Source organism: Scardinius erythrophthalmus, assembly GCF_964197995.2.
Source record: "Scardinius erythrophthalmus genome assembly, chromosome: 23".
In the NCBI taxonomy this organism is placed as follows: domain Eukaryota; kingdom Metazoa; phylum Chordata; class Actinopteri; order Cypriniformes; family Leuciscidae; genus Scardinius; species Scardinius erythrophthalmus.
This window is the reverse complement of record NC_138243.1, coordinates 14302013-14446191: the sequence shown is the minus strand read 5'-3', so window position 1 is coordinate 14446191 and position 144179 is coordinate 14302013. Positions and strand designations below refer to the sequence as shown.

The window sequence follows — 144179 nt, the reverse complement described above, 5'->3', positions numbered from 1 at the left end:
TCCACTGCAGACAGTAAGCCAAATCATTTTACTTTATAGCTTTTTGGGCAAACGAACTCACGAATGTCTTTTGAAGTAGTTCTACTGTGTGTAGCCAATATACTACTACTAATAAAAAAAAATAAGGAAAATCTTTCATGTATCTATTAATATACTGTATATGAATATGAAATTGAATATGATTCATATAATTTAATATATGAAATTGATTTGGTCATTTATTGATGTGATGTTTTCATAGGAGGCTTATTTTAATGATGATTTTATGTAAATCCCTGATGTAATTTGAAACAAAGAAATTTAATAAATTTTGTAAATGTCTGTATTGTCATATCTTTAATGTCAGTTACTCTGTTTCTAATCTGCATAATATCATGACAATTGTGTGTGATCATCTCAAATAGTGTGCCGCATATATGGAATCTTTATGGGAAAAAATATACTGCTGTATATTTAAGACAGTCATTGGTTAAAAAAAAAACTGGAAGTCAATGGGACCCAGAAACTGCCTGGTTACTGATATTCTTCTAAATATCTTCCTTTCTGTTCAGCAGAAGAAAGAAATTCATACAGGTTTGAAACAACATGAGGGTGAGTATATGATGACAGAATTTTCATTTTAAAGTGAACCATTTCTTTAAGCTAGCCTGGCTAACGTCAGACCTCTTTATCATTGAGACGTGGTCTGGAAACCACATGTTCATTTTTCTTGTATTTGAGGCGTGGTTTACGAATGCCCAGAGCCGTTTATTGGGCGCTACGAATGTCTATCAAATGCGCCTGTACGTAGCTCATAGCCAATCGTTTCAATTATACCAGATGACGTATGTAGAGCGACAGAAATTCGACGAGGAAGAAGACGAAATAAACTTGCGTTCTAAACTACTTGGAACTCTATCTAAAGGCCCGTTCACACCAAGGACGATAACTATAAAGATAACGATATAATTCTAAAAATCGTTCTCGATATTAAAGAATAACAGTTCACACCACAACTATAACGATAAAGATATGAGGAACGATATCGTTGGGATCACTTTCAGAACGATTTTTTTCCAGCTGTCGAACGATAAAACCCTGACAGCCAATCAGAATCCATTCTAATTTAAAGGTCTCACGCATTTAAAATGGATCTGGATCATCTGGGCGCGCGTGCTTAGAATAAAAAGACCGTTATCGGTCGTTGGTGTGGACGCATAGTTATAGTTATCGTGCTTGGTGTGAACGGGCCTTAAGGCTGCATCGAAATCTAACTTCTTTTTTTTATTTTTTTTTTATTCTGAACAGAGAACATAAAGAAAAACAACTTGGATTCAGTTATGGCATGATAAGTGTATGAAAAAACAAACGTGTATCGCTTCCCATTAAGTTTGCTTCATTTGCCTTTTTTTTTTTTTTTTTTTTTTTTGTTATACAATAAATTGATTTTCTGGGACTTTCAATTTCATGTCTCTGGAGAGGTTTGTTTGTGTGTTAGGGACTTGCTCTGAAATGTAGTCGTAGTTGCATATCAATCTCTATAGGACTTTAGTGCATCATCCTATAGGTATGTGGAATTTCTTCCCTCCAAACCAAGATGGCCGACATCCAGTAAGAATGCCAAGTTGCTCTGGAAGATCAAACCATTCCTTTTATCCTAAGAGACCTTTTGTAGGTAAAATAAATTTGTTCCATCAAGTAACATCTAAGGAGTCATCGATCGAACGTCTGTCTGTCTGGGTGTGTGTCTGTTATTCGCATATATCTCAAACCGATGGATTTCAAACTTGATAGATGTCTTGCTACGGGCACGAGCAGTGGTGGATAGAGTACTAACAAATTGTACTCAAGTAAATGTATTGCTACTTAAGTAATAATTTACTTGAGTACAAGTAGAAGTACTGAAAAATAATATGACTCAAGTAGTAAATAAGTAGTTTGTTTAAAAACTACTCAAGTAACTTCGTTACAAAGTACTTTAGTATTATTTTTCTATTTTTACCCAAAATGGGGAGATGATAGCGATATAGAGCACTAAACACTCATGTCATCGGTTTCATTCATACTGGAAGCCCAGTACTTATTCATCCCTCACGCAGAAAGTCCACAAGTGAGATTCATAGAAGCATTAAACTTATGACATTTCAGGAAATGCCTTATATGGATATAATAACATGCAAATAGAGACGTTTTGACTGATGAAACATGAAGACAAACAGATGATAGTGATAATATATCTGTGTTCATCAAGCTATTTCAGGTATTTTCATTAGAATGATGTATGTCTTTAAAGAGAGTTCACCCAAAAAGGAAGATTAGCCCATGATTTACTCACCTTGAAGCCATCCTAGGTGTATATGACATTCTTCTTTCATACGAATACAATCAGAGTTACATTAAAAATGTTCTGGCTCTTCCAAGCTTTATAATGGCAGTGAATGGCTGGAGAAAATTTGAAGCCCAAAAAAAGTGCATCCATCCATGATAAAATTGCTCAACTATTACTCCAGGGGGTTAATAAAGGTCTTCTGAAGTGAAACCATGCATTTGTGTAAAGAAAATATCCATATTTAAAACTTTATAAACTACTAGCTTCCGCCAGACGGCCGTCCACATCGATTTACGGTGGAAGACTAACCCCTGACCTGACGATCAATAATGATGATTTTATGTAAATCCCTGATGTAATTTGATGAAACAAAGAAATCTATCTATTAATTACAGGAACGTCTCTCTGTCTTCCTGTGTGTGTCTGTTATTCGCATATCTCTCAAACCGTTGGTCCGATGGATTTCAAACTTGACAGGTGTCTTGCTACGGGCACGACTCAAGTGCAGTGCCAAGTTTAACGTTGTTTGGATTAGAAATGCAAAAGATTTCGGTAAAAAAAGCACACATTGAAGATGTTTAGAAGGTTGTGGTTTAAAAATAAACATTCTGACATAAACACTCTGTCAGCTACACTGTTTACTTCTGAATATTCTATTTTATTCACGGCCATCATTTGTATAGCCTATTCACAAACTGTTTGCTCAAGCTTAGCCTTTTTTCGGAGTTCACGGTGTAGCCTGCTCCCTGAATCGTCGCGCTTATTCATTTGTGGATGTTAACTGAATCTGTAAGTCGGATGTTAACTGAATCTGTAAGTCAGATGTTCACCATCTCTTTCACAACCATAATTTTTGTGGATGTTAAATGAATCTGTAAGTCAGCTATGCTGTTTACCTCTGAATATTATATTTCATTCTGGTGCACTTAACGTTACCGCTACTGTTTAATAGTAGTCTATGCCAGGGGTTCCCAAACTTTTCCATGACAAGGCCCCCCAAATACCACTAGGTTCTGGCCAAGGCCCCCCTTTTGCGGGATGTGTTATTGAACCCATCAACAATACTACGACAAATGTAGAAATAAATAAATAAAAAATCTAGGTGAACATCCATTGGCTTTTTTTTTGCTGTTGTAATAATAACATTTGTATGTCAGATCTTCAAATCTGGTACAGTAATTTCAACATTCAACATTGTATCTGTGTGTGAGAGAGAGAGAGAGAGAGAGAGAGAGAGAGAGAGAGAGAGAGAGAGAGAGAGAGAGAGAGAGAGAGAGCATATCAATGGGAAGGCTGGGCCTGGTGGCAACATTCAACAACAGTGTGAGTGTGTGAGAGAGAGAGAGAGCATATTAATGGGATGGGTGGGCCTGGTGGCTTCTACACAGTTTGTCAAGTCTGGGCTTTATGTCTGTCAGTGCAACACGCATGTCACTCTCCACATTTAGACGTGTTTTGTTTTAAGTACTTTTAAAGTTGAAAAGGAAAAGGAAGAAGGCATTTCAGAGAACTCTCAGCTAGGATGGGAAAGTCATTTCTTACATACATCCAGTAGTTAGAGAGTGAAAGAGCCTCAAATTTCATTTTTAAATCCCATGAAGTAGTAATCTCAATCAGCTCCTCTTGTGATTTTAAGTCCAGACAAGAGCTTACATCAGGGGCAAATGGGTTCCTTACCCAGTTTAGATGGGTGCTGTCAAGGTCATGGAAATAGTCTCTGAAATATCCCTGGAGGTGCTCCAGGTGGGATTGTATCAGTGGAGAAATAGTGTCCAACTCACCACCAGATGACAGCAGCTCTTGGTGTAGTAGTGGGAACATTTCTGTAATTCCCTCCTTGAGCTTATTTGACCACAGTGTAATCTTCAGGGAAAAAGCACGCACTTTGTCTTGCATATTAACTATGTATGTGTCACGCCCTTGCATGCTTTGGTCAAGCACATTCAGATGACAAAAAATGTCAGCCATATATGCAAGTTTGAGAATCCAGGCTGCATTTATAAAACGGTCAGCCAGCTGATGTTTCTCAGACAAGAGAAACTCTGCAACCTCCCTCCGTAACTCATACACACGGTTCAAAACTTCCTCCTGTGAAAGCCAGCGTACGTTTGAGTGAAGCAGCAATCCATCAAAACGGGCTCCCATTTCTTTACACATGAGAGCAAACAGTCTCGGTTTCAAGGGGCGGGCTTTAATTAAGTTTACTACGTGTATTATGTCCTGTAGTACCTGATTAAGCTCATCATCCAACCGTTTAGCCACCAGTGCTTCTCGATGGAGCATACAGTGCGTGAACGCCGCATTCGGGGCCTTCTGTTTGATGAGAGCCGTCACCCCACTGTTCTTCCCAGTCATAGCTTCAGCCCCGTCAGAACACACACCCGAGACCAGTCAAGTCCATTTGAATCAATATATTCGTCCAACACTTGAAAAATCTCTCTCCCGGTGGTTCAACTTTCAAGTGCTTTACAAAATAGTATTTCCTCAACGAACATTTCTTTGGAAATGAATTTGATGTACACAAGCAACTCGGCAGCGTTAGCCACATCCGTACTCTCATCTAGCTGCAGTGCGAAATATTCGCTAGCTCTCACCTGGTCCAACAGTCGAGCAGACACATCCTCAGCCATGTCACCAATACGTCTGCTCACAGAGTTATCAGAGAGTGGTACAGCGTCAATTTTCTTCGCAGCATCCTCACTCAGTAGCTCTTTAACAAGGTCTTTGGTAGCTGGCAGTATCAAATCCTCCCCAATTATGTGCGCCTTCTTAGCTCACGCAATGTGAAAGGAAGCCAAAAACGATGCCCTCACAGCTCTCTCAGGGACAGTAGCTTCCCGCACAAATGTTGCTGACTGCCTGGTCAACTGTTCTTCCTTTCTTTTAAAAAAGTCGATTGATTTTTCGGCCTCTGCTGGATGCTTCTGGTTCAGGTGATGTTGAAGTTTCGATGGTTTTAAACATTCGTTGGAGAGGATCTCGAAGCAGAGAACGCATTTCGGGCACTCATGTCCATTCTTAAGCGTGACGCAGGTAAATCCATACTTTATGTATGCTGCCTCATACCTACGAGTTTTACTGGGCCAAGAGTTCGTTTTCTGATTTTATTTTTTTATCTGAGGTTTCGATAGCTGGCTTGTCAGGTTTATTCCTTTTTAAAAATCTATCCATTTGACAGAGATAGCCAGCTAACTAAATAAATAGCTGAATAGCTGAGCACTGGCGGTTGTTACCAAGGCTACACTGACAGATTACGTGATAGTGTCAGCCAATCAGAAAGATTAGCATTGAAAGTATAATGTTCAGATTTGCGACACATTATTATAAAGCTATTTCATAACAATACTCATAATAATATAAATATTTTATATATTTATAAAATTTATAAAATATATATTTTTTGCTTTCATTTTTTTCTTCCAACTTGCTGCGGCCCCCACTTTGAAAACCACTGGTCTATGCTATTCACCATCACGGCCATCATTTGTAGTAGCCTATTCACAAACTGTTTGCTCAAGCATAGCCTGGTCTCAATGCTAAGTTATTACTGTGTCATGCGCGCTGAAGTTAGCCTGTAACTATGTGATGTTGAATTTGCTCAAGCGTAGCATTTTCTCAGAGTTCACTGTGTAGTCTGCTCCCTGAATCATCGCGCTTATTCATTTGTGGATGTTAACTGAATCTGTAATTCAGCTACACTGTTTACTTCTGAATATTATATTTTATTCTGGTGCGCTTAACGTTAACGCCATTGTGTAATAATAGCCTATGCTATTCACCATCTAAACATATCCTATTCAATGCGTTCACAGTCTCTTTCACAGCCATCATTTGTAGTAGCCTATTCACAAACTGTTTTCTCAAGCATAGCCTGCTCAGTGCTAAGTTATTACTGTGTCATGCACACTGTAGTTAGCCTGTAACTATGTTATGTTAATTATGCCCTGCCTATTCAACAGGATAGCTCATGTAGGCAATGCAGGCTTAAATGAGGTTAACTCTACTCTTACCGATCGTGACGGCAAATCCCCATGTCCTTATTGTACGCCAGGGGTCACCAAACTAAGGCCCGCGGGCCGACTCAGGCCCGCCACCCCCCTTTGACTGGCCCCCCAGCCCCTCTGCCCCCCACTACTTGAATCGGCCCTATGAGGCAATCCCCAAAAGTCGTCATGGACGGTACGTCATGGTACGGGCGTCACAGTTTGGTGCATACATTTACACGGAGAATACACGGTATAAAAATAAATAAAACTTGCGTGCAATTTAATTAATGTAATGCGGAACTACTGTTAGATACGCGGGTTCTTAGGGACACCTAAACTGTAGCTCCGCCTTAGCTCTGAAGCTCTGAAGCAGGCTGCGGTGTAAAGATTGCAATGCTGGAATATGTTGAGAGAGAGGTGTGGGCGCGATCGAAAAGTCGCAAAGTGTTTACTAATATTTGTGTGTGTGTGTGTGTGTGTGTGTGTGTGTGTGTGTGTGTGTGTGTGTGTGTGTGTGTGTGTGTGTGTGTGTATGTGGCGCGGCCGCGATCGAACAGTGGAAACATAAAAACATACTCCGTCATTTAGTTTATGCAGGACATCATTCAAACTGCAAAGTGTTTAAGTTACTGTTAATTACATTTTTAAGGAAAACAAATATATTAATCTGAAATGTAGCAAATTAATTTTCAATTAATTCAGGTACAATTACCAAACATATCAAGGTATTTTTATTAATTGAATTAATGAACTAATTATATAAAACTATTGTCAGTGCACTACAAATAAACTGGTTCTATGCCTTTACTTTATTAATAAAACTTATTAAAAAAAAAAAATACAAGGCTTAAGACATTTATTTTTCTTTTGGTGGTCCAGCCTGAGACATGCACAAGCCTTCTGCATTTTTGTTTTGCTTTTCCCTTCATTGTACCCAACCGTGATGTCTGAACCGAGGTATGAACCGAACCGTGACTTCTGTGTACCGTTCCACCCCTAAAAGAGAGTGCAGAGTTTTCAAAGAACAGTGGACCAACGATTATTTGTGAAGAATAACTTTAAATAAAACAAAGTGTGAAGACTCGATTACAACTTTTGCGACAAATATGTGCCAGGAATCAAGTGTTGATATAGTAGTGTGGATATAGTAGTGGGGATGGCTGTGCCATGCTAGTAATCTCTACTACACAATGAGGCCTGCTGGTGGTCATTTTGGTCTGGGTCATACAATTCTATGTTATATAGCTGACCCGGCCCCGGCCCCCCATCACAGTCAGGAACGATAATGTGGCCCCCAGAGAAAAAAGTTTGGTGACCCCTGCTGTACGCCATACCACTTTTTATCTGGGCTCCCCTCTAGCCTGCCGCAGCTTACAGCTTGGTTAATATAGTTTGGTCTGTTTTTGTTTATTTACTACAGGTGCCTTCATTCTCTCAAATACCCTTTTAAAGCCCTTTACTGGCCAATAAATATTATGTTGTGAATGTATATAATCAGCTTTGTTCTTTTGTTTCCCCTGAACAATCAGTAGGCCTACATTTCTAAAATAATCTGAACATTTCAGAGGCAACACTGAATTACAGCAAGTTACCTGCTCTGCATGCAAGTACTTTATCACTATGAACTTTTCTGTGTGAAATTGTATTGCTTGACTGTGTTCTTGTGTTTTTTAATCAGTTATTCTCTGAAAATCTTCCCTCATACTCTCAAATCTCATTCATGTTATTTTTACATGTAAAATAATATCACAGGTTTGGTGCCAATAATGCATTTTTTCTTATACCTTAATCATTTGCATTTGAATAAGACATTTGAACTCTGAATTATAACTTCAAGTTTAGTCTTTTTAGACAACAACAACAAAAAAGCTATTATATGGCTTCAGAAGACTTACAACACAACCCATAACACATGATTTGTGAACTCATTTGATTATTTTTAGGATCTTTTCTGGGACATTTTTGGAGCTTAACAGAATATTTATCAATTTTTACATAAATTTACATTGAATTGAAATAGACAAGTGTACATAAGAATGGTTTCATGAATGATTTACACTTTTTTTTCTGCTTGTGTTTCATGCAGTGAAAGCGAATGGTGACTGGGGTTGCATTATGCCTGAGATCTGCTTTTGAGTTCTACAGACAGAAAGACAAACAGGTTTGGAATGTCACGAGGCTGAGGAAATTATTTTAATTTCACAACTATCACTTTAATAACATTGCTAACAGTAAATTTTGTACTTTGCAGGGATCTCAGTAAGCTGAAATACAAGTCTGAACAAGAATAAAAATCCTCCTGTAGACCTGAAAATCACTGAAGTGCCTGGACCATCCACCAGAAAAGAGGAAAAACATAATTGGGGAGGAAAAAGCATCTTTTCACTTTTCTAACTTGTTAAGAACCTCACATGTCCCTTGTGAAGATTTTATTATTGATTGCATTTTATGTTGCAGCGAGTAAAGGTGCGGTGAATTTTGTGAAATTACACAGGCAAAAAGGTCTATTGACCATTGTCAGCAGTATAGCGATGTAATGTATGAAGCACAGCTCACACAGGAGTCACTTTCAAGCGGCTTTCTGTTGGTCAAATCCAGCGAATTCCAGTGACCAACTTGGTCCCGTAGTGAAATTTTTGACCACACACGAAATTGCAGATCATGTGGTTTCTTAGGAAATAACTGCAATTCACCAGTGAAAATTTTATAGTTTTCACATGATTTTATATAATTTTATTCATTGGTTTGTTAAATACAAGTATTGCTGTGTTATTACTATTATAGTCTCTTAAGTTAAAAACAAAAACCGCATACTGTCAAGTTGTAAAAAAAAAGTTCAAATCTTGTTTTTCATGCCCTAAGAACAATAAAAACATAGAAAAAAAATCTAATGACTGAGATTGTCATAATTTTTTAAATGAGGGAAGAGCAAAACACTAAAATTGGTTAATGTATTTATCTGACAAAAATATTAGACAAAAAGGAGTATACACACTGATCTATATAATTTTTATTTAGCTACCGGTTTTATTTTACTCTACAAAAAAAAAAAAAAAAAAATGTATAGAAAAACAAAAAGCTCTCCGGAAAAAGCATACATTGTCACACAATTTGGAATGTTTTATTGCGGAGTTATCACACAAAAAACAATTGACTCCATGCTTAACCATGCAATATGCTTACAAAATCTTTCACAAATTTTTCATTTGTCAATTTCACTAGGCCAGACATCTCTTTTTGTCACTGCTGTATATCCCTTAATAACACATTGACCGATGCATCGTCATCCTGCACAGGCTGAACATTTATCTAAGCATGTTACAATTACAACAAGTAATAAAAACTCGGTGAGTGTTTCAGCACAATTTTCTCACCTCATGGGATCACAACACTAAGAGATAGTAAATCTTTTCCTGGATTTTTTTTGTGCGTTCCCGAGATTAGACCTTCCTTAACATAATGCCGAAAACCCGAAGTCTCTAGGAGGTGGTCTGGTTGAGGAGTAGATAGAAGTGCAAGATTGGTGCGCACAGACGCACAGAACAGAAATCATGAGTTAACAAGCGCAATTTGTCCGGTGGAAAGTTGCGCTAAAAAGTAAATGCACATTGTTCTTAAAGGTGCAGTAAGCGGTTTCAAGAAATGCTGCTGAAAGTGGATTGGATGGAGTGCCACAACACACTGGTGGCCAATCAGCATTAGGGGGCGTGTCCATTCATGATGGTGGAGAGAGTAAGATTTGAAGAATGTTTGGAGCTGGTGTGCTGCTGGCGACTAACAACAAACTCTTGCTTGTATAAACTATTGTGCACTGTATGTTCATTTTTTGTTCTTGTTGTTCATTCGTATTTTTGATTCCCATAGATCAGGGGCCTGTACCATGAAGGTAGCTGAACAAACTCGGGGTTACAGGATTAGTTTTGAGTTGACAAAACCAAACCGATGCGATCAGGCTTTATTGGTACCATGATGCAGCTCATCAACTTTCTCTGTCAACTCAGGCTTTGATCCTCAAGCTATGATTACTCCACGCGCGTGTGCACATAAAAGAGTGACGTCGACACTGAACAACCAATCGCGGGTCACGATTTTTCCGTGGAGGAGCAAGAGATAGTCATTCATAATTACGATGAATTTAGATATGTATTTCAAGCTCGAAACAATACGGTCTCTGCTGCAAAAGCAAGAGAAGACTGTTGGAAAAAGATTGCTGATTGTTAATGTGTAAGTTAAACAAATACGTTCTATATTTATGTAAAAGTATGTATGTATAGCCTATATGTATGTGTAGCCTATGTGTAATATAGCCTATAGCCTATTTTTGTAATATATAAAAAAGGAGCATGTATGTACTAAGAAAGATTAATATTCATTGATTTTTAGATGCAACCCAAACTCTAAATGTTCTTGGCAGCAGCAGATAAAGACAAAATATAAAAATATAATTCAAAGTGGTGAGTATTTACCATTTTATCACAAACACTTGTTTGCAGCAAACAGAAATAAAGAGTTAAATTCAGAAAACCAGAATACACTGTGGCGGAGGAGTGGGCTCTGAGTAGGCAATAAGGGATGGCCGATTATTACAGGTGCTGTACAATCTGACCCTGGTGCTGGCTCCTCTAAGCAAGTAACACTGGGTACGTGTGCAATACATTACTACTTTTTTTAAGTTTTAAATATGGCTGACTGTATGTTCTGCAGTAGAGGGAAATACAGTGTCCCTGTTGAAGCCAGCACACATACACACAGTCTCCCACACAGAGGTCAGTATGCAGCAGACAGAACACCAAACATAACCTGCTTTACAACAGTTATGCTTTACATTGGCCTATTTTTATTTATTAGGGTGAAGGAAATGAAGACACTCTGTCTGTGTGTTCTCAGACAGTTGCTGATATGAATGCACTGGGCTTGTTATTATGGAAAACATTTCAATGTGTGGCATAAAAAAGCGACTGACCCTTCACTGGTACATCTCTTTTATTGTAGGATTTTACACAACCTGCCCCAGAAACTGAGGCCTCTACCTCAATGGGATTCAGAAGAAATGTGAACAAGGTAAGGATTTAAAACCCTTGACATAAATTACAGTCAGTCCTGTGTTTGTAGGAAGTCAAGGAACTTTTTGTGATTTTGATGAGCCTCCAGAAAACTTGTAAAGATCATGTTTGTGGTGGAATTATGTTTCAGGTGGAAACAGACTCAGTCAGGGCCCTTTACAAAAGGAGACTCGAACTAGACTGCACACTAAAGGAGTCTCGAACTAGACTGCACACTAAAGGAGCTGACTGTGAGCTGAGGAGGCTCCAAACAAAATCAAACAGCTGGATAAAACTGATCTCAGTATGTATATAGTTATATAGTCTAACTATCTATCTATCTATCTGTCTATCTGTCTATCTGTCTATCTATCTATCTATCTATCTATCTATCTATCTATCTATCTATCTATCTATCTATCTATCTATCTATCTATCTATCTATCTATCAAGTAACACTTTAGTATGAATATTTATTAATGCAACTTTCTCTTGCTCTCTTTCTCCCTCTCATCCCACAAAACCAATAAAACAGTTTGAGACCTATCTGCAGTTTCAATGTGCTTTTATTAAGTGTAATATTGTATGGTGATTGCATTTTGTGGTGTTTCTTGCTCCTTACTGGTGGCTATATTGTGCAGAATGGCACATGCAGCCACTATCTGTGATGCCCGCTCTGGTGACTCTTAAGGGCCGAACACACACTTAATGTGCCTTTAGGAGGCCAAAGGTCATCTCTATCTTCACTCTTGTTTGAGGGCCACATTGAAGCGGTGTTGTGGCCCTATCTGAGGGTCATGATAGGGGGTTATTGTGTAGGTTATCTCAGTTCAAATTAACAGTGTTTTGTATTGTACCAAATTTAACTTGCTTTACTCAAAGTGCTGACACAACACAGACTAACGGAAAATTTGAGTCAAGCACTGGAGCCAGGCCATTTGGCATCCAAACCTGATCAAATGTTCATGACCACAAGTCGTCTGCAGATGAAATGTTTAGTAGATCATTATTATATCTGTTAATGTTACTATTAATTTAAAGATTTATCTCACAGAAAATAATCATCTAACATATTCCCATCATCTCTACCTGAACATTATGGCTGTGATAGGACTTCCTATTAACATAATCTGCCTCATGTTCCCCTAGAGCAGTGGAGAATGGAGCAATAGACTGCATACATGTTGCAATGACTTGGGAATCCCATCATAAGGTTAACAGAAGAATAATAAAAAAGGATTCAAAATAATTCTTAACATGTATTATATTGTATAGCCTAGTACATTTGTGAAATTTGCTTTTTGGAAAAGAAAAAAAAAAGTGTTCATGTGATGTCACCCTAACATTATATCTTACTGGCAATTTTATAAAAGCCCTCTTTTATGGACATGGTCGATAAATGTCCGGGAAACACTATTAATGAAACTTTTCATGTACTCCTGCAGGGCGAGGACCACCTTGCGAATGGTTTGACAAACATATGTTTTCCCCTATAGCTTCTGTGCGTCACTCACCGTGCAAGACTATACCACTTGCAAAAAAAAAAAAAAAAAAAAAAAAAACGCAACGCAATACAATTTGCGGTACAGTAAGTGCATGAATTCGACGTGTTAAATTCTTTATGTGCGGCTCAAGAAGTTCGCAAAGATAAGACATTCCTTCCGCGGAAAATCTGTATCTTTCATACAAGTAACTATCAGTTAAGGCAAGGGGATTTTGTCTGGCTAAAAACTCTTTCTCTATGAAGTGCTCGTCAAACAATTTGCGCTAAGATGTCCACCGGATTTGGAAGAAAAGCTGAAGTCATTGCAACAGACACTTGGAATAAGTTATGTCACCTATATGTTTCTTTGCTCTCAGCTGATTGGTCAAACTTCAGTCTGAGATCTTGAATCCAGAACATAACCTGCCCGGAGCAGGTTAGCCGTGCAGCGCAAGATACCATGGCAACGAACACCGATTAAAGCCGAGCTACTTTCATAGTCCTAAAACCCAGGGTTGGCGGAAACTAAACTGAAACATAGCTGGCTAGCCACCTAAACCGGCTTCATGGTACAGGCCCCAGGTGACAAACTGCCTCTAGTTTACATACAATGTTCATTAAATTTGAATTGATCTTGTATTGTTCTTATACTGTATGCTTTGGGTGCAATCATTTAAAATCATTTGTCATTGAGGTAAATAAGGGGGAGAGCAGAACAGTGTGGTGAACTCTAAAGTTTATGTATCTCTTGTAAGAATTCAAAGTGCAAGACGTGGAGAGATTCTATCAAATTCATTTGTGTTGAATCAGAACCCTTTTTCCTTTTCCACCACCAGGCTCATCAGGCTAAGCTGCATATTTCTTTGGTTAAGTAAACATAGTTGTTGTTTGGTTTTGTTTTCTCACATGAAATCTTGCACTTATAAATGCGCCCACTTTTACTTTGTTTAGACAGAAAAGGGAGAGGTTGCACTAGAAAGAGTAAGTAAGCCATTTCTTATCTTTTCAGCAGTTAAATCAAATGTTTACACTCTGTTACAGTTACACTCTGACGGTGGCTGTCTTTTTAAAAAAAAAAAGAGATTTTTTTTTTTTACATGAAGACATCCGAAGCAAAAGCTTCAAACTGACTAAATCCCAGCCTCAGCCCATCCAGAAATGTCGGTACTTGGGTAGAAACCTATACATAGGAGCCTGATAAAAATGTTAATATTAAACAAAAACTTTAGACGGATTTAGAGGCTTTTGCATCAGAAGTGTTCATATATTTGTTTATTTGTTTTTAGAATTTGAAATGTTAAATGTCTCTTCTACTTGTATGCTAAATGTTATATTTATTTCATTTGTGTGTCTTGATCATTGCAAATTCCAAATACAAAAAAAAAAAAAGTTTTCTTTTTGTAAATTACTTATAATTACAAGCCTATAGATATAATACCTGCATGTCGCACTAACTTGATAAGGTTGCACAATGATTATGGGTGAAGTTTATAAGTTAAATCATCTGTACGTGTTTGCATTTTACAATAAGGTCTCATTAGTTAACGTTAGTTAATGTATTACCTAACAATGTGTAATTTGTTACAGTATTTATTCATCTTTGTTAATGTTAATGTTTAGTCAATACAAATACAACTGTTTATCGTTAGATCTTGTGAGCTCAGGTCAATTAAAGAATATTAACAAATACATTTGGTTTAGCTACGTATTAGTAAATGTTGAAATTAACTGAGATTAATACATTTTGAAGTGTTTTTCATTGTAAGTTCATGTTAACTAGTGTCATCCTTATTGTAAAATGTTACCTGAATATGAAAGAAATTGTCTTATTTTGCTTTCAATATGTACTCAGAGCTACAGGCTGCACAAAATAGAAAATAGTTATGAATGAATCTTTACATTTTTTGTAAGATTAAAAAAGGAAACTATAATCTTTAAATCAATAATCTTTGAATTTAGCGATTAAGCATTTCCGCAGTCATTTCTTAGAATACTTGAGAAGTTATTAATAAAACACATTTAAGAATAAAGTGAAGATGAAGATGTAACATCTTGCCACATAGCAGTTTTTGTAATGTTAGTTATGTTTTGTTCTACATTCATTAACATTCATTGTTCTGACAAGCAGCAAACAGAACAAAAACCAGTGGAACCGGTTCATAGACCTTATCGGCAACTTACTGGCAAGTGATAATTTTTGATCATGAAACAAAACTTTATAGTTTCGTGATACTTGCCAGACAGGACTGAACAGGGCTGTTTCATTCTGAACAGTGCTGTAAAAGGTGACCTGAAAGTTTACCAATGCATACAAAACAATTTTCAATAATACCCAGCATGCATTGCTGTAAGAATACAAATGAATAGAATAAAATTGCATTAAAAGATTAATAACCAATTAGAATTTCTTGCATTACTAAATCTATGTTCAATACACTGCCTGTTACTCGTTACATTACAAACTTTGGTTACACTTTAGTTATAGCATTTAAGGACTGATTAAAATCAATTAACAACATGTACTTACTATAGGGTTTGGTTTAGGGTTAGTTTCATGCAATTATGCATCATTTACTGTTATTACCATAGTACGTACATGTAACGTGCAACAAAGGCACTGTAAAGTAAAGTGTTACCCAAAATTCTTTAAATCCAGCTTTCTTGGGTAAACTCATCAATTTGAGTTGGGTCTACTCCAAAAAATAAATAAAACAAGTTCTCTTTTTTAAGTGAGGACAGTGTAGATTTTCAGTAAAATTCAGTTTACAGTATACTAATACCATAATACCAAATACCAAAAATAACATACATAACTAGAATCAGTGAGAACCTTTATATTTTTGTAATTCCTCTATATCAGTAAGGTCAAATCGGCGGCTGTAATTATGCAGCAAACTTACATCAAGACTTACAGTAATAGGGGCTGGAGTTCAGGACTATGTAGCTGTTGCGAGGACTGTTGTTCTTGTAAGTATGCTACAATTCCATTTAAAGGCCTTATAATAAATACTACAGCTCCATTTTTACTGCTCATTAAAAATTATACAAATGATTTCCCGATTTGTGCATTTGTCCTCAGGCTGCTATGCGTTCTGGTGCTTTCCTTGTTTTATGTGCTCCACCACTAGTGAGTTTGGAGAGGGTTGCTGTCTGCCTCTCGTGGACATATTCGGCCCAGGTTTCCTGTCTTTTTTCGGGATTGCAACATGTGTGCCGCCTGTGACTCTGGGAATGAGGGTGGCAGTTCGCTACAAATATGATATTGCGGTGAGTTTTCCTTCGCCTCAACCAATAAACGAAAGAAGGCCACAAAAAAATAATTTGTTTGTTTGTGTTGCAACAGGGCAATATCTGCGATGACATCATGGTGTCTGTCTGTTGCATGTGGTGTTTGTGGTGTCAGATCAGTAGAGAAATTAAAGCACGCAAAAGAGACGTCACCATAATACAAAACGTACTACCTACTGTGATTCAACCACTTCCTGTGTCAACCACCACTCAAGTTATCTCACAGCAGTCAGTTAGTGTGGCACCAGCAGCATTTCCTCCTGCAATACAGATGAAAGAAATTTAGACTGGTCCACCTATGGTCACAACATTTGTTAAATAGAATTTAGACGTTTGTGACACACACACATGCTGGGTTTCCAAGTTTTATGGGGACTTTCCATAGACATAGTGATTTTTTGACTCTTATTTTCTATCCCCTAATGTTGTGCTTAAACACAACCCTCACAAAAAACTTTCTGCATTTTTACATTTTCATAAAACATTCTGTATGATTTATGAACTCACAGGAACCAAAATATGTCCCCACAAGGACAAGGATTTTGGATATTACCATGTGGTGACATTTTGTCCCCATACCGTAGGGGTTTACCAGAGCAACACACACACACACACACACACACACACACACACACACACACACACACACACACACACACACACACACACACACACACACACACACTCACTCACACACACACACACACACACACACACACACAAAGATCTAATCAGCTTAATCAATATAAATTATTTTGTGTGAATAGCATTTGGAAAATGCCTGTGTCTTTATTTGTTTATTCCTTTAATATATAGTACCTACTGTATGTAATCAGACTTATTCAAATCATACAATTATTCAAATAATAATAAAAAACATCTGATTAAATTGTTATAGAAGTCTTTTCTTAATTTAAAGATTTTGATTATTTTAAAGGGATCTTGTCTGTGAATAACTTTGAGTCTTAAATAGCAGAAGTGAGCTATTTTATATCAATTTTTTATAAACAGATTGTTATATGCTGTTTGCACATTTACAGTATGCAGTATGGAAACTGAGATTTGTCAAAAACTAAAGAATTTAATTGTAAGTGAATTTGAAGTGTGTAGTATATAAACAATTTCATAATGTAAATATATTTTATGTGTGCAGTTCAACATAACATCATAACACATTTTTTGCACATCATGCTGGTCAGAAAGAACTTGGACTAAGAAACATTTCACAACAAAATTCTTTTGCCAAATGAAGGAATTATGTTCAATAAGGAAGATAATCTCTCTGTCTTCAGAGACTTTGTGAAGGCATTTTCTGTTACGTGCAACATTTTTGTGCGACTGAAACTGTATAAGGCTCAACTGAGGTATGTAACCTAAACATAGCAGAACTTGACAGTCTACATTTTAATCATTTTGTGTATACATTTCTTGTATTAGAGAAATTGAAAGTGATGCTCATGCTGATTGTTCTTATTTTGGGAGAAGAAAAAGAGAAGAATGTGTGGATACATATTCTTCATTTTCCTTTGGACATCCATCCTTCTCTCTTTACCCTGTGGTTATAATGGCGACAAGATCCTGGTTTTCCCCATTGATGGCAGTCACTGGGTGAACATGGAGGTACTGATTTGAATACACAGGAAGTGTAGATTTAAATGAGTGTAGAATTCCAGCAAAGTTCATTGTTCTTTATATGACTTTGTGTAAGTTGCTGTTTTCCTGTGTTTCCCTCAAAGTAAAACAAATCAGGTAATTTAAAATAAACCAAGAAGTGAATTAAAGAAGTGTAGTTGCATTATGATATATAAAATCACAATTATGAAAAATCAATTGCAAAATTTTGTCATAATTGTGAGATGTAATGTCACAATTATTACTTATTTATTTTGTCAATAATTTTTTTATTCCTCTGAAGATAAACCATTTAATTTATTTTTAAAAAGACAAAAAGTGAAATATATAACCAAGGTAATCTTTAATCCTTTTGGCTAGCGTTACATTATATGATCACGCTCTTATTCGTGCAAATGCTTTTCAACCATTCAAGCGCGACGAGACAAAACAAAACGGGCTGTTTGTGAATCTCCTGTCTATGTGACACACACGACACAAAGAAAGACGCGCAAGCATAGACAGGGCACCAGAATTGAGTTCTCTTTAAACACAATCCAATATGAAGTTAATTAATACATCGTTTGACCGGTGTTGTGCCGAATTTTGACTCCCTGCCAAATTATTAACCTAATCCTAATCCTTCCCCCAATTCTAACCCCTCCCCCACAACTAATCCTATACCTACCAATACTAGGGGGGTAGTAATTTGGCGGGGGTCAGAATTCGGCACAACGCTGGACCTAACTGTTTCAGATATATAAATATCATAGACAGTAAAAGAAATGGACACAGCGACCCCAACGGAGAAAAGTGAAGTCAGTTAGAAGCACTCACTTCCTGATGGCTGAGCGTACTGCGCAGACTCAAAATGAGCTTGACGACGTAGATGTGACGAGAGCAACCCGTCTGTCTTCTAGTAGCTGTGCCAAGAGAAATCTGAATCATTCCCTTCCGAAACTTGCAGAGACGGAGAGCGTGAGTAGGAGGTGTCCATGAGCTAGGAGCAGGGGCAACTTTTGCTAAGTATTCTGATTAATACTTTTGTCATTTTGCCTCCACGTCCCCCCGATTGCCCGCGAGCTTCTCCTCCTGTCCATACGGTAATTCTCTACTGTGCGACAGAGAGTCGCGTGGTTATGACGCAATCGTTAGCCTATTTTTACAAAAACGGCTTCTACGGGGCCATAACGTAAGATACAAGGTAATGGAGCCTTTTATACATTTTCGTATTTCTTTAGAAATAAATAATGGACAAATGGAGTCTTTAAACAGCACAGATGTAAAGTTATTCGCTGTCAAAGTGACGCCAAAATGAATGGGAGTCAATGGAATGCTAACAGCAGGTGATGGTCTGCTAATCAATGGCGGCCCCCGGGGAAGCTTCAGTTTCCGGCTGATGGATTACCCCCTTGATAAAAATAGGTTACATTTGTTTGTGCACGTGATATCAGGAAGCAACGTAATACACACATGACGACAGGAAGTTAACGGCGGTGTGTAAATCGAGTTACTCCTCCCACTTCTGCTAGTTTTACTGAGATATCTTATCCTGTGCGAATTGGCAATTAATATTACAGACGTCCTGTGGTAAAATTACATTACTCCATCTACCCTTGTAAAGTCAATCCCGTCCGAATAGGGCTTTAGCTAACCTTCTATGTCATTTTTACTCTTCAAAGTGTACACTTGCAGGTGTTGATTATAATTCATTTAGGCTACTGTTAGGCCCATAAATAATAATAAGGATAAACGTATACAGTTATCTAACATCTGACTAATTAAAAATTAACTACAAAACATAACATGCTAAATGGGGGATATCTAGCCTGACGTCGTCATACTCAGATTCTAGTCAGAATATGAGTCTGATACTGCTCCAATGGGCTGTGATTAAGGGGCGTGTTTCAACCGAACCAGGAAAGAAAATGCCTCTGCACTCAATTGGATAGACCTACAACCAATCAGAGCAACGGAGTAAGTGACGTATGTTCTTCAAGGCATTTGTCGATCAGAAAAATGAATGATCACGGTTCTCTGTTCCTCTTTTAAAATTAATGCGCTGTTGATATCTTCAATAACAGACGCGATGGCGGAATCTACACATCTCAATTCTCCAGCGGCAGCCATCTTTGTTGAAAACGAATTCAACACAAGCGCTCTTTGGTGACATGCATGATTACGTTACTGTTGATGATCATCTGTCCATCATCGTATAAAGCCCGCCCTGACAATTTGATTGGTCCAAACAGCTCTGGTCGAGCATTGTTGCTCCACAACGGATCAAGTCCAGACCGAACTTCCCGACCTCAAATGTTGTGGGCGGGGCTAAGTTCGGTTGGCATCCAGGCTTATATAGGCCTATAGATATATTCCCCATTTAGCATTTTGTGTTTTGAGGTACTATGCTATGATTTTTAATTAGTCAGATAATTATATACTTTAAAATATTGTTTATCCTTATTATTATTTAATGGGGCTATCAGTAAATTAGCCTAATTATAATTAACACCTGCAAGTGTACACTTTGAAGAGTAAAAATGACAGAAGGTTACGTTAATTCAATTTTATTAAAACTGCATATATGGTAATCAAATTGCACTTCCAAAAGTCATACATTTGTGAAAAAAGAAGAAAAACTAAATAAACGAATTTACTAATTTCTTTTAAGTATAATGAATAAAACATAAAAAGCAAAACAAAAATAAAATAAAAAAAAGTCAACATTGTGACAATGCTGTAACAACCTTCACCACACAACCTAGTTATAGCAATCTTTTGGCCATGTTATTAAAACGTTGTTTAGAAGGTTGGGTACGTTGTGCCAACGTTCTGTGTTTGCTGGGTATATGCCTTTCTCCACTGACGTTCTAGTTCTGGTTGTTCAAAGCGTTTATAACGATTCTTAGAAGGCAGCTGTCTAACTCAGAGCTGGCGAATGGGAACAGGGTTTTGTGTAACATTAGCAAAACATTATTAGCTGTTTGATAACGTTGTTAAGCAAAACGCTAATCATATTAATTACCGTTATGTGTCCGACGTTGTTGAGAGCGATACACAAAACACATTACCATTCTGATACATCGACTTGTAGATGACGGTGTATGACCAAGTGAATCTCTGAGCTGGTGCGAGTGAGTGGAGGCAGGGCTTAATGCATATTCATGGTTCCGTGTATCCTAAATGAAGCAAGGGTGTAGTAACATTAAAGCTATTTTAAGGCATGAATAATAAAAAAACACAGGATAAAACGTTTAAATATGTCATTTTGGTGATCAAAGATGAGTTTTAAGGGATAAAATGATTGACTACAGGGGGACTTTAATCAAAGAACAAACAGAGAAAATTACTCACTGCTCTTGATTAAATAACTTTTGTAGTTTTAATAAGGATTAACTTATATTTAATTTATAATTTATGCAGTTCAGACTGATAACTTTATTCAATTTCTGTATTTTTTTCTACCTGTTAGACAGGTAGGAAGGGCACAGGTAAATGTGACATTTAGTGAAATTCACAACGTAATTTCGGGAGGAGTGAACCCATCTAATCTTTCAATTAACTGCCCAAGCATATAAGCACCCGCTCGCCTTGCTCTGGCATCAGCTGTTTTGGCATTCCTCCACCTCCCCAACTCCATCAATATAATTTAGACATCTTGCTACCATACTCATCATCCAAGCATTAGTAGCCCCACTGGGGGGCATATCTAAGCTCGAGCTGAAGCTGCTTCCTCGAGCCCCTCCACTTGCGGACAGCAAGCCAAATATGCTTAACCTTATAAGCTTAAAGATTATATGGACAAAGGAACTCGTGAATTATGGGTTTATGTGAGGATTGTTTTATGTTCAATTAAATTAAAAGTTGTTATATTTTTTGAAGCCTAATAAATGTTAAAAAAATGATAGCTTTCAATTATGTAATGTTGAATGGCTATAATTATTGTTTAAAATTGGGGAAAAAATCATTTTCATTGAGACATCAGTAGCTGCATTAGAATCAGTGATACTGGCCTTAATTCATAAAAATATGCCGTTAAACAAGTATTTAAAATATACTGTCTTTATGTAGCCTGGCAAGCCAGACCTACATCAAGATGTTAGGTCTGGCAACTCACCATTGTCAGGGCTCAATGCGAGGGGCGGGATAAACGGCTGTCTTTCAAATTCACTTTGCACGCAATAGGACATCGCTTCAACCAACCAGAGCGTTTTCCCAACAGCGGAGCTAACGTTAGTTAGGTGATAGATTCAACTTTTGAATCTGGCCGGCAAAACTACGAACACATCTTCCTTTTTTAAGACTGACTTAAGAGCCGTTCTTTGCTCTTTTCTCAAAGAAAAACTTAACTACAAGTCCTCCAGAGTCGCGGACAAAGCCGATTCGAAAGATGTTCGCCAGAAGCAGCTTCTTTGTTTTCAAGTAGTAGGGAACCGTTGCAACTCTGTCTTCATTATGTTAAGCCCGCCCCGCCTACTCTATACACGATGTGATTGGCCTGACCCAATTTAGGTTTTTACAGCTCCAAAAGTCAACAGAGAGTTGCTAGACTACCCTGGCTGCAAAATACATTTTGCTGCCACTAGGGTGCGTCTAGATTTCTAGGCTAGTCTTTATGTTGTTTCTACATTAATTTGAAGATTAACTGTGAAATTATTATAAAAAGTTATAAAATATATGAAAAATATTGCAATTAATCACAGAAAAAAATGTGTATTAATCTAGTTAATTTTTCTCATTAAAACATGAGTGCACTCCTTTACTGCCCCCTAGGTGATGGTGAAGAAGCTGCAGTCTCGTGGACATGAGCTGAGTGTGATTCGCATGGAGGACAGCTGGTTCATCCAAGAGAATTCACCTTCCTACACCTCCATTACAGTGAAGCTTAGAAAGAAACATATAGGCCTGGACCTGTTTGAGACCGCAGTACAAAGGATTCTTGAGGCCCGCAGGAAGGGCACGATGATGGGAGCACTAGTCCAGATGTCTGAACTTATTGGAATCTTGAATGTGGCTCACACCGCAACCTGTGCCATGCTGACCACCATGCTGGAGAACAAAGCTCTGATGAGACAAATAAAGATGGCGAACTATGACTTGATGCTCACTGACCCTGCCACGCCAGGAGGGATCATCCTGGCACATTACCTCCACCTTCCAATGGTCTATAACGTCCGCTGGATGAGTTTCGGAGAGGGACACTTCTCCATCGCACCTTCTCCAATCTCCTATGTGCCTGTGCCCGGTTCAGGTCTAACGGACCAAATGGGACTGTTAGAAAGATCCCGTAACCTTCTACATTATGGTTTGAACCTCATTCAAGAGCGCTGGCTGGTGATTCCCATGTATACCAGCTTGTTGCTCAACTACTTCCCTCCGGACGCTGACCTCCTCGCCATGCAACTTTCAGCGGAGATGTGGCTAGTGCGTGTTGACTTTGTGTTCGAGTTCCCACGACCCTCCATGCCAAACCTCGTCTACATTGGTGGCTTCCAGTGTCGTCCAGCCAAGCCTCTTCCTGCCGAGCTGGAGGAGTTCATGCAGAGCTCAGGAGACCATGGGGTGGTCGTGATGTCTCTGGGAACGCTGATCGCAGGATTGCCCAGAGAGGTCATGGAAGCCATTGCCTCAGCTTTCGCCCGCATGCCACAGAAGGTGGTCTGGAGGTTTATTGGCGAGAGACCTTCATCACTTGGCAATAACACCCTACTACTTCAATGGATTCCTCAGAACGACTTGCTGGGTCATCCGAAAACCCGTGCTTTCGTGGCTCATGGTGGCACCAATGGTCTATATGAAGCCATCTATCATGGAGTGCCAGTTCTGGGACTCCCTTTGCTATTTGACCAGCTAGATAACATAGTACGTCTTCAGGCAAGAGGTGCGGCACGGATGCTGGACGCAGCTACTTGTACATCCGAAGAATTCCTTGAGGCTTTGAGCGATATCTTAGAGAACCCAACATATCGTCAGAACATGCAGAAGCTCTCCGGTTTACACCGAGACCGACCTCTGCATCCTCTCGACAAAGCAGTGTACTGGATCGAGTTTGTCCTGCGCAATAAAGGTGCGCGCCATCTGCACGCTGAGGCATACAACATGTCCATGTACTCCTACTACTGCCTAGATGTGGCTGCAGTGGTTCTCCTCATGCTTCTGGTAACTCTGGGATGTGTCTATACAATATGGATTCGAAGATGGAAAAGAGAGACAAAAAAGGCTGTTAGAGATGGCAACAAAAAAGCTGTAAAGGATAGCAGTAAGAGGCTGAAAGAGAGCATTAAAGCTCTGAAAAACAGCAATAATATTTCTATTCCAAAACTAAGACCAAGCAAAACAAGATTTTAGTATAAACCCAGAGAGCTACATACTTCATTTGTTCTTTATATTTTTCTCACTTTCATTGTATCCAGTGTTCTTTCTTTCTTTCTTTCTTTCTTTCTTTCTTTCTTTCTTTCTTTCTTTCTTTCTTTCTTTCTTTCTTTCTTTCTTTCTTTCTTTCTTTCTTTCTTTCTTTCTTTCTTTTTTCGCCATTAACCCCCACCCACCCCCATTTCTTTTCCTTGAGCTCTTGCAATTCTCTGCCAAGACTAAACTGTGTGCTTGTGATTAGGTGCAGATCTCTTCCTGGAATCCTTCACATTTGTTGTAATCCCCCTATTTGCACACAAAGCATTTAAGGCCATTCAGCAAAAAGAAAAAAAGGTGAGTCACCTCACCAGTGACAAACAGCTGCTGGTCAATAGGCTATTCTGTGATCAAATGATAAAGCCATGCTGTATAAGCTACTCAGCCTGTTCAGGATATGACATACAGTTCCAAAGTGTAAAAAACATGAAATTAGGGGTGTGCGATATGACGATTTTTGATCGTGGACGATTAAAATGTCTCCACGATCTGCTTTTGAAGAAATATCGTAGAATCGTGCATGATATATCTGTTCTGGCGCCTCTGTCCCAACATACTGAACAACGCGACGTATATTCACATAAAATGTTAACGCAGCGGAACAGGAGACTGCAGTTCACAAAAGTTCATAATTTGCATGTGCGTTAATGCCTTGTCAATTAAACATTTAATTCGCGTGCTGATGCGCTGTTCTAACGTATGCGTTTCTCAGCGCGTAGCCTAAGTTACATGTGAAGCTCACATGCATAGCCATCATGATGTCTATGCTCACATGCACTAAAAGCCTGTCTACCAGTGCCTGGATACTGGACTAAGTTAAGTTATCTTTCGAGTCTTATTGTGCTTACTGTTAAATACACACAAGGTTTACATAAACAAAGTCGGTTATGTCTAAAGTGAAAGCAAACTTGAGAAAATTGAGAGAAAATCTGCTTGTCAAATGCGTGTATGTATATTAGACGCGTCGCACACAGCTCTTAAAGAGACAGTAGCAATAGTAAACACGCTGCCGCTTGTCCTTAAAGGGATAGTTCACCCAAAAATAAAAAAATATCTCATCATTTACGCACTCTAATGTTGTTTCAAACCTGTATTAATTTCCTTCTAATATTTTCTAATATTTTTCTAATATTAATATTTTGAAGAATGTGGCTATCCAAACTGTAGCTGGTCCCCATAGACTTCCATAGGAGAAAAATATACTATGGTAGTCACCGAGGTACATCAACTGTTGGTCATTCTTCCAAATAACTTTTATTTTCAACAAAAGAAAGAAACTTATTCAAGTTTAAAACAACTTGAGAGAGTAAATTATGATAATTTGAATTTTTAGGAGAACTATCCCTTATATGTTATTAAAACAATAAAATGAAAAAAGAAAATCACTCAAATCACTTGACTGATAACTTTAATAGTAGCTTTAATAAGTATCAATATATAATTTATACAGTGAAGTCTGTTTTGTTTTATTTTCATATTTGTTCATTTAATTACTTCAATGCTACTGTTAAATGCACCTATACTGTAGCTGAAAACATAAAGCACTGTTTAGCCTATTTAATTTGTATATTAAGTTGTGTATATGTAATGTGTATCTTTAATCTTGTTATTTAATAACAAAGAAAATAATGACAAATATTTTTTATCTTTGCCCCTGTCTGCCATTTTTTTATTTTGTTACCTAAAGCTTTGTTTTTAAAATATGGACATTAGTTTGGCTGTAATTCTCAGTCACAAAATAGTAAAACCAACATAAAAAGAATCGTGATAAAATCGTTAATCGTGATTTTCCTGAAAAAAATCGTGATATGATATTTTTGCCATATCGCCCACCCCTACATGAAATCATTTGTGTCATTTAATTTCACTTTTTCATTGTGTAAAACACGTCTAATTACTATGCATAGTAATGCATAACAAACGGTCAAAATAAACGCTCTTACCCGAGTCCAAAACAGCAGGTTTCATTTTAACAAGCATTTATATTTTGCAGCCAATCACCAGCAGGTGGCGCTATGGATGTATTCAAAGTACTGCTCAGAATAATTTCTGCAATCCAAAATCAGATTACATACTATTTTACATCAGCGTAATGCTTTTTATACACCATACATCAAAATCCCATGTTTTCATTAAAGCAAAAATTATTTAAATTTAGATGATCACAAACCTGACCAAAATGGTGCGTGTCACCACACTTTCTCTTTACCACAGGAGGAGGCCATTCTTTTCTCCAGATATGAGACAGGAGATGGCTGGAAGCGCATGCAGGGACAGAATGATAAAAAGAAGACAGGCAAGGAAGAGAGAGCTCTAACTGATTGAGGGGACATTAGCCTGGGCTGTACTCGCTAATGTATGCTTCTAATGACTCGTTATCTCATTATCAATCTTATTCTCGCTCATCTTTTCTTTTCCTCACTCTCTCCCCTTTCTCTATCTCTCTATCTCCTCCCAATCGACCAGCAATGATGGGAATAGCAATTAGGACGCTAGTCTGCCAAATGGCTATTTTAATTAGCCTTTCTTAGCGAGAGAGAGAGAGAGAGAGAGAGAGAGAGAGAGAGGTGGGACGAGAGAACGAGTGAAAGAGTGAGAGAGAGAAAGAAAGAGACTAATGTTCTTCATAAGTGCTACAGATTAGAAGGTCATTAGGCTTTTGCTTGAATTAATGATTAGGAATTCCTGCAGGTCATAGAAACTTATTACACAAGCCTACTTAACATTAATAGAACCATCCTATTTGTGTTAAACACAAAGAAATTAAAACTAAAAACCAATTACAGAGTGATGGCATTGTCTTTCGCCCTCCCCCTGGTCACCCATAACGGAGACCCAGTGTAAAACTCTCTGGACAGTAGAGACTCTATAGTCGCACAAGGATAAATGATCGGTTTCGCTCGCGCTCTCCTGTTTCATTCTTTCCCAGTTTTACTCCCTGGTCATTCTACGTTTTTTCTATCTGCTTTCAATATCTTCTGCTTTTCCACTGTATGTTCCGTCATTGTCAGTAAACCGCAGTGTTTCTCCGTTGTGGTACGTAATTTTCTTCAAGAGCACAATGCAACATTCTTGTGTGTTATTTGTTCATTTGTGGCTTGTTTGGGACACGGGCTGGTCTGACGAAAATCTCTTCAGAGGCACTTTCCATCCCAAAAGAGATAGACTACTTATTTCAGCCCTTTCTTAGATCCATCCCCCTGACGCATAAAAAACAAGGCAAAACACACACATAAGGCCTACTTTGTGCACATAGTGTTCATACCGAAAAAAAATGCGCATAGATCATATAGAAAAGTAATGTAGAGTATAGCCTTCAAAGCAAAATCATGACTAAAAATGTCCTCTGCAGCCATACGAGTGATTTGTGTGAGGAACAAACTGAAATTCACTATTTGCTGATAATCTTCCCCTCCAGTGAGCTGTTAACTGCTGCATTGAATCAGTGAGTTGAACTTAAGAACCGAATCAATTTGATTCATTAACAGACCATTCCGTCTGTGTTTGAAAGGAATCTGAATTGATTCAATGAAAAGATCTGGCTCAAAGGAACAATATTATGAAGAATGGTTCTAAACAGTACCAGATTAGGTACAACATTAAAAAATCATGTCATGACTGGGGGTATATGTTTATACATAAACCAAACAGTAATTGAAAACTCGAACAATAAAGATCTGTCACTTACATGCTTAGTGGAGAAGAGAAGAATCCTCAACTGAACAGAGCTGGCCATTCTTATTTTTTTTCTGTAAAAAAATAAAATAAAAAAATAATAAAAGGACAGTATGATTGGTACAATTTTAAAGTTAAAATGTATATACATTCTAAGAAGGACATCACGTACCTGTTGAGAGTGTGTTGGCAGTCTTTAGTTGGATGTTGATGATTGAGCTTGAGAAGATCAATAAGGATGTGGCTTTAATAGAGTTTTTGACAGTTCCAGATTTAAAAAACAAAAGGGCGGGAATAAAAAAAACAACCTAAATTAAAACACACACACACACACACACACACACACACACACACACACACACACACACACACACACACACACACACACACACAAACCCATTTCAGCATCCTTCAGGATGATATTGTTCCAACTATATAGTATTTGTAAAGAACTTTTTTTTTTTACAGAGAATGATTCATTTATGAATTTCTCTCATGAACTCTAAGGTGGATGTGAAGATTTCTAGTGAATAATGACTTAAGCTTTGATCTGTTTTTCACACAAGGTGTCGTATGATTTTAAAAGATTTATTGCACATGAGTAACATGTTCTACTTTTATGATGTTTTTATGGTCCTTTTTGCATCCTTTTTTAAAAGCTTGACTGCTCCTGCATTGTATTTGAATGAAAAAACAATCAAACAAATCACTTCATTACGGCATCACAGTTTCATATGTAATGTATGCAACCTTAACTATAATCATAAAATTACAACCCTCATATTTCAACAATTAAACATCACAGCAATTCCTATAGCTGTACATTGTGGTTGTATTTGTATAGTGTCCCTCAATTTTCTTTCTTTCTCTCTTTCTCTCTGTCTCTTTCCTTCTCTTCTTTATCATGACGTGCCCTGAGGTTATGATTGTTATGATTTATATCGGACTGTTTTGAGATCTCTCTCTTTCTCTGCCCTCTGTCTTCATCTCTCTTTAGCTTTCTCATTCCTCCTCTCTCCTTTCTAATCAGTTCTCCTTGCATCCCCCCAGGTCGATTTGGGGAGTAATAATGAAAGAGATTTAACCCTTTCATGTTCAACCGCTTTGACCCCCGAACACCTTCCCTCCATAGGGTTTCACACACACCTCTTATAAATAAATACACACACATTTGGGTGCGGATGGCAGCAAACGCAGACATGGATTGCAATGGAAAACACACAATGTAAAACAGATATTTAATTTTTTCTCTGTCCAAAAGAGTGAGAAATTGGAACACTGTTGACTTTATGAATTCACACATTTTCACCTGTTCATATCCTTGCTCTCTGTTTTGTACATCCATCTGCGAATCCGTCTACCTGCCCATCTGTCTGTCAGACTCTCGGCCTGTGCGTTTAAACCCCTGATGACGTCATGAATAAACAGGATATCTTCCCACCTAATTATGCGCTGTTAATTACAAATTTGGACTAATGTGCTTAATTAGACGAACATTATTTGCTCTCAGACACAGGACATCTTTTTTTTTTTTGATTTAGAAAATTATCTCTTTAACAAACAATATGACTTAATTGCAGACATTTGCATAAACAAATGAGCTAATTAATTACAACCAAGCACTTCCTGATGAGTCGGAGGACAATGAGACTCCAAATGTTTTCCTAAGGGATACGGAAGGAGGGAGGGAGGCAGCGAGAGAGAGAGAGATAGAGTTTAAATGAAAGTTTATGAGCTTGTGAGCATGCTAATATGACTCTCTGAGCATGAGGAATTATGTATGTGTGAGAATTTGCTATAAATGTCCAGATAAATAAGTTTAAGTAGCTTACTTATCGGCTGTGGTGGTTCGGCTCTGGCAATATATCTCCGGATGGTATCGGTGTAACACTTAAAATCCCTTATTCCCTCTCTACATTCATCTCTCTCGTTTTCCCCTCCATCTCTTTTTCTGGAGGGTTTGTAGATAGAAGGGCCTCTCCCCTCCTTTTCTGTGTTGGAATTTAATATGCAACTTTTTATTGGAAAACAATCGTGCGTGCCTGCGTGAATCCTGACCGCAATATATCTGTTAGTGCAACTAATCCGATCAGGCCAGAGAGGGCTATTTATCACTGCAAATCCAGGGCATTTCAGCCCACATTTTATTATTTTAATATATTTCTCAGCTATTAAATCACCAAAATGATGAATTAGAACTGTCTGCCATGCTTTCAGCTGTGTGACAGAAAATGATGCACTACCCAATTTGAGTGGTCATTTGGACTTTTTAAAGACAAAAAATGATACAGGAAAAAGTCCAATATTTTTGTGTTGTTACGTCTCTGCCACCCCGTCCCTCCGCCTCCCCCCTCTCGCTGGCTGTTTTTAATAAAACACTCTAAGTGAGCTTTATTGCTGTGTTAGAGAGGGCAGGATCACAACTATCTTTAATATACAGCCAATTACCAAACACACACAAACATACGCGCTCGCACACATACTTATGCGCACACAAAGACGGGTGCGACGATACACAACTTTGTCTCTTAATCATAGCGGGCAAACATTAACAAATAGTCAATCTGTATACACCCACATTTCAAACGATTGAAGATGAGAATTTATGTTAGGTTGCCAGTTACCTGAGAGGTGAAAATATGAATTGAAACACATATTTTCACTTTCTTTAGATATCATACAACAATATTTACACTTATTCAGCTCTTTATTTACAGTTTATATTCCTTTCTTTTCCTTCTTTTTTTGTTCTTTGCAAATTATGGGTTTATACAAGATCAACCAGCATACACCTCATATATTAGATAAAACAACTTCAGTTTATCTAAAATATTGGGTTCTGGGTTGAAAATCATAATTAGTGCTGATTATCCACTGAAAGGGTGAAAGTTTGCAATTATTATAGTGGCCCACAGGTCCAAAAGGGTCACAGGAATTTTTATTTATTTATTTATTTTTAATGTAAGGGGCCCAGAAGGATATACATTATACACACACAGAGGCACTGAATTCATAGCTACAGCTCTGAGGGGAATTTTATTTTTTATTATTATTATCTTAAAATATTTAAGCATATCTTTATTTACCTTGCAAGTGTGGTGCTTTATTAATGTAAACTGTTTTAGCATAAATCAATACTAAAATTAGATACAAACTGAGGTGTATTTAGGGTGCTTAAAATACTCAAAGTCAAAAAGTATGCATTTAAAAATATATATACATATACACACCAGTGGTGTGTGGTGGGTCCTCACATATATATATATATATATATATATATATATATATATATATATATATATATATATATAATTTTAAAGGGTTAGTTCACCCAAAAATGAAAATTCTGTCAGTAATTACTCACCCTCATGTTGTTCCAACCATGTAAGTCTTTCGTTCATCTTCGGAACCCAAATTAAGATATTTTTTGATGAAATCTGACAGAATTCTGACTCTTCCATAGGCTTCCAGAGTGACCGAAACTCGCCGACCCAGAATAGTTATTAAAAACATCGTTAAAATAGTCCAAGTGACTCCAGTGGCTCAATCTTAAGTATATCAAGCGACGAGAATACTTTTTGTGCGCAAAAACAAACAAAAATACCGACTTTATTCCACTATTCAATTCCTTCTCTCTGGGCCTCGTAGTGTTTTTGCGTAGCGCGTCTGTGTTGCACGTCACCACGTAGGCTCACAATTGGCCGAAGCAGGTCATGTGTGTGATGCGTGATGACGTATAACACAGACGCGCTACGCAAAAACACTACGAGGCCCAGAGAGAAGGAATTGAATAGTGGAATAAAGTCGGTATTTTTGTTTGTTTTTGCACACAAAAAGTATTCTCGTCGCTTGATATACTTAAGATTGAGCCACTGGAGTCACTTGGACTATTTTAACGATGTTTTTAATAACTATTCTGGGTCGGCGAGTTTCGGTCACTCTGGAAGCCTATGGAAGAGTCAGAATTCTGTCAGATTTCATCAAAAATATCTTAATTTGTGTTCCGAAGATGAACGAAAGACTTACATGGTTGGAACAACATGAGGGTGAGTAATTACTGACAGAATTTTCATTTTTGGGTGAACTAACCCTTTAACTTTATATCCCTATTACACTTAATTTTCCTGGTTAAATAAACATTATGTAAAAAAGAGAGACCAAGTACAATTCTATTTTGTATTTTTACACTAACTATGCAATGTTCTATTTATTAGTGTTTTCACGAAAATTTGCATTTCTTTATTTTTTTATGCATTTTGAAGCATAAATTTAATTGACAGAATCGACAGAAAAAACATGAAAATATCTTGTGTGTGTAAACCTCACTCCTCTGATCTCAAGAGGCGCGCTAGCAACTGATGCTGGAGGCTGCAATCTTTAGCCTCCTTGTTAGAGCGACCGCCTCCCACGCCATCGACCAAGGTTCGAGTCCCGCTCGGAGCAAGACGAGAAAGATCAGTTACACTTGTGTTCACCACAGACCTTATTTCAAGCATTTAATAATTTCTGTGCATCTGAAATTTGAAAATTTTAACTTTGCGACCGTGAGAATGTAATCCGGATGTTCATCCGCCATGTTAAGTCATTATTAGGCCTCTCCCGTGGCCTCATGTGACCTACCAGCGCCAGTTGCATCGCATCACCTCCATTCACAAATTCTCTCCCATGGCCTCATGGGATAGTAAAGTGTCCATCGCATGCACACTTCAGAATCTCGCCAGAAGTAGGTCATCCGAGTACTTTTCGGTGCTGTTTTTCAAATAATATGTATTCAGACATACTACTCTGTTGGCGTACTGTTTTTCACATGCTATATACTAGGGAAGTCTTTGATTTCGGATGCAGCATTTGACTTCAGGACGATTAAACCGGAAGTGCTAAATGCTAACTCGTTTCCGGGTTTTGTAATCATCTCTGCTGTCGCATTCGGGAGCAACAGTAGGCTGCTTGAGTGCTTTCCATTATACGGGTACTGCATTGACAAAACATTTGCATTGCAATTATTTAGCACTTTACATTTTACAAGTATATCACAGAGTTTTGTTTAAACACTATTAATCCAAAAGACACTTATTTTCTGCGGGACAGAATTATATGGACAATTCCCGTTAAATGTCGTTCCCCTTTGAAATTCAAGGAATAATTTGTTGAGTGGTGCGGCTACGGTCTGTTCAGCACAGACATTTTTTGACTTCAGGATGTGTAGATATGGTGCTTCACCGCCGAGACTCATCACATCAGCACATCGCAGCTTCAAGCACTTAATCTGCCAAGTACACAATAATTACTAATTACCTATTAACTAATTACTCTGCATCCAGCATCTGAAGGCAATCAAAATTACATTAAGAGTGTTGTATCACTTGTCCACTCCCTGCCCACCCCTCCCTTCCCTTTTACTCTGATAGTACACTGCCGCTCCAATAGGGGGCGTCAGTGCCGCAGGTGGGTGGTGGGGTACACACTGCTCTGGGACAGCTGGCTTTAGCCTCCAGACCCCATGAGTCCTCACACTAATCAGCTCAGAGCAGCCAGAATCAATTAGCACCAGGAGGGGGGGTGGGGGTCGACGGGGGGGGGAGACCCACAGAGGACGACTGGCCCCACACCTGGCCTGTCTCTCTCTCTCTCTCTCTCATCTAATGCACTGCTCTTGTCCATTCAATCATCCATTCATCCATCCATCCATGCGGACCCTCTAACAGTGTTGTTGTTTTCCGTCCATCTTCCTGGCTCGCTCTTTTGGCTCTACATTTTAAAGATGTGTGTTAATAACTTTTAAATAGTCTGGCAGCATAGGGCCGCAGGGCTGGTTACTCACCTTATTGCTCTCCTCTTCTCTCTCGTGCGTTCATAAAGTAGCTCTATCTCTCCCTCTTGTTCTCATTCACCTGTACACTCCTTCCTCCCCCTGCCCACATCCATGTCCTTTTCTCGCTCTCTCCGTACAACAATAATAGCGAAAAGCATGTTTTTAAAAGCATTATGGGATTCGAGAATCTCCCTCTCTATTTCAGCTAATCTATTCCTCAGTGCTGCTCAGAGAGCGTAAATGATATTTTAGCATGTTCATAAAATACCGTGATGTATTCACAGTGCAGCACGTATTCCACTTTATGGTTCACACTGTCATCGTCTCTAACTCAAATAGAAACATTACATTGAAACTGGAATAACACACGTTCACGGCAATGGAAATTTATTTTCCTCTCGAGCAGGCTTATACATCAAGCGAGGTACAGTATGATACAGTGTGTATTATAAAAGCACATGTATCATCTACAAGACTCCTGCACTCTTGTTTGAACACACACACACACAAGCCAAGTGCAGTCGGCCCGGGTAGTGCTTTATAAACACATATAATGATAAATCAATAACGTCTTTGCCTCAGAGTCGACAGAGACGCTGACCAGCAGGTGTCAGTCTGTGTTCCAACTACAGACCGCATGGAGCAGATGGACTGAGAGAGAGGGCAACTTCTCAACTCCCAACCTCTTCCTCGCTCAGAAACGGGAAAAGTTGAAGCAACAGAGGGATGGAGAAAGGGATGAATCGAGGAGAGGGAGTTGAAGATAGCCTTCTCCTACTCTCACACTAATTGCGTTTTCCCTGAGCAGAATTGAGTTCCAGAGAAAGAGAGAAAGGCCAGAGGCTTTTCATAATTGTATCGACAGGAAAATGAATATGATGAATGGCGTTCATTCAGCGCGGCCAGGATTTATTGTCTTATCCTCCGGGCGTTAATCGCTCTGAAAAGTGGGGTGGAGGGAGAGAGAGAGAGAGAGAGAGAGAGAGAGAGAGAGAGAGAGAGAGAGAGAGAGAGAGAGAAAAAGAGAGAATAACTGAATTCCAAACCTCTGTCCTGACAGTCCTCTTCCAAACTTAAGTCAACTTGCAGAACACCCTCATTACGAACTCTGCTGGCCACGTGGAGCTCCGCCCACAACTTTGATTGACACCTGTGGGGAAATCTTCTAAATCTAATTAGTTGTTTTTTTCTCATTTAAAATTCGCAATAATTCTGAATGAACGTTATATCTGAGATTTCAGACAAAAAAAAGCCCACAGAATGGATGAAAAGCACATATGCATTTTTTCCCCCCACACCTCACTCTGTTTCTCTGTCGCTACCCAGTTTTTTTTTCTTTCTCACATTCGGTTCACACATGCGCGTGCACACACACACACACACACACACACACACACACTAACACACACATTCATACACGTCCCAGATAAATCTGGTTGTGGATGCTGTGAATCCAGATGAATGCTCAGCTCATAAAGTGTGTGTTTGAAAGCCATCCATCATGGAGATGTCAGAAAGAAAAGAGCAGAAAGAACCCTCTCTGAGTGTATGTATGTGTGTGTGTGTGTGTGTGTGTGTGTGTGTGTGTGTGTGTGTGTGCGTGTCCATTGGTTTGGCTCACGAGTAGTGCTGCTGGTTTGCATGAGCGTTTGTAGACATTGCTAAAACTTACTATATAGCATACATTTTTAATTTGGTTGAAATATGTAGAAGCTATTAAGGTAGTAATGGGAAAATAATCACTTAATTAATTCCTGCATTATACTTTAGTTCACCGTATAATTACATGTTGACTTACTTGTTGATAATAATAATAATAATAATCTCACTGTTTTTTGTACATATTTAAGTCAGAGGGGTCTAATGTTCTTTTGGACCCCACTGGCTTTCTTTGTATGAGTAATATCAGTTCCTCAAATGATTTTGTGTGTGTGTGTGTGTGTGTGTGTGTGTGTGTGTGTGTGTGTGTGTGTGTGTGTGTGTGTGTGTGTGTGTGTGTGTGTGTATGTGGCCTGGTAAACCCTACAAAATGTCCCCACAAAGATGGAAAATTCTTGACCTTGTGGGGATATTTTTTTGGTCCCCATGAGGAAAACAGCTTATAAATCATGCAGAACGTTTTCTGTGATGAGCAGATTTAGGGTTAGGGGATAGAATATACGGTTTGTACAGTATAACAATTATTATGTCTATGGAAAATCCCCATAAAACATGAAAACACAACGTGTGTGTGTGTGTGTGCGCGTGTGTGTGTTCCACAGAAGAAAGTAAGTCATGTACAGTTTTGGAAGGACATGCTGTTGAGTAAATGCATTTTCATTTTTGGTTGAACTTAGAATACTTTTAAAGCATTTATTAATGCCAAATCGAACATTTTCTAATTCATTTTGTAGCATTTCAAATTACATAGGCTGAATTCATGTATGAACAAACATGAATAAACAATAAAAAAATAAAAGTATCTAGATTAATAAATGCTGTAAAACATGTTTTTCATGGTTATTCCATGACACTTAACGCTAATGCTAATGCTACCTAATTGAATCTCACTGTAAAATGTCCATAACAAGCATTGTTATCTCTTAAATCCCCCAGTAGCCTCATGTTGGATGTCAGCACACACACATACTCGAGACAGCAAACAACATTAATAGAAAATCCTATAAATACCCTCAAACCAGTAGAAGAGTCTATAAACCGCGCTACAAGTATGTCACCACCTAATGTAACTTAAAACTGACAGTTAACTCTGTAAACAGACGAAAACAGCTTGGAGGGAAAAACAACTATTGCTACTAAAAGAAAATAGCACTAAAACTAAACCCCCCCCCAAAAAAGCGACAAAACATAAAATGAGCGGACTGGAAGTGAGCGGAGATGGATGAGACATAGGAGGAGACAGCGAAAGCCTCGGGCAGTGCTGAGAGACGGTGTGTGTGTATGTATAAATGTGTGTAGGGCAGGTGGGACAGCAGGGAGACTGGTGGCTCAACAGCTTGCTCCACCCTGAGGGCCCAGCGTGCTGGGAGGAGCAGGGTCTCTGCCAACGAGCGGGGCAGTAAGACTGGTGGCAGCTGGTCCTCGCTCGCTCCCGTCCCGCCGGCAGGCAGCAGGCAGGGTGAGAAGGTCAAAAGCCAGTCGTTAGGAAGACAAAGAGAGGCACAGCGACACACTGCATAATCGCCTTTTATTGAGTGTCTCTGACACGATTCACGGCGAGGCTGACACCGACACCACACACGCGCAAAACACACACACGCACGAGCATGTAGGCCTACACACACATATGAAGAGGAAAACACAATGCAGCTGTAGGAAGAAGCAATATAAACACTGAAGGGGAATTCAGAGCAGGTTTAGGCGATTGTAAGGTTTAGCATCAAGTGTCCCCACAAAAGTTGTTCTTCAGGCCAAAGAAGTCAAACTCTTGCAATGGTTCCTGCAGCTGACCCCCTCAAACATGCACCCCCCCACCCCCCCGTCTGCCCCGTCTCATTTTCCATTAAAGCAAAACAGAGCCTCGCACTCAACCATCAGAGAAGCAGTTCTGCTCTCCACATGCCTCAGATCCAGCGTCCCCTCCGGCACACACAATGTTAATCTGCTTTCCATGTTCAGCGAGCACTTCTGCCCTTTCTGATGACGACTTTACCTGCAAACCTGTTAGATCAATGGGGATCTGATTTGGTAATGTTTTAGATGACATTCTGTGATCCTCAAATGACTCTCATTGATGTTTACTTCATTGGTCCAGGCGAGAGTATTTGAATGTAATATATATATATATATGGCAATTGAAACATTAAAATGATATAAAAATGTTTGATATTATAAAATATATGAATGCAAAGGAAATAATGTAAATATATGTATATTTTTTAGAAATAAAAGAAATGTAAATATTGAAATGACATTAAAATAGTACAGGAAAATGTGCTGTCAAATCGATTATTCGCGATTAATCGCAAATAATATATAAGTTTGTTTATATGTGTGTGTATATATTATTATTTAGATGTGTGTGTGTATGTGTATGTATATATACACACACAGACATATATATATATATAAATATAATAATATACACATATATATATATTATGTAAACAAACTTATGTTAGATGCGATTAATTGCAATTCATTGATTTGACAGCACTAATAATAATACATAATATTATGTTCTTATCAAATGTAATAATAAATATTAAATCAATGCTAATAATAATACAATATTTTATCTTAGAATATTAAAACAAGCAAACAAAAAATACTTCAGTTGGATTAGATTTAGTTTGTGAATTAGATGGGCAGAAGCTGTTTTATATTACTCATAAAGCTCATCAAGACAGACAGAATGTGGAAACACTAAACGGCCATAGTGAAGCATTTACAAGACCGCAATCTTTGCATCACATCAAACAAGGTCCAGTCAAACATACACATGGAGAGGAGCACTTCCGATTGCGGCTCATTTCTACACAGCGTGGTGTGTTAAACTCTCCATCTCTTCACTCAATGGAGCGTAGCTCATCTGAACACTGAGCAATAATGAGGCACAGAGATGCACTTGTGTCTGTGTGAACCAAAGCGAGTGAGCGAGAGAGCTCTGGAAGAGGAGGGGGAGAGAGAGGCTATCCATTTCCTCCCTGGGGCAACTCCTCTTTGGCTCTTTGTTGCTGAAATGCTCCCAGTGAGCAGGTTACACTAAAGCCTGCTCTATTGTCTTAAACAGCTGTGCGTTGCACACTCCCTCTCTCTCTCTCTCTCTGTCTTGCTCATTTTTTTCCACGTTCCTCAATCAGGAGCAGTTTCTGAGATCTCTAAAAGCAAAAGCCTGTGGCAGTGCCCCCCCCCCCCCAAACACACACAGAGAGATCTGCTTCTGTTTACAGTGTCCCACGGTAGGGGGTCTTTCCTGATTCAGCTGCTTTTCTATACAGATAAACAGGTTCATATTACCATACACTGCAGATTACTAATAACAGCAAGAAGTTGAGAAAGACAAGGAATGATAATTATTGTAAGCTGAATAATACAGTAGAAAAAAGATGTTCTAGATGCAGTAAATGATATATCTGGCATGTTAAAACTAATGTATTAATCTGTCTTGTATATTACAACATACAGACTGCTAAAATTATTCAGAAGAATTGATGTGCATTCCAGTACATGGTCTTTAGTCTTATATTGATCAAGCAGTGCATCTTAGTTTGGCAGAATCTGCTCATTTCTGGGGCTTATTTAATCATGTTGTGAAGCTTGGATAACTGTAAATTTGTCAGATGGATATTAATGGGGACAAACAGAGTAAAAATGTGTGACTCGATGATATGAATCAATTAGGAGAGACAGGAAAGTGTTACACTCAAACTCTGTTACTTAGGGGTTTTGTGTGCTATGTGTGTCTAATATTTTTTACATAATATTCCCATATGTATCTGATGTATATTAAAGTCGTTACAATTTTTTGTCTAAACTGTGTAAATTAATGTCAGGTACAAAAAGTGCTGTTGTTACAACCTACTACCAGTAGATTGTAATAGCCTAGAGATATAATACTATAACGATTTATGGGGGGACTTTGTGGATTAATTTATAATTTATTGTGGTGTTCAAATAATAATAATGTCATTCCCAATCCCATCACAACACAACCCACCATGCTCATTTCATTTCAAGCTGTTTAATTCAGAATAGAAACAAAATGAAACAGCAAATACAATACAATAATACATCAACATAGGTGAATAACTATATAAACAAATAGTGTTTTTGCTGGCCACTCTCACAATTGTGTCAGACAAAGATCTTAAAAGACAGAATTAGCATCATAATCAGTATGTCCTTTTGTTTAATAGCTATAACCGCCACACAAGCTCATGTTTAATTAGAAATATGAGGGTTAAAAAAATAAAACTTTCCAATGTGTTGAACTGCACAAAATGGGTCAGTGTAAGCATACATCAACATGACTGTAAAAATACAAATACAAATTTTACACAGAAACGTACACGTTTTACTGTCATTTCACTGTGGTGCATTGAAAGAAAGAAAGAAAGAAAGAAAGAAAGAAAGAAAGAAAGAAAGAAAGAAAGAAAGAAAGAAAGAAAGAAAGAAAGAAAGAAAGAAAGAAAGAAAGAAAGAAAGAAAGAAAGAAAGGCGCATGCAGATTACGCACCATGTACAACTAAATTAAAAGGAGTTCTATTACAGCCCAAGAATAATAAGCAAGAACAACAAGCAGAAAAACAAAGAAAAGCCATAAAGGACATTAGGCGCTGAGCTTTATATAACATTTGAGTGAATATTTCATGGGCAGAGAGATAGAGAGAGACTCTAAACTTTCATTAAGCAGGGTATTTCGCTGGGAGGGAATTTCGGCGCCTTTCACTTTTTCTTGGCTTTTATTGCAATAATACAGATATCTCTCTGGCTCCCAGCCCCTCCTCATTCAGCCCATTTCCTTCCCGCCGTCTCTCTCACTCTATGCTTTTTAAAATATAGTAATAAAAACATACTAGATCCTTTTTAAATGCACTATTACTTATCATGGTCTTTTCATATCGTAGCATCACAGGTGTTTTAAAGCCGCTATAAAAGTGCGTCATTTATTATTCAAAAGCAGCGTCGTCTTTTTGCATATTATCCGAGCGCTTTTATACTGCGGGCTGCCAGACTCCCATTTAAAATGTTCGGCAGAATTGATAACGGCAGACACGCGCAATAAAAACAGCGCCGGAGGCAGGGTGGCACGCGCGCCCGCTCATATGCAGATCCCGGTAATTACTCCAACAATCCGCCAACCATTCCTTTATTTGCTCTTTGAGCGAGGGATTTCACGCTTTTAATTCAGTTTTCATCAATCTATTGATTCTCGGCTGCTAAATTGTTTGCACGGGTCAAAGATAAGAAGTAGGTCCGAGCGCCCTGCCAGGTGAAACCGTTTGTGTCCCGTAGTGATGAATGGAATTTATACACACCCACAAAAAAAGAAAAAGAAAGAAAGAAATGGTTTCATTTTAAACGCTGATTTTAGACCATGCAAAACATTTAATTGAACTAGGCCTACAAAAATGCAAAAAAAAAAGAAAAAAGAAAAAAAGTGCTTCAACTTGCAAACATATATGTTTTTATTGTAGCCTACATAAAAATAATAATAATAATAATCATAATCATAATAATAACAAGAAGAAGAAGATGAAGAAGAAGAAGAATAATACATAGGAATAGAAAAATAAAATATCGTAGCCTACTATTTATGAGAGTTTTTATGAGCGTTATTTTTATGAGACTATCTACACTGTAAACTTACATTTTTACGTAGCCTACAATCAACTTGGATGTTTAAGTCATTTCAACTTAAATTGCATTAAACTGACTTAGAAAATTAGTTTTCGTATAAACTAAAAAAAGTTGAAAATTGCTTAACTTATTTTGATTAGTTCAGGCAAAGCAAAAACACGTTATCATAACTTATTGATCATATTTTTACAGTCATATTTTACATATTTTGATCATTTTTTACAGTCTATCTATCTATCTATCTATCTATCTATCTATCTATCTATCTATCTATCTATCTATCTATCTATCTATCTATCTATCTATCTATCTATCTATCTATCTATCTATCTATCTATCTATCTATCTATCTATCTATCTATCTATCTATCGAAACAGTGACCATGGGTCAACGACAAGCATCACGGGAATGACGTAAGCGTCTTTAGCCGCTGGACGAGGGCCGAGCTCCCGGGGGAACGGGGCTTTTTAGCGTCAGCACTCACTAATGGTCTATTAAAATATCAACTACTTCAAAGTAAACGGATTTGCTCCACACCAGCTCCCACCCCCTGAAGCTAATCAAACGCGGCGGCCAGGCCAAAAGAGCATAATCATTTTTACGTGGCAGATTACAAGGAACCACTTAGATCCGCTGTCAGAAGATCGGGTGTCCCAACACTCTCGATTAAATAAGCGCATGGGAGTGCAGCTCTCCGAGCGCCGACACCGCATGGCTCCTTTAGGCGCACAGCTGTCAAACGCTATCCGGATGCAACAACTAGCAAAAGAGCATCTCAAAAAGATATTAACATGTGCTAATTATAATGAACTGAATTTAGTATAGCATTTCAGAAACAAAATAATTGACGTGGCTTTAAGAACACTTTAAAAAGTAAGATTCTGTCTGCATTAACAAAAGTTCATTTGTTTTAACTTATGAGATGATGTTTAATGTTATACCATTGTTGTCAAATGATGGGCTATACTCTGTATCTCGGACATTAACCATTGCTAAATTAATTCGTCAAAGACGTTTTCTTTGGTGAATCCTTATGAGTCTCAGACTGTTTAATTTTTGTAACATTTATGAGTAATATCTAAAAGCGCTGCGTATAGGCAGGGCCGGTTCTAGACATTAGGAGGCCCTAGGCAAAATTCATGTTGGAGGCCCCCCACCCGCCACCCCCCATAAAAAAACACTTGAAAACAAATATGATTCCTAACCTTTTTATTTATACAACATTTAATTTTAAAAGCAGTATATATTTTACTTACACAGTACATAAGTTTGGACACATTACTATTTGTAATGTTTTTGAAAGAAGTCTCTTATGCTCATCAAGCCTGGATTTATTTGATCAAAAATAAAGAAAAATAATATAGTGAAATATTATTAAAATTTTAAATAATGGTTTTCTATTTTACTATACTTTATATTTATGTGATGCAAAGCTGAATTTAGTGTCACGTGATCCTTCAGAAAACTTTATAATATTCTGATTTATTATCAAATGTTAGAAATGGTGCTTAATATTTATTTTATAACCTGATACTTTTTTTCAGGATTTTTGATTATTAAAAAGTTGTTTTTAAAAAAGTACAGTATATTCCTGTTTTTTCCTGTATTTTTGATCAAATAAATGCAGGCTTGTAGAGCATAATAATAAACTTCTTTCAAAAACATTAAAAATAGTAATGGGTCCAGACTTTTACCGGTACTGTATGTACATATTAATCAAACTTTATCTAAGGTAATGTCTTTTTTGTTTAATGAAGATGTTATTGTTATTGTTGTTGTTGTTGTTGTTATTTTGCTGTTTTATTCAATTTATTCACAGTTCCAGAATCCCACTAAGTGCTTTTATATTGCATTGCTACCTTAAATATGCTTTACACAAATCAAGTGGAAGAGAAAGACACGATCGCTACTGAGCAGAAAAAAAAATATATAAACTGATATTATTGGCGTAATGTCAGGAGATGTCTAATCATCAGCAGAATTTAGAAGCCCATAGATATGAGATCCTTTAGCCTATTAGAAACATTTAAAAATGTTGTACTGTGTTGGCTTTTTAACTTAGAATACACACGTCTTGTCTTTTAATTTTGTAGCTTTTTTACTAGTCAGCTCCCGACACGATGTTATTCATTGTACGCGCAAATTCAAAGCGTCGCGTCTGGGCACGTTAATGACGCTCGCGCTCTTTTAAACTCGTAATAAAGCGGTGAATGATTTTTCCAGAAATGACGCTGATCTACAGTAGGCTACAAGTTTATATTTAGAATACATAATCACTCCAAAATAGATGACGACAACTCACACACCTGCATTATGAGCTGTGCTTCTTTGTGTGCTTATTAGGCTTTTGCCTCGCAGCACCTGATGGATGCGTTCGTTATACTTTCAGAAGCCGGCACCCGCTTTGTAACGGACACATTAATTGGTTTAACTGCAGTAATGTAACAGTCTATGGTTAAGATAAACATCGTCACTATTTTTAGTTAATTAATAAATATTGAAATAAATTGTAGATAGGACATATGTACAATTTTTTTTTTTGTCCCTCTGTCTGGGCCCCATCCCGCCAATCGGGCCCTAGGCACGTGCCTAGTTTGCCTTTGGGTTAATCCGGCTCTGCGTATAGGCTCTCCATAAACGCGCAACAAAAGCAAGATGTGCAAGACCATTCATTTAACATGATTAATAAAATAAATCCGAATTATAACAGCGACTAAATTGAACAGCAAAAATGAAAATTGTTAATATTATTTCTTATTACTACTTGTATTTGTTTATATAGGCGTAGCCTATTATTATCATTACTATATATTTTATATTTGCCTATATCTTGATATGATAGGCTAATTTTATATGAACAATACACGACCTATTCCCACATTCCAACTGCCCCATGGACATAATAAATAAAGAGGATATTTAATTTGTTTCTCTTCATCCAATAAAGCCGAGAACGAGTCTAAAGTTGATTGACATATTAGAAAAAAAGGTTGAGGGCAGCTTTAAGGTCAAAAGCACTCATCTGATTGCTGGAGGCGATATAAAAATTCGATTATTTTTTATTTAAAAGCGTAAATGATAATAAGCGTCCCTTGTTTTAGCTCGCCGTTTTAAAGTTTCTCATTAGAACAAATGGTTAAAAAACTCATCAAATTATGCTTTCCTCATCATTCTTATCTGATTAAATTGCATTATAAACAGACAGGGCCATATATGGCCAATAATGCAGTTGATGAACACTTTATTTTCCACATGAGGCCACGGTAGAATCTTTATTAAAACTCAAATATATAAAGAGCTAATGATGACATGCTGATGTCAGCATGTCCATAATAAAGAGATACTTGACCAATGCAAAAACTGAGAAGTAAATGATCTGCATTTTGAAGAATGATGTCACACTATTTTGTGACTTGTAACAAAATGAAAGCCAATAAGGAGAGGGAGATTGAGCGCTGTCCAATCAGTGAAGAGAAGAGCTCAAGAGCCTCGTGCAGGGATCCAGTGGAGAGAGAGTGCCAGAAATCTGCCAAGTCCTCGTGCCAAAAACTTTTCACCCACCACAGACGAATGCGTCCAAGCCATCTTAAGTCAAGAATTGAATCTCGAGGAGTAATACATCACAAAGTAGATATTACTAGGGATTCCCTTACTCATAGAGGCAGAGTTTTCCAATAGTGCAATTCCAGGGCAGTCAGAAATTGTCTGTGGAATAAACCCACTGGAAAAGGTTCGGGTGGTGAGGATGGACCGAGCCTCAAGCTCCAGCCCGAGTGGCACTAGTCAAACATCACAACCTACCCAACATGAACCCATCAGCTTCGGCATTGACCAGATTCTCAGCGGCACCGATCAAGAGTCACAGCAGAACTCGAGCAGGAATAGTTCCGAGAGTAGCAGCAGCGCGAGCGGAGGCGGTTACCATCTCGGCAGCCCAACTGGAGCGAGCGCAACGCCGTACACGACACTAACCGGCACGTTTCACGGTATCGCTTCACCATATGAGGAATCCGGTCCATACGGAGTGAACTTGACCCTTGCACCCGGAGGAGTGATTAGGGTCCCGGCTCACAGGCCCCTGACCGCGGCCGTGCCTCCACCCATGGCCAGCGCGGTGCCCGGACTTGGGAGTCTCAGTTTTCCCTGGATGGACAGCAGTCAGCGCTTCGCAAAAGACAGATTTGCAGGTAAATAAAATACTCCCATTCTTTCGATCGATTCCTTTCGTGTTTCTAACAAAAAGCTCCTCGTGTGTTCGAAATGTCCGAATCAGGAAATTGAAAATTGACTGAGAAAACAAAAATCACTCAAGTTCATCATTTGCGCCTATAACAATAAGACAAACATAACCGTTAAAAGCCCAAGCGCTAAACGAAATTATGTTTTAACATAGGCTATTTGTGATGTATTTTGAAATGGCTGTGGTTTGTAGGCTAGATGTTGTTTGACAGAAGAAACGTCAAGCAGACACACAACTTATGAAATGCAAAACCATAATTTCTGCTTTTAGTAGGCTAGCATAAACAAACTGCTCTCTGATTTGTGTGTGTGTGTGTGTGTGTGTGTGTGTGTTTTTTCTTGTTTTAAATGTATTTATTTTTTATTTAAATTTAATTTATACGACGGCATCATTAAAAGTGAATAACTAAAATAGAAAAGCATTTTTTTTACATGTTCATTGATGATAATAACAGCTTACATTAGTAATAACATTGAGCCTATTATATGAGGCCTATATTATGCTTCAGCTATTATTAAAGTACATTTGAACAATTAGGTAATACTTTTTAAATATATATTCATATTAACAAACTATTTCATCGAGTAGTTTATAATGTTTAAAGATTGACGTATTTGGATATGGTTATCGCAATATACATGTTCCCCAAAATAGAATAAATGCACAAAAATCTTGTTATTTTAGCTGTGGAAACTGTGCATGTTTGCTTGTGAAAGAATCATAAGGATGAATTGATGAAGGTTTCAATACAATAAATATTAGACAGTCTGTGTGGGAATGAATGGATGTTGATGAAGAGCTCGTTTTAGTTTTATTTGACCTTGAAGAGCGTAAAACACCTGAACCGTTTATGAGTGAAATTAAAAGAAAAGGGCAAAAGAAAGTCAACACGTTCAGCTTAAGTCAGTGTCTGTTTACAGCTTATTATCGGCATAAAGATTTATTAATATTTTTTAAATCTACGTTGTATTATGAGTAACAATTTAATCTTCAAGCGTCTTCAAATTTTAATATTTTATTATCTAATCGTTAAAACGATACAAAAAAATGATAAGGCGGCTATTATAGCCTGTTTCATTTGAATAAACCGTTTAATTAGGTGAAACTATGTGAATATAAAGGCTATTTTTCCAAACATGTAGGCTATTGAACATCTACCAAACGTGCAACATAAATACGGAAGTAAATGAGTTATTGTTATATTTAGTTAACCGCTGTTTTGCATATGAATGTAAACTCTTACAGTTCAGAGCTGTCACATAGATCATCAGCTTTCTTTATTCTGGGGCAAATGGTGAACGCTGTTCCATTAGAAAGACATATCAATATTTTACCAGCTTTAATATTGCCACTATAACTGCGGTAACAGGCGCTATCTGCTGCTCTGTGTTTTTTAGGTAATAAATAAATTAACAATATGGGAAATTACTGTCATTATACGAGAACAGCTGCTGTTTGTATTTGATGCAACATTAATAGGATATATTTTGTGTGATTTTATTGTATATGTAACCTGAGTAACAGGCCTCTCAACAAATCCTAAGAGCATCCGCAATCCATCTATTTATGAGGGATTTTTAGTATTTATCAATCAATAACACAATGTCTGATTTGACATCTAAAAGGTATAGTGCATGAAGGTAATTTAAAATGATGATGAACGCAGTTTCCCTTTGACTCAGCAAGAGTTAGAAACTTAGGCTGATTAATGCAGCACATCTGCTGTGTTCACTTCTTAACAGTCCTTCATAAAAATAATAATAAAAGATTAAAAGCGCATGCATTCTTCATGTAATAGATTTTAAATTTCCTGTAATGCAACCCATTTTTGCAGGGACTTGGACGGTCTGTCTTTACATTTAAATGGATTTAATATATACTCTGAATGTACAAAATAGGTATCTTAAAAATATAGCCTATAGCATTTTTAAAAGGCATCTTGAAACTTGAAAAGGCAGATTGCAATTATGCTTTTTTTTATCTACTAAGAAAAATGATTGAGTGTGATAGAAAGAGGTCAGTAAGCTGTGTGACAGATTTTCCTCATCTCTCACTCTGTGGCTTTTCTTTCCTTCTTCAAACCACAGCAGCCCTGACGCCCTTTACCGTGGCTCGGCGTATCGGCCACCCGTACCAGAACCGCACGCCACCTAAGAGGAAGAAGCCCCGCACATCTTTCTCCCGAGTGCAGATCTGCGAGCTGGAGAAGCGCTTCCACAGACAGAAATACCTGGCCAGCGCTGAACGAGCAGCCTTGGCCAAAACTCTGAAGATGACAGACGCCCAGGTCAAAACCTGGTTTCAAAACCGCAGGACCAAGTGGAGGTGAGACAGAGAACGAAAGTGAGGTATATACTAACATAAGATGAAGAAATGCTGAGTAAAATGATCACAGGAACAAAGGCACAAGAACTCCATTTCACTAGAATAATATTTCCCATTACATTTTTCTAAACATTAGTCTGGAGTCTGGACGTTGATAATGTCCAATAACACATACTGTGACATTTTTTAATAACCTGTTTTTAGCTAACAGAAATGATTGGAATGACAGTCAAATTTACTTGATGAAATTGCAAATAAAGACATCAAATTATTGAATGGACTTGAAATGTATATTTTATAAATTATTGCCCTAAAAGTAACAAACTAAAGACAGTTTTTTTTTTTTAAATTTAGGCCTTTTTGAACCATATTTACAACATAGGCTCTATCTTTCTAGAGACGAAGTAGAATACATAGGAATAGAAAAATAAAATATCATACTATTTATGAGTGTTTTTATGAGTGTTATTTTTATGTGACTGAATGGTGATGCTTATTTACGGATTCTTGAACACGTTAGATAGATGCATCTATCCATCCATCTATCTATCTATCTATCTATCTATCTATCTATCTATCTATCTATCTATCTATCTATCTATCTATCCATCCATCCATCCATCCATCCATCCATCCATCCATCCATCCATCCATCCATCCATCCATCCATCCATCCATCCATCCATCCATCCATCCATCCATCCATCCATCTATCTATCTATCTATCTATCTATCTATCTATCTATCTATCTATCTATCTATCTATCTATCTATCTATCTATCTATCTTCAAACCTTTTCTATCTATCTATCTATCTATCTATCTATCTATCTATCTATCTATCTATCTATCTATCTATCTATCTATCTATCTATCTATCTATCTATCTATCTATCTATCTATCTATCTTCAAACCTTTTCTATCTATCTATCTATCTATCCATCCATCCATCCATCCATCCATCCATCCATCCATCCATCCATCCATCCATCCATCCATCCATCCATCCATCCATCCATCCATCCATCCATCCATCCATCCATCCATCCATCCATCTATCTATCTATCTATCTATCTATCTATCTATCTATCTATCTATCTATCTATCTATCTATCTATCTATCTATCTATCTATCTATCTATCTATCTGTCTGTCTACGTACCAACCAAATTAGTGTCTGTAATGACCTGAAATAATTTTTTTTATTTATTTTTTTAAGATTTGACCTACTAACGGCCGTAATATCTGTAAGAATTAATGGGAAAATAATGGGGGTTGTCAGGAAGATATATGAATTATTAATTAAGGCAAACACACTAACGACATGCCACGCTTCGGAGAAGAGGAGGGGCCGTTCGAATATTTAATATTTAAATAAACTCTACATTCACCTTTTGGTTCGGTTGATTTATCAATTACACTTCCTCGAAACCTTCAGCTGTGTGCTTCTCAAAATTTCGACAAAATTAGATCAATTCTATCCACATGTCGGTAAAATATTCACTCAGTTGGTGGTTTGTTTCTTCAAAGATGACTTGTCTTAAATGCTTAATCTAGTTGTTTGTGATTCTTTAACCCTGTGATTCAGGAAACTAAATGAGCAAGTTTGTGGCAAATGTAAAACTTCCACTAATTTTCTCTGTCTCTTTTCCCACCTGTCAGACGGCAGACAGCGGAGGAGAGGGAGGCAGAGCGGCAGCAGGCCAACCGGCTGATGATTCAACTCCAGCACGACGCCTTCCAGAAGTCTTTGACTGATTCAGTTCCGTCAGACCCGCTCTGCATCCACAACTCCTCACTGTTCGCCCTGCAGAACCTCCAGCCTTGGGCGAGCGAGGAGAGCGGCAAGCTCGGAGGAGTCACCGCGCTCGTATGAGCGCCAGAACTCTACAAGGAAATGACATTCTCATTCTTTTTTTGATGGACTAGGATGTTGGTTGACCTTATCTCCGTCCCGAAAGACTATTTCATTCCGCAAAAAAAAAAGCGAGGAACTAATTACGGCCGTCCAACAGCGAGCAAACCCATATAAATAAAAAGGTTCTGCGTCGAACGAGCTTCTGCAGAATAAACGATGGCCGTTTTCTGTGGTGTGTCTGTGCGTACAGACTTGTATCCCCATTAGGGTCAGTTTCATTGACAAAGTGACCTTGTAGAAAGCAACAGGCCATCTCAGCTGACCCTTTTACAGATCCACTGATCTTCTCCTCCATCCTTTCATTTGCCCTTCTGCCCCCTGTGTAATTTCTCCACCACTCAGAACTGTAGAATACAGGATTAATGCAGAAGAGGGAAGTAATGATGATTTAATTATTTATAATGTGAGTTGCACGACCTAAAATGCCCCCAATCTGGCCATTTGTGGAAGTAAAAGGATACAAACACGCACAAATAGACACACTCTTCGATCATCAATCTAATTTACTTTTTTTTTTTTAGGCTGGGTAGTATATAAATATTCATCTTTTTAAGGGTTTAAAGGAACCAGCTACTTTTTTATTTATTTATTTTATTTTAATGAAACCACATCCCGACCGTATGAGGAATCGCATGAAACGTCCAGAAGAGAGGCATATGACGTCGTACGGGGGGGCGGTTGCAATATACTTTAACGGTTCGATTTATTCAGCATTAACTTCGATGGCTGTGTGTCAGAGAGAAAGAACAATTCAGATGAAACAAGGGTTTGTTGGACGCCCCTATATGATGTAGGTGTGCTGTTGCATTCCAAACTCTTTATTATACTTTGTATTTGATAAATATGTAAATAGCAAACAAAAAAGTAATAAACATTCTGTTTTGGCATTAACACAAAACGTGTGCTTTGCTTAATTTGCCATTCCCCTAATGTTTTCGGAAGAGGCGTATTCCAAATCCCTAGGCAGCACTCTTCTCTAGAGTAATGTGTTGCTTTCAGAGGTCCTAGCGTTCTACACAACTTGATCGACAAATAAACACAGAGTCCTGGTAGTTGGCTGCAGCCGATTATGCCTGCCACAGCAAAGAAGCACTTATGTCCTCAAGCAGATAAATGCGGGATCCTGTGGGACCATAAAATGCCTTTATGCCCTCTGCAACCAACTCCCTCCTCCCAAAGTGCTGACTCTCAGGAACTGACCTGTTTTAAAGGCCTGCCTGGGTGGGGGGTAAATGGAGGGGTGTCCATTATAAAGTGATTTAACAGACTCCTTGCAGTATGATGCTGTCGAAGCCTCGGCAGGGTGAACCTGTGGAGTTTCGCCCCAGCTCTTTGTGGATAGATGGTTAGCAGTGACCTGTGCCAGGGCCTATTTGACTGGTGACGTGTACGGTTGAGTCGGGGTCATCTGAGAAAGCCTTCAGTGATGTAGACTCAATGCTCAGGATAATTTACACAGGATGTATTCCTGGCTCCTTTCCACATTTACAGCAGTGACATCAGTTGCTCGACTAGCCTTGAAATCGATTTGTAAAGGGTGGTGTTTTACTGCCCTCTGCTGGCTATCACGTGCAAATGCTCTTATGTCAGTCTACAGCAGCAACCTTCCAATGAGAATTTAAGATTTAATATAGTATGTTAAACGTGTAATACAAATATCAAAGCTATATAAACAGAAATACATTAAAAATAATCGAACTCGATTAAACCTCTACAAAGGTGTAGAACAACATGTACGTATTCAAAAATTCCTTGAAACATTTGATAACCATGTCTTGTCTGCCAAAATGGCAAACCACAGTGGCACCAATGAACAACATGACATGTAATTAAACTTTTCATTAAAGAGAACGTTTGACTTTGTGCATGTTTTATTTATTTATTTAAACGCAGTAGGCTTGTAGTGACGAAAACCTCACATTTTGCGCGTGAAAACAATACCTTTGAAGCTAAGTGACGCCCTTCAGTTTTTCTCAACGGTTTTTAACTTTACAATTGTTGAAGTGATTTTAAGAACAAAATATTTAAAATTTCCAATATCACCAAAAGCAAAGAAAGTACACAAAAAAATCTTAATGGAGTCCTTTCAGGGAATTTTTAAGATGTCGATTTGGTCTTGATGTTTGCAATTGCTCCTTTTGAGTTGATCAAAAAAAAAAAAAAAAAAACTAAATTTGCCAGTGCCTTTTGGGAGGATTTGCATTACTGGTTATTCCTAAATTTGAAGATTTACCTGCATTAACAAAGAGAAATATAATATTTCATATGTTTATGAAAGATGAATCACATGAGCAATTATTATTCTTGGGAAATACTTTTTTACACGAATAGATTTCTGAAAACACTCCCAAACGCATACATATTTCATAAGGAACTGTCATTCTTAAAATTAATGGGACAATTTGCATAATTTTTTAGTAATTTGATATAGGATTTTTTTTTATTTATATATTTTTTTTATGATGCTGTCTAAGATTTGTTTCTTATTTTGTACCAGTCCTATTATAGTTTGTTTATATTGTTCAATAAAGTATATACACAAAATTAAATATATAACTTTACAATTGACAAACCAAGACTAACATACTGTTTCAATAGGGTTAACTGAAAGTAAAAAAACACCAATACAGAACTAATTTCTGGGAGATGGCACAACAAAAAATATATTATAGCTACTATTATATTCGTTCGCGCGCACAAATGGACAGGTTTGTTCATCCAATAGTTTTCGTCCAAAACACTACACAGTAACTGGGTTTAAACCTGTTAAATATAAACTTTATTTGCATTTAAACAGATTCAAGGAGTCAAAAAAGGTGAACAAGAGAACCACACCTGAACTGCAGTCATAGATTGAGTACTGATTCTGTTGAGATTTAGCTGCACAGACTGTGACATTACTTAAAATGCACATTGTTGACATTTGGATTTCTTAATTCTCAATCCCAAACATAATACATTCCACCTTCTAGCATGTTACAAGATGTTGACAATTACAAAAAAAAGAAAAAATAAAGAAACATGACCTGCAGATATACCGGAATTCATCCTTGATACCATTCTGAAACCCACTCATGGATTGCAACACCAGGTCAAGCATTTCAAGATTTCAATAAAATCAACTTTTCAGTCGCATCTCTAAACAGAATGCCATTTACATGTCATTTTAAAGAAATCATGGACGGGTACAGTCAAAAATTCTCCATATAAATTAGAGGGTTGAATTCTTCTGCTCAGAATCAAATTTGAGCAGCCAAATGAAGGCTACACTCTATGGACATGACAACACCACAGGGGTGAGGAGAGGGCAGATCGCAAAGATGAAAAAGGTCATGTTCTGAGTAAAGTCTTTTCAAGGAATGGCACGGATTTGCATAAAACTGAAGATTATGGGGGGGACAAGCAAACATAAAATTGCAGGTAACGAAGTAAAATCATAGGCAAAAAAAGAAGAAGCTTAATTTAAGCAAAATAAAAAAGATTTCAGTTCTTCTCCTTGACATTTTGTCTCCACTTCCAGAGCTCCTCAATGACCTTAGAGGAAAACAAAAACAGAAAAACAGTTAAGACCTTCATTCTTCATTGTGTCAGTGTGCAATATACTTTTGTCTACGATAATATTGTGATAGTTGTAACTACGGTTGGGAATCGATAATCGATTCCAATTCTGGAATTGGATACTTGAGGTTAGGAATCAGATAAAATTTCGATTCCTTTGTGAGGATTTCAAAATGACTAAATTCAAGAGCGAGACGACTCACACACATCCAATGCGTGCTCACAGAAAGAGTGAACAACAGGCAAATTCCAAACCGTGAATTTTGTGATCCGTTCCACCACTAGTGTTTACTTGACTTTAGTAATGCTTGATATTTATATTAGTTAGGCTAGTTGTTAGGCTATCGTTCCTTGTATAAGTGTTCTTTAGCCTGTTGATTTTTGTTCATGATATTCAGCTACAATTAAATGTTTTGCAATAAGACAAAATTTTAATGATATCTTAGGTTTTTTTTTTTGACCTTACTGGAATCAATAAGAATCAGAATCGTTAAAAATAGAAATGATACCCAACCCTAGTTGTAACTGTGCTTTCTGAAAATTTGGAATTTGTCCCTCACTATACAAAGACACACCTAGAGAGTGCACACATGCTGCCACCTACTGGTGGTTTAAAATTTCACATTTAAAGTGTTTTAAAAACATTTCTAAAATCAGTATTTGGCTTACTTTAAACTAAAACATTAAAACATTTATGCATTTGTAGCCGCATCTGGCCCGAATCCAGCTCAGACGAAGGATCCGCGCCTAAACATGACCACAACGCAGCCCTGAAGTGTAAGCAGAGACAGAGACAGTGCCCCTGCGAAGGCCTCATCGACAAGTTATTTTTTTCACAGCAAAGGTTTTTTCCTCTGTACAGATGAAAACGTTTTCATGATGATTCCCACGGATCCATGGAAACGACTAAAAACGCTGTATTCTGCATTCCAGACAAGTAATTGGCAATGTCACTTTGTACAGAAATACTACGCACACGCATTCAAACGCACTTACCTATGCGCATACGTGACCGTTTTCACAGATTAACGTTTTGAAGTTTACACAGAGAAAACTATCATTTTCAAAAACCTTGAAACCTACTTCAAAGTTTGTGCACTCAGGGCACCAAAACGATGTTGTCGTGCAAATGAACAGTCAGAATAAATTACAAGTTTTTTTGTTGAAAATGGTGTTGTGTAAGCAGCCCCTACATTAATAACTAATGATTTTTACAATGGAAATTAATCAAAAACGTACTCAAGCTAGACGATGACTTTCTTCTAGAGCTGCTGTACAGCCAAAACAATCTTTTTGCATTATTTTTCTATTATCACTGTAAAACTGCTTTGAAACAATCTGTATTATAAATGAAGGTGACTTGACGCTGCAGGTTAAATGCATTTGACACCTCTGAGCTACATTAAACAGTCTGTAAATGCATCTAAATGCCACTTCATGTTTCCTCTGCATTGCAAAGATGAATTTTGTTGATTTCATTTGATTGGTACCAGCCCTATTGTCTCTAATTATTGTAACAATGTATTGATGAAACGTAAGAATTTGACACAAAAGATGCATTAATTTAATAAGGTTTAAATTTTTTTTTTTTTAAGCCTTTATGAAGGTAAAAATGCCCATAAAATGTAAAAATCAATTTAAACTGTTGAATTTATAAGGGCTTTAATAAAGAGGTCTCAACGCTTCAGTGCTCTGTCACGTCCGTAACGTTTTAAAGATTAAGTTTATATAATATAACAATTATAAATGCAAATAACTTGAAACTTTATATGCAAAGCTAAACTATGTTTATGCTTACTAGGATCGACATTTCATTCCACTACTTTGCTCTGAACAACCATAATAATGCGTTACGGACGTGACCGTTACGGACGCTTCACATCAAAACATATGCACTTGTGATCGGTTTCAGGCTTATCATATATTCAGTACATATCCAATAATCGCAATAATATTTGTGCTTTGTTAGTTTTAATATGAAAAAATGTCTCAACTTTCAAATTCAGTCTATTTTATAACAAAATGTAAACAATAGAGGCTGCTCTTTAATACGGCGTGGTATATTTCTATATATAGCGCCTCAGTGCGCGGCGGATAAAGCGCACATGATCGGATCTTCTCTTCCTCTGCCAGTTACAGGACGAAATATGAATATCAGAAGGTAGTATATGATACAGTACAACTTAAAGAAGAGCATGTGTCTTATAGCCATAGAAATATGGGATCCTTCCTTCGGGATGTCGCGTTTATCCCTCTTGGTTAAAACATGAATATTCATCATAATCCCGCGATCAAGCTGACAAAATAACAGTGATATTGCAATCATTTTGACTCACGACTTAAAAGTAGTTTAAAAGTAGACATTTCAGACGTCCTATAGATATATTTCTCAGGTATGTGAGGCAAGTAGCCTACATTATACGCGGAGTTTCGGTTCATTTATGAGGCGCGCTCCACTTCACGCGACGGCGCCTCTGTGTCCTGATTATATTGTCTGCTATAGCCTATTTGCTTATTTAAAAAAATCCAGGCAATTTGTTGATGAAACATTGATTAAAATTAAGATACAATTTATACAAAACGAAATTCACATTAAAGAAAAGCTTTCTACAAAAAAAAAAAAAACTAAAGAATTGGTCAAAATCATGTCTGCCCGCTGATATACTGTATCCGATATATTGCGCACCTTATGATCTTACTCATGCTGTTATCCTTTTATATAATCAACATATGAAATAAAAAAATACAATTATTTTATTTAAACATTAATATGAGACTAAATGCCTACTCAAATGTAATGTTGGAGCGGGATTTGAGTGAACGCCGTCTTACCGGTGAGCATGTTGGGGGAGAGGTACGATTTTCGAACAAACATCGAATATTATTTTTGCTTATAATACCAATCCTTAATATTTGGTGTTTTAAATGCCTGTTTGAGGTCTCTGTGAACGTTTTAAAGCAGTATTTTATTGCCGCTTTCAGAGCGGTCACGTCCGTAACATTGTTTTTTCCTCATAAATGCGAAAACGAAAAATAACATAAAATGAATATTTTATGTTCTGTGGAGAGCCAACCCTTCTTCATTCGGTGGGTACTATTACTTTTGGTTTGCGCAGTGTAATTCACAGAATTACTAAAAAAATATTTTGGCAACAAAATGTTAGAGATTTTTTTTGTCACGTCCGTAACGCATGTGTATTACCCTCATATTAAATATAAAACGCATGTGTAGACTGATATTTTTCTAATGTCTGGACTCCTTTATTAAGGGAGTATGGATATATAAACAGACGTTTACAATATATTGGTATTAAATGCATTTTCTGAGAATTTATATTTCAAGTTTTGACTGCAAATGTCACGTCCATAACGCTGGAATTGCCCTATATCAAAACTAGGGCTGTTACGATTCCTTGATTAAAGTACTCGATTTTAAAAAGTCCTCAATTGTAATTTACCCATGTAAAATACCAGAACTGGCGCATTCCACGGATAAGAATCCATGAACCGCATTATTATACCCTTTTTTAAAGGAGAACTCCATTTTTTTAGGCAACACCGATTTTTGTCGTTGTTCTCTGTATTGACAGCACTCCAAATTTAAAAAAAAATGAGCTCAATGTTAAAATTGACCGGAGTTCTCCTTTAAGGCTGCAAAATGTATTAAAACCATTTAAAAACAAATATCTGAAAAACTTGGTGGTGGCCAACATATGAATTTCAATTGAATTGAACAACATTTTAAAAAATCTTAGATAATCTTATGTTTTAGACAGTCAAAGAAAAACAGCAATACACATACCTTTGCATCAGTAACTTTGAAGCAGTTCTTCACAAAGTTCTCGAACTTTGGCTGTAGTTTTGGTAGTGATACACCCTACAAAAAAAAAAAAAAAAAAAAATGTTTTTAACTTGTTGAAAGTGACATCTTCAGGTATGATTATTTTGGCAAGAATACCATGCATCAACTACACCGTATTCCATTGAGGTGTGGAATGGTATTTTCTTACCACATACACCAACTCATTGTGACTACTTATGCAGAGAGGACGTTAAAGAAAACACACCTTTTCTACACTCGCCATCATCTTGGTCTTGATCTCTGGGACAGTGAAAATCCGTGGCGTCTGTGGCGTTTTGGGCGACTGTGGCGTTTTGGGCGACTGTCCTTTCTTGTCACCCTTGTTGTTCTTTTCTGGAGTCTTGAGCTGTGAGAGCATAATATCAAATCAATGAGGAAAGAGACTTCAGCAAATGCTGCAACTCAAGACTAGACAATTTTCTTTTAAGAGAAAGAGAGAGATGCTCACCTGCTTGGCAGGTGTATTGGGCTTGGGTCCTTTTCCATTCTGTGCAGGGGTCTGTGCTTTGGATGGGGTCTTCTTTACCTGACAGAACAATGGGAAAATATGAAATGAGCATTTCTAATCACACTTTTACACATTCTACAAGATTTAAGGGGTTTGAATAACTCGTCTGACCTTTTCAGGGGACTCTTCAAAGCTTTCTTCCTCTTCGTCGTCATCCTCATCATCCCTGGAAGGGAAGGTAAAATGTTATTTTTATTTATTTAAAAAGCTGGCATTTCTAAAACACTGAAGACAACACTTACTCGTCATCATCATCGTCGTCGTCATCATCATCATCATCTTCATCATCCTCTTCCTCCAACTTAATTTTTTTCTATGAAAGTTAGTTAAAAAATTAGCCACAAAAATCAATCATCATAATGAATCCTATAAATTTATTTGAAAGCTTACTGAAAGCTTCGGAGTCAATGACGCTGGCCTCTTTTTGCCTGTTGTCAATGTCTCTTCTTCCTCCTCCTCCTCCTCTTCTTCATCAAAGGACTGGTCTCCTCCCATGACTGACAGAAGGAAGATTCCAATTTTTTATTTTTACTGAGGCTTCCCAAAGCAGTTTTCCATGCGTTTATCTGAGGTGACAGTTAATAATCATAGACCAAGTATTATCAAGTACTCACTGACGAGATGTTGTCCACTAATGTGAACTGGACCGGAACCAGAACGTAGACGGAACACAACAGGTGGAGTGATCTCAAAGCCACCTAGAGACACCTGAGATACAAACACATTTTTAGTTAAATAATCAACCACAGCAATTCCAGATCAACCAAAAGGTGTGTGAAATGACATGATTGTTTCTGCTTACACTGGGAAGGGTGGAAGGCCTGAGTGTGGCCAGAACTGCTTTGACCTTCTGACCCTCGGCATCCTGCCCTTCAATCTCCACAACGTTCAGTTCATCTTTTGTTGCGGGATCGACGCAGGCCTGCAGGAACAGGAACAAATGCTTTAAGTATGACATTTAAATGTTAATAAAAAATTGAGGACCATTTAAAACAACCCCAGAGAGGTCTGACAGCAAACGTAACATACCATTCTGACTGATAACTGATGATCAAAATCATCATCCTCTGGATTAAAACTGACATCCTTGCCAGCCTTGAGTTCACAACCTGCAAAAACGAACAAAAAGTTTATTTAAAATTAAAAAAGGCATCAATACAAATTTTGTAATGGGTAGTGTAACTAACTTAAGAGAACCAGTACTTTTGAGCAACTCAAAACCAATGCAGTGATTCATTTCCGTCGACACGTGGTCCATGACGCACGCTTCGTGGTTTAATGAGCCAGTGAATCGCTAGGTCTGATAAAACTCGATTCGAGAAAAACAATTCCGCACGTTTTGTGAACGGATTCGTTGAAATGGTCTAAATCCTAAGAATGTCACAATTATTTCTAGCCGTCATTTCACTGCATGGCACGTTGCACCGCTTTTATTTGAGAATATTTCAAACAGTGTTTTACCGCAACATAACTGACTTTAAAAGAAAGGAAGTCCGCGTGGCGAGGCTTGTGAGATGCTCTTTAATGTTGAAATTTCATTTAACTACAGACCTGACAATGCAGACAATATGCTTAAATCGGGGCTGCGTTTTAGTAACGTTAGTAGATAGAGATATCATTGGTACCAATAGTTTAGCACTGGTGTAATTCGAGCAAATATCCAGGGTATGTTTGTCAGGAAAACAAACGGGGGGGAAACAGACTACATAATGATCATCCTATTAACTTATTGCATATAACGAAGAATACAATTTTCAGTAGCAAGCTCTCTCTCGAGCGAAATTTACAAAGAATGCGTTGTCTCATCAAACACGTGTAGTAGAGTGACGCCATTTTGGAGCGCCAAGGCCAGTCCACGTGTTTAGAGAGCGCGTGCAGGGAGACATCAGCTGTGCTGCGAGGGTTCCGTTTTCGTTGCTTTAATACATTTAATTCAGAAGATTATTTCGAATTTGATCATAAATGGTGTCAAGGTTAACTGCTGACTACCCTTATGAGATCATAATCTTATGCTAATCGATTAGCTAGTGCGAATTCATGCTGCACACGTGCTTTAGTTTGTCACTCCAAATCGAGGGATTTAAGCAAGATAATACGCTGTAGTTACACCACTTAAAACATCAACATGTGTTTTTTAAGCAGTTTTGAGTCTGATAATATAACTTGGGTTAGCTGGTAAGCTACCACACTACGCCATCCTCAGTTTGCTTAACTTAAAAATGCATATTGCCACGTTTACGTACTATACGTGTGATCTAATACGACTGTATCACACAGAACGGATCAAGATAAGTATTTAATGTATTACATACCGTATAAGAAGGTTTGGGGACCCATTTGTTCGAGATCCATCTCTGTAGTTATGTGTGTGTCTGTAGGTAGGCTTAACTGTGTCGCGACTCGAACTTTCAGTGCGGGATGGACACACTAACCCACATTGAGTAAACCACGCCCATTATGGGACGGTCCTCCAGTCCAGCCAATCAATGAACTCCATAGCCGGAGACTCACAGTTAGGGTATGATTTGTACTGTTGAGCATGAGATTTATCCAAGTGAAAGATTTACATTTATAACACTCTAGAGCTCTGTGCATCGGAAAAATAATGCACGTTTATTTTACTTTTTGTTTCTATTCAAAATTGTTCTGGGGCCTGTTTCAATAAGGAGGTTCAACCATCTCTGAGTTAAAACTTGAACTCTGAGTTGATTTACCCTAAGATGGAAAATTTGGAGTTTTTGGTTTCTGAATTTAGTTAGTTCAATCAACTGTGAGTAGGTTGACTCGTGAAAAGCCATGATCAACGGAGCTCCGAAATTACGATTCACCATGGCAACAGCACCCGACAAAAAGACGTCTGACAAAAATTCTTAAATCAAGATGCATTTACTACATAAGAAAAACTCTGGGTTTACCTAGAAAACCTGCTCCCGACCAGGTTAGGTTCACAGAGTAAGTTACCATGGTAACTGACTCTGAGTATTGAGAATGAGGAGATGTCGTCACGACACAGCGCCCCGCCCCCAGAGACCGCGTCTCCTCCCCTTTCCGCCATTTTGGGAGGATACCCGCCAGCACCGTTCATTGTTTGTATTGGTAGTAGAGTTGTCGCACTATTTTAGAATGCCTGGAAAACACTGCTGTGTAAAAAAACTGCTCCGGTGTCTCACACGATTGTCGTGGAAACCGTAGGAACCATTTGTTACAGTTTTTTCGTTATAGCTGATGCCAAAAACCAAGTAATTAGCTATTTCCATATAAGTGCAAGGTGGTAAAGAGTCTAGGTCTCTGTTCCATTCAGCTGCAGGCAGCTCGTATGAGTCGACGTTTTTAATATCAGCCAGCTTCTCTAAATACCTCTGTTTGACATTGGTAGTAAGTTTCTCCCTGTAATGACCCTTTTCTTTTGCCACATTCTTATCCATTTCTTCTTAATTTTCTCGTACTTTCTATCCATATATCCGTTACAATTTGTATCCGTCTCTGTATCGCTCTTACACTGTTGCCCCTAGCAACCGATAGCGTATCCTCCCAAAATGGTGGGCGGGCTCAATTCATCACGTGACAGCAAGCTACCGTGACGCATGTCCTCATTCTCAATAAGTTACCTGTTTAAGAAACGGACTTGACTTACTCTGCTTTCTCGGGTTTGACACACCTCCCATTCTGAAACGGAAAATCCAGAATTTCCCTCATTTCAGGGTTAACATACCCAGAGTTTTCACTTATCCTGCTTTCTGAAACGGGTCCCTGGAGGGATTTGATAAAGCCTTGGATTTTTTTGTTTTTGAGGTGCAAAGATTAGAATTGGATGTGATATTACCAAGTAACAGATTAATACCAAATTATGTAGTTTGATTAGGACTCATTTATTTATTTAGTTTAATTAACGAGGCAATTTATTTTGCCATCCTTATACACTATTATTTATCCTTTGTCAGGTTATTCACTGCCGTTCGTGACACACCCATTTGTGTTGGGTCGCAAACTCGACCCACCAGTTGAGAACCGTTGATCTATTCTGTTCTCCATTTCATAAAAAATCAAATTCACAGTGAAACATTATAATAAAACAACATAGTTGATTAACATTAAACATTTAATGAATTTGAGACGTCATAATACAGTTATTTTTTAAATAATAATTATAATGATGCACTATAAATGGATGTCATTCATGCTTCCAGAACCTGAACCAAGCATTTAAATTAAAAAATGAACCCAACCTTTTTAGAGTATAAGAAAAAACACAGCTGAATATTATTCCACAAACATTTTAATCAGTTTTGACTGAGATTTGAATTGCACAGCATATGTCTGATATTTAGTTTTCACAGTTTGTATTCCCCTCACTGGACATTTCTTCATGTGGCACCATACTTGCAATTATATACATATAGCTTATATTTCTTACGACTCACCCTGACCACTCGACTTCTATATAAATACCCCCCCCCCCTTTTTTTATATATATAAGTAATCTGGGTTTTTGTTCTCTCAGAAATACTGTTTTGTCCTTCTTGAAGGTATTAGAATATCCCGGGCCTAGATTGTCAGTCTCTTAAGTACTCCTCACAGACTTGACACTTAACTTCTGTCCCACCTTATTCACTATGATCTGGTGGGCAAAAATGGCTTGACAAGTACTGAGACAGATAGACATAAGCGGACGGACTGGAAACAGCAATTATTAACAAACAACTGACAACACAAGACACAAAATCAACATCCAATTGAGTATTCCTCAAACCCAATAAAACATAAATAGATATTTTGAAGGCCAAGAGTATTTTCAAGCAACTCATAGGGAACATATCTGCTGGTTTTTATCATGCAAGCTCTTTTGGCAAGAATGCAAGCAAAAGAGGCTGTATTTGCAGTTCCAGTACACCAAGAGTCCTGAGCTCTAGGGTCAAGCAAACGGAAAAAAAAGTTTGAGACTGGCATTCGTTTTCACAGGGAAGAAGGGTGTTGATCATCGCACAATGCCTTTCAAACATATGTAGTCTTCTGTGCCTGGATCAAGGTGGATTCTGGGCTGATAGTTTCCCAAAACACCAGCAAAAGACAACATTAAATATGTTACAAGGTTTGAATAGAGAGAGAAAATCGAACCCTAAAGACTCTTAAATTCCCTCAGGCCATAATATTCCCCCAGAACTCAGTCCAGTGAAATATAACACATTTAAACATAAAATCCCTCTTGCTTTCTTTTCCCCACTCTCTGTTTTGTTCTTTTCTTCTTCTGGTTGATCTCCTCTACATCACATTTTCAAAGAGCTGCATGGATCTCATCATATTTTCATCCTGGTGAGAAAAAGAGAAACTTTTAGATGTAGTTCATGTGTTTGACCACACCGAGGCAGCATCATCTTTTCAGTTAAAGGGGTGGTTGATTATGATTTCACTTTTCTAACTTTAGTTAGTGTGTAATGTTGCTGTTTGAGCATAAACAACATCTGCAAAGTTACAATGCTCAAAGTTTAAAGCAAAGGAAGATATTTGCTTTTAAAGAAATTGCTTTTTAAGGACTATAGTTCTACAAACGGCTGGTAGGGACTACATGACATCACTCCCGGGTAAGTGACAACACCAACCCTAGAATTTACATAAACCCCGCCCCCGGAACAGACAGAATATGCTAATCAATGACTAGAAGATAACTACACATAAGCTACATAAATTCATCAACTAATCATTCAGAAATGTCCGGTTGCTTCTACATGTTGTCACTTCTTCTTGAGTCTCTCCATCATTGTCTGAATCCGGTTTGAACATAAAAGGCTAATAGTTTTTGAAACGTGTGTGTGAGGTAAAATGTCATGAGCTCTTGAAGCTCCGCCCTCTGTGCTACAGCAGCTCATTTGCATTTAAAGGAGCAAAATGGTGCGTTTTTGCTTACCCTCAAAAAGTGACAATTTTAACATGCTATATAAAATATCTGTGGGGTATTTTGAGCTAAAACTTCACATATCTGGGGACATCAAAGACTTATTTTACATCTTGTGAAAAGGGCATTATACCACCCCTTTAAACTGGATCATATTGCATGAACTTCGCAGAAGATTTATATGTGGCTTTTTCACGTGAAAAAAATATGTTTTCTCTTTTTTTTTACTATGGAAGTCAATACTGACTGGTTAACGGCATATCTTATTTTGTGTTCAGCAGAAGAAAGCAATACATACAAGTTTGAAACAACTTGAGGGTGAGTAAATGATGACATAATTTGCATTTTTAGGTGAACTATTCCTTTGAATAATTCTTATGGTTCTGAATTCACCTTAAGACTAAGGCAAATGTAAAACAGCTGAAATCACTTACAGCATGTAATGTGAACATACCTCCTGACAGGCAATGACAAACTCCTCCAATGTTACAACTCCATCTTTGTTTTTGTCCATTTTCTGTGGGAGAGAGAACATTTATTTAAGTTGCTCTATCGTTTTTGCTGTAAAAATCAAGCACAGGGATGGGAATACATGTTTAACCTCAAAATTGAAAGAAAGGAATGTATAAATGAATGAGGAAATTAATTCTACATGTATTTTGAACAACATTTTTAGTATCTAATAAGAATCATCTGAGTATGGAATTAATTTTTTTTTTATTAAATCTTAATGTTGCTAAAATATGCTTGTGTGTGTGTATAGTTGTGGCCAAAAGTGATGTCATGAGAGGATATCTGATTTTAATGTTAGATTAAACCATCAAAATGTGAAGAAAATATTTTAGATTTAAAATAGGGAAGAACAAAACGCTAAACTTAAGGTTTTTATCTGACAAAGTTATTTGGCAAAAAAAGGCAAACTACAGCTACATTTTTTTTTTATTATGCAAACCATTGCATAGAAAAACAAAAAGACCACAGAATTTTTTTTTAATGGACTACATAATCCATTATTAATTTTAGTTGGTTCTTTCTTGTTTTTGCATATGTAAAAAAATAATAATAAAAAAAAAAATAAAAACATATATATATATATATATATATATATATATATATATATATATATATATATATATATATATAATGACAGCTTGGCCAGAAATTATGTCCGCACAATTTGCATGTTTCATCACAAAGAAAACAATTGACTCCAAGCACAATTACACAATATGCTTTAACAAATTTAATAGTAAATTTGAATAAAGGGTGAAGATGTCAATTGTCCGAGGCCAGACATCAGTTTTGGCCAGATACATTTTTTTCCCACTTTGTTGCAAAATATGACCTGCATGTTTTGGAAAGATTTACCAAAATAATTACTTATTATTACTGACCTCAAAGAAGGTATCCACATGCTGCTTCGGTACATCCCCTTTTAAAGCTGGATACGTGTACTTCCCCATCATGTCATAGATGGCCCTCACTATCTCCGTCATTTCCTGTGAGGTACATGAACATTGAGTTAGTTACTGAATTATGATAATTATTATGATAATTAAAAAAAAATTATAATAATTGCCTTTTTAATTATGACATACCTCCCTATTAATAAATCCATCTCTGTTAATGTCATAGAGATGAAATGTCCATTCTAGTTTATCTCTGACGGTCCCCCGCAGCAGAGTAGAAAGTCCCATCACAAAGTCCTGAGAGAGAGCGAGAAAATAAATCCTGTGTGCAATGTCACCTAAATATTATGCTGTGCCAAGACTGCACATAGGCTCATAGTCTTCATACCTCAAACTTTATGGATCCATTATTTCTGGTGTCGAACGCATTGAAGAGATAATGTGCATACGTGCTGGCATCTGGAACAGCAGTGACAACAGATGAAAACATTAGACACTTAAATGTACCCATCGTAAGAAGCATGTAAGGATTTTACATCAAGTACCTCCATGTGGAAAAAACTGTGCATAAATGTGTTTAAATGTCTCTTCATTCACCACTCCACTTGGACACTCCTGAGGGGGGAAAAACACTTCATATTATTGGCTTGAGACTGATTCCTGCATATGCAGATTGGATATGATAACTGGAGCTCTGCAGACATTATCGTTAAATAAAAACAATATTATACAATATAATTTTAAAAATGGGTTACACTTCATTTTAAGGTCACCATGTTACAGTTTAATTATACATTAAGTTCTGAATAATAATAATGAACTGTACTTACTATAGGGTTAGGATTAGGGTTAGTTGCATTTAATCATTTATAGTAATTACTATAGTAAATACAAGTAACAAGGACACTAAAAGTGCTCAAACAAATAGGTTGATGAGATGTACAAGTAGATGCACTGCCATAGAGAACTACACAGTATGTTTGGTAAAGCTTTTTTTAATGCAACAAATATGAGCTGCTTGGTGTATTGCTGACTGTTTATGTGTGTGTATAATACTGCGTGTGAAGGTTGGTATTGCGAAATATGACTAGCTGACTGTTGCTTCAGGCTAGCACACAGTGATTAGTGACACGCTGGATAATGCAAAGAGGAACAATAAGATTTTACAGAGTTTTAAAGACAGATGAGACATGCAAACAGGGCCACAGGGACAGAATATGCAGATGAGATGCGATGATTCATAAGAGAAGATATTGAGGCATAAGGATGTATTACATAAACAATATAAGCTTGTGGAAACATGTCAAAAGAAATTTGTGAAAAGTTAATGTGGGATTGAAGGAGAAATGCTGGGCAACATACATTTTTGAAGCCTCTGTAAAGGACTTGTAGCTCTTGCTTGGTGAAGTTGGTCTGCGCCTCGAGCTGCTCGAGACCCTCCGGCCGATGGCTGACCATTGTCATCTCCAATTCATCATCCACCTTATCTAGAGAGAGAACATATTTTAATGCCTTAAAATTGCTTGAATGTATACCTTGCCTCATTTAGTATACACTGTTCTATGAATATGCAAATTAGCCCCGCCTCCACTCACTCACACCAGCTCAGAGATCCACTCGTTCACGTGATTGGTTCACATTGATCAGACTGTTTGGATCTAGAAGAATTGGATGTGAAATGATTGACCTCATATGGAAATCTCAGACTTTCAAATAATGTAAATAATTTAATAATAATAATAATTCATATTATTATATATCCCAGGAAATTTTATTATATTTTCCAGGAAGTGATGATTTTGTTCTCCTGAACACATGGAATGGAAACTGCTTTATTTGCAAAAATGTTTTGCGGTACTCAAATTTTTCACATGAGTTACAATTGTAACTTTGGATGGAAACATGGCTAATGAGAGATCTGGAGCCAGAAGATAGAAAAGCAAAAAAAAAAAAAAAAACAAGCATAAACATCAGTACAGGAACAAAAGTTGAAAAGATTTGATGATGGAGACAATCCTGAGCAGTGATGCCAAAGTTGCTTATTATTTGCAGAGACTGCTCTCTCAAACTCAAGAGACGATCGTGCTGATTGATGTCAATAGATGGCGGCATCTGAAGTAGTGAACAAATTCGTGAAATTTCGCAGGCAACAAAGTTTTGTTGTTTGCTGTCAGTAGTATAGTGATGTATCAAGCAATGCTTACACAGAAGTCACTTTAAAACCAGGGTTTCTCAAACTCGGTCCTGGAGGGCCACTGTCCTGCACAGTTTAGCTCCAACCCTGATCAAACACACCTAGCTGTGAGGTTCTAGTGATCCTGAAGACATTGATTAGCTTGCTCAGGTGTGTTTGATTAGGGTTGGAGCTAAACTGTGCAGGACAGTGGCCCTCCAGGACCGAGTTTGAGAAACCCTGCTTTAAAACCAAGCAGTTTTTTGTTGGTCAATGTAGCGAATCCTGGTGACGAAATTGAACCCGTTGCGAAATCTGCATGGGGAATCTTTCTCCCTCCCACAAATTTCCCAGTGGTAAATGTGACATAACACCATTGTGGTATCAGTACTTAAAAAAGAACACAGATGCAAACACTAACTAACTATTCAATGCCCCTTTAACAACAACATTATTTAGATTAAACTAAAAGTTAATAATCTTTAGTTTGTCTAAACGATAACTTTGTTTCTTCTCATTGCATTTGGTGAGATTAAGAAAGCATCGTTGGGATTGTCGAGGATACTCACTGAACACGCTCACTGCGTCCAAAATTGCAGACTGTATACTACATTTGGTTTGAAACTTACTTCACAGTCGTTAAAAAGGTGTGTTCTATATATAATGTACTGTATGTAGTATGAATGAAATGTTGTCATTGTGACCTACAGTGTCAGTTGTGATGCTTCACGGTCATTCACAACTCCTCTCCCATGGCCTCATGGGATAGTAAAGTGCCATCGAATGCGCACTTCAGAATCTCGCCAAATCCGAGTACTTTTCAAATATTCAGACATACTTCTACTGTTTTTCAGTAGTGATGTATTCGTTTTCGGACGCAGCGGCTGTTTCCCTTCACAAAAACCGATGTGCTCAGGGCAAACGAACCCACACACCTCCATTTTGAAGGCTTTCTTTTTGGTAAAGAAACTCAGATGACTCATGTGTTTCAAGATACTCACACACACAGACTCGGCCCCCTGCAGGCCCTGCTGCTGTGTCAGCACTGGAGAAGTGATTGTGGGTAGAGAGGCAGATGGGGTGATGGGGGAAATCAGTAGAACGAATGAAAATGGCCATGGGTAGCTTGGGGTAGACCTCCATCTTTCACAGAACACTGGAGAGCCTTTGAATCTCGTTATTAATGCCCCAGCCCTTTATAAATCCTCTCTCTGGTTTTCGTACACACACACACACACACACACGCACGCACGCACGCACACACACACACACACACACACACTTACTCTTTAACCTCCAGTATGCCCTCAAACTCAAACACATGAAGATGTGCATTTATATAACCACAAAGTGTTGGTGCTTACATCATAGGTAAAGGTTTGTAGTATTTGAGATGTTAAATTACTCTCTAAGTTTGTTAAATGGATCGTTAAATGTGCAGAGGGATCAATAAGAAATCTAATCGTAGACTGATTTCCCTGAGGTGTCTGAACATTGTGCAGTTTTCAAAAGCTCAGTTACTAGCGATCCATGTTTCACTTTTGCCTCAACCTATTGTGTGATTCTGGGGTGTGGAATACCTCCTGTAATAAGATAAGAAGGAGCTGCAAATGTAAATGGTGTGTGCTTGAATTCACACAGGATATTGTGCCAATGAGTTGGTCAAAATCTAAAGTTCTCTGTTTGATAAGGCTCCAAACTATTTTGAATTAAAGGTGCAGTATGTCATATTGAAAGCTGGATAGCGGTTGAAATGAATACTGCAGTTAAAATTCTAAATATTGGAGAGTTGTTTCCCCGTCCCCCTCCTCAGACTCTATGCTCATGCGGGTTGCCAGATTGAGGACACGCAACAGGAGCGAGCGCAGGCGAGGAGACTTACACACTGTAAGGCTGTCAATGTATCTGTTTAAAGGGGTTCTATAATGCCCTTTTCACAAGATGTAAAATAAGTCTCTGATGTCCCCAGAGTGTGTATGTGAAGTTTTAGCTCAAAATACCCCACCGATAATTTTTAGCAATTTAAAATTGTCACTTTCTGAGGGTGAGCAAAAACGTGCTGCTGTTTTTGTGTGTGTCCCTTTAAATGCAAATGAGCTGCTGCTCTCCGCACGGAGGGCGGAGCTTCAAGAGCTTGTGCGGTGGCATATTTGATTACCTCAGACACGAACTGGAAATTTCTAAAACTTATATACTTTTATGTTTAAACTGGAGTCGGACAATGATGGAGAGACTCAAGAAGAAGTGAGAACATGTAGAATGCAACAGGACATTTCTGAATGGTTAGTTGATGAATTTATGTAGCTTGTGTAGTTATCTTCTAGTAATTGATTAGCATATTCTGTCATGATAATCTATAAATCACGTTCCCAGGGCAGGGTTTATGTAAATTTTAGTGATGTTACTAACCCGTGAAGAAGCTCATGATTGAAACTGCAATCAGCTTATAACTGCCATATCTGTAACACTTTATCATCAGGTACTTTTCTTCATATGTTTTGGGAGTGTTCAATTGTTGTCAACCTATGGACTAATGTAAACTTGGTTTTGTCCTCTTTACTACAAATTAATTATCTGTCTAATCCAGGTTTATGTCTTCTCAACGATGATTCTGATCTCTTTATAAGTTCATTGCAAAAGAGAATGCTGTTTTCTGGGTTTACAGCTGCAAAGAAGACAATAATACAAAACTGGTTTACTCCGCACATGTGTGCAAAAACATATTGGATTCATAGCTTACATAAAATAGTGACTTGTGAATGTACAACAGCACGAATTAACAAGGCTAAACCTAGTACCATTGATGCATGGCAATGTTTTTCTTCCAACATATTGGACTATATAAAGGAATGACTTTATAAGGTGTTTCTTTTTGTTTTGTTTTTTTCTCTCTTTTTTTTTTTTCTTTACTCTTTCATATTGTCAAATTATGGATAATATGTCTGTTGCTCCCCTTTCCCTGTCTGTTTGTTTGAATGGATGTTACTTCTAAAGACAATAAAAAGTTGATCACAAAAAAAAAAAGAAGCTCATGATTGTAGTCCCTACCAGCCGTTTGTTATAATTAGTCCTTAAAAAGCTATTTCTGTAAAAGAAAATATTTGAACTTTGTGCGTCGTAACTTTGCAGATGTTGTTTATGCTCAAACAGCAACATTAAACACTAACTAAAGTTAAAAAAGTGAAATCATAATCAACCACCCCTTTAATATGCTCCCGTTCATAGAGATTTTAAGATGGATGCCTGGCTTTTTAGGTCGAGAATCTGCGATCTCTGACCCAGTTCGTTTGCTGGCTTTGCTGGGCTGCAATACGCGGTGTTTCCGCCAAATGGCAACCCGTGGTGTCAAAATACAATACAAATACAAAGTTTTTCTGAGAAATAAGTATTTGATATAAGCATGTTTCCTAAATATCTGCACACATTTTATGGTATTTTTATTCTTTAGTACAGTGAAAAAATGACATAAAGCTCGTTTGCTTCAGTCTTAATCTTTAACAGATCTCTGACATTTTAAAACAAATTCAGTCTATTTGGAAAGACTGAAGCTATTATAACCAGTTTGACAAGATATGTTTGTGATGGAGAATATAAGCTTGAATCTCGACTGAATGGGCCCTATCTTGCACCCAGCGCAATTGACTTTGTACACCGACGCATGTATCATTCCTATTTTGCACTCGCGCAAAGCGCGTTTTTCCCTCCACAGAAGCACGTCGCTAAACTAGGGAATGAACTTGCGCTCATTGGGCGGTTCAGCGCAAAAAAGGAGGTGTGTTCCGGGCCGGCGCAAATGTTCCTTCATGCTATTTTGCAGGTTTAGAAAACAATTGCGCCACTAACCAGGAAAAAATAGTTTAAAGTCAGTGGCGCGTTGCGCATGTTATTCATATGCTATTTTAAGGACGCATGCTTGGCCATAATCAATGTAGCGTGTGCACAACGCGCATACACTTTGATTCTCTCATCTACACAGAAGCAGCAGTTTTCATTTTTGCAAATCATACATTATTACGATAGATAGATAGATAGATAGATAGATAGATAGATAGATAGATAGATAGATAGATAGATAGATAGATAGATAGATAGATAGATAGACAATTTATTATAAAAGCATACATCTAGCTTACACATTTACCCAAATTATCATACGCCTTTTTAACCGAAGTTAATTTGGGTGGGTTTCTCCATCCCCAATCTCCCTGACGAGAGCGTTGCTCTCCTTGGCTGTGAACCGCTCCTGGCGTGCGCCTGGCAAATCCCCCGTTATTATAGGAATCCGCTTTAGAACAAACGCGCCTGCTCTTAAAGGGAATGTGAGATGACGCTCTGATTGGTTTATTTCACGTTACGCCCAAACCACACCTATGAATAATGAAGCTGCTTCAGACCAACCCATTTTAGATTTGCGCCTGGCGCAAGAGTCATTTATCCCGCCGGGAAAATAGCAACAGCGCCAAGACCCGCCCACAAAGTTACTTGCGCTTTGCGCTTTGACACTTGCGTTTCAGATCGTTAAAATAGGGCCCAATGTGTCTTGAACAACTCCCAGACATTTTCCGATCTGTCTGATAACTGTGATATGAGTGTAAGTGGATATAACTCACTGGAATGATGTGAAGCTTCTAACTCAACAGGGCAGCCCCTCATTTCATCAGTCTTAATTATCACCTCTCTTCTTTTTAACACATGCAAACTGATGTGAGAGTGAGAATGAAAATGGAAGTTGAGAGAAAACCTAAGGTGAAACAAAAGAAATATGTAGAAAGGCAGGGAGCATTACCGGCACAATTAAAGGAACACGCCACCGTTTTTTTAAAAATAGGGCTTATTCACCGTCTCCCCTACATTTAGATAGGTGGACAAACACATTTTTGTCTCAGTGCATGCATTGTCTTAGTCTGGCAGCGCCGCCGCTAGCTTAGCTTAGCATAATGAATGGAATCCTTTGTTGCCGGATAGCATGTCGTGAGTAAAAGTGAGAAAAAAAACCCTAATTACTTCTTGTGGCCTACGTATTCACAAGAAATACAAATAGCAATACAGATTAAGACTAGGCAATTTCCAAGGCAGATATTGACATGGGACTATATTGGGGTGAAGGCGAAGCACTACTTGGGTGCAGAGATATCACACAACACCTGAAATCCGCTATCTCTGCGCCCAAGATATCTGATATCTCTGCACCCAAGTAGCAGTGCTTCGCCTGTGCTTCACCCCAATATAGTCCCAAGTCAATATCTGCCTAGGAAATCGCCTAGTCTTATTCTGTATTGCTATTTGTACTCGTTGTGAATACGCTTTTACTCATGACATGCTATCCGGCAACAAAGGATTCCTTTCATTATGCTAAGCTAAGTTAACGGCGGCGCTGCCAAACTAAAACAATGCATGCACAAAAATGCGTTTGCTCACCTATCTAAATGTAAGGGAGACGGTGAATAACCCCTATTTCAAAAAACGGTGGCGTGTTCCATTAATGTGTATTAAGAACTTTATTCTTAATTTAATTTAATTTAATTTAATTTAATTTAATTTAATTTAATTTAATTTAATTTAATTTAATTTAATTTAATTTAATTTAATTTAATTTAATGTGTGTGTGTGTGTGTGTGTTTTGTTATGCAAAACATTAATGGCAATAAATTACTTGGAAATTGAAAATGGAAAAGATGGCTATTACACGAAAGACAGAATGGGTTGAAGATGTGTGTTTTTATGTGTATGGGAAAACAGAGAGATCAGTTGAAAGATGGAGAAGGAGAGAGATATTAGCACATGAAAAAAAATGTCTGGGAAAGCCAAAGTGCAACAGAACACAGCGCATGTCTGAAACTCTCTCTCTTCATCCATCTATTGCTCTCTCTTCCTCTTTAATGCTTAAAACAGCAACAAAGCCCTTGAAAACAGTGGCAGTAGGAACACACTAAAATAAACTTTAAAGACACATTCTCCATTCAAGCTGCTATTAGTGCCATTAGAGTGCTTCCTCTAGCACAGAGATAGATGAAAGTTTAAAACAACATCAGCACAAGCCTTCTTGTCTTGTTACGGTGTCTATCTTTTATTGATTTTATAACTGAGATGATCTCTTAAATGTTACATCTGAACTCATTAGGAAATAACTGCAGATTGAAATTGGTTTACTCCAAGCAAATTGTAATGGAAATCAGTTATGAGAAAAATTAAAATGAGATGTTGTTACTAGTGCAGAGATCATCGTTTGACATGGAATTAGATATAATGACACACTATAACATATGATTGCCAAATGAAAACCAGTAATTAATTATGATTGCAGAGTGTTGTATTTTATTTAATTTGCTAATTCTGTGTCAAATATGAGCATTTTAATGAGCCAGTTATAAAGACAGGTTAAATCAAGTTGGCTGACATTCTTCTCAGTACAGGCCAAGTGCAAGACAACAAATAATTCCAGTTCAGCACTCTGGGGTTATAAGACTGTAATTTAGAAGCCAGCCTTTGACGTCAAACTCAACTATATCCCTTAAGAGGTAATTAACCAGAGCAAGCCGCCCACATTCTACCGCAAGGGAGCACGCAGTGATCTATAGGGTAAGATGTCAGGGAAAAGTGACAAATAGCAAACAAATAGTTAAACAGCAGGATGAATATTCATGAGCAGCTGCTGTAAAGGCAGTGTAAATCACTTGTTACTGCAGATCTAAACTCCCCTCTTATTAGGACCGGGGTTGAGTCACACCCCTCAGATAGAGACGAGAAGCCAAGCACCCCCCCCCAAAAAAACCCCCCCACCAGTCATATACATTTAAGTCACCAGGGGTTGTGCGGAATTTCGAATTGAGAAACTGACTCCCTTTTAGTTCATGAGTGTGAATTTGAAATGAATGAATTACACCCTAAAGAAAATTGAATTGGAGTGACAGGACGTGGAATTTATTGCATTATTATTCAACACAGGGTAATGCATTTTAGAGAAATCTGTTAAAATTCTATTTTAATGATATGTATGTCATTCTCTCTCCTGTTTAATGTCTTTAAAATGTCTAGGATTTTTTAATACTTTCCCCCAAAATATATATATATATATATTAAAATATGTTTAATGTATTTAAATGTATAAACACAGAGATTAGTTTTAATAGATTCCTGTTTATTTGCTGTGCAGTTGACCTCTAATTTAGTGTATCATTTAGTGATTGAATGAATAAATGACTGATGCATAGTATTACTCGAGTTTAACCATGATTAAACTTGTGATCCATGTGAATTGATCAAGAACAGTTGCAGTGCTGTATGTATAATGCTTTCATGTCGATCATAACATCCCATCATCTGCTGTACCAAGCATTAGAAAGCTGTCTCCATGACAACTACACCAGGGCGCATGTGAACAGGAAGAGGGTTGATATGTGAGCAGAGTGTTAAAACAACCGCTCACGTACCAAGATGCCACACACACACACACACACACACACACACACTCTAGCGATGATGTTTATCAGTGAGGGATGAGGTTAAACCATCATTTGTAAACAGCAGACCGTGATATGTTGCTTGTCTACTGCATATCTTCTCTGTTTCAACCATGCATCCATTCCATCCTCTTTCAGCTCTCTTGAAAGATCACATCTTTTTATAAGTGTTATCCATCACAAATAGGGCACTTCTTTTCTTTGAGCGCTCTTTCAGTCCTTTCAGGGTCTGAGTTAGACACTGATTTAGTCCTGTTGTTGATACTTCAAAACTCCTTTGTGCTTCAGTCTTTCTGAACAATAATGCGCCATTATTTATGTGATGTACAAGTCGGATAATCTGTCATTTGTCAACATACCTCTGGCTCTGGATGGTCTTTGTCTTGTCTGCATAGTCAATGTGCCCACTACTGCTCCCATGTTGTCACCGCAGAGACACGACGTTCAAACTAATAAGCGTTGAGTCCGCCAGTCTGTCTTTCTTTGTTGAAGCCCCTGCTTTTGTTTTCCTCTCCACTCTTCTCTTACTTGTCAGTGAATGAAGACAAGCTGGAATTTTCTTGCTAAAAGCATATGGTTGCTTCCTTGATGCCCCTCCCACAAATTTCCCTCCCTCTAACTCCTTTCATTTCTCTTTCTTTGCTCTCGCTCTGGCTGTTTCTGCTGGGTCCCGTTTGTTATTCGGTGTCAGGAACTGTTGCTCTGCATGATGGGAAGCAGTAGGAAGAGTGTGAGGATGAAATGTTCCTTTCTATTGCACATGCACATACAGCAAGCAGATCTCTTCCTTATTGAATTATAATTTTTTACACTGAATGTGGCAAGATGGATGATGACTTTCGTCTACACACTGCAGCTCTTATACGCACATACATTTGTTGTTCTATCTTAGTAGGGATGCTGTTGACCTCTGTTGTTTTTATACTGAGCTAATGATGTTTATCCTCTAACCTTGCATCTAAAACTAACCGAAACCATTTTAAAAGGGATAATTCACCCCAAAATGAATTTACTTTCATAGTTATAATAAATAATAATAATACAACCCCCCCCAACAACTTAAAAAAATGATGACACAACTTTTTATTTTGAGTGAAATATCCAAAAATATTATCCCTTAAAACTTTATTATTATTATTATTTATGGTTTTTATTTATTATTATTTGATTATTATATTTGTATTATTATTTATTATTACTTATTGGTTAGTTTATCAAGCATTTTACCTTGGAACACTGTACAAAATACATAAATAAATAAATAAACAGCCGCTGTGGTTGCCTGAAATTGACCATAAAAATATTGTGACAATGTTTCACGTATTATGGGATGGCATGTTAAAAGTTATAACTAATTATAAAATTATAACCGAATACTGCATTTCATTATGTGATATAATGTTAATTTACCAAGCTACAAAAAATCTGCTTTTTACTTTAAACAAATAATAGACACTAAGTAAATAACATAATATTTTCCACAAAACACCCTAATAACACCGTGTCCTAACTACACGCGACGCGATAAAATTCCAGCGACAGGCAGTGTCTGTCCACACTAGACGCGACGCGACTGTGAGACGCCACAACGTCAATCAAAAATCACAGCCAATCAGAACGGCGTGTGGGCGGAGTCTCGCCGCAAGTGCACAGCACTAGAGACTAAGCTTGACGGCACTCGCAAGAAAATGGATAAGTAACTACATAATCTAATTCACAAATATTACACCATTTAAAAAATACATAGGCTACTGAGTTACTAAAACAATCTTTGTCAAATAATACACTTGTTTGTTAACAATTTTAACATTCTTGTTTCCATTTGTTTAATTTCAAGATCTGAGGTGAATTATCCATTGTTTCTTATACAGCTACAAAGCTGGACCACTAAATGATATTCAAAGTCACATTTCACGCTTTTAACATTAAATAACGCACATAAACAGTAAGATTATCACTGCCACAAGTGTTTGTTGTTCCAGCGCGACGTCGAAGGAAAATAGAAACCGTTTCTAAAATAGAAACGTCGCGTGTCGCCGTCTCGGCTGGTTAGGACAAAAACTCTGATTAACATGGAAAAGATACCTTTTATCGCGTGTCGCGGCATCGCGTCGTGTGTAGTTAGGACACGGTGTAATGTAAATTACTGAGAACAAAATTAAGAAACTAAATTGCTTACATATAAAATGTAGTCACGTATCACACCGTGTCCTAACTACACGCGACGCGATAAAATTCCAGCGACAGGCAGTGTGTCTGTCCACACTAGACGCGACGCGACTGTGAGACGCCACAACGTCAATCAAAAATAACAGCCAATCAGAACAGCGTGTGGGCGGAGTCTCGCGGCAAGTGCACAACACTAGAGAGTAAACTTGACGGCACTCGCAAGAAAATGGATAAGTAGCTACATAATCTAATTCACAAATGTTACACCATTTAAAAAAAGCATAGGCTACTGAGTTACTAAAACAATCTTTGTCAAATAATACACTTGTTTGTTCACAGTTTTAACGTTCATGTTTCCATTAGTTTAATTTCAAGATCTGAGGTGAAATATGTCCATTGTTGCTTTTACAGCTACAAAGCTGGAGCACTAAATGATATTCAAAGTCACATTTCACGCTTTTAACATTAAATAAAGCACAAACAGTACCTGAGATTATCATTGCCGCACTTTGTGTTTGTTGTTCCAGCGCGACGTCGCAGAAAAATAGAAACCGTTTCTAAATTAGAAACGTCGCGTGTCGCCGTCGCGCCTGGTTAGGACAAAAACTCTGATTAACATGGAAAAGATACCTTTTATCGCGTGTCGCGGCGCGTGTAGTTAGGACACGGTGTCATGCAGGGAATCTCCTTTACCATTTTCATCGTAAATTATTGTAATTCATACTTTTGACAATATTGTACAGTAAAATTACAATTATAACAAATAAAGTTAAAACATTAAAATGTACAACTATTCTAATATGGTTTTACTGTAGCATTTTTAGCCTTGTTTAGTCTACAAACATTTTTTACAGTGTATCACTGGCTGGTCATTGTAAGATATTTCAGATTTTACTGCATTTGTGGAGTCATTTGGTCCCCATAATGTTGGCAAATCCTGATCCACATTCATCAAATGAGCTGTGGTACGACTGTAAGTAGTTTGTTTTATCATCCATTGTTTATTTCCAGCCATTGTGCGTGACTCAGATAAGAATGATTCAGGGATCATTACACATGGATCATCATGGTCATGGATCAAATCACAAAGTAATTTTTAGTGTGTATGCACAAATGTGCTTTTTTGTTTGTGTACTGTACACATACCATTTTAATGCATTGTAAAATGACCTATTGTTTGTTTCATGCTTTCCCTCATTAGGGAACCGATCCAACAAACTTTTCTGATTAAAAAGACGGAAACAGAGACTACAGAGGAAAAGAAATTGCCATAAGGGATGTCTGAGTTTCAAAACAGCAGATCTGTAACCTTATTAAAAATACAAAAAAGAAGAGACTTCAGACGGACAAACTTTGGGCTGGGAGTGTGGAGAGAAGTTGAAGGTAATGAATAATTACATAACATCAACCCTCACTGCTCTGTATTACACAAATCCAGCAGGACTGACCTGAAAATCAGGCCAAGATATCCAGAGATACCCTCATTCTAGCACATAGACATCTGCACTCCATCACCACAACCCTGTCTGCACAAAACACACTCTCTTTCTCTTCATCTCTATCTCATACCACCTGCCTTACACAGGATAAAGACGTTTGTAATGGAATTCTTCTTGCTTTGGCACTCGTCCATGGAAGAGAAACAATAATTTCCAGCAAACGACTGGCATGTGTGAAATCCACGCAAGCAGGTGTAAGCCTCTTTTTCTCACTCAAAAAGTGTCTATGTTGGACTTTCTCTATTCAGACACCTTATTGAATCTGCTAATGCACTTGGGAGATGGTTACAGATGATTTGCTTACCCTTGGAAACATGCAATGGTGCGAATAACAGCCTGAACCCTTGTATAGCTTCAAAATGAATAAAATACACCCAATATAAACCATGTATTTAAACTAAATTTGTAGTCAATTCAAGCATGTAGCAATTAAAGCTTTAAGCAACTGTTACTAATTAAAAGTAACTAGTGACTTTAAGTAAATATTACTTTGGCTGGTTTGTTATATTAAGTGTCTATCACAAAATAGAAAAAAAAAACTTTATTAATTGATTGATTGATTGATCGATTGATTATTAGAAAATTTCCAAGGTGTAAAATTTGGCGCTGTGTCCAAATAATATATAGTTAGCGGAAAACAGTACTGTATGTGCGCCGAGTATGTCCGAATTCATAGTATAAACAGTATAGGCGAAAAGTACCCAAATGACCTACTACTTCCGTTGAGATTCTGAAGTGCATTCGATGGACGCCTTACAATCCCATGAGGCCACGGGAGAGGATTTGTGAATGGAAGTTAAGTGACCCCACTGTATGTAGCTACCAAATGTAGCTACTATATAATATAAGCCTACGATTTTTGATGCAGCAAGGGTGACAGCTATTTAACGGTATGATTCTGGTTTTCCCAGCATGCACCGGGGCGTAATTAATTAATAAGGCTGCATGCTTTCACTGTTTGTCAGCTTTATTTACAGTGTTGTTATTGATTTTGTTTAATAACTTGTTTTGTGATGTCTAAAATTACCTGTTAACTGCTAGTGTAATGGAGGCCAGCTAGTAGTTGCTGTGCGGGTAAACCTCACTCCTCTGATCTCAATAGGCGCTCTAGCGACAGATGCTAGAGGCTGCAGTCTTTAGCCTCCTTGTTAGAGCGCCTGACTCTCATGCCGGAGACCCGGGTTCGAGACCCGCACGGAGCGGGGTGTGAAGGACCCGGGTGAGAGGGGTTACACTAGCAGGACGTAAAATAGATATTTTAGTTATAGATATTTCTGTTTTTTGTTACAAATTATGTAGGAACAGTAATAGATGAATTTATGACAAGAGTGCACCTCAAAAAAATCGACATCATAACAGGAGTTCTGACCTTTGTCACAAAAAGTCGACGCACACACTTTTAATAATTGAAACCTTGGTTTTCATGCTAAAAGTTCATAATAAAACATATAATCTAGTATTTGTCAATAAAAAATAGAAAATAATATTATTCTCTAAAAAGTATAATATATTCTCCTCTAAAATATAATATCTTTTTTATCACCTTTTTTTATTACATCACATATTTTAGTAGTTATCATAAATTAGGTATCATTTGAAAGCTTACGAACTCAGAATTCATCCTGTGAAAACCGTTTTGAAATTGGACGTTGCGTTACCATAGAAATGGTACTCTAAATTCTTTCATCGGGCTCCTCCCCTTTTGGGCGTCATCATGTTTCATAATTTATGATCAAAACCTTTTCTAATCTTGACAAAACACATATTGTCAGAAAGGTCTGAGTCTCAAGGTTCCATATTGTGTGAGAGAAGTGATATTTGGACAGAAATTTATTAATTTGTTACGGCAGAATGCATACAATTAAATTCAATGGAATGTATGTCACCCGGTGGCTATTTTTGGTATTAAACCTAAATAAAATCTCATGGGGACTTCAATTTTTGTGATATCAACTTGGTTAGATATATTGCTTTGATTTTATAGTAATTGTATAGTAAAAAATATTTTGTAAAACATATATTTTATATAAAAGAAAACATATTTAGTACAGTATATTTGATTTACTGTAAATTTAAACTTCCATAACTTTTTCATACTTTCATTTTTTGATTTCATGCTTTCACTTCAGCAATAATCTGCTGAGTGTTTTCTTTAAAACAAGACCAAACTTAGGTCTGTATTCTTGAATTACAACCATTTAAGTTTGAATAGTGCATTTTAATGTCTATTCTCAAAAAGGGGTGTGACAGTTTAGGGGTTAAAGGAAAGTCCACCAAGTACAACTATTCCTAAGTGAGTTAAACCTACGGGTTTAACACAAACACAAATACAAAACATAGTATTTTAAAACATAGTGCAGTCGCAGTGCTTTATAGGCCATTCCTACAAACTACAAAACTAGAGAAACACTATTTAAAGTTGAAACTGAAATCTCCCAGTGATCATCCTCACAGTTTTTATCCCCAATGCATGAACCTGAAGCAGCGGCGTTCAGAAATCCAGCAGAAGATATAGTCCGTCAGGGCTGAGTGCCATAGCTGACACACAGTTTTTCTCTAGTTATAAACTCACAGACAGCTCCTGTAACTCCTGGGGATTTTACTGAAGACTTCAAACAAGTTTTCTGTCTTTCTGCCCAGAACTCGTAATCCTCTCGGCTCCTTAATCTTTCTTCAGGTCTCTGATGTGTGTATACGTGTGTGTTTGTGTATATGAAGTGTGGCTCTCTATTGCTCTTATGAGTGAGTATAAACACATGCTCACACATGTGAGTGCAGTGTTGTTGATTTGTTGATTTGCTTCGGTATTGTTTTAGCATATTCTGTAGTGCATTAAGGCTGTGGCGAATCAGAAATGGTAATTTTGCATACAGTGTAGGTTAATTAACCTTCAAGGCATAAATAATCACAAACAATCCGCCTTCTCTTTTTTCTCTTTTTATGCATTTTCTTATCACATACTTGCAGCCTGATCACTCCGGTTTTCCGCCTCCTCCATCCTCCATGGAATAAATGGCCATGTAATACTTTCATAACTCATAATGCCTTGTATGGAGCCCATGCCAGCATATGCTAACACATTCAATTCATCCTTCGCACATGCAGACTTCTCATTGACTTTATTGAAACTAAAATTTGGCTAATTAAAATTGCTATTTGCTTGCCCTTTGAGATATCAATTCTGGAATTTGTGGAAGTGAATAAAATGTAGTCCCTTATGAACCATTTCCCCCTTTTAACACGGCCCCAAGAGGAGTTTTTCTGTTTTAGCTAACTTCAAGGGCATTCTGTTGCAATTTTGTTCTCCAAAAATTATCTGGGTTAGAAACACACATGCAGACATTCAAGTCACACACTAAGTAGAACAAGATTGATAAGTGTAATAAAAAAGAAAAGAAAAGGCATACACTCAAAGAAATCTATTAAAAATCCTCAAAATGACACTGAATCTAATATCGTCTAATTCTCAAATTTTTCTCATCTATCTATCCTTCGATCTCACAACCTAATAACACATTAGTGAACGTATTTCTAACTGGTTAATGTGTAAATTGGATCCTACCTGTCCTGTAGGTGACCTGTTTGGTGTGCATAGAGAAAGTCCCCAACACCATACCCATCTTCAAAAGAGTTCTTCACTTTCCTCACTTTGATCTTGGTTTGAAAAAATCACTATTCCCTGTTTTTGTATTTTATCTCCTGATTTTTCAACCCTCTCTCGCTCTCAGTGTTGTTGGTTACTTAGCTCTCGCTGTCTCTGACTTTCCTCCGTGTTCTGTCTGTCTATCATGTGGACTCTGAAGGATGCTCATCATTTCCTGAGCTTTTATTGGGGGCTGAGAGAGAGAGAGAGAGAGGGAGAGGGTGAGAGATGGTGAGTGGTTCATATACTAGTGGTGAATGAGGGAGTGATAAAACTGAGTAGTTATTAGGTCCTTTCAGCAGTGAGTAAGAACACTCTTGGGTGCAGATATATTTTATATCAGATATCTTTGTCCAGCAGGTATGAAAAGATGATTGTCTTCAGTCAGAGATTTTGTGAAGTGTGTAATATCTGTAGCACCAGCATCATCAAACAAAATTGTAAAAATAAGTACTGTTTTCCAAACAGGTTTCCTAAACATTCCTTGTCTTCTATTGGTCGGTCAACCAGATTGCCCCGCCTCAAATTCACACCATTGGTTAAGCCAGTGCTGATGTTGTCGGGCTGGTCAGGATGCTCAAACACAGAGCTTGTTTTGATAGTGCCACAGTATTCATCTTCTAACAATATTTGTTCACAGTAGAAATTAAACATAGGTTCATCTTTGTCAAAGCTGTATTTTAACATTAATGACAGACAACATCAGGAATATTAAGCTGCTGTCAATTTAAGATCGAATGCACCGACCGAATATACTGATACACATCCAGTTTCTTTCTCAACTGTTCACTTACAACATAACCGACATTCGAGTGCTGTCTGAAACACGTCTCTCTCTCTCTCTCTCTCTCTCTCTCTCTCTCTCTCTCTCTCTCTCTCTCTCTCTCTCTCTGCGTGCGATTTCTGCCTCTTCTTCCACGTTTAAAATCATTTGAATGAGTAAATTGGCAAGACAAAACATGTCCAAATTATACACTTTCACTCTATGATGGTTAAACTTAGCATTTAATCCTCGAATCACATGCGTGCCAAACCATGGGGCCTGGTCCATACAGATCACGGATCAACTGTGATCCGTTGCACCCCTAATAATTAATGAACACACTTATAATCATTATTGCTATCTTACGAGAGATGGAGAAAAATCCTACTCCAGTACGTAAACGTGCCCTGTCCCCAAAAATGCCAGAAATGTTGGTATTCAAAAGTGCTTCCCTACACGTTTTCTGCTGTGCATTGTTTATTTTTTTTTACCACGCATGCACACCAGTTAGCTGCATATTAAATCCTATAATCTCTGATGTCCTCAGAGTGTGTATGTGAAGTTTTAGCTCAAAATACCCCACAGATATTTTTTATAGCATGTTCAAATTGTCACTTTGTTTTTGAAGGTGAGCAAAAACACGCTGTTTTTGTGTGTGTCCCTTTAAATGCAAAGGAGCTGCTGCTCCCGGCACAGAGGGCGGAGCTTCAATAGCTTGTGTGTGTGTGTGTGTGTGTGTGTGTGTGTGTGTGTGTGTGTTAGCAGCTCCGATAACCTCACACAGACACGCACTGAAAATTGAAAAAACATTTAGCCTTTTATGTTCAAACCGAGGTTGGACAAAGATGTAGAGACTCAAGAAGAAGTGACAACATGTAGAATGCAACAGGACATTTCTGAATGGTTAGTTGATGAATTTATGTTGCTGATGTGAAGTTAACTATCTTCTAGTCATATTCTGTCATGATAATCTAGAAATCGTGTTCCCGGTGGCAGGGTTTATGTAAATTTTAGGGTTAGTGATTTCACTAACCCGTGAAGAAGCTCATTGTAGTCCCTACCAGCCGTTTGTTGTAGCAAATATCTTCCTTTGTTTTGAACTTTGGGCGTTGTAACTTTGCAGATGTTGTTTATGCTCAAACAGCAACATTACACACTAACTAAAGTTAAAAAAGTGAAATCAAAATCAACCACCCCTTTAAGATATTTTACCGTTAAAATTAGAAATGTTAATACTATTCATACATGTTAAATATGTCGGTGGTGTGGGACTATACAGCTCTTGAAGACACATACTGTGAAACATTGAGAATGATTTGCTATTGAAAAGAGTCATATTAGAGAATACTTTGATCTCTAATGGAGATTTTAACACGTTTTATTACTGGATGGGGTGACTTAATGTTTTTGTTACTTGGTGTTGCTTTTTTAATTATGCATATAGTATGACTTATAGTACAGCAGTCCTATTAAAATGATGTAATGGTTGGATATACAGTACCATAAAAAGTTTATTATGCTCACCCAGGCTGCATTTAATTAGTCAAAAATACAGAAAAACAGTAATATTGTGAAATAATATAACAATTTCAAATAACATTTTGTTAATATATTAGACCTATATGATGTCAAAGCTGAATTTTCAGCCGCCATTGCTCCAGTCTTTAGTGTCACATGATTTGGTTTGAAGCACAAAAAAAAAAAAAAAAAAAAAAGTAGTATTATTATCAATGTTATGTGCTGCTTAATATATATATATATATTTTTGGAAACCATGATTCTTTCAAAAAACAAAGAACTTACTAACCCCAAATCTTTGAACACTAGATTTTTTTGGTAAATAAAATATTAAATATTGTTTATTATTGCATTGTTTGATATATCTGTCTACATATTTTGATTTTCATTAAATGCAGTCATTTTCCATTTCTATAGTGGATTTTGGAAATGTACATTTGATTTGAACCATTGGATTTCTCACTTTATCAGTGGTTAGAGTATCACAGTGTGAGGATTAAAATAATCACTTTAACCGAAGCTCTCTCACTCGCTCTCTAGAACATGCTGGACTCTTATCTATCTGGGCCACTTAAACGTTAACATCTTTCAGTTCAGCACTCCATATTGACTCTTTCACACACAGAGGGAAAAGACTAGGGATTCAATTACACCCCGCAATTAAAATACAAGCATTCTGGCTCTTAAAAAGAGAGATTTAAGAGCATCAAATCCTTGAACTGGAAAAACCACTGGATAAACACAAAGCAGGACTAAAGCATGTCCTCGGGAGGGAGAACGAATACAGAAAAAAGGCTTAGATGAGGTTAGAAAGAACAGGGTTGATGTGAGGATGACGAGGAATTGTGAGGACGAGGCTTTGCGCCCTTCATCTTTGCACAAATCTCTCTTCTTTGTGTGCGGAGGAAAATGTCTGACAGCTGGATTGAAGGGAATGAAAGTGAAGCAGTATAAAAGACAAAGCGATAGAAGGAAATGTTGATGAGAAAGAGAAACTCTTGTTCTGTCAAGAGCTAAAACATGTCTCAGCAACGTGCTTGCACATCATTCTGTGTCCTTTCATCTGCCCATCCCTTTCTTCTTCTTCTCCTTAATCTTCTTCCCCATCATCCCCGTTTCCACCTGCCCTGCGTGTCTATGCTTCTGCTGTCAGAGGAAACTGCTGGTGCAGTGGAGGATCTGAGGCAGGTGAGCTTAGGACACAGGATTGATCTGTGTGTTCTCAGTTTAAGATCAGATACTGTTTTTCTAGGAAAGAGAAATCACAAAGGAGATCTCTTTATTTTTTCCTTGGCCGTTTCTCTTAGACAGCAGTGAGATTAAACAGCAAACAAATTGAGACTTTTACTTTAAGTCAGCATGAAAAAGTGTTAACAACTCATTTTACTTCCATAAAGACAGCAGCTGAAAAGAAGATTTTTTTTTTTTTCATTAAATGCGTGCAAAGTACTTTCATGTTAAACAGGTTAGCGGTCATATAGGGATTGTCAAAGGTTTTTTTTTTTTTTTTTTTTGTCATCTACTGAATTTTTCGTCAACGATACCAGGGACACCGAAACACCGGGGAACATGAAATTTGGTGGGCATGTAGCCCCACTAGACTTTTACGGAAAAATTTCGTTTGGTCCCCGGGGGCCACTCCACTCCACATGAGGCATTTATATAGCGCTTTCATATGTACTACTGTACACCCAAAGCGCTTTACAATCATATCAGGGGTCTCTTCTCAACCACCACCAGTGTGCAGCATCCACTTGGATGATGCGACGGCAGCCACAGAACAACGGCGCCAGTACGCTCACCACACACCAGCTATAGGTGAAGAGAGGAGAGAAAGTGATAGAGCCAATTCAATGTAAGGGGATTATTAGGAGGCCATGATTGGTAAGGGGCAATGTGTGGAATGTGGCCAGGACACCGGGGTTACACCCCTACTCTTTACGAGAAATGCCATGGGATTTTTAATGACCACAGAGAGTCAGGACCTCGGTTTAACGTCTCATCCGAAGGACGGTGCTCTTTGACAGTATAGTGTCCCCGTCACTACACTGGGGCGTTAGGACCCACACAGACCACAGGGTGAGCGCCCCCTGCTGGCCTCACTAACACCTCTTCCAGCAGCAACCTGGTTTTTCTCAGGAGGTCTCCCATCCAGGTACTGACCAGGCTCAGCCCTGCTTAGCTTCAGTGGGCAACCAGTCTTGGGCTACAGGGTGATATGGCTGCTGGCGTTCAGATGTTCAGAACTGCACCATATTTCATGTGTATGATTAACTTGACATAAAAAATTATATTTTTTGGGGGTATAAAAAAAATTCATTTATGTGCACATTTAGTGACTGTACACTCATCGGCCTGTAGATGGTGCTGTTGAGCGAAGGGTTGCTGGTTTAGGATGATACTGTCACACACACACATGCAGGAATACAAACAAATACAAGCATGCACACACACTGACATCCACACGCACAGACACACACCCATACACAGACATACAAATCCACATGCACAGACACACACACACAAACACACACGCGCACACACATGTACGCATGCATACATACACGCAAAGACACAGACACACACACACATACACACACACACACAAACAGACATGCACATACTACTACTTTTTTTAGGTATCAGCCATATACCCGATTTACCAATACCCAATGTGTTATGCTTGGGCAGTATACTAATGAGGTGGGTGGGACATGTTTCATGCCATGTTAGATCACATCCTGAGAGTCTACGCTTTCAGAAAATATATAGTTTATATAGTTGAATCAGTTTTCTCTTCATGGTACAGACCAAAATGTATTATGTGTACACTTTCTTCACCTAAATCCATAAAATCCCATTAATTTCAATGGGACATTTACTTAAGTGTTCTACTAGGTACAGTGGGAATGAGTTTAATTTTGTTAACATTGTTTTTTTTAAACTCTGGGACCAGGGCTACAAGATAAAACCACTTTTTTGGGGAAAAATGTTTTTTTATTTCAGTAAAACACAACAAACACATGCCAAAGTCAGATAACTGACTTTTACCATCAACAGGCACCTCAACCGTTTGGTAGAGGTTTGTAGAAATTGTCTGTGAATTATTAAACAAACTGCTGATGTAGCATGAAAAAGACTTGCTTGAACACAATAAGTGTGTTTTTGAAACTCATTTTTGTAATACATTATGTAGGGAAAACCACTGTTATGGATGTGACGTTTTCACATTATGGATGTTAAGTGTCTAAACTAATGACTTTTGTTATAAAACTTAAAGGTGCATAACGCAAGTCTCTGAGTTTTTGCAGAACTATGCCCCCCTCTGGCGACAAATGAAACTGCAACACTGCAACTGAACGCGCATGACGTCACGCCCAGTCTCAAATTCGGCCCGAATCCCTCTTATTTATTTTACTGTACAGGATTATAGAGGCAATCGCAGTGATCAGAGAAGGGCTCATTCAGCCCATCAGGCAATTGTTTAAGCATGTATGGGTTAGAAAAACGGGTATTTTTAACATGAAAAGTTGCATAATGCACCTTTAAATAGTAATGGCAAATAATTACAAAACTCTAAATTATCCATGATCCACAGGAATACTCCAGACAGTCTTTTAAAATATACAACTTATATACACGCAATACAGCCAAATTGCTCCACGTCATTTATTTTTGTGGAAAGCCAGTGCAGGCCTGAGCGGCGGTCATATTTTGTACCGCCATGCGGTACATCTAGTTTGTCCTCTGCTTGTCACAGACATTAAAGTTAAACAGTATTTGCATGTTTTCAAACAGTCAATCAGATTTTTGTATTTGCTATGTTTATTAAACAACACCAGATAAAGGAGTACAGAGACAAGAGAGCTGGTTCTAGATTTTTCCTCTGTTATTCACTATTGCTTAGTGTAAGCCCGATTATTGGTCCAATGGCGGTTACTGTCTTTCCTTTTACGCAACACAACAAGATTAAATGAAATACATTTTCTCATATGTATTACTTCGTTATTTCATCTGACTCCGTAAATGAAAAAGGTTTTAATGATATCTGATTATCATTAAAAGTGAGCGAATGTTTGATAATTCTTTTTAACTCTTTAATTATATTTTCCCTGCTCAGATTAGGAAACTATGTCGCTTTTGAGGTCCTCACGCCTTCTGTTTTACGCAGGTCTCACGATCACAAACTCGCCAGCTTCGGTCACTAAACAGAGGTAATTGGCTATACTGTATACCTGAGATGGTTGCATTCACGCTTACACAATCAAAGATACTTTGGTATAGCCCCCATGGTTTTTGCATACACTTGAATTTAAAGTAACGTTTTCTTCAGTAGAGATATGGCCACTACTACAGATATAAGTCGACCAACTTTACTTCTCTTATAATAGTTTTGGATTGGCCAATGCCGTGATTTCTCACGTACACTTATCTAAAGTAACATTAAATTAAAACAGAGGTAAGACACACCCAAGTTTAGGTTGGTCAAATAGCATTTGCTGCCCTAAACGGAAATTCCCTTCTTGTCTTTGCAAAACCAAGTACACTTGAATTAGCGCCAAATATTAGTCGTCACTAATCTGACGCAGATTTGAGGTAACATACGAATCCGTTTAATCTATTTTTTATTTTAATCAATCCGTTTGTTTTCTTGGGAAAACAATTTCAGAGCAAGTCAGAATAAAATCAAATGTAACAATTTATCATGTCAGGTAAATGTATCATGCCAATTTCATAATCAGTTCAAAGATAATAAATACAAAACATCAAATGCTCTGGAATAAAGAGAAAAGATGCAAACCTGACATTAGAAAATACATGATGCTGAGATTCTTAGCCACTCTCTGCATCACAGGCTAAGTTGAGTTACAAATCGCCTATACGAGCCTTCTTCAGCATCTCCCTAAATACTTAGACCAAGGCAGAAACCTCTTTTCAAATGTAAAGATGAGTTCACTGTGGGAATTTGCATTAATCACCGTCCCAGACTTACTGGGCACAGAGGTTGATTTACATGGGGACACACCCACAGCAGTTAACAAGATATCTCTAAACTCTTCACACCTTATTACCTTTTTGGTTTACTTCTTTGGGAATGAAACCTTTGTACCAGTCGCACTGAGACATTTCAAATGATACCAAACATGTGTAATACTGAATGATTGTTCATATTAAACCATATAGATCTTTGGGTGAATTCAGGTAGGGATGGGTGAAGGGAATGATGTGTAAATTGGGAGGTGATCAACTCAAGTGTGATTGTGTCTCGAATGGGGATGGTAATATAGCAAGAGAGTTCAAATGTTAATTAGAGTAGCCCTCTCTTCCAGTTCTTCCAGTTTCTCCAGTCTTACATTAGTTTTAATGTAACAGCAGCAGCTCAGGGTATGTGACCAAGTTACATTTTATTGGTTGGTCAGTGGGAAAGTAAAAAATAAATAAATACATTTTTAATTTTTCAACAAAAAAATATGAAAATGTTCTCTTGTGAAAAAGTAATTTAGCTTATGCCAAGATCTCAACAATGTCACAATGTTGTGACTCACATTAATCAAAATTCAGAGATCCCAACATGAACTTGAAAACAAATGCTATTCACATTACTTTTATAGCACTACACTCCTTCTGTCTGTGAATTGTCTCATTTGTTTCTATTTGTATTCCTCCATAGGATTAGATGAAATATCTGAGCCAAAATTTAAATGAAACAAGCTTTGAAAGAGCAACCATTTAGTTTGCAGTCGAATTTTCCTCTGAGTATCTATATAAGCTATAGGCTACTCTGCACTGTAATACTAACAACAGGACAGAAAGTACAGAGAAAATGCACCATACCAGCTTAATATTGTTAAAATTAGGTTATTCAATCTCATTATATAGTATTTTCAAAGCTAATGGATCAGTTTCTCGACAGCGGCAGCTGCAGCTCACAGTATGTGAGTTCCTGCCTAGGGTGGATCATCAGCCCATGCCCCCTCATATACCCACAGTTCACAGTCAGCTTCTGCTCCAGGCCTGCTGTCCGCTGTATGTAAACAGTCCCTCGTGCCCGCGCAAGGACTGCAGTATGATTTGTGAGTGTGATATGATTAAGATTACAAATGCTGCAAATAGCCGACATGGCATGCTGTTTATGCCATGGAGAATAAACGTACAGGCTTGATTATTCAATTGTGCAGTGCCTAAACTGTGTTTTTCAGGTTTCTAACTCGTAGTCAGTTTCTTGATGAATAGCTGTTACACATGTTTTTGCCTTGTAGGTAATTTGTTGAGCCTGTTGGCTGCAGATGTATTTTCCTTTTGCCATATCTAATTTTACCAGCCACCCTCTGAATGCTTACAGAAGAGCATTAAATCATTTTAGTGCAGGGATTTTCCTCAAGTGCTTTTATGTTGGATACATACTGCCCTCTTGTGGTTACGATGGGACCAAAGAAACCAAACCAAAGCTGTCAGACATTAATGGCTAAAGCTAGGCTAACCGCCCTCTAGCGGTTGAAGCATAAAACTACAAGTTAGTTGCGGAGGTACATTGTTTTGGTTGTTTGCTGAGTTTTGCTTCTACTCTTCTATTTTGAGCTGGTGAATCTTATGGCTTTATGCATAAACACTGTTTTGTGAACTCTGTCTATGCACAGAAAATGTGATGATATGCAATTATTCCTGAAACTCCATGCCAGTGTTGATTTGTTTTTTTGTTTTGTTTTATTAGGAGCACTATTGCTTTCCTTTTTGGCTGGAAAACACGTTTTAGTTCGAGGTTCATTTGTTGTGGCTTTTCAAGCCATTAGGACCTTCCACTGCATATTAGTAGCCTTTATTTATGGATATGAGGTAGACAAGGATGAATGACGGAAGTAGCCTATGCATTTTCCCGCGAAATCCGTCCCTGGTCTTGACAGCTCTAAAACATAAATAATTATTAAAGGCTTAATTTTATGAGGGTGAGGCAAAATCACGGATTGGAAGATGGATTTATGATGTACTCATTCATTATTTACATTTTGTTCATTTAGAAGAAAAAATATTGCATAGTTTAGCTCAATAGCCTATATGTAACTCAAAAATAAGGCTTTTTACACTGCCCCAGATTATCGTTGCTCTAAAGGTCGCGTGCTTCGTTCGTCCAATCAATGACACTGACACTGAATTTTCCCTGGGTAAATTATGAGCAGTGTGAAACATGAAGGAAGATAACCCAGGATTCTGTATACCGGGGATGACCCAGGGTTAACTGTTTCAAGTGTGAAAGGCTCTAAGGAGTGTAAGTAAACAAAAGTGCATTTCACATTTAAAATAGAAAACCTGGGTTATTCTAAACAGTCATAAAAAAAGAAAGAAAGATGTGCTCTGAGATTTGTCAATATTGATTTCATGGTTAATTTAAAGGGATAGTTCACCCAAAAAATTTAAATCATTCATCATTTACTCACCCTCGTGTTGTTTCAAACCTGTATGAGTTTCTTTGTTCTGTTGAACACAAAATATAGCTTCCTAACACTCACTGCATGTTTGACTTGTGTCAGATATCTCTATTGTCCAATTTTGATCTTGTAATTTATGGAATTTTAGTGTGGACATAACTGCATAACTATACTGTTAGTGAAGATGAGTTTATAAAATATAATAAATCACATATGTAGGAAGAACATCAATATCTTTCAGGGCCTGCCTAACACACACCGCATTTATCTCCTTGGAAACCATCTGCGCAACCTTAACACAGATGATATATATGTATATCTTCTCAAATGAGCCTTGCTAAAAATAAAAATGTGCCTATAATCAAAGTGATGCACAGAATTCTTTTGATGCAGTGTCATAGATGTCATATTCATTTTAGTTCCTGTAAGCGGCAGTTTTGTTTGGTCCAGCACGTTGTCCATTTAATGAATGGACCTCCTCCAAAAACCCTTTAAAGTTCATTATACTAAGAATAATGCTTCCCTCCTATTAGAGGTCACATATCCGCCTAGAGGGGTAAAGAGTCACACTCTTCTCTCATGCGCGCTTAACTTCAGGTTCAGGAAAATCACAAAATAAAATGTAAAAAATGACCCAGTTTTTGATGTACATACATTGATATGCATATTTTTGTGTTCCCCCACACAAAAAGTCCCAGGTAAAGGACATTCACATTGACGAGGTAACAAAGCTACCAGAGTAAAGTCATTCATTTTCAATGCAACTTGGTAATAATGATAATAATAATGTCAGTCTATTGGTTTAAAGTTATTAACACTGATTGTAAGCTACTCGTTGCAGACAAACTGCAAATTGGGGACCCACTTTTACCAAAAGCACGTCATTCCTGAGGTATTGCTAGAAAGCTTACAAGCAATAGTACAGTGCCTAGCAGGGATAAAATCGCTATCAGCATGAACGGCACTTATTCTGCTGCCTTTCTGATATAATGCACTGATCTAATTACTAAATGATTCGTAATGTTTGTTTCAGTGGCTTGTAAACTCCAGCGAGCAAATCTGAGCCAACAACGATCGTCTCTGTAAGAGTTGTGCAACATCGACCCGACGCAAGGCCTCATGCCGTGGGTCAGCACGCATACGACAAGAGAGAAGGAAATGATGGATATGGAGAAACAAAGAGCAGAGAAAGAGGGAAAGAGATGAGATAATGTGGGGAAGTGTCATGAAAACGGAGGAATGATGGGTAAAGGAGGAGAGGAAGAGTGCGAGAGATGGATTGGGATGCTGGGGATAAAAATAAACTGCAGGAGGAAGTAGATTATGTAAAACGGGACGAGCGATTTAAAAATTAAAGATGGAGACGTGCCCTGTCTGCTTCGATCTGCTGTTACAGAGAGAGAAAGTGAGGGCAAGACAGAGAGATAACGTAAGATACCCTAAGTTAGAGTATCGTAGTAGACGTTTATGTTCACTCTGCAGGGGAGAGATAGAACTGCTGCCGACCAGACAGAGTCTCTGTCTTCACTCCAGTGAGTTTTACATCTGGCCTCTGCAGACATCTGGACAGGCAGCATTTTAACAGCTGTTTCTTTGTCTTTAGTCTTGGTGGATACACAGTGAGACAACTGAGTCTCATAAGAACTTATTCCTACTTTAGTAAAGGATGGATGTATGTCTGTTTGTAATTTTTAAAGGAGAACTCCGGTCAATTTTAACATTGAGCTCATTTTTTTGTACATTTGGAGTGCTGTCAATACAGAGAACAACGACAAAAATCGGTGTTGCCTACACCGAGTTATTCTATTTTTAAAGTTTGCACCCTGTTGACTTCAATGGGGCAAGTACTAAACCTGCTTTTAGCCTCTTAACATCCTTGATGTGTCATTACAAGTGCACAGAAAATGTGAGTGATTCCTTCAGAGTGAACACGAGTGAATCTGACTGCAGTAGATGTGAAAGATATGTATAAAAATGATGTTATTTAAGCCAGCGCAAATACCTGTTTACATCCTGTTTTCGGGTGAAGTCCAAAGTAGTCGATTGCCGAGTTCACGCGCATAGGTTTAGTACCTATGATCATGCGCGTGAACTCGGCAATCGACTACTTTGGACTTCAAAAAATATATAAAAAAAATAAAAAAATAAAAATAAATAAAAAAAGTTGCTTTCTGGAGGATGCTCTCAACTGCATTTTGAACATCTCCTTTGTCAGACACCCATTTCATGTCCTGGAGTTTCTTGTAATGAGTTGAATGAGTTGTTTAATTAGGGAGACATATATAATGTGTAAAATGGCACTCCAGAAATGTGTTCCATTCGACCCGAAATGACTAGCAAAGTGGACTTCACAGTGTGTTTTATAAAATAAAGGCATTAAAAGGAGTTGAAGCTCTGGCATTATTATTAAGTTTAATCAGTAACAGGAGTGGTTTGTAGGGCGTTTTTCATGGGCGTAAAGTGTGTAAGATGCAATAGTTACAATGCAAATATCATGATTACGGTTAAATAAGATGAAATACACATCTTAGAATATTAGAAAATATTAGAAATTTTTTTATCTCTCAGTTTAGTCATTTTGAATAAGACAATTATATTTTTAAATGAATAATACATTTATATTTAAATATACACATTAATGTATTATACACATATGTATTACAAAAATGTATGGTAATTTATATTTATTTACAGAAGTATATAAAACTCCTCTAATATGCACGACTCAAGTGTCGTTATATTTGATGTTGCAGGATGTTCTGAATGAAGGCTTTTTGACAAGTGAAGTGAACTTCAAATGACTAGAGAGCATTGAACACTGTGTAGGGGCCCTGTCAATAGTAATGCAGCTCAGGACCAAAGTTTGAGAAACACTGATCTAAAGCAATGGTGTCCAATCCTGCTCCTGGAGGCCCACCTTGCAGCTGACTTTATTCCAATCCTAGTTATACACACCTGAAGCAGCAAAACTTCAGGATCTTCAAATGATCTTCAAGATCACTAGTGCTGTGTCTCCAGGGTTCGAAATGAGGGGGGTCTGGGGGGGTCCCGGACCCTCCATAAGTCATTAGGGACCCCCCATAAGAATTTATTTTTGGATTTTGGGGGGTCCCCGACAAATATTTTAACATTAAAAATGATTGTAAAAAATTATAGGTCGTTAGTGACGTTTTATATTTATAACAGTAATATATTTACCGGCAGGCCTATATAAATAATATAAATATTTATCCTAGCGCGAGGCAGCAATCAGGGCAGCTATTAGCCGAGTGAGTTCCTAGCGTCAAAGATTGTTGTTGTGGTGCTCCCGCAGATAGTAAAATATCAGGAGTTTGAGTATATCAAAAGTTGCATTAACTAGATACCCTGTGTAATGATTAGAAGATTACGTTTGTCAACATTTCTTTCTGTATGTGTATGAAGCCAAATGATCTGCCAGATAACAGCAGACTATGTAAGCTTGGTTCCGCCACAGAGTGAAAAATAAAACTTTTTCTCACAATTGCGAGTTTACATCTCACAATTCTGACTCTTTATCTCAGAATTGCTTGATATAAAGTCGCAATTGTGTATTATTAAGTCAAAATTGCATGATATAAAGTCGCAATTGCGTGTTATAAAGCCAGAATTATGAGATATAAACTCGCAATTGCGAGATTCTGACATTTTTTTTCCCAGAATTGCATGTTTATATCTCGCAATTCTGACTTTATAAATACGCAACTGGGAGATATAAAGTCAGAATTGCATGATATAAAGTCGCAATTGCATGTTATAAAGTCAGAATTGTGAGATATAAACTATTCTGAGGTAAAAAAAAATAAAAAATAATAAAAGTCCGTCTTTTTTTCCGTTAGAATTGGACTTTATATATCAGTTTATATCTCACAAGTCTGAGAAAAGATGTCAGAATTGCGTGATATAGCCTAAAGTCGCAATTGCGAGAAAAAAGTCAGAATTCTGACTTTTAAGACACAATTGCGACTTTATTTAACGCAATTCTGACTTTATATCTCGCAATTCTGACTTTATATCTCGCAATTCTGAGATAAAAAGTCGCAATTATCTTTTAAAATGTTTTATTCTGTGGCGGAAACAAGCTTCCATAGCAGACCTAGCAGCTAGACTAGTTATTCAAAGCTAGCATAACAACCTACTTGTCCAGTCAGTGATTACGAAAGATAACCAGGACTTAATTCAAGTCTGTGAGTTGATTAAAGTGAATGTGATTTGAGCATGAATGAGTATATACATGAGAGCTTGGTAACTAGGAAGCTAATATTATTTTTCTTAATTTAGAATTCTGCATCATGGAGAGAAAAAGAGGAAAAAGAACTTGTAACTTTGTTGCTCCAGAGTTAGAGGTTTACCTGTTAGATTATAGCCACTTCTCCAGACACCACAACAATACTGGGCCTATAGCCCAAACCATGAAAAACATCCCAAGACTATTATCCCACCTTCAACGTTGGTCCATATAATTTTGCCTACAGTATATAGTGAAGCAAGGTAGTCTTCAGAATTTTTAATAATTTAATAATTAAATTTTAGGGGACCCCCCAAGAGTCCTAAGTCATTTCGAACCCTGTGTGTCTCCCTTCGCTTACTTGTACTACGCCCTAAAAGTATGTACTCTTTTTGTAAAGAAAAAGTAGATACTTGTGTAGCGTGTAGCAAAAGAGTACACATGCTTTGGGACATATACTGTCACGTCATACAATAGTGTCTTTAACGGTTGCTCTCTGTCGCATCCTGTCACAGTAAACTGGCCTGTCAATCATCTTGTCACAGTTAACATCCACATTTCATTTAATTTAATTGTTGGTTTGTTTGTTTGTTTGTTTATTTATTTAAAAGGGACAATGCACATTAATGAACATAAAGACAATGTCCAAATGTAAATAAGCCAGATTTAGCCGTACAGACTAATTTTCATCTGGAGTCCCTGGCAGGTTGTTATTATAAAACTGTAAAAAACATTGCATACATACACATTAAAAACATAAACAGATTACATAGACACAGTCAACCTCAAACAAGCACAAATAATGACATATAGAATATATTTCCTGCCGTATCGGAGAGAAATACAGAAGCATATTGATCTGCAGTCTATAGTCTTGGGTCTTTTATGTGGGGAACTCGCCTCATATTAATGAAGAACTCGCCTCATATTAATGGATAATGATGCATTTAAAAGTTAATGGTCAAACGGATCTTTATAAAAGTCCACATTGTTATTGCAGATGAAATGTAACACGGATAACATGAAATAAGAGAGAAAAGAGAAGAGAACAAGAGAAAGAGAACAAGAGAAGGATGTGCATCATTATATTGGATCTATAAATAGCTGCTGTTGTCTATATGTCATTAATGTTAATCAAACAACAAATCCATTGTGATCCATTGAAACACTACCATATAGTCACCTAAGGTTTTGCTTTAAATGTATCAAGGGGCCAGAAAATACTGTGACAACCTATCAATGCATGCTACTACACACATATACTCACATATGTATCAAGAAAGAATATTTCAGACCACAATACTTTTCACAATTAATTTTCATACAACAGTTATCTACAAAGTCTTGCTGCTTTTCGTAACAATTATGACAATGGTAATTTACTTGTCTTCAATAATTAACTGGCATATTTCCTGAACTATGTGAAGAGAAATATATATAGAAGGTAAAATCAGCAAACAGTTTCATATATTTACTTTAGAACATTTTTGTGAGTGAATGCAGCACAATCGCGAACATAAATGGTACAACTTTAAAGGGGTCATGACATGGTTTTTTCTTTTCTTTTATTGTGTTCCCTTAGGTGCAATTATAGTATTACTAGTTTTTTGGACAAAAAACTTTTAAAATTTAGTGATTTATGACCTTTTCCCACCCTGTTTCTCATGCTCTGATTCAAACAGTCTGTTTTGGGGGTGTTTCCCCTTTAAGAGTTCAGTGTTAACACCCACTGTTATGATTGGATAACGTCAGTGCCTATGCATAAATTGTTAACGCCCCCTTTTTAAAACGTGCAGATTTTGCGGAGCTGTGTTTACCGTTACCATAGTAACGGGTGATGCGTGCGAGGTGATGGCGATTGCAATGATGTTTGAGTCGGAATCAGAGGAAATGAACCATCAACACAACTAAGAATGCATCTGCCCGTCCACATAGAAAGTGTGAAACTATTTTGTCAGTTTAACAGCCTACATCTTTTAATAGCTTACGGGGCATGAACATGACGGTTATAAAACAATAAGTAGGCTAAAAAACACGGTGATTATTCATAATGAATTAAATTGCAATTAACGTTTTAAAAAAGTTTTAAGTTTTAAATAGCCTACATTACTTACAGTTTGCGTCGTCGTTGTGTAGCCCAGAATAGTCCACACGGCCTTATCTTGTACAAAAGTTTTCTGGCAAAGCCAGCATCAAACTGTGATTGTTCTCAACTGTCACTCATCCTTGAAATGTGGAGAACACACGCTTAAATTAACACTGCCGTGACTGGGACGTCCGCGAAAAATAAACTGCATCCATCTTCCCCTGACGTCTGGATCTTTCAGCAGCATATATTATTCAAACATGTTGTTTGTCCACAGCCAGGAACAGCACATCTGCGTGTCGTGACATCGCGATCTTCTTGTAAATAGACCCACTCGCTGCACGTCGACTGAACACATGTGAAGCGCGTGACAGATGCGATGATGAAATGAGGCGTAGTTATCTTGCGCTTGAAGCGTAGTTGTCTACGCTGGAGGCGGTCATATGCAAACGACTGCTACGTCACTTCGTACCGTGACGTCACTTTATACCATGGATCCAGAACGAGCTGTATTCAGAGCTTGATTAAATAAATGATTCGTTTATAATGGGGAGGACGTCTTAAGCTATAAAACTTGCAGGACGTTTTAATGGTAGCCTACAAAGACCTCTTATATACCAAAAGATCAAGGCAAATTTGGTTTCTCATGTCATGACCCCTTTAAAGTTGTATCTCTGTCAAATATTGTCCTATCCTAACAAACCATACATCAATGGAAAGCTTATGTTTTCATTTCAGATGCATAAATCTCAATTAAAGGTGCTCTAAGCGATGTCACGCGTTTTTTAGGCCAAAACATTTTTTGTCACATACAGCAAACATCTCCTCACCATCCGCTAGCTGCCTGTCCCCTGAACACACTGTAAAAAAATGCGGTCTCTGTAGACACCCCAGGCTCCACAAACGGCAACAAAAACAAACTGGGCTAACCTGCACCACGAAACAAAACAAACTGCTCCAGCCAATAACCAACAAGAAAAATTTGAGGTGTGGTTTGTGAGGTTAGTGCGCGGATGAGGAGGAGGGAGGGTCAAGCTAGCCTCCATTTTGTTTGACAATACTTTAAACGTCAACAAGAAGTGACGTCACCCAACATCACTTAGAGCACCTTTAAATAAAAATGACCCATGTGACTGGTCACATATTCTTTATACAAATTAGGCTGTTTAAGTATTCTCTTCGTGATATTAAAGGGATAGTTCACCCAAAAATGAATATTTTATCATTAATTCCTCACTTCCTTAATCATTTTAGCTGACACTGACACCAAAAAACATTAACCATAAATTGATCAGCTGTCTGACCTTTTGATGTACTAGCAACAACCTAAAAGCTCCAAAAACCTAAAATTTACTGGGTAGAGATAGAAATTATTTTTCCTGATATTGGAACACTTTATGAAAAAATATGACTAGCCTATATGTGTGATGAATTTGAAATTTCTACGAATTATATACATTTTCTTAATAAGATTTCTTGTAACATTACTTGTAATTTTTTCATAATGCTTTTTAAAAATTTGTGATATTGTGTTTAAGAAATGCATAAAGTATGGTGAATATAGGCTTTTTTTTAGGCCTAATACACGTGTCCCAGATTACAAAGTGACCTGTCCCAACGCCTGATTGACACGCCCCCAACTTTATGGAAGCTGCCTGAAAATTTTGCTCTGTTTCATCCAGCTAATATCTTGGTAATCCTCTTTCCAATGTCAAAAGTTTTGAGCAATTGCGAATAAGAAGTTTTCAAGGAGTGTCAACTATTAAAATTGCGACTTTTGAAGCTGTCCTAAATCTTTAAACCTTGTGGATTATTTGGACCTGAAGGCCTCAAACGAGGCACCATCAGCTGTGCACTCTTGCCACATTGTGGGTACATCTTGGTATTTTAAAGCTTGCTGCATCTGGTACATCGTGGTAAGAAAATGCCTCCCAACAGGGCCGGAGTGGGGCCACTTTTCAGCCCGGGAGTTTCAGGCCCAAGACCGGCCCACTTTTTCCATGGTGGAATTCCAAATTAGCACTTTTTCTAAATTGGATAAATGAAGCAACAGTTCAGCTCTTACTGTTGTGTAGTTTGTATTAATACCATGGGTTAACATATAATGTAAACGTTAAATAATAATTCACTTAGACTTTATGAGAAGCAATTGCGACTTTTTCACACAATTCTGACTTTATATTTCACAATTCTGACTTTATAACGCGACTTTATATCACAATTCTGACTCTATATCTTGCAGTTGTGACTTTATAAGCGACTGCAACTTTATTTCACGCAGTTCTGACTTTATATCTTGCAATTCTGACTTTATAAGAAGCAATTGCGACTTTATTTCACACAATTCTGACTATATATCTTGCAGTTCTGACTTTATAAGCAATTGCGACTTTATTTCACGCAGTTCTGACTTTATATCTTGCAATTCTGACTTTATAAGCAGCAATTGCGACTATTTCACACAATTCTGAATTTATATCTCGCAATTCTGACTTTATAACACACAATTGCGACTTTATATCACGCAATTCTGACTTTATATCTCGCAATTCTGACTTTATAACACGCAATTGCGACTTTATTTCACGCAATTTTGACTTCATATGTCGCAATTCTGAGAAATAAAGTCACAATTCCGAGGTGTAAACTCGCAATTGTGAGATAAAAAGTTGCAATTATCTTTTAAAATGTTTTATTCTGTGGCGGAAACAAAGCTTCCAAACCTCCTGGCCTCTTCCTCCCATCCATCCTCCCTGACGCGTTACTGCAGGGCCGGCCCAGCTATCGGTAGGCGCCGGCGGTGCCGCGTAGCCCACCTGAGAAAACGTTTTGGAAAAGACGGACTACGGACCCAACCAACTCTATAGGAGGGGAGGGGAGAACTCCCTCACATGGTACAACCCATGCAGAGGCTGCGCGCTGCGGTGTCAGAATGCGAAACGTGTGTAGCCTATGTAACTAACGTGACATTGAAATGTGGAAAAAAAAAAAAAAAAATTCCTCGACCGGCCCAAAAGTGAAGCGGCCCACCGGGAATTCGCCCGATTCTCCCGATTACCCACTCCGGGCCTGCCTCCCAAACATTCTAAGCTATCTCCATCAGATGATGAACCTGTAACAATGACTTTGCTCTCCCAACTACTTGAGCAGCAGGAGTTTTACAAAGAAATGTTACAACAGCAACAAGAAAACTTTAAATGCTTTGTCCAAATGATAATTGAAAGTACAAACAAGCGACTGGATGATGTTATCCGGGATCTCCAGGGGGTAAAAACAAGTCTGGAATTCACTCAAGCAAATGTGGATGTAATGAACAAGGAGCATAAGACCGTGGAAATACAGATAAAAGGACTTGAAAATGAACTTAGAAAATCAAAGGAGGAATTGAACAAAATGTCGACAGTGGATTATATGGAGAAACTGGATTACATTGATAACCAACACAGAAGAAATAACATCTTAGTGGATGGGATTCCAGATGTAAAGGGAGAAAATTGGAATGAATCTGAAAGAAAAGTCAGAACCATCTTGGAAACTAACATGGGTCTAGATGCCAAGATCATTGAATTTGAGCGTGCCCATAGAGTTGGCCACTACCAAGAAGGAGGTAGGCCTAGACAGGTAATTATTAAACTTCTGTGCTTTAAAGACAAACAGACCATTCTTTCATGTGCAATGAAATGAAAAGGCACCAACATTTTCATAAATGAAGACTTTTCAGAAGCGGTACAGATAAAGCGGAGAGAACTCCTCCCCGAGATGAAGGCTGCACGTAGCAGGGGAGAAATAGCCAGTTTAAGGTATGACAAGCTCATTATCAAAACCAGGAGTGGAAATGTGCTAACAACTTGCTGTTAATTATTTTATTTGTACTATTTTCTTTTATTTTGTTATGTTTGCTAAAAAAAATTATATGAGGAGAGAAACATAAATTTAGCATATAAAAAGTTTATGAGTATTATATCCATTAATTTCAATGAATGTTTCCTTATAAATTGTCCAAAAAACAGAACACAGCTCTAAATAGACCTTGGTTTACAGTTGAACTAAGGAAACTCTTAAAGAAAAAGAATAAATTGTACAAAAAGTATGTTTCAAATCGTACTCCACTTATTTATGCTGTTTATAAATCAGCAAGAAATAAATATACAAGCTTAATTAGGTCTGCGAAAAAAAAGTATTTTAGTAATGCATTTCTTAAGTGTTCAAATAATGTTAAATCTACATGGAAAGTAGTGAATCAATTGCTTCAAAAAGAAAAGGTTACCAATGATTTACCCTCTGTTTTTCAGAATGGTGATAAGTAATCCAAAGGAAATAGCTGAACTTTTTAATAATTTTTTTGTCAGTATAGGTCCGAAATTAGCCAAGTTAATTCCAGATAGTGATGGAAATCCTTTGGATTTTATCCATCGGTCATTTCCTGTTATGTCTTCATTCAAATCTATTGATGGCTATGAAGTAACTGACGTCATTGATCAGTTAAAACCAACCGCAGCGGGCCATAAGAATATTTCAGCATACCTTGTTAAACAGGTGAAGCAATCCATTCTACAACCACTTTCTCATATTATGTCTTTGTCTCTAGAAACAGGAGTTGTGCCAGATGATTTAAAAGTTGCCAAAGTCCTTCCCTTGTTTAAAGCTGGTGACCCTTGTTGTTTTACTAATTATAGACCCATTTCTATTTTGCCATGTTTCTCTAAAATATTAGAAAAAATCATACATAAAAGGATAATTTCTCATTTAGATTCCTATATGATTCCAGTATGGCTTTCGAAAAAATCATTCAACTTATATGGCTTTACTTCATCTTATTGATAAGGTTATTTCTGCACTTGAAAATGAGTTTACCTGCAGTATATTTTTGGATTTTTCAAAAGCATTTGATACAATAAATCACAATATCCTCCTTGCTAAATTATAGAAATATGGTTTCCAAGATAAATGGTTATCAAGTTATGTTTCAAATAGAGCACAGTTTGTTTCTTTTAAGGGTTATTTTTCCAATAAAGCTAAACTAAAATGTGGGGTCCCACAGGGGTCTATTCTTGGACCACTGTTGTTCCTCATTTATATAAATGATATGTTTAGTGTTTCGGATGTGCTTTCCCCTATCATGTTTGCGGATGATACAACCCTTGTTCTTTCACATTCACATTTTAGTACGTTAATGAGCAAGTCAAATGTTGGCTTAGTTGCTTACACTGTTTGGTTCACGTTAAATAAATTATCTTTAAATTTTCAGTGGCAAAAAAACATACAACAAAGAACTAGCGCAAATTAGAATTGGGCCTGCTGAGATGCTTCAGTTAACAACAACAACATTTTTAGGAGTTATTATTGATGAAGGTTTGAGTTGGAGAGGACACATAGACTATGTTTGTGGCAAAATTAACAAGTCAATTGGTATAATAAGGCGGATTAGCCATCTTGTTACTCCAAAATGTCTCCGTACCCTATATTACAGTTTAATTTATCCGTATTTGTCATATTCTAACATGGTGTGGGGGAGCACATTTCCTACAAAGCTACATAAAATTTTAATTCTCCAGAAACGGTTTGTCAGGATAGCGGCTCGTTCAGGTTCCCACACATCTTCAGCTATGTTATTTAAGAAACTGCAGATTTTTTTCAATTTTTGACATTAACACCTTCCAAATATGTGTTTTCATGTATAAATTATTTTCATCGGAAGGAAAGATTCCTGGTCAATTCATGTTATACTTTAAAGCTAACTCAGCTGTTCATGCCCATAATACCAGGCAGGTAATGGATCTCCATCCTCCAAACTTTACCACACGTAGAGGCCAATTTTCAATAAGATTTAAAGGTACACAGATATGGAATAGATTTTCTCATGTGGCGAGACAATGCACCTCAATAGAGAGCTTTAAAAGAGTTTTAAGAGGTCTGCTGATGAACTAGTTTGTGTATTTCGTTGATTTTATATTTTTCATTGTATTTTCATTTTATTGAGAAATGCAATGATTGAAATGAAATGATTATCAAATTCAGGCAGAATATTTTTTTTTGGCACAAAAACACTAATAGTGTATATCCTCTGGTCAAAAGTCAAAACTGCAAAAAATGTCCCAGATTACCCGAATTCACCCTACTTCAAGTGTGTTAATGATTTTTAACTTGAAGTGTGCTATTTTGAAACAACTATTGACAAATAAAAGTGAATTTATCAGTTTAGGTAACATGGAGAATGATAAACATTGTTAATTTACATACAATCTTGACATTGTTATTTTATTGTTTAAAGGACACTTTGCTTTTTTATGCTATTCTGTAATAAACTAAATGTAAAATTAAAGCTTTAAAATAAATCCATTACACTCACAACACAAACTTTAATGCACTCAAATATGATAATTACCCAAAAGATGCATAATAGTTTAATTATATTCAGTAATATAAATAAACGTGTATTCATGAGTTAAAACTTCCACAATGTTTAATATAACATAAATTTCATGTATTACTAGTTACTATTTCACCCCTACATTATCCCATGCAAATTATGTTTCCATGGCTTACAGAAGGAAATTTTGGAGCCAAAGAACATAATTGTTCAATCTTCCAGAAAGATCAGTTTTGGAAAGTTTGGCCATAATATTTTGAATAATCAAACAGTAGCAGGTTCCAGGTATAATCATTAAACTTATGTCAATACAAACCCCTCTGACATTCTGTGGTGAGCTGAACTTCCTGTACCTATACATATAAATACTTTTCCACACATCAGGACATATATCGGGATTATAATAAGGTCCATCTCAGCTGCTAGTATTAGCAAGTTATTTTCTTTATTTGTTAACTCAAATAAAATAAAAAAGGTTATATTTTAGAACACTCTCACCTTCACTGGAACCTTCTGAAAGTAAATACAGGTATGACTCAGAAAACGGATAGAGGAGCGAGACAAATGAAGACTGATGATATCTATGAAAATGCTGATTCAATAAGAGGTAAAATCACAAGAGACAAAGGACACTCAATTGCAACGAGACTCCAGCCACCTGAACTTACAGGTACAGAGTTTAATAATTAATACTTTCCTCATTAAAAATAACAGCACAAAGGTATTGATAAATATTTGAAGGCAAAAACAGTAGACTACTTTTTAAAGGCTTTTAAGTACTATTAAATGCTAAAGAAGATATTCAAATCATATATTTTATTTTCAGGCAGTGATTCTGTGAGGAACAGAGGCTCCAGAGCAGCTGCAGTGTGTTTGGTGTTTCTGTGTGTTCTTCTGCTGACTGCAGTCATAGTGCTGTGTGTTCACATCTATACAAAGAGCACAAACTACACAGAAGAGAGAGATCAGCTACTAACCAACAATACCAACCTGATAGAAGAGAGAGATCAGCTACTAACCAACATTATCAACCTCACAGAAGAGAGAGATCAGCTACTAACCAACATTATCAACCTCACAGAAGAGAGAGATCAGCTACTAACCAACATTATCAACCTCACAGAAGAGAGAGATCAGCTACTAACCAACATTACCAACCTCACAGAAGAGAGAGATGAGCTAAGAATAAAGAGCAAAAACCTGACCAATGAGAGAGACCAGCTAAGAAACGAACTTAGCATTCTTGGTAAAGTTTCTTTAGTCCATGTAGTTATTTGTTATACAGCAGACATAAAAGATGATGGAGTTGGGTTGTGCTCTCAGTAACTTTCACTGAACACAATCCAAGAGTTTCTATCTGTTATAAGTTACTGACAGGTGAGTGTAATGGGAATAAAAAGCTAACAGCTGAACTGGTTGTTTACAGATGGATGGACTTACTATAAATTCAGTCTTTACTACATGCCGAATGAGAAGAAGAGCTGGACTGAGAGCAGAAGATACTGTAGAGAGAGAGGAGCAGATCTGATCATCATAAACAACAGAGAAGAACAAGTGAGTGTGTGTGTGTGTGTGTGTGTGTGTGTGTGTGTGTGTGTGTGTGTGTGTGTGTGTGTGTGTGTGTGTAAGAACCTCCCGCCGGCTAAACAACGGAATAGTGGTAGAGAAGAAGGTATAGTGTGTGAATGTCTTTAGCGCTCTGGTGAAGTTCACTTAATTTTTAGAATTCAGTTTCAGTTTTACTTTAGCTCTGTGCTTAATCTGATTCCAATTTCTAATGATTATTACATTTATATTGTGTTTCTAATTAGGAACTACCGTAATCATAAATATTGATTATACTTTAATTTAGATCTTTGCTTATTCTGGGTATCCCATACTTTCAATTATCCATTCATTAGGGACCCGGTGTTGCTTAGGCTGTAGCCTATGTTGGCCGAATCGTCAGCTCACGGACACAAACTCGTCAGTTCTGATCTTGGTCAGAGAATGCAGGGTGTCAGGCCGTGCCCTGTTTGCTCATAACAAAAAGTGTAATTTTTTATTGTCACAAAAACTGCGACTTGCCAAATCCTTGATAGTCAGAAATCGGAGGGTCGCAGATGATGTGCCCCATGTTAGATAAATTGGTCCTTCGGTATGATCCAGGTAACCCCAGACTCCACTTTAATCTACTATAAATAATGATTTCAAAATAATACAGAATAAATCAGGATTACCATTTTATTTGTCAGGTTTATTTGTCATTCATCATGCCAATTACACAAGTAAACAATTAGAAGCCATACATATCATCAATTGTTCAAAGATGACTAAGAGTGAGAAATGCATACCTGACAGAGACACACAGTTGTGTGTGAGAGTGTTCTGAGAGCAAGACTCGGGAAGACACTGACACAGCACTGCATGGGGGTTTTCTGGTAACAGATTCCCAAAGATTGCTCTGCCACTTTCACTTAAATACCCAAACCAGAACAAATGGTTAGTACAAATATTTTTAGAGTTGTGAATGGTCTATTCATCTATCCCTAGTGAAAAATAAATTTACTAAAATGTATTTGAAATGCATGTATTTTATGCTATGTATACTACACATGCATTTACATGTTTATGTGATTAATATAAATACCCTGCAATTGTTCTTTTGGTATACTAAATTGGTATACTGAAAGTCTGCTAAATTGGAACAAGTCATTTTGTGCTTAATGCACTTTAGTTATCCGGAAATAGTGCTGAGGTCCAACTTAACATAGGCTACTTAAAGGCAGGGTAGGATTTTTCTAAAAAAAAAACATTCCAAATTTGTTTAAACTGTCTTTATATACCAATACATAATTAAAATGTAAGTACTCTGAAAAAGAGAATATAAAAATCGAGTGTCTGTAGACCTCTCACGACTTTTGTAAACACAGCTAATTATTTCTATTCACTCCACCCCCTCCCTGCTGGGCTCCTTCCAAAGCCACGCCCCCAAAACACATGAACGCACGAACGCTCAGGCTCAGCTGGAAGATGCATTTATTTACCTGAGACGAGTGGAGAGGAAGGAGCGCAGTGCATGCAGTGACATCATGTCAGAATCACATGTAATAATACCTAACTTTATCACTATGAATATAAACAAATAAGATGGCTTTTAGTACTCACTATCAAGCTAGCATATCGATACTGGTAAAGTTTAAAATATATTTTGTTTGATTCGGTAACGAGCTATATTTATAGGTAACGAGCTATATTTATAAGGCAAAGCTAAAACCAGGTTGCATTGATACATGTTTTTCCATTACCATCATTTAAACTGTGATGAAGGTGAATTTCGTGTAAGATTCATAACATATACGGTGTTTTGCATGTAAGAGTTTCCATGATAAAAACATGGTTGACTCTGATGATGACTAACGTTACACTCCGGTGACAAGTACCTCATCGTTGGTTCGAGGACAGGTCTGGGGTCGAGGGCGAAGCAGAGATGGTCGTTCAAGAGTGCGGGCAACCAGGGTCCGAGGAAGTAGTTTTTGCCTTGTTTGCCTTCGCTGACTGCATATGCAGGTGCTTTGAATTTTGAATGCTCTTTCTCTGCCATAATTTTACTCTTCGTAGGTTCCGCGCCTCTCTTGCACTCCTCAAATCAAATGGGTGCGCGTGCATATGGGCAGATCTTGAAGCAACAGGGGTGGTAGCCATGGTTGCGAGAATGAGTGACAATCGCCCAAACCAATCAATTGTTTCATCCTGAATGGAAATAATGAGCTGTGTTTATTGCAGATTAAAAGGTCTACAGTCACTCTATTTTTATACCCTCTTTTTCAGAGCACTTACATTTTAATTATGTATTAGTATATAAAGACAGTTTAAACAAATTTGAAAAAAAGTTTTTTATAAAAATCCTACCTACCCTACCTTTAAGTATATTTAATTGTCCTAAAGTGGAACTATTGCTAGTATACTTTAGGTACATTTTAAATATCTTGCATTTAAATTGTAGCATACAGTGATCATTCTATCCTTACTAATAGTGATATTAAACACATAGGGCCTTATTTTAATGATCTGAAATGCAGGTATCAAATGCGAAACGCAAGTAACTATGTGGGCGGATCTCGGGATCTATACCAGTGGGATAAATGACTATAATGACCAACGCATTATGCTCATCTTAATGTCCTTTAAAGGGAGACATTTTACTACTCTTCGGGGCTCCGTATTTTGATTAGTTATGTTGTTGGTCTTTTCCTTTGTTGCACTTACACTGGAGTCACATTACATCACAGTTCATGCCTACATCGTACTCTATTACTGATTTTACTGACGTTACATTTGCACTTGTTTGGTTTAGTTTCCTGTTCTTTTAATAAACCCTGAGTTAAATTTGAAGTCAGAGTGTGTCCTTTCCTTTGTTGTGGCCTTTTACGACCTGGCCACAGGTCGTAACAATAGCACTTTTCACAATTTTGCATGGTTGCAAAGCATCTTTAATTTAATATAAGAGTAAATATATGTAATTATGACAAATAAAGAAAAAAACATGTAGTCAGTTTGAAATGGAGAAAAAAATTCACGAACCTGATCAGAAGTATTCTTACTTTAGTGTATTCCTAATATACTCCAATGCTAAATACACTTTTCTCATTAATGGTACTTTAATGGACCGTTGCACTTGGACTGAAAAAATGTGGATTGCAGACACAAAAATGATCCTGAAGGAAGAACACAAAGTAACTCCAGTTTTGCTTGGTGCAAATCTGTGTGGTAGCGCAACTGTTAAACCGAGTGTGCTTGTGTGGCAACGAATGTACATTTATCTGTTCCCTTTGTCTTAATGATGTTCTCCGGATAAGCGAGTTACTGGTATACTGGGATGTGTCAGTAAAATGTCAGTAAAAGGCAAATTCTTAAGCTGTACCATTATTTGTAAAGATTACTTTATTATAGCCTATTTGAAACACACAATAATGATGATATTAGCATAGGCTACTTCACGTTTACTTGAAATGCCATTGCTAGTGTTTTTAAATCACTAAAAGTTTGTTATCAGTATAATATTAATGTATGTTCAACAGTCTTACAGTGTAAATGAATTGCAATTGTAATGTCACCAAAATACATTTGAAGCTGAGTGAATCCTGCATTTCAAAACTTTAGTACACTTTAAATATACTCTTGTATTTAAGAATACTTGGAATAGTTCCACTTTAGCACAAACAAGTATATTAAATACAACTTTAGTTGAACTTCAGCACTGCTTTTGGACAACTAAAATGCATTTAGTACAAAATTAGTTATCCAATTAGGGTGAGAAGCTCAGTCACCCGGGAGGAGCTCAGAGTAGAGCCGCTGCTCCTCCACATCGAGAGGGGTCAGCTGAGGTGGCTTGGGCATCTGTTCCGGATGCCTCCTGGACGCCTTCCCGGGAAGGTGTTCCGGGCGCGTCCCACTGGGAGGAGACCCCGGGGAAGACCTAGGACACGCTGGAGAGACTATGTCTCCCGGCTGGCCTGGGAACGCCTCGGTGTCCTCCCAGAAGAGCTGGAGGAAGTGTCTAGGGAGAGGGAAGTCTGGGGTTCTCTGCTTAGACTGCTGCCCCCGCGACCCGGCCCCGGATAAGCGGAAGAAGATGGATGGATGGATGGATAGTTATCCAATTTAAAGGGGACATATCATGCTAAATCCACCTTTTTTAGCCCTTAAAAGCATTTTGTTGTTTATTTGGAGTGTTTAGAAGTACAGAAAAGTTGAAATTATTCTCTTCAGGTGCTTCGTTGATATCTTTATATTCTGTTTTGGTTATATTCCATATTTTTCAACCTGTTCCAATTTTTCTATTCTCTAGTACGTTTTGTGAACTATTACGTCACAGTATTTGCAGCGGAACTGCCAAATAAGGAAATTGACTTCCGGTCCAACACTTCGAGCAATCCGCCATTTTTATTTCTCGCTGCAAGTTTGTAGTCCAAGCTAAAGGATGCAGAAGTTACGAGAGGGTAAGTTAAAATGTTCGGTTGTTGGATGTAGTAACCCACACGCTCCATTACACCGTCTAATGTTGATGAATTGCCGCGCTTGTGACAGGGCGCATGTTTAACTGAAAGCACGAGCAGAGAGACCCGGTCGCACGCACGTGCGCACTCTCTCTCTCTTCGGAGCCAGGCGAAAGTGTAAACAAGACATCACTGTCTCCAAACTAGGCGCTGTCTTGCTCTCTCTCCCACGCACATATTATTCAAAATAAATCGACACGGTGGTAAAAGGTCGGAAGACCAAAGTTTCATGTGTAAATACAGTAACACACCATTGCGATACATCCATATGAAGACGTTGTTCTGCAGGTTCGTCGTCTTCATTTTCATCTCGCTCCGGTTCCGACTCTGGCTCGAACATGTAAGGCTGGCTGGACAACTCTTCCATTGTTGACATTTTGTTAATAACGTGTGAATAAAAAGTTTCTGTGCCGCTAGATAATCGTATCTCTGCTATCAAACTACAAAAATGGCCGAACGGGGTGGAGTTGAACCGAGTGTCACCGCTACAACCTGGAGAGGGGGCGGGGTATGAAGTGTCTCAATTGCATTTAAAAAGACCGCACCAAAACGAGTTGCTCTCAGACGCACATCAGAAAAGGGGTAGAAAAGGGGCCTGTGGAGCTATAATAATGAGGAATTCAGTTGCGCAGAGCGCAGTTGAAAACAACAAGAAGGTTAGGCTACTAACTTAGTGAGTCTCCGTGACGAGTTTGCCCGTGATTTCGAGAGAGCCCAAAATGTTCTGGATTCGGCTTTTGCGTTCTACAGTCGCCGTTCATCAGGACGAGGCTGACGGCCGCGGGAGAACGGCGCGAGGCCGGTGGCGTCATTACTGAGATGCGCCAGGACTCGCATCTCTCACGGAGGAGCGGGAATTTTCTTAGCAATGTTAAAACGCACATCAACCGATCACTTGTTTAGCGTTCATGTAAACACTACATTCAGACTCTCCAATCGGAATGAATTCAGCTAGATTGAAACAAAAGGTGTGCATGTAAACAATGAATGGCGACCGCAGAACGCAAAAGCCGAATCCCGGACATTTTGGACGATCTCGCCCACCGGACAAGTCCGGTAAAAGGAGGATGGTAACCCCTACTACTCAGCTTTCTCCACAGAACAAGAGCCTGCTAACTTAGCTTCCAAAGCTGACACTGTGTGTACATTCTGTGAGTGAGATCCCACCCTCTATGGGCGGGTTGAAAACATGCGGAACAGCTCCTCCTACTGGCTTTAGTCTTTAGCCTCTGGCCAGAAAATCCTCTGATGACGCAAAAATGACGATTTTTGCGTCATCTGAGGATTTTGTAACAACAATGAGAAGAAACCAACCACAGACTAATTTTCTTCCAGAAAATTAATTCAAACTCTCTACTTCCTGCCGAACAAAACAGAAGATTTGTTCAGAACGTCACATGATCCTCATCACCCTGGCTATTTAAAAGAGCCTCCCCCAACACTAATGCAATAACTGGTCAATGCTACCTTTGTATACTGGTTAAAACTAGCTTGGTGGTCGACTACTGACTGGTTAAGATAAAGACAGTGTCCGCACATTCCAGTGTCAAATCACCAAGGCCAGAGCCATAAGTCACCCATCCCGGTGCCAGAGAGTATGCAAAAGACCCTTAATGACCAAATTAAAGGAAGAACTTGTCAATATGAGGGGGTTTGTAAAAGACAAATTGCTGCACAGATGGCACACCAACATTCCTGACCCCTCCCCCGTTGGGATCTCTGAACGAACAAACTTTCTTAAGAAGCTCTTTTTCCTACAGTATACATAACTCATTCAAGAACAATTTTCAATGGACTCATGATCAAACAGTCATGCAACTACCTAATCCTGTGTTTTTTCTACCACTTATATGCATATTTTAATAAGATAATGTTTTGATCCCATATAATTCATGTGTTATACTGATAGACGTTTGAATGAGAGTGTGTTGTGTTTCATATCAGTATGATCGTATGCCCGAGATTCAAAAGATGGCTTGAATGATATCTATGTAATATGTTTTGATCTTCTTTTAATTAGAAATCATGTCTAAACTGTGGCCTCTGTCCTCTCTGCTTAAGAGCTAGAGAACACACCAACACCCCAGATAAGGCATGATTTATGACTTTGAAAACAAAGCTATAGTGTCTAATTGGTCCGCTCTCTTCAAGAGGGGGGGACAAAATTTTGAGTTTAAAACCTTGGATTCTCTGTTCGCTCTCTCTCTAAGTTCCGGCAGACCAGTAACCATGTAACAAACGCGCAGACCGAGGAACCCAAATTAAGATCAGAAGAACGGGTTCAACAGCTTTATTCAAGCCATCTTACTACTCTAGTCTAAATCTTCTTTCCTTTTCTAAGTTTTCCTTTATTTTCCGTTGTGAGTCTCGGTTCTAAGTTGAGTTTTGCGACAAGATTCAGACCACGTTTCTTCTGCAAAGCCAGCTTCAAACAAAGACTTTCATTCCGCCAGCACAACACGTGGCCGCCCCATTTATCCAAGCACGAGAAGAGGCCCGCGACGAACGAACGAGGGAAAACCCCTTTGACGCTCACCAGAGGAATTCCCAAAAGGAACGCAAAAGCAAAGACGCAAGTAGACTACCTCCATACTAAAATCTTGACTGGTGTTTTGATAAATGTAATAACCTGTCTAAGAAACGATAGAAGGGTTAAATTAATGATTGATGGTTCGTTCAGGTCATGTCTTACAAGTGCATATAGAAATTCGGAATTTCCTTCCTCTTACCCTTAAAATCATTCTTCCCAAACTCATTCTTCTTTTGTATTTCTTTCTTTATTACTCTCTTCCTTTCTGCAACCTGTATGAATGTGTGTGTATGCGTGCGCATGTTTGTGTTAGTTGTTAGAATGATCGATAGAGTCTTGTTTGTGTTTGTTATGTGTTAGTATATAATCAATAAAGTATTGTTTGTATTTGAAAAGATATTGCTTGTGTATGTGCTTAACAAATTTATTGTCTTGAACTTCGATCAAAAGTTACCGATGCTTTTACCCTATTTCTTAATTTACTGTTAGGGGGTTATTCTTTCTTGGCCAGGAAGATATTATATTTCCTAGAGTTAATAATTGTTTATGATTTCTGTTCATTGGATGAACTGATAAATGATCATATTATTGATTCTGTTACAGTAAATTCTGAAAATAATTAAATTATTAAATATTGATCATAATTCGTTATGAATAATAATTAATGATATTTATACGGGCGTATAAACGCTGCAATTTTTTCAGACAAAAAATACATAAATCTCTCGTCTCAGGGGGATATGAGGGTGGAAAGCATGGTAATTCGAAAATACTACAGGTTTTTTACTAATACAACGCTTAATGCTAAATCCTGAAGTATCCCTTTAAGCATAGGCTACCAATTTATAGTGTGCCACAAATACATTTAGTTATACTACATACAAACAAATTGTGCTTATTTTTTCACTATAGGAGTTACACCTGGTTTCGGGGGAGAGGAGAGAATTATCAGATATCTTGAAGAGACACCACAGAAAAAAGAGAACAGTTTTCAGTCTTTCTCATAATACCTGTGACTGTAATGAAATTGAACCATTTTACCAATCGCACTGAGACATTTAAAATGATACCAAACATGCAAGGATGGATATATTCTCAGTGAACTTTTAGTGACTTGAATCAGGGGGAAAGGAAGGGAGGAGGGAGAGGGGGATGCACAGATAAGCAAGGAGATAAGTTTGGGCAATGTCTATTGTCTGTTTATGATATAAATGTTTCATCTGCTCAGGATTTATTTTGGAACTTGATTGGTTCTGCTACAGTCTGGATTGGTCTGACTGACAGTGATGTGGAGGGAACATGGAAATGGGTTGATGGAAGCACACTGACCTTTGGGTGAGAAAACACTGAACTGAACTGGGGTGCTTTTCCTGTACAATAACGTAACTTGATGCTTCACTACCATAGTACGATGCATCGTTGAAGAAATCGACTAGCTAGTCATCACTGTTTCACAAAACCATATTGTCACAAAGTGGTTGTTCAACCACGTTGATTTATGACGTCACGCACGTGGTGGAGTAATAACTTCTTTTAATGAAACTGTTTGAGATCGAATTAATGCTAGATGTTTTGATATTACAGACATGGCATCTGAGGACTATTTCTCATTTTTCTCAGTTATTTCGCTTTATTTCCAGATTCAATCATAGGCTTGTTCTTACATACAGTAGTAGAGCAATTTCGCACATGCGCACTCTTCAAAAATGGCGCTTTTAAATCTCTTGACAAATTAAAAGACGTAACTGACATTTGTATGTATTCTAAATAAAAGACACAGGTTGTACTGAATGTCAGCTTGCTTATTTTGCTCAAGATAAGGATTTATTAAGTCCACATGTCATGCAGTCTAGAAACTATGCTTCTAACCACAGCTCGAGAGCTGTCGGGAAACACCAACTCGTTGAACTATGCTGATAACGACGGAACTTGCGACCATAGTTGGCTAACGATGCTTTTGGGAAACGCACCCTGATTAATATCTAAATGATTTTCACAGTCAGTATCATATCACACAGAAAGCAGCACTGAACATCTAATCCTGATCTGTTGCAGGTTCTGGGCGTATGGAGAGCCAAATGTAGAAGAGGAAGACTGTGTTGTAATTCATTCATCAGGATGGGCTGATTTTCCATGTAATTATGAGTTTAGATGGATCTGTGAGAAGACTATTTTTTAAACGACACATTTCAATAAATGTGTGCAATGTGCAGATTAGAGAACTACTGGATGCATATGATTTATTAAATTGTTAATTAGCACTCAGCTTTGTCCGCATTAGAATTCCATAATTCTCAGCTGTTATTCTTTTATCGCTCCTTTTATTGTCAACACATGAACACACCTGTAGCAACTCATAAGTCGAAATGTAATAAAGCATAATGTAATATCTGCAGAGTATTATATGCAAGTAGGCTATTAATGAAAACAAAAAAACATTGATATTTCATATTGCCATATTTTTTTAAATCCAAATCTTACGAAATGCACCAGATTTAAATATTCATGAAATTATTTATCATTATTATTATTATTTCTGTACATTACTTATTATACATAACCCCAAAATGTATAACAACCTGTGAAGAATTAATGTTACATTTACCTCAGAAGGATTTGGCCAATAATGTCTTAAGCTCATTAGTTCTATAAAAAAAAAAAAAATATATATATATATATATATATATATATATATATATCGCTCACTAAAAATATCACTATTATTATAAATAGTTTTGTAGAAGTTAAGTCTTTATGACAAACATTTTAATGACTATATCTCAAAAATGATTTATTACACAGAAATTAGAAGCTTTATTTTTTAATTTAGTGCATAAAACTTAAAATGTGTTTCTGGATCAAAGCAACTTACAATAATAGAGCACATCATAATCACTAAGTTAGTAAAATCTTTATGACATTGTTGAGTACACCATGTAGTCTAATAAGCCGACTTTTCGTTTAATGTAATAGTTTATTTGATTACATTTTATTTTACGATGTTTTAGAATGAAATTATACATTTAGGCCTAAGTACTAAGTAATATCAATTAACAACATGTACTTTCTATATGGCTGGGAATAGAGTTTGGTTTAGGGTTCGTTGCATGTACAAATATTTATTTTCACAAATATTTATTTTCTATAGGCTATATTTGTGTTTATAAAAACACCATATACCCAAACTGAATAGCCTTACAAAAACAAGTTTTTAAGTCATTTTCTTTTCTGTCATTGCCTACTCCAGTTCTTGTTAAAACACACTAGACATGCAAATAATGTGCAATTTAGGCACTGTTTGTGTGAAATCATTTATTTTGTCCATCAAAACTGTTTCACTTTAATTGAGCGTGAGCAGCATAGCAAAAATAGACTCGACGCCGAAACCCCCGCTTCACTGCTGCTCACGCGCCGCTCGCGCTTGCGTCTGAAACGGCAGTAATTCACGAGATTTCCTACATGTGCGTTCCGTGTCGTGTGCACGTGTGATGCTGAAGTTGCGCGATGTTAATCATACGACGCCCGAGTGCATTTGACCGGCATAAAATCGGCATATGTCAGACTGATCGACCTGTCGCAGGTCATGGCCACACTGTAAAAAATTTCTAACCCTCCCAAATCAAAAATTTCAAGTGACCGATAACATCTAAATTTTTCAATTGGCCCAAGTGAAATTCTGTAAATTATAAAATTAAATTTACAGAATTTCACTTGGGCCAATTGAAAAATTTAGATGTTATCGGTCACTTGAAATTTTTGATTTGGGAGGGTTAGAATTTTTTTACAGTGCAATCACGTGAAAATCGGCCGATTCCGTCACCAGGCGATCAATCGGTAGCCTGATGCATAGACAGTAAAATAAATGGACACAGCGACCCCATTGGATTCAACGGAGAAAAGTGAAGTCAATTAGAAGCACTCACTTCCTGATGGCTGAGCGTACTGACTCAAACTGAGCTTGATGATGTAGATGTGACGTGAGCAACCTGTCTGTCTTCTAGTAGCTGTGCCAAGAGAAATCTGAATCATTCCCTTCTGAAACTTGCAGAGACGGAGAGTGTGAGTATGAGGTGTCCATATAGGAGCAGGAGAAACTTTTGCTAAGTATTCTGATTAATTATTTTGTTATTTTGCCTCCACGTCCCCCCGATTGCCCGCGAGCTTCTCCTCCTGTCCATATGGTAATCTCTCTACTGTGTGACAGAGAGTCGCGTGGTTATGACGCAATCGTTAGCCTATTTTTACAAAAACTGCTTTTACGGGGCCATAATGTAAGATACAAGGTAATGGAGCCTTTTATACATTTTCGTGTTTCTTTAGAAATAAATAATGGACAAATGGAGTCTATAAATGCCTCAGATGTAAAGTTATTCACTGTCAAAGTGACGCCAAAATGAATGGTAGTCAATGGAATGCTAACAGCAGGTGATGGTCTGCTAATCAATGGCGGCGCCTGGGGAAGCTTCAAATTTTTCCGAAACATTGGCCCCCTGGCCTGACGTCTTCATACCAGAGAATGTCTAATAAGGCGAGAAGTTTCACTCTCAGTACACTTCCGGCTTCTGAACTGGTTGCAGTTCCACTCTGATTCCATATGAGGGCGCTCACAGGACGAGTGCAGAATCAATGGTGGACTATGGCGCTATACCCATCAAAATCCACTTTTCTCAGGATATAATTTTTTGTCTAGTAATTTGAATGTTGTATTCGAAAGGAGATACAAAGAAATTACACATTGCTGGGTGTTAGATTTTTTAGAGTCACTTATTTGCTTTAAAAAGTCTTTTAAAGTGTCAATGACGTCATACACATCATACGACCAGAGATACTACTTTACGGCAATCCTTCAGTCACTTTGGTGCTTTCGTGCTCTGCACTTTCTTTTCTCTCGAGGCATCAACAACACAGCTGACACAGGTAACTACACGTGCTAGAAGAGTTTTTGTTTTGTTTGTTTCTGGTCCTGCTTCGGATGCCACGATGCCATCAAGCGGTATCTCTGGTCGTAATCAGTCCTTCATGACCAATCAGCGTTCATTAGCAGAATGATAGCGTGTTATGGGCAACAACAACTCAACCTGTAAGCTATCGAAAGGACATAAGTACTAACTTTCGACCTATAACCCATGTTGAACTTGCAAAACCTACAATCAAATCTGAGATTTCTCAACGGCAATCTGGTGAAAGAGACAAATTTAGCCGTCTAGCCCCATAGACTCCCATTCATTTTGCACTCATGGGCGATCACCCCCGGTGGAACTACAACCAAAATTCGGTACAATAGGACTTAATAGGGAGTGGGCAGGCTCTCCGTAGACGGGCTCTGGTCATACTCAAGGTGTTTCGCAATGTCAAGGATACTTCCTTGGCAGGACTGGTCCTTCCAAGTCACTTCCTTCAGAGGCTAGGCGAGGCTCCTCTTTAGCAATCGGAGAACACGTAAATGGAACAGGCTAACAAGTGCACGTCATTGCGTCATTACGTCAGTGAAAATGAAAAACAGAGCGTTGCTATGGACGCAGTTCTGTTCACTCAGGCAATATAATCGTTTTTAAATCAATAAACTCCTTTTTACTCATATTGATTCTTTGACTGTCAAGTGTGTTTAAACAGTGCGGGTCAATTTGACCCATAACATAATGGATGTAATTATTTTTTTAAAACAAATGTTTGGTAAGGTAAATACATTTGAAAGCATATTGCCCCGTTAACGCTTCGACTCCGTTAACGTCCGCCATTTTGAATTTTTTGAACAAGATAGCAAAGCTGCGCGCATAGGATTGTGGGTGATTTGAGAGCGCGAAGGCTACACATATGCATCCTTTCCTGTATATGGGATATTTTTCGAACGAAAGACTCAGTCCTTGGTTGAAATTCCGAGGATCCTCGACATTGGAACAGTCCTTCGACGGATGTCGATGACGTAGCATCCTCGAAATTCTGGCTTCCAAGGATCCTTCCTTGACATTGAGAAACACCTACTGTCTGTCTATGATTTGAAATGGAGAAGCACGCTCGCCTTCACAGAGCGAACAGCGAACCGAAACCGGATTAACATTTTCATGGATTAAGAACTTAAAGGGATAGTTCACTTTGAAATTAATTTTTGATATGTTTTAGCTTACCTCAAGGGCATCCAAGATGTAGGTGTCTTTGTTTCCGCAGTAGTTTCAATTTTGATATTTTTAGGTCAAACCGTTCTTGTCTGTCAGTCATATAATGCAGGTCGATGGTCACTGTATCAAAACACAAGCACAGAGTCCAAATTAAAACAATTCCCCATCGTCCAAATTAAACAATTCCCCATCGTAAGTACACATTGATGGCCTAAGACACGAAACGAGCGGTTTGTGTGAGAAAACGAACAGTATTTATATCGTTGTTATCTCTTGAAAACAGCACACGTCTAAATGATCTGACGGCGCGGGCGGGTATAGATATATACATAGATGTCGCCTTGGCTACTGCAGTTCATTGGAACGAAACCGTAGCCAAGCGACATCTAGTGTATATATCTATACCTGCCCGTGAGCGGGTATAGATATATACACTAGAAGTCGCCTTTGCTACTGCAGTTCATTGGAACGAAACCGTAGCCAAGGCGACATCTATGTATATATCTATACCCGCCCGCGCCGTCAGATCATTTGGACGTGTGCTGTGTTACAAGAGGTAAAAACGATATAAATACTGTTCATTTTCTCACACAAACCGCTCGTTTCGTGTCTTAGGCCATCAATGTGTACTTACGATGGGGAAATGTTTCATTTGGACGACGGGGAATTGTTTTAATTTGGACTCTGTGCTTGTGTTTTGATACAGTGACCATCAACCTGCATTATATGACTGACAGACAAGAACGGTTTGACCTAAAAATATCCAAATTGAAACTACTGCGGAAAAAAAGACACCTACATCTTGGATGCCCTTGAGGTAAGCTAAAACATACCAAAATTTATTTTCAAAGTGAACTATCCCTTTAAATTCTGTTCTGTAACGTTACCTCATACAAAACTATTATATACTGCCAGAGAGGACTGCGACACATCGTCATGTGAACGACTTTTGGTACCGGTTTTGACATTTTCTCACTAACTAAATTATTGTGATTAAAAGTGTACCTAGCTAACACAGTACGTTGTGACGACGTCGTCAGTTAGTCGTCATTTGGTCAGCGTGACATTACTTGTGTCAACAACAACACTGTGAGGATGTCGTGGTAAAGTTCCATTTTTTAGAATCTTGGCTAACGTTCCAGAAACGTCGTGGGCACGTCCTCAAAAGACGTCGCTAGTTTATCCCACAGAAAACGTTGTAGAGACGTGGTCAACTGGTCACCAGATAACTTAATAAAATCTTTAATGAATTAAGTAGGCTATGTCTGTTGTTTTTCTTTATAATTGTAGTTACGTAGTTTTAGGAAATGGTTAACGTTAGGTTTAGGGGTAGGGGTAGGATTAGTGGCTCAAACTATCTTTTAACAGTGGTGGACGAAGTACACATACCATGTACTTGAGTAAAAGTAAAGATACTCAAGGTAAAATATTACTCAAGTAAAAGTAGAAGTGCTGCCTTTAAACATTCACTTGAGTAAAAGTACAAAAGTATTTGCCTTCAAATGTACTTAAGTATCCAAGTACTATGATTTTTTTATGGCTATAATTGTCCTATTATTATTTTTGTCACAAGACTCTTGCTTAACTCAGTCTACGTGAAGACTCCAATGTCACTCTTGGCACATCAATCTATTAATAAAATGACATTAATTAGTCTATATATATATTTATATTATATATACATTTGAATTGAATACATTTTTTGTGTGTTTAATTTTGGACGGAAGGGGACTGTTCCCATAAGGTATAATACATTTACAGTATTTACTGTATATATTTTTCACGAGCGTCTAGTTATAATAGGCCTATTATAAACATCCTAATGTTATGATACATTCACATAAACCTGCACAATGCCATTAAACACACAAACACACACACACACACACACACACACACACACACACACACACACACACACACACACACACATATACATATATAATATATATATATATATATATATAATTTATTTATTTATTTATTTTTCTACGTTATGGGAGCAGCCTATTTCCCTCCAAAATTAAACACCAAAACGTATTAATGCTGCTACTCCCCAGAAAAAAAATGCTATTATATGCAAGTAATTTTAGTGTCAACGTAATAAGCAATGCTCATTATGCGTCAATATTTACCGATAATTGCTGCAATAATAGCTGCTGCTCTCTGCCCCGCTTAAAATCATTGGCAACGCGATTTGTTTGGAACTATTGATAGCTACACGAATCACGTGACCGCGCGGCGGCGAGATTACAGCGGCTGCACACTGCACAGGCCATTCGAATGATATTAAAATACTGCGACTCGAGATAGATCGATTAGTGTACGAGTGTAGACGGCTCTGTATGCTTTTCAATCACTCTCGCGATGTCATAAACGGATCGGTCTGTGCAGCTCCGGTTCAAGTCGAACAAGCCTATAGTGTGTCGCAACCTTATACTGTCTATAGTCGCAACTCTCATAACGGCTCTGGTTCACGCAGATAGCGCCAAGGCAAGTTCAAAACAAAGCACGCAAGTTTTAGGCTAGTGATTGGTGGCTCGTTTGACCAGTTAAGTTTTTATCCACTCATAAATAAAAAGGAACGACTGATTTTGAAAATGTAGTAGAGTAAAAAGTAAGATATTTGACTTTGAAATGTAGTGGAGTTAAAGTAAAAGTCTTCCCAAATTTAAATACTCAAGTAAAGTACAGATACACAAAAAAACTACTTAAGTACAGTAACGAATTACATTTACTTCGTTACTGTCCACCACTGTCTTTTAATGCTATATAGTTAATAAAACTGCCATTTCCCTACACACATATGTCCATTACGTTTTATCCTTTTAATATTGTCTATAAAATGGGTATGTTTAGGTGTGGGAGTAGGGTTAAGGGATCTTACATTTATAATCTATAATATGTTCTACTATGTTTTCATATTGCAGTTCCATAAATACTGTGAGCCAAAATGTTGAGAAAAATGAAGCTGTTTCCCTTGTATGCAGTCCTCTGGGACTTTTTGCTGTTTAAATAAAAAAACACTTCCAAAAAAGTCTATTTTTCACTTTTTCTGTCTAGTAAACAGTTAATGTCTTGAATCTACACTGTAAAAATTAAAGGTGCCTGGAGGAACCTTTTGGGGTTCTTCACTTCGCCACACCGGCGGAACCGTCTGTAGATCCTCTAGGCACCCTTTAAAAAGGGCCGGTTCTCTGAGGAACCACACAGGTTTCCTGAGGAACTCTTATATTAGGCACTGTGTGGAACCACTTTGGGTGCCTCCAGGAACCAAATTTCATTTTTTTTATATTTAATTTCATGTTGTTACTATGGTTACCTTTGACTTCTATTATAATAAACAAATTGAACCAAATACAAAATAAGAATTGTTTATTACATATTTGATATTCATTTTTATACATACACTTCCATGCACATGGGGAAAAAAGCTAACTATAGATTAATATCAATGAATACACAAAAAAATAGTATAATACATAAGCAACATAATCAACCATGTATATACAATAGATAAACAAGTAAAGACATCTCAACAAAATGCATGGAAACACATATGTTCCACGAAATAAATCAATGTAAAAAAATTACATTTGAACTAATTAAAAAATGTCCATCATACTTAACTTTAAACATTTGTGTTTCAGCCCGATGGTTAGTCTGACATCACTGTTTCCAAGTCCAAAAGCTCTATCAGATGCCAAAAACAAACAACAGTGCTAATATGCACTCATTGTGCTGTAACCTTTATCTCTATACCGAAATCTCTGATGGTTAGTTATTCAGCTTTTTTGAATCATAAAATGTTGAAGTCTGGGATGCCGTTAGACTAGAGACTGTAATGTACACTATGGCTTTTGAAAAGCTTAAATGTGTGACTTGAATCAACAGTGTTCATAAATGGTTGTAGAGTATTCTCATGAAACAAGATAGAGGAAGTAGAGGCTTCGACCTGGAAACAGTATTAAGGTGCAGTAAAATTATCTGTTATTCTGTGAATGTTCACTGGTGAATTCCAGTCATTTCAATAAGAATCCACACGATCAGCAATTTCGTTTGTGGTCAAAAATGTCACTATGGGACCAAGTTGGTGTGAGGTACTTAACGAGTAAGAAAAGTGAAAAGGTACAGCATCGTTTTCCGTTTGTTTTGCCTCTTTTCTGGTGGATGGTCCAGGCACTTCGATGATTTTCAGGTCTACAGGAGGATTTTTATTCTTGTTCAAACTTGTATTTCAACTTACCGAGATCCCTGCAAAGTACAAAATTTACTGTTAGTAATGTTATTAAAGTGATAGTTGTGAAACTTGAATAATTTCCTCAGCCTTGTGACGTTCCAAACCTGTTTGACTTTCTGTCTGTGGAACCCAAAAGCAGATCTCAGGCATAATGCAGCCCCAGTCACCGGTCGCTTACACTGCATGAAACACAAGCAGAAAACTAATGTGTAAATCATTCATGAAACCATTCTTATGTACTCTTGTCTAGTTCAATTCAATGCAACAATTTATGTAAAAATGGTTAAGCTCCAAAAATGTCCCAGAAAAGATCCTAAAAATAATCAATGAGTTCAACTCATGTGTTATGGGTTGTGTTGTAAGTCTTCTGAAGCCTAATAGCTTTTTCCTTTTTTTTTTTTTTGTCGAAAAAGACTAAACTTGAAGTTATAATTCAGAGTTAAAATGTCTTATATTCAAATGCAAATGATAAAGATATAAGAAAAAATGCATAGCATTATTTGTGAACCAAATCTGGGATATTTTACATGAATGAGATTTGAGATCATGAGAAAAGATTTTCAGAGAATAACTGATTAAAAAACACAAGTACACAGTCAAACAATACAATTTCACAGAGAAAGTTCATAGTAATAAAGTACTGCATGTGGTGCAGGTACTCACTGTAATTCAATGTTGCCACTGAAATGTTCAGATTATTTGTTCTGGGGAAACAAAAGAACAAAGCTGATTATTCACAACATAATATTTATTGACCAGTAAATGGCTTTAAAATGGTATTTGAGAGAATGAGGGCACCTGTAGTAAGTAAAGTTAACGTTAGGCTAAACAAAAACAGAGCAAACTATAACCTGTTTTTGTTATTCATAACAAACGCCAAGAATCAGAGAATTTTCTAAATTAGTTAGGCTATATCAGCAATTTGAAGACACTGTTGTACAAAATATGTTGAATTGAATGACTAAATCAATCTAAGACAATAAGTCAATCATTTCCATTTGTTCATTAGATCAACGTAGTTAGCATCGCGGCTAAAACCTTCATACCAGATACTGTGCAATAAACGAGTGGTAAACACTGTAAAAACGTAGTAATGTATAATAAATTTAGTTTATATATATGTGTGTTTAAATATATAGTGAGTAGACTGTGTATTTATATTTATTTGGCGAGTTTACAAACCTTGTAATGGAGAGCCGAACAAACGGCGGAAGCTTTGATGAGAGGAGCCGTTAGTTTCCTGATGACGATCAGCTGAGCTCTGTTGCGCGCGAGCATCACTGAAGCGACGACAGCAGAGGAATAGCAGCAGTTTCGTGACAGAATAATACTTTTCTCCTCCTGCTTCTTCTTCTTCATATAATATTATTATTATTTAGTGTTGTTGTTTAGGGTTTAAATTACTTAATAAAATAGGCCTATAGGCTACTAAATATATGTAAGCTACCCAAGTGAAAAAGACTAGGTTACTGTTAAATGTATTAAAAATGCATTAAAGTATATTTGTATTGTAGGTCTACTAAAAACACACTCAAGTACATTTTTAATACATTTAATAGTACGTCTTTTTCACCTGGGTATGTATACTGAATCAAACTTAAGTAGCCTATAATAATAATAATAGGATAATAATTATAATAATAGAATAATAATCTAATTCGGGCCTCACTGAACCATTGGGTTCCTCCAGATGCTGGCTTTAACATTAGAGATCTTCCAGGAACCACCTAAATGTTAAAAGATCTTCCAATAACCCTTTTATCACATTTAAGTTCCTCTATTTTCCCCCAAAGCACTTCGAGGTCTCATGGTAATGAAAAGGTGACTCCAGAACCTCTGAAGTAAATACAAAGTGCTTAAAGGATCCCATAAGTTCCAGCAAGAACCTCAAAGATTCTCAATGCTCCTCCAGTAACCCTACTATAGGAGAAAGAGCTTTGAGGCACCAAAATTACATTTTGAAGTTCCTTGAGTATCCGACAGGGTATTTGAGGCTCCTTTAGTTTTTACAGTGTAGAAGGTAAAATGTCTTGAATCTAGAACAGTATTACTTTTGTTGAGCTTACAGTAAGGTAAATACACTTGAGATGATGACAGGATGGTAAATTATGGCTTATTATGGCAAAAGAGCACTGCCTAATACGAGTCAGGAATGCTAACTTCAAGACATTTTGTCTCAAAATGCCAGTTTCCAATCTTATTTCAAGTTGGTGGTGACTTAAATCTAGAACAATGTAACGATTATAGAACTAAAAATTAGTTAAATACACTTGAAACAAACAGGATGACAAAACAAAATGCTACTTTTGAGGGGAAAATATTATTTTTGAGCATGACAAGCTTATTATGAGACACAAAACATCACAATACTAGTAAAATATAGCTCAAAATGAGTTTACCCAGCTAATTTCAAGATCACTCATATCTTGTAAGGCTTAAATATAATGTCTTATTTCAAGAAATCTTACCAATAGAATTTTTACTTGTTCCATTGGCAGATTTTTTTGCTTATTACAAGCAAAAATATCTTGTATTAATTATTATTATTTTATTTATTTTTTTGCTTATTTTTGGAGTGGCCTTGCAGTGTTGTTCTGGTTTCACCTCACTCCAGTCTAAACTAAATGATTTAGGTCATTTACTACACATTGTGAATATAAATAACCTGAAAATACTGTGGATTTTCAGTTGTTTTCAATCAGTCATAAAAATGAAATTGGTTCAAAGCAGGGCCGTTTCTAGCCTTTTTGGCACCCTAGGCAAGATTCCTATTGACCCCCCCCCCCCCTCCCTCCCTCCACTATCCTTCTAGGGGGGTTCGGGGGCATGCTCCCCCGCAAGAAAATTTTGTACATTTTAAGGTTAAATTAATGCATCAATCTGGTACTTTGAGAGCTAAAATTTAAGAGCTTCAACCCATGAACTGTGCACATTGAACAAAGAAAAACCATTGACTTGTACCTGGACACTAAAGAGGGCTCAAACATCTCATTAGTTATCATGATATAGAGTCTCAGTCTACATTACATTATCACTGGTGTTTATGATTTATATAAGTATTCCTATGACGTAAAATCCATATAGCCAATCATATGTAGGCTACTTTATAAATTAAAATGAATATTTCAAAAGTATAATTTACATTACACTATAGTATCTGAAAATTACAATACTTTTGTCCTCGTAATTTCTTCACTTGCAAGAAATAAACCCTTGAGCTTTTATTTTGGAGAAAAACACCAGATCACCATGCTGATCGCATGAGCAAAGTGCGCACTTTTCTTTAAATCATGCAGCACAAACAGAATGTCTAGGCTACTTAATTAAAGTCTTGTGCTGTTTTATAAAGGCACAAAGCCTTTTGATTTCGATTTTAATTCATTGACAAAATATAACGCTAGAGACCTTTATGTTAGGCTATAAATTTTACATCTTAAGTGTTGGGAAAAGGGAGAAGAGCGATTTCGGCAAAAGGCGGATTCGAACTCGGTCGAACGCATCCAAAGCTACTTTCAAGCACCTCACGCCTTACGACCTATGCCACTGTAGATATATAGTAGTGGGCGTATTTTTGCTAAAAAAGACAGGCACTTAGTGCAAATATACGCTCCATTATCGGAAATGTAAAGAAAGAAGGATTTTTCTTCCACTCACTTGGGCAAAAATCTTTTGGTGTGGTGGGGGCTCTCAATGGCGCCCCCCAGCTGTTTGCGCCCTAGGCGACCGCCTAGTTTGCCTATGCCTAGAAACGGCCCTGGTTCAAAGGAATCATTAGGGCGCGAATCGGACATTAGCGGACGCGTTGTGTGCGTCTATGAATCCCAGCTGTTAAGACATCGCAAAAGATTTGTGTCAACACAGAAAACACTTCAACACTCGATATATATTTTTTTGTTTATTGAACGTGTGGTTTATGTCAGCTGCATGTGTTCCCTTGTCAGAGAAGAGGCGATGTTTTTGAGCGCAATTCACACCAACATTTCTCCGAATGCGCCACATCCAACATGGATTCGGTCATCAGACTGTCAGTTAAGTTGATTTTGATCACTGTAATCCCATACACAAAATAAATATTTTTGAAATATATTTTCAGTATATATTTTGGAAAATATGCAAATATTTGAAATTGGACCAATAAATAGGCTATATTTCACACTTAACATCATATATTTTTGTTATATTTCAGAATATATTTCAATGTATTTGGAATATATGACATATATTTTGACACTTTTGGGAACCCATACAGAAAAAAATACATTGAAATATATTCTGAAATATAACAAAAATATATGATGTTAAGTGTGAAATATATTTATTGGGCCAATTTCAAATATTTGCATATATTCCAAAGTATATACTGAAAATATATTTCAAATATATTTCTTTTGTGTATGGGATATGTGCGAGGGACAGAGAGCAAAGACAGTGCTGCTTAGTTTGATGACAGAGAGTGCGCGCCGGGGAGGGTCTCTACTCGTTCTCTCCCTCAGTTAATATGCGCCCTATCACAAGGACAGCAGTCATCACTCATAAATCATAATGACTGATCAAATAAGGCTTTGGTGGAACAAAAATTTGTTATGGCGGCCGCCCAAAACATTTCAATGCAGAAAAAACCCTGTATGGGCAGCAGTAAGTGTCGACTAGTCGGCTCCATTTTGGTTTTGGCTGTGGATTTACGCTACGCCACTTATAATGCGTCACATGACTAAACTTACGTCATCGTTTTTAAATACCTCCGTTTTGACAGTGCACAGTACAACAGCGTTTTCAAATGTATCCACTTTGGAGAGTGTTTTCAAAAAGCTTTGTTTTCATTAATGAAAATACTGTCTCAATGTGCATGGAAGGCCAAAAAGGAGAGAAAGATATGCGTTTTTAAACGAAAATGTATTAGTGTGGACAAGGCCATAGTCTGTAACCATCAGGGAGTACAATAAGGAACACATCTTCTGCACATCTTTTCATTGAGAGATCTGATTGTTGCATGATGTCACTGTTGAAACATTCAGCTGACAGGCAGTGATGGACCCTAAATGAGATTGGCATGAAGTTTTTTTTTTTTTTTTTTTGTACAATTCGAAAAAAGTACTATTTTGTATTCCAGTATTTTTGACTCATTCTCCAGAATAAAAATCTAAACATCCCTAAAACAAACAAGATGCATTTCTTTTTATTTAAAAATACTTTTTTAACTAACTGCACTAGGGACACCAAAATATCTTTTGGTTTGGATGTACCTTAACACATCTGGCCCAAAAGTTACTGACAGTAGTTCTTTTAAAGGAATACTCCACCATTTTTTTAAATAGGGCTTATTCACCATCTTTCCTACATGTAGATAGGTGGGCAAACACATTTTTGTCTCAGTGCATGGATTGTTTTAGTTTGGCAGCGCCGCCACTAGCTTAGCTTAGCATAATGAATGGAATCCTTTGTTGCCAGCTAGCATGCCGTGAGTAAAAGTGATAAAAAAAAAATGAATTAAAAAAAAAACTAATTAATTCTTGTGGCCTGCATATTTAAAAAGAGTACAAATAGCAATGCAGATTAAAGGGATACTTCACCTCTGGGAAGATGAATGTGTATTTAAAATAGGTAATTTAAGTAGAAGAAATGTGAAGACATTTTTTAATTTGGAGCTTTCTAGACTGAGAAAACCCAGAAAATTTATTTTTGGCTAATGTGGATGAAAGACAACAACTCCCAGAATGCACTTGCTTCGCTGCCTTAGGAGGCCACGCCTACCGGTAAGGGAGCGCAGTCGAAAACAAACAACAAGGCTAGCCTACGTGATGAGTTTGCCAGGGATTTAGAGATCGCCCAAAATGTCCGGGATTCGGCTTTTGCGTTCTACAGTCGCCATTCATTCATTATGTTTACTGTGGCGAGCAGAACGAGGCTGATGGCCGCGGGAGAATGGCGCGAGGCCGGGTCTCGTATCTCTCACGGAGGAGCGGAAATTTTCTTAGCAATGGTAAAACGCACATCAACCGATCACTTGTTTAGCGTTCATGTAAACACTACATTCAGATTCACCGATCGGAATGAATTCAGCTAGATTGAAACAAAAGGTGTGCATGTAAACAATGAATGGCGACCGCAGAACGCAAAAGCCGAATCCCGGACATTTTGAACGATCTCGACGGCCGGACAAGTCCGGGAAAAGGAGGATGGTAACCCATACTTACTCAGCTTTCTCCTACTATTCAGCTTTCTCCACAGAGCAAGAGCCTGCTAGCTTAGCTTCCAAAGAAAGACGGCTGATACTGTGTACATTCTGTGAGTGAGATCCAACCCTCTATGGGCGGGCTGAAAACATGCGGAACAACGCCATCTACTGGCTGTAGTCTTTAGCCTCTGGCCAGAAAATCCTCCGATGACGCAAAATGACGATTTTTGCGTCATCGGAGGAATTTTTCCAGACAAAAAATACATAAATCTCTTGTCTCAGGGGGATATGAGGGTGGAAAGCATGCTAATTCGAAAATACTACAGGTTTTCTACTAATACAAAGCTTAATGGTAAATCCTGAAGTATCCCTTTAAGACTAGGTGATTTCCTAGGCAGATATTGACATGGGACTATATTGGGGGGAAGCACAGGCGAAGCACTGCTACTTGGGCACAGAGATATCACGCAACACCTGAAATCCCCCAACTTCCGTCAACATACCATTGTTAATACGTAGGTATTAATACATAATTTTCAAAGATAGAAAACATACTTTTTGTACGTTTGGATAGATGCTAAAACGTATGATATGGACGTATCTGCAACAACTAAACGTAACATTATTATGATTTTACAGCTACAAAACGTTAAATATTTACGAATCTTTCATATCGTAAAGATATCTGTATAATTTACCTTTTACCGTTTTATAGATAAATGGAAGATCCATTTACCCTACTCCCAATCCTAAACATACCCATTTTATACAGAATATAAAAAGGATAAAAGGTAACGTTACAGAGATATGTAGGGAAATGGCAAATTTATTAACAATATAGCATTAAAAGATATTTTGAACAGCTAACCCTACTCCTATCCCTAAACCTACTCATAACCATTTCTTAAACTACAATTAGCCTATGTTACAATTATGAAGAAAAAAAACATACGTGTATTCACAATAATTTATTTATTGCGAAAATTTCAAAACCGGTACCAAAAGTCCGGTGTTGCAGTCGCAGTCCTCTCTGTCAGTATATAATAGTTTTGAATGAGGTACAGAGCAGAATTTAAGTTATTAATCCATGAAAATGTTAATCCGGCTTCGCTCTGTGTGAAGGCGCGTGAGCTTCTCCATTTCAAATGTAATTTACCGACTGAAACACAGCATGTCGCAATCTGTGGTTTTGGTGTATTATGGTTCTATTGGAGAAAACGCATTTTGTGTCATTTTGGTTAAATGATTAAATAAGGTATTTTTAAGGTTTTAAAGTGAAGTCTTGTTTAACACAATGTAGGCTAATCCTCCGAAACGAGTTTGCTGCAGAAGGCACAGAGCGAAATGTTATTTTTTCTTGAGTAACGTTAAACTGCATTTAATAAATGCGACTGAAAACGTAATTGATTAGACAATTGAATGAAATAGTCAAAACATTAATGCCACGATTTTAATATGCATAAAATAGGAATGCTGTACAAATGTGTACGTCGGTAGAGTTGTTCATACGTAAATAATTTACATGTTTGTGCTGTCAATACGTCAGTATTATATGTTTCTGTGTGTATAAAACGTAAGTAAATGTACGTGTGATAGAACTACACTTTACGTAAAAATACACACGTATTCTCATGAGATCACGTTGGAATAGTAGCTGGCTATTTTTCCTACAGTAGACATAGTGAATGGCGAAGAACATGGCAGATTTTGTGAGAGACGAAGAGGGTGACTTCTCAGATAGTCAAGATCCAGAACCATACCTCTATGAACCAGAGTTTGAGAGGAGGAGCTGCGTGCTTTGGAAATAGAACGACAGGAGGAGGAGGTTGTGATCACTCAACAGCCTGAGGACGTGAGGATGAGAGCCAACACGAACTGGTGGTGTGAATGTGAGGGAATATGCCAACCTATGCTGACTGAAATAGAGTGTCTGTGCTGTGGCGAGTGGGACAAGGTCCTGACATCGATGACCAGGCTCAACGTGGGGGGATTTCAGGTGTTGCGTGATATCTCTGCGCCCAAGTAGCAGTGCTTCGCCTGTGCTTCCCCCCAATATAGTCCCACGTCAATATCTGCCAAGGAAATCGCCTAGTCTCAATCTGCATCGCTATTTGTACTCGTTATGAATATGCAGGCTACAAGAAGTAATTCGTTTTTTTCTTAAAAATGTTTTGATCACTTTTACTCACGACATGCTAGATTTCTGTACTTGTAATTTTTTCATAATGATTTTTAAGAATTTGTGATATTGTGTTTAAGAAATGCATAAAGTATAGTGAATAAGCTTTTTTTTTAGGCCTAATACACGTGTCCCCGATTACAAAGTGACCTGTCCCAGATTGACTTTTTTTTTTTTTTGGCACAAAAACAATCATATATGAGCATGTATCCTCTGGTCAAAAGTCAAAATTGCAAAAAATGTCCCAGATTACCCGAATTCACCCTACTTCAAGTGTGTTAATGATTTTTAACTTGAAGTGTGCTATTTTGAAACAACTAATTGACAAATAAAAGTGAATTTATCAGTTTAGGTAACATGGAGAATGATAAACATTGTTAATTTACATACAATCTTGACATTGTTATTTTATTGTTTAAAGGACACTTTGCTTTTTTATGCTATTCTGTAATAAACTAAATGTAAAATTAAAGCTTTAAAATAAATCCATTACACTCACAACACAAACTTTAATGCACTCAAATATGTTAATTACCCCAAAAATGCATAATTAATAGTTTCATTATTTTCAGTAATATAAATAAACATGTGTATTCATGAGTTAAAATTTCCACAATGTTTAATATAACATGTATTACTAGTTACTATTTCACCCCTACATTATCCCATGCAAATTATGTTTCCATGCCTAACAGAAGGAAATTTTGGAGCCAAAGAACATAATTGTTCAATCTTCCAGAAAGATCAGTTTTGGAAAGTTTGGCCATAATATTTTGAATAATGAAACAGTAGCAGGTTTCAGGTATAATCATTAAACTTATGTCAATACAAACCCCTCTGACATTCTGTGGTGAGCTGAACTTCCTGTACCTATACATATAAATACTTTTCCACACATCAGGACATATATCGGGATTATAATAAGGTCCATCTCAGCTGCTAGTTAGTTATTTTCTTTATTTGTTTACTCAAATAAAATAAAATAAAAAAGGTTATATTTTAGAACACTCTCACTTTCACTGGAACCTTCTGAAAGTAAATACAGGTATGACTCAGAAAACGGATAGAGGAGCGAGACAAATGAAGACTGATGATATCTATGAAAATGCTGATTCAATAAGAAGTAAAATCACGAGAGACAAAGGACACTCAATTGCAACGAGACTCCAGCCACCTGAACTTACAGGTACAGAGTAAGTTTCCTCATTAAAATAATATCACAAAGGTATTGATAAATATTTGAAGGCACAAACAGTAGGCTACTTTTTAAAGGCTTTTAAGTACTATTAAATGCTAAAGAAGATATTCAAATCATATATTTTATTTTCAGGAACTGATTCTGTGAGGAACAGAAGCTCCAGAGCAGCTGCAGTGTGTTTGGTGTTTCTGTGTGTTCTTCTGCTGACTGCAGTCATAGTGCTGTGTGTTCACATCTATACAAAAAGCACAAACTACACAGAAGAGAGAGATCAGCTACTGACCAACAATACCAACCTGATAGAAGAGAGAGATCAGCTACTAACCAACATTACCAACCTCACAGAAGAGAGAGATCAGCTACTAACCAACATTACCAACCTCACAGAAGAGAGAGATCAGCTACTAACCAACATTATCAACCTCACAGAAGAGAGAGATCAGCTACTAACCAACATTACCAACCTCACAGAAGAGAGAGATCAGCTACTAACCAACATTACCAACCTCACAGAAGAGAGAGATCAGCTACTAACCAACATTATCAACCTCACAGAAGAGAGAGATCAGCTACTAACCAACAATACAAACCTCACAGAAGAGAGAGATCAGCTACTAACCAACATTACCAACCTCATAGAAGAGAGAGATCAGCTACTAACCAACATTACCAACCTCACAGAAGAGAGAGATCAGCTACTAACCAAGATAAACAACCTCACAGAAGAGAGAGATGAGCTAAGAATAAAGAGCAAAAACCTGACCAATGAGAGAGACCAGCTAAGAAATGAACTTAGCATTCTTGGTAAAGTTTCTTTAGTCCATGTAGTTATTTGTTATACAGCAGACATAAAAGATGATGGAGTTGGGTTGTGCTCTCAGTAACTTTTACTGAACACAATCCAAGAGTTTACTATCTGTTATAAGTTACTGACAGGTGAGTGTAATGGGAATCAAGAGCTAACAGCTGAACTGGTTGTTTACAGCTGGATGGACTTACTATAAATCCAGTCATTACTACATGTCGAATGAGAAGAAGAGCTGGACTGAGAGCAGAAGATACTGTACAGACAGAGGAGCAGATCTGATCATCATAAACAACAGAGAAGAACAAGTGAGTGAGTGTGTGTGTGTGTGTGTGTGTGTGTGTGTGTGTGTGTGTGTGTGTGTGTGTGTGTGTGTGTGTGTGTGTGTGTGTGTGTGTGTGTGTGTAAGAACCTCCCGCCGTCTCAACAATGGAATCCAACGGCGTGGGCGAAGAAGGTTTAGTGTATGAATGTCTTTAGCGTTCTGGTGAAGTTCACTTAATTTTTAGAATTCAGTTTCACTTTTACTTTAGCTCTGTGCTTAATCTGATTCCAATTTCTAATGATTATTAAATTTTTGTTGTGTTTCAAACTAGGAACTAATTATAAATATTGATTATACTTTAATTTAGATCTTTGCTTATTCTGGGTATCCCATACTTTCAATTATCCATTCATTAGGGACCCGGTGTTGCTTAGGCTGTAGCCTATGTTGGCCGAATCGTCAGCTCACGGACACAAACTCTTCAGTTCTGATCTTGGTCAGAGGATGCAGGGTGTCAGGCCATGTCCTGTTTGCTCATAACAAAATTTGTGTAAGTGTAATTTTTGGTTGTCACAGAAATCACAGATATCGGAGGGTCGCAGATGAGATGCTCCATGCTAGATTCATTGGATAGCGCAGGGTGACTGGTCCTTTAAATGCTGTCTGTAAGCAGTCACATCATTACCGCATGGCACAAGCTGATTGGCGATCCTGTAGCCAATGAGATTGCTTGGTCAACATTTTAATAGTCCCTCCACCTCCCCCAGCTCCACCTGCTTACAGTAGATCTGCTACGGGGTTTACATGACTATTCATGCAGCAGTAGCATATCTTGCATGCTCACAGCAGCGTGTCTATGTATCTGTTGGCAGTAGAAAGTCAGATACACACACACACACACACACACACACACACACACACACACACATATATATATATATATATATATATATATGTGTGTGTGTGTGTGTGTGTGTGTGTGTGTGTGTGTGTGTGTGTGTGTGTGTGTGTGTGTGTGTGTGTGTATGTCAGGCCAGCTGCAAGTAATGTTTAGTCCTTGAAAGGAAGAGAAAGAAAGGGAAAAATAATGGGTGTGTTCATAGCTAAATGTTTCTATTTGTGTGTTTGTTCTTGTGTGCATAGAAAAGGACAGGAAGAACAGCAAACGAGAGAGAACTATGGTAGAAAGAGAGCTGACTGCTATCTCTTGGGAGAGTTCGGTCCAGGTGTTTCTGAAACAAGTGCGTCCAAGTGTGTGCCAATGTGCGTGTGTGACCCTTGAAAAGTGCTGAATGCCTCTGCGTCTGTGTGTGAGTGTGTGTCAGCGTGGCGGCTTCTGCTCAAGCTCACATAGACTCAAACACACCTCTGGGACACTGCAGTCAGGTGGACTCTGCTCTCACACACATGCAGTGCTGTTCCGCTCTGTTCTCTCCTGGTTCCAGCTTATCTGTCCATTAAAAGTCAAGTCAATTAAATCGCCTCTGTTGTACAGCAGTGTAACCATGGTTACACACTGTATGCATGCAAACCTTAGTTTGCCTGTACAAAGCCTGTTGTCAGAAGCGTGAAACCAGGTTTTCAGTTGTGTTTTATGAAACATGCTGCACTGAACGTTGCTTGAGCAAACTAAATAACAGAAATCTACATAAACTCTGAAACAATATCATTCTGTTTATTATAAGAAAGCGCTGCAGTTTTGTCATCTTCCGCTTTAAATGCTCAATCTCTTTAAAGCATGATGGATTCTTATTGACTCTTAGTGTTTTTATTGTTCATCAGCTGGAAAAAATCGTTCTGAAAGTGATTCCAACAATATTTCTCTGACATTATTGTTATAGTTGCGGCGTGGACTCTGCTCTTCTTTTACACTTAGAACATATTTTCATTATAGTTATTATCCTTAGTGTGAACGGACTTAATGCACAGATCAATGCGAGCACACAGGACCTGAGTTCAGTCTCCCACACACATATTAGCATGCTAACACAGGCATATTCTTTTAAAGGTCATGAAAAGGTCATTAGGAAGTCAGAATATTTTTTTTTCCCTCTCTCTCTAATTACTTTTCTCCTTCTTTAGATAAAAGGAAATATGTTAGAGGTTGGGTCCTGCTGGCATTGCCTGTGTTATTGCCGCAAGTTATTATGAACCTCAGAGACACACACTCACACACACGTATTATCAACAGCTCAGCAGGAGCAGGAGGCCGAGGTGGAGGAGGACGTGAGCAGGCCTGAATAAATTTGAGATGTGAATGTTTCACATCTAATGTTACATTTACATAAGATGATGCTGAGGAACATTTGGCACCTCCACAGCTGCTTGAGCCAAAACGAAACAGAACAGCGCATGGAGAAAATGCCGGTGTTTGAAAAGAGATTGAAATTCAGCGAGTGACAGAAGGAGATAGCCTAGGAGAGGAGAAAATGTGCGAAGGAGGGAAAGAGTGTGGGGGAGAGTTAAATTGCATTGGCATTGTAGCTGTCAGACAGATGGTAACAAACTATAGTGCCAACTAAAGAGTTTAAAACCAGATGGAGAACTAAAAAAAATAGATCATATTAGTTCAATGGATAAAAAGCACCTTGACTCATATACATCCTCATTGCAATTTATTTATCCAATTTCAAAGACATTTTCAGTATGCGCTCATTAAAAACCTCTCAAACATTTTTAGTTTTGCTATTGTAAATCAAGAGGTCTTAAAGAGGTCATCTCTATTGGGGTTGTATATTGAGAACATTTTAATGAACTTTTGAAATAATAGTTCAATGTTTTTAATGAAAACTAAGCTGCAAACACGTTTCATTTTGTAAGTGTAAGTTAGATGTGTGTAGCACCTTCCACTCTGCATACAGTGCTATGCATAAGTTTAGACATCCATGCTAAAGTTGACTAAAAAGAGGAATAAAAAATCATCTTTTGGAAATTGAACTTAATGCCTTAATTTAAAAAATTAGGAAAAATACAACCTTTAAGGACACCAATTTTCTTTGTGAATGAATAATGTATCATAAATAAATAAATGTTCTTCCTTTAAATACAGGGTGCATAAGTTTGGACACCCCTATGTTAAATTCCCATAGAGGCAGGCAGATTTTTATTTTTAAAGGCCAGTTACTTCATGGATCCAGGATACTATGCATCCTGATAAAGTTCCCTTGGCCTTTGGAATTAAAATAGCCCCACATCATCACATAACCATCACCATACTTAGAGATTGGCATGGAGTACTTTCCATAAGATCATCTCTCAATGCAAATCAAACTAGCTATTAGGCTAACTGAAATAAAACCATGCCAAACTCTATGATGATGTGGGGCTATTTTAATTCCAAAGGCCAAGGGAACTTTATCAGGATGCATAGTATCCTGGATCCATGGCCTTTAAAAATAAAAATCTGCCTGCCTCTATGGGAATTTAACATAGGGGTGTCCAAACTTATGCACCCTGTATTTTAAGGAAGAATATTTATTTATTTACGATACATTTTTCATTCACAAAGAAAATTGGTGTCCTTAAAGGTTGTATTTTTCCTAATTTTTTAAATTAAGGCATTAAGTTCAGTTTCCAAAAGATTATTTTTTATTCCTCTTTTTAGTCAACTTTAGTATGGGTGCCTAAACTTATGCATAGCACTGTATCAGATGGGATGATAATCAATAACGGGTATTTTGGTCAGTTTCTCACACAAAGCTACTGTATGGTTTTGAAGATTTGGAATATAGACTGAGTCATATTATGATACTTTTGATATGATAGCCTACTTTTATGGGGCTTTTTTCATTTTGGAGCTTGACAGATTTAGTTCCTTTCAAGAGGTGTGCAGGATATCTTTCAAAAATTCACCATTTTGTGTTTTACTGAAGAAAGAAATTTATACAGGTTTAGAACCCTAGGGTTGTCACAGTACCAAAATTACAGTAGTCGGTACCAATATACCAGTCTCAATACCAGTTACTAAGAACTTTTCAGAATTCATTTTCTGAATCTAGGGACAACTAAAAGTTTTTTTGTCCCAGATCTGAAAGGTACTAATAGATTAGAGATGTAGGAAGGCGTTGGATTATTCAAACATTTACAAACAAATAAAAGGATTTTAAAAGCAACTCTAAAACGAACCAGCAACCAATGAAGTGATGATAAAATTGCAGTGATCGTCATGTTTTTGCATAGACATGTATACACAAAGAAGATACGCAGAGAGAATGATCTTGATAAAAAAAAAAAAAAAAAAAGATTATCCTTGTTTTATTTTCATTTAGCTTAAAAAAGTTACCGGACATCCACATTTGAATATCGTTTAAGCAAGCCAGCAAAGGCTAAATTATTTCCAGAGTGTTTGAGTAGGACATATATCTAGTTGTCGTCTGCGTAACAATAGAATAAAACATCATGTTTCCTAAAATGGAGCCCGAAGGGAGCATATATAAAGAAAAAAGGGTAGGGTGGAGCCCTGAGGGACCCAGATGAGCCAAAACTGACAGTGAATTTACAATATTTCAAAAAGGAGCTGAACCAGTTTAATACAGTTGCTTTCAACCCCACATCAGGTTCAATTTGAAAAATTAGGATATTATGGTCCACCATGTCGAATGCAGAGCTGAGGTCGCCAGCATCAGTTGTCAATGTCAAATAAATATAATTGAGATTCGGCACTGTGGAGTGCTCTGAAGCCAGACTGAAACCTTGCATAGATTGAATTTAGGTTAAGATAAGAATGAAGTTGACATAAAACAACTTTTTCGAGAACTTTGGAGATGAAAGGTAAATTAGAAATGGGCCTATAGTTTTCAAGGATAGCAGAATCAATATTTGGTTTCATAAGAGATGAAACTACCAGAGCACCAAGTTCCCAGACTTAGTGATTTATTGACAATAGAGAGGCCAATCAAAACTAGCCCAAAAATACGCCGAAATTGTACTTGAAAAATCAACCCGCGGCAACAATTTAAAAGTAACAACACCGATGTGAGCGTTTGAAAGCAGCGTTAGTCCAGAAAGAATGTTTTTTTTTTTTGTATTGACTTGGTAGCGAAGTACCAGTCTTTTGACAACCCTATTTGGAGGGAGTAAATAATGAGAGAATTTTCTTTTTTGGGTGAAATATCCCTTTACTGTTTAGACACTAAATCACTGAGTCGCTCTCCATCTCTTTCTCCGTTTCTCTCTTTGTGAGTGTGGTACATCTTGGTCTGCACTATTCTAAAATGTTCTGGTTTAGAGTCCTTAGGCAACTGGACTGTGAACATTGCATCAGCACTTCAGACGTGATAGCCTATAATTCATAAAATAATCTATTAAAGGCGCATGAATTGGGAGAGGTTGGACTTTAGATGCAGTGGAATTTTGTAATCAGAACCCCAAAGGTTCAACCAAAATAATTTATTTATCCTCATCCAAACCTGTATGATTTTATGTGGAACAAAAACAAGGAGTTATGTTATATATTTAGAAACAAGCTGGTGCAAAACTCTAAGTGAGTCTTTATCAGTATTGATTCCGCCAATCAGAAGGGTTCACATGAAGTGTTGTATGGATGTACCGTACACTCTCATGTGCGCTACAGTTCCTATACAGAACTGGGAAGATTTGCAGGATGTCAAGGGAAGTAGGCAGGATTGATCGACCTTGTACTCTTTTAAAATGTCAAATGCTCTTTCTCTTTCCCCCTGAGGCTTATTCTATTGGAGCTGTAAAACTGCAGTAACACTAACATAGTCATTTTGTCACCCATACCAAAAATGTTTTCAATGTCAAAAACATTGTTTTCATATTGTATGAGTTTCCACAGACATAATGATTTATATACTGTACAAACTGTATATTCTATCCCTTTATACACTAACCCTACCCCTTAACATGCCATCACAGAAAACTTTCTGCATTTTTACATTTAAAAAAAAAAAAAAAAACTCACTTAGTATGATTTATTAGCTGTATTCTTTAAAAAAATGTCCCCACAAGAACAAGGATTTGGGATATTGCCATCTTTGTGGTGACATTTTGTCCCCCCACCCCCCTCACACCTTGCACTTAAACACAACACTTACACCTTGCCATGTGCTTGACTGACCTTGTCACTCATACTCAAAGGTTGCTACTGTAACAAGTCTACGTGGGCAACAATATTTCTTCCTGCAGTGTTCTCATTTTTTTTTTCTGGCCATAGGTTTAAAAAAAGGTTATGATGGAAGATCTGGATATGGAATGTGCCATACAGCTTACATAGACAATTTTGCAACATGAATTAATGAGTGTATAAATTATTAATGTATGGAAATAGTGCATATTTAGGGCAGAGCAGGAGGAAAGGCTCAGAAATTCACCATTAACACTCACCATTAACCCATTAATAGGTTGACTGACGTAAAGAGCAGTGAACTAGAATAACCATGATGGACGAATACAGTCTCTCTCTCTCTCTCTCTCTCTCTCTCTCTCTCTCTCTCTCTCTCTCTCTCTCTCTCTCTCTCTCTCTCTCTCTCAAACTCTATTCACTGAGTTTTCATTACAAATTCCATACTATTGAGTTGTTTTGTTCTCTTTATTGAGTAGACAGAATATTCAGAATATTTATAGAATATTACTTCAGAATAGTATAGTTCTATAAATATTATTTTCTACTTTGCTTTAACAATGAGCCACTTACGATGTCCTGCCCTCCACAACCAACCTACATCTCTGGTATGGAGAGGACCCAGCCTGTCCCCTGTGTGCAGCCCCAGCAACCCTCAAACACATCCTGGTGGGTTGCAAGACCAGCCTAACTCAAGGAAGGTACACCTGGCGCCACAACCAAGTGCTGAGGTGCCTGGCTGCCGAACTTGAGAACAAGAGGGTAACCACCAACGCCACGCCCCTAAATGCCCAGACTACCAACCCACAGAGAACAACCTTCATGCGGGAAGGGGAGAAACAGAGGACTAAGCCATCACTCCCAAACTCTGGCCCACTGAACGCAGCCCGGGATTGGGAAATGCGGGTAGACCTTAACCAGAGGCTCACCTTCCCACCCGAAATTGCAGCAACCAACCTGCGCCCAGACCTTGTCCTCTGGTCCAAGTCCTGCCGGCGTGTCTTCATTGTAGAAATGACTGTCCCATGGGAGGATGCCATCGACGAGGCATTCGAACGGAAGAGGCTGCGAGATATGCCAACTTAGCAGCTGAAGCAGAGGGGCGGGGCTGGAACGTGAAGGTGTGGCCAGTGGAGGTGGGATGCAGAGGTTTTGTAGCCAGCTCTACCACAAGGCTCTTGAAGGAAGTAGGGATCAGAGGGCAGTCCCAACGGAGGGCAATCAAAGAACTTGCCACTGCAGCGGAACGGAGCAGTCACTGGCTGTGGCTGAAACGTAAGGACGCAACATGGGCTGCCAAATGATCGCATGGTGCCACCACCGTGCGACACCCACCCGTGTCTGATCAACCCGTGGTGGGCCAACCCCGGCAGAGGGTGTCTTGTGATAAGTGGCCGAAACACCCAATGAGGTCGGGCACACAACTGAAGATGTGTCACACTGGTGGCACCATGAGTTCTGTGCCAAATTTCACCCCACCCAAGATGACATCCCCATTCAATTGTTGTGCTGAAAGTTAGGGATCTTTAACAACCAGTCCTATTAAGAATCTTGATAAGATTCGATTAAAGATTCTACTATTTTGTTAAGTTGCCATGTTCTCTCATATGTTCTGCTAAAGACCTTATTCTATTCCATATTCTATTCTTTTTTTTTTGTTACGTTTTCATTTTTCTAGCCTGTTCTGGTGCTAAAGATTTTATTCTATTCACGATTCCATTTTTTTCTCTCTTTAGAGAAGAACAGAATAGTATCTATGCAAACTATTCTATTCTGTTTGATCGAAATGCCATTCTGCTCTATTGAGCTAAAATTCGATTATATTTCGTTCAATTTCCATTCGATCTATTATATTCTGCTAAACATTTTTTTCTAATTGAAATTCTATGTATTCTATTAAAATTATATTCTACTTTGATGTATCTTAATAAATATTCTATTCTACTCTATTAAACATTCTTTTTATTGGGTTTAAACTATTTCAATCTATTCTTCTCTATAGATAATTTTGCTATAGATTCTAGTTGATTAAATATTTTATTCTACTCTATTCTTTTATTCTGTTTGACTTTGTTAAATATTCTATTGTATTCTGCTTGCTAAAGCATAAGACTATTGTAATCTATTCAGCCTAAGATAACACTAAGATAAAGTCAGTGCACACAAGTACAAAGTATTTGAGTCACAGCTTCCTTCCACAGCTTTAGCGCTCTCTGGGTTTATTTCCATACTGTGTTGCTATAGTGGTCTAGAGAGTGGTTTAGATTCTGTACAGTCTCTCCAAATCCTCAATATCCTCTTTAAATTAACTTCCTACTCCCCTGTGTATTGGAAGAACATCAGTGAGGAAGATCTAATGAAGGAGTGGAGAGATAGCGGGGTTCAGCCAGGTTCAGTGACAGCAGATAAACAGTCACTGCTTGGTTACAGCATCTCCACGGGCACCGTCGGCATAGAGATGAACCATGCAGTGCTTTTTCTGCTGACACAGTTCTATGATACTCGAAAAAAAGAGATAAGAGATATGAAAGAGAGTAAATAATACCACTGCCAAACAAAGCACCAAGACTCTTCTTTAGAGGAAAAAAAGTGATAAAAGGATGATTTTCTAAGACCCAAATGAGGTGGAAATGTGTGCTAATGAAAGAATCCAGGTGAAGCATAAAAGAGTGAGGGATTGAAACTCCATCCTAACATTGGCGTATTTTTCTATTTTGTGCTTTTATACAAGCTTAAAAATAAATAAATAAATAAATAGACAAAAACATTATAAATGAATACAGGTAAATTGGGACACTTAACACAATTCTGTTCTAAATTGCTCATATCCCATAAATAATACCATTTTCAATAGCAAAATTAGAAAAAAAGGAAGAAATCTTAAAAAAACAACAACTTTGCATTACATATTTTACAATAAATAAAATATTAAAAATGTTATATTGAAAATAATATTAACATAAAATCTTAAATATACTAAAAACAAAAACTTTAAATATAATATTAAAATATATTTTTTATAGGCCTAATAAATATAATAGCAATATTAATAAATTCTTACTAATAAATACAATATTAAAGTTAATACTGAATATAATGACTAATATTACAAAATAAAACATTGAATATAATATAAAAAACTATAATATAATATTAAAATACAATTTTATAGTAAATATAATAGCAATATTAATGACAAATTCTTACTAATAAATACAATATTAAAAAAGTTTACACTGAATATAATGACTAATATTACAAATAAATACTTAAAAATCATATAGAATCTAATATTACAGTAAAGTCTTTATTTTAAATATAATATAAACCCCAAAACTTTATTTGTCCCAACTAACCTCTACTCAACCTTATAAACAAGCTTCCCTTTTTCTTTGAGCTTGGTGTCTTACCTTTACTGAGGGTTCCTGAGACAAGCCTCTGAAGGGACTGAATGAGCTTTAGCACCCCCTGTCTGCAGCGGCTGGTACAGCCAGCCATGATGAGAGAGAATCCGAGGGTGCACAGAAAGCCCCTGCAACAGCCCAAACACCGCACAGAGCTGCTTTCACCAGCGGTGCTCACAGACGAGGCGCACGTCCCATACGAGCCTCTCTGTGGACTCCAGAGTGCTTCTCACGTCACAGTCTCCCACGTTTAGTCCCACAAGAGCTGCGCTTTAAGTCCAAGAATGAGATGACCAGGATGCCCTCCGTCCAGACAACACACACACCTTTCGCCCACTCTCCCCGCACACTCTCCCTCAAACAAACACACACAAGATGCTCACAAAGTGCCTGACCCTGTTTTTCTTCTGCCTCTGTGCCAACTGTTTAAAGTATAAAAGGAGAGTTGCTGAAACAGCCGACTGCTTGTGTGCAAAAGTTCGAGAAGGAAAAGTTGGTGAGCGCTGCAGGCTCAAAGCTCAGAGACCGACCTGATGAATTATTAAGCGGATGGCAAGAGCCCGCTGCTGTGCTACACGAACTAAGAAGTGCTCGAAGGAAGTGGAGTGTCCATGGAGACAAAAGAGTGGCTTTCCTTTTCTTTCACGATGCTTCTGGTTACGCCTCTGTGTCTCTCTTCCTCTGGTTGTATGTGTGTGTGAGAGAGTGTGTTGTGGCGAGAAGTCGGTGGTCTGCTGCGGTGTTTCCGACTGCTCTGTGCTGCTGGACAGATCCCTGCAGCATAAAATAAGAGACAACTGCGCTCTCTCTCTCTCTCTCTCTCTCTCTCTCTCTCTCTCTCTCTCTCTCTCTCTCTCTCTCTCTCTCTCTCTCTCTCTCTCTCTCTCTCTGAAAGCATTTCTTGCACACCTCTCTCACTCTCGCATTGTCATAGCTGAATTAAAATATAGTAGAATAGATAGAATAGGTTATTAAAGATAATATTCTATTAAAAACTATTCATCTTTTGTATGTATTCTAACATATTCTATTAGTTTCTGTTCCATTCTATTCTATAATTTTCTATTATATTCTACTCTATTCTGTTAAAGATGATATTTCATTAAAAACTATTTTTCCATTCTGTTCTTCAAGTCTCTATTATATTAAAGGGGACATATTATGCAAA

General features: G+C 37.6%; 5 protein-coding genes across 7 annotated transcripts in view; 3 read left to right on the top strand and 2 right to left on the bottom strand.

The window, feature by feature from the left end:
- Positions 1–321, top strand: part of LOC308683631 (cornifelin homolog B-like) — a 2927-nt gene extending 2606 nt beyond the window's left edge. The window contains exon 5 of the mRNA XM_081354165.1: positions 1–321. This exon is cut by the window's left edge and continues 332 nt beyond it. The gene's annotated coding sequence lies outside the window, so the exon portion shown is untranslated.
- A 17283-nt stretch (positions 322–17604) lies between these two features.
- Positions 17605–26451, top strand: ugt5g2 (UDP glucuronosyltransferase 5 family, polypeptide G2; the record flags this gene model as incomplete). Its single annotated transcript, XM_081353882.1, has 4 exons — positions 17605–17727; positions 22492–23977; positions 24332–24423; positions 26341–26451. 4 exons carry the CDS (start codon positions 17605–17607, stop codon positions 26449–26451), a joined length of 1812 nt encoding a protein of 603 aa, XP_081210008.1.
- An 18210-nt stretch (positions 26452–44661) lies between these two features.
- tlx3b (T cell leukemia homeobox 3b) lies at positions 44662–49359 on the top strand (the record flags this gene model as incomplete). The annotated part of the gene is made up of 3 exons (XM_081353743.1): positions 44662–45103; positions 47244–47481; positions 49146–49359. The coding sequence occupies 3 exons, from the start codon at positions 44662–44664 to the stop codon at positions 49357–49359; spliced, it is 894 nt and encodes a 297-aa protein (XP_081209869.1).
- A 2794-nt stretch (positions 49360–52153) lies between these two features.
- On the bottom strand, positions 52154–59785 carry npm1a (nucleophosmin 1a). The gene is made up of 11 exons (XM_081354402.1): positions 59642–59785; positions 58359–58438; positions 58132–58251; positions 57944–58037; positions 57720–57826; positions 57572–57642; positions 57441–57495; positions 57270–57347; positions 57027–57167; positions 56762–56836; positions 52154–52935 (listed from the first exon to the last, which is right to left on the bottom strand). The coding sequence occupies exons 1-11, from the start codon at positions 59679–59681 to the stop codon at positions 52885–52887; spliced, it is 912 nt and encodes a 303-aa protein (XP_081210528.1). The 5' UTR covers positions 59682–59785; the 3' UTR covers positions 52154–52884.
- Positions 59786–61412: 1627 nt separating this feature from the next.
- On the bottom strand, positions 61413–143772 carry kcnip1b (Kv channel interacting protein 1 b). Of its 3 annotated transcripts, none has more exons than XM_081355266.1 (8): positions 143018–143772; positions 65991–66115; positions 65174–65243; positions 65017–65087; positions 64818–64925; positions 64614–64718; positions 63674–63736; positions 61413–62636 (listed from the first exon to the last, which is right to left on the bottom strand). In XM_081355266.1, exons 1-8 carry the CDS (start codon positions 143103–143105, stop codon positions 62589–62591), a joined length of 678 nt encoding a protein of 225 aa, XP_081211392.1. In that variant the 5' UTR covers positions 143106–143772; the 3' UTR covers positions 61413–62588. The 3 variants fall into 3 exon arrangements, with proteins under 3 accessions (XP_081211392.1, XP_081211394.1, XP_081211393.1); XM_081355268.1 differs by lacking the exon at positions 143018–143772 and adding an exon at positions 81492–81688; XM_081355267.1 differs by lacking the exon at positions 143018–143772 and adding an exon at positions 74621–74933.
- Positions 143773–144179: the final 407 nt, after the last annotated feature.

Excerpts from the sequence above, each read along its gene's own strand:
- npm1a (XM_081354402.1), bottom strand. The coding sequence starts at position 59,681 with ATGGATCTCGAACAAATGGGTCCCCAAACCTTCTTATACG. Across the intron at positions 57,496-57,571 it reads GACGACGATGATGATGACGA|GGATGATGAGGATGACGACG; the intron begins GTAAGTGTTGTC and ends CTTCCCTTCCAG. Across the intron at positions 57,168-57,269 it reads CCAATACACCTGCCAAGCAG|CTCAAGACTCCAGAAAAGAA; the intron begins GTGAGCATCTCT and ends ATGCTCTCACAG.
- kcnip1b (XM_081355266.1), bottom strand. The coding sequence starts at position 143,105 with ATGGCTGGCTGTACCAGCCGCTGCAGACAGGGGGTGCTAAAGCTCATT. Across the intron at positions 64,719-64,817 it reads ATGGATTTATTAATAGGGAG|GAAATGACGGAGATAGTGAG; the intron begins GTATGTCATAAT and ends TGTACCTCACAG. Across the intron at positions 62,637-63,673 it reads TTGTCATTGCCTGTCAGGAG|GATGAAAATATGATGAGATC; the intron begins GTATGTTCACAT and ends TTTTCTCACCAG.